Raw genomic sequence first — 126,835 nt, forward strand, 5'->3', positions numbered from 1 at the left:
CAAAAGTTTTTCATCTTTACAAGGCACTGAAAGATTAAAAATGAAGCTTAAACAGACGAGGTAAGAGCCTTAAATCTCTTTTTTAGACAAAATTAATCCTGTAAGGGAAATTTGGAGTCTCCTACTGGAGAGCTGCTAAGACAACAAACTTTAGATGTGATGAATCATTTTTCCTTCAACCCATTAGGGCCGGATGCACCTCTTGCATGAGCCTTTTAAGACCATGTGCGACGTTAATACATAATCATGGGTGAAGCACACCTCAGAGATGAAGCGCAGTTCTCCCCGAGGTTAAGGAGTGCAGAACTCCTCATACAGTAAGACAAACAAGTCCCAGGTCATGTGTGGTGGTTTACAAGTTAACCTTTCTCATGGAGCACAGGGTACTTGGTGTTCACTCCCCAGGTGTTACAGACACACAGAGGCCTTGTCTTCTACATAATAAATGCTCATTGTTCTAACACACAGATACATTTTACATCATATAGTAATTAAGTAGGTAAAATCTGTACGGCGCTCCTAGTAGGTAGTCACAGCGGTCAAATGACCGGCACTCGGCGCTTCTAGGTATAAGTAGGTCAAACCGGCGTGGCGCTTCTAGCGTTAAGCAAGTACAGGTCCGTATAATATAAATACTTCATAATGACAATAGTCATGAGGCACATTTTCCCTCTAAAAGTTGCAGTTATAACGCAAAGCGATATTTTTCCCACAATCCTTTTTCAATGAAGAGCTTACGTTACTCACTGTGATGACCGTGAACTCCACTTCATCCATAAAACCCAGCTGATCTTCAGAGAGGTTCTCACTGGCTTCAGAGGAAAGATTCCTGTACTTCCCTGATATTATGGAAATTGCTCCATTTCTGACACTTATTATCACGCCCTGTGGGTTGATAGTGGGAACAGGAACTCGGTTCTGATGTGGGTTTCATAGGTAAATCTCACTGTCCAATTTTTAGTAATTTAGATAATGGAACTCTGACTGGGAAATAGGCTCAAAATCCATTTTCCACCTTAAAAAAAAAAAAACAAAAAACACAAAAATTTCCTATTCTCTAAAATTTTGGTAGGTCACATGTCTGGGAAACATGATTATTTTGACAAATTGTCTGGTGCATACTGACAATATGATAAACATCTCAACAGGATGAGTATAAGGGCAATGTTAATTCACCTGAGTACTCTTTGACCGCCCTGACATGCAGGTATATATGGATTGCCTGGTTGCCCTTACCATTTCCCTGGTTTCTCCTGTGAATTTAAACGTCTCTGGTATCTGCGGTTTGATTTTGGTCGCTCTCTTCACTTTTGTAACTAGATCTGTAACCAGGTTAAATTGTACACGGTCACTGGACAGTAAAGTAACTGTGGAGTCATTGACCCCAAAAGGCAGTTCCATTGCTTTCTCAAACACAGTGGCTTTGATTCTTCCTGGATGCAGGTCTTTTGCAGAGGCCTGAACAAAAGTATAAAAAAAATTTTCATTGATTAGCATCTTCAATTCACAGTTGTTGGTCAAACTACACAAAAGGTTTAACATGCACATGCACACACACACACACACATAAAAAACACGGGTTTATTTTTTCGACATAGACAGTTTTGTTACCCTCGTCTTGATTTTATCAGACTGTGCTTCTGTCAGGTTTGAATACGGACATCATGATTTCAACGTTTGAAAAGACTGAGAAAGGGGAGTGGCTTATTCTTTTGAGGTACGTGCTATAACATCTCACCTGTGGATCATGTATGGCCTTGCTGACAACTCCTTCAAAAGTCATGGCATTCAACTCCTCCGTACCACCAGGAGGCACACAAATATCAGTGGCACACTCTTTTCCCTAAGATGAACAAAGAAAAAAAACCCCCAAAGTTTTGAAATACATTTCTTAATCCGCAATTTTGAAAAGCAGAACTATTTCAAAAGAATATACAGTTGACCCACCTTTTCCTTGTAAGCAGTGAAATGCACTTTAACCCCAGGTAACAGGTTGTCACGAATCCCAACAAAGGCATCAAAGCGGAAAGAGAATTTTTTCAGATCCTCACGTTCAATGAAGCCGTAATTATTCTGCATAACGGAAAAACAAATTTGGCTATCAGCGACAAGGGGAAAAAAATATCATAAAAAAGGAAAGGAACAGGGGAAAGAGTGGACAAATGGACAAAATGTGACTAGGTATTCTTAAAACACACTATATTTCTCCTTACTTATCTAAAGCAATGACAAAAACAACTTACATTCTGAACTGTTTCAAAAAGGCTCTAGGAGACAAAACAACAAGCATCATAGTCAATAAAATGACTGACAGCACTTACTCCAATGAATGTAATAACTCCCACTGAACGTCCAGGAGGTGGCCTATAACAAGAGAGAAACAATGAGATAAAAAATTGGTTACAAGCAGAATGTATCGGGTGTTTTGTCCATGGTCTAATCTTGTTCCCATGTGATAAATGATCATTCATTTGTACAGGAAATGGACACAATAATTAAAGCAGCACAGGAAATAAGGGTTTCAACCCCGAAGTCATCACAGTTACAATGGTATTATCGCCAATGACCGAATCTTAATATTGTTGAAAGATCATGGGATGTTCTGGAGAGTGGAATGTAAACACATTTCCATCTCTTACCACATTTCCATCTCTCAACATCAAGATCTAGAGGCTTTCTCTCTTGAAGAATGGCCAAAATCTAATTATACATGGGTCATAACTCGTATAACAGTGTTCCAAGAGGGACTGAAGACATGATCCAGCTCCTTATTAATTTCTAATTAAGGATTTGCAATTTCCCACTTCCTGTATCATGAATATACTATTTTGTTTGCCAGATTGCCTTTGAACCATACTCATAGCAAACTATTCACTTCCAGTGAATTTGAGAACTATGAGAATAGCTGGACACCTCAAGAATTGTAATGGTCAAAGACCACATGCTGAATACAAAGTGAACTGGATTACTGATACGGGTAAATAACAGATCTAAAGTCATCCCTGTTGTCAAACTGCTCAAAATGACATTACTTAGCAGCAAAGTTTTTCAGGGCAGCCAAAGTGTCAACTGGTGCTGAGGTTTTAGTAGGGTCACTTTTGGGCTCTAGAGGCACTTGTTTTGCTTTCTCTTTAGGAGTTGTCTGAGGTGGTCTTGGGCCTCTGGGTGGAGGCATTCCCTGAAAAAAAATAAAAGAGAAACCAAGATGAAAACAAGAAAAGGATCGAAATTAACAAGTACTGCAAAAGCAGACGTCTAAAATCATTTTTCACACTGGGTATAAATTTTGGGTGTGTGAAGCTGTTCTGAAGATGAAGACCAGCCTTCATTTGATCAACATATGTCTTACATATCCACCTCACACTTGACACTTCACTTACACCATTCACTCGAAGGCAGGGACTATTCTGAGAAGCGCACATATGCAAACAATGCAGACACGGTATTCTAAAAAGAGGAAAATACATAACGCATCAAAAAGCTAATCTAAAAAGAGGAATATCTATTAGTCGGCATAGATTCTCTCAGACACTCACCCATGCTGTGCTGGAAAAAACACACAGGAACCCACATAATTCCACAAAATCATGCAGTTCAAGCCAAATAAATAATGATGTTTCATACTGAGGTGTCATGGCAAGTTGTGCACAGCAGTGGACTTACAGATGAGCCAGCCCACTCCTGTTGAACCAGAGATGGCCTAGGTCTTAGTCCACTTAGGTCTGGTGGGTGTCCCTTGAATCCTCCTCTCCCTCTTCCAAATCCAAGACTGACCTTGGTTGTATCAGATGTGTGGGGAGTGAGACCTTTGTTTTGTTTACAATAAGTCATTCATTGCCAACATCACTAGTACGTATTACTTCATGACTGAAAGATTTATAATGCAACAAGTTAGAGGTCTATCAAATAGCTTAGATATGGATTACATACATGACTGTCCACTGGCGGGAAATAACCGCATTCTACAGGACCACGTTCATCCATAGGTCTGAAACCATGGTTCGGAATCAAAGGCAGCTCTGGACTGTGATCAAATTCTAGCACTGGAAAGCATCGCTCATTCACTGGCTGGCTGTTAATTGAGAACTCTGTAGTTTCGCGCATCATTGCTCTGTCGAGTTCTAAGTCTTCTCTAAAACGGTACTCAGCATCCATCAGCACAGGGTTGACTGGTCCTGGAGGTGGTCTCGAGTCATATGGATCATAAGGTCCGGGAGGCATAACATCATATGGTTCGTAAGGTGCAGGTGGTATCTCATCATATGGATCGTATGGTACCATCATCACGGGCGCGTCCCGAAATCCGGGACCGGGATAATCACGAAATCCCCCTCGGGGCGGGTCAGGCCAACTCCTGTCATGTGGCGGAGGAACGGCGGAGTTCATCTCGAACCCAGGTCCAGGCCAGCGGCTCGGATTCATCCCACCTCCACGTTTCCGACCTGGCGCCATTCTAACTTAACTTTCGGGGGCAGCTACAATGCCTGCTATGCTTCGCTGCAAAAACAAAGTTGTTACCCAATGTTCGCTGTGGCGGAAAAACACAGCGAACCAACGAAAGCGGGGTTCAGTGATATAATTATGTATATTACAGAGTACATCTGCGAAGTGTTGGCGGTTTTTTTCTTGCTTGCTAGTCTACTGTCCTTTTTGCTGTGAGTCAGCCTGATAGCTAACAATACAATTAGTTGACTAAAAAGGGTGCTGCACATTGGGGAACTACAGGGATGCATTCCTCTTGCAGTGTGCTCCGGATGTTGACGTTTCCCTCATAGACGTGTTTCCGGGGGTTCGGAGAGAGTTAAGTGTTTTTGCTTTTCAGGAAACAAGTACGGTCGTTTTGGAATATGGTTTCATAGTTTGTTTGAACCACAGAAAATTATTGAATGAAAGATCACTTTTTCTTTACTGGATCTGCTAAAATGAGTGAAAGAATGTAATTAGCAGTAAATAGTCCATGTTTTTACAAGTCTTTATGAGTTCCTTACTGTGGTATTCATACAGTGTAAAGTTATTCATTATGAGAGTTCACGAAGTTAAATTCACAGGTAATATTTGTCTCGTTATTGCAGTATGGACAAACAATTTGATAAAAATGTGATTTAAGTGCTCTGAGAATTCTAACGTGCAAGAGGTATTACACTTCACATCTTTGTCTGCCCACAAAATGTAATTACTGGTAATTGGTACTGGTAATTACTGTGCTATTTCATGAATATTTTAAGACCAATGCGCCTCTCAAAAGACAAATGACAAGTGAGGAAAAAACTTTGCAGAAAAGCTTTTTATTTTGTTTAAGTTGCACAACTTCATTGTGAAGTCAAAGAGAGAACATTATAGAGGATGAACAATATATGAATATATAAGTTTATCTAAACTTACAGTAAATTCAAAGTGGGACATTACAAGATATCTGATATCTCTCTATATACGTGAACATAAACATGTCCAAAAACTATTCAAAAATTCTTTCCCAGGAAAAAAAAAGAAAAGAAAAAAAAGCAAGTAGCATACGTTTTGCTTAGCAAATAATACAATGAGTTACGATACTTTCAAATTATTATTGCAGTGACACCTTGATGAAGCCAGTGATGCAATTTCTGGTTTGTCCTTTTTTTTTTTCTGGTATCTGATAACCATCAGATAATTTAACAATTTTCTCTCCCCAGGGACAGCTGTCAAACAAATTATATCCATTTTCCCTGTAGCCCTTAAACACAGATATCCATGAAATATTCACTTCTTCAAACAATAATGGAGATCCAACATTTTAGAAATACAGTATATATGAAGGCATTTCTATGTAACTGAAAAATAAATCAAGGCATTCTTTTTTTTTTTTTTGGTAATGAAAGAAATGAATACAAATGAAAGAGCCAACATATTTTAATAAAAAAAAAATTAAATTACACATAGCCTTCTGAAGCGCTTGGTTATACAATCCCTTATTTTTCAGTGGTAGCTTGTAAATAATGAAGCAGCATCTGTGAAAATAAAAGCATAGCCTGTTTGTGTGTGTGTGTGTGTGTGTATACACACACACACACACACGGAAGTGTATCCACCAAATGTTCCTTCATTGATTTTGACGCTCATGGTACCTTAACTGGTAAGGAAAACAGAGAAAACGTGAGAACAAAGAAAAGCTACCATAGCTAAAACTTACAGCATTACGTCATTAAACCTTTTGCTGCACCATGCAAAAAAACATCATAAGCGAGAATGGAAGTGCAATAACCAAAGTGTTGAGCAAGGGACTCAAAGCGATAGCTGAGTGGTTAGAGCAAAAAAAAAAAAAAGAAAGAAAAAGAAAAAAAAAAAAAAAACATTAACCAAAATTTTTGGCGCTCATCTCGTCTGTCTGGTATTCTGTGTACAAACTGAATCAACCCTCGTTCTTCCAACAAGCTCATGATTTCCTCTGATGGGTTTTTTTTCGCTGTTAGCTGCTTCTCTTGCTCTCATAAGTGAATGTGGTAGTGATGTGAATGCATCCCGTGTCTTTTGACACCGTCACTATATCATTGATTTTTTTTTTTTTCTTTTTTCTGCAAGTTGTTTAATCAAAAGGACTGAAGTCCCTCTCCAAGTTCTCGGATTCGTCGTCGTCGGAGAAGAAGTCGTCCTCGTCGATGTCCTCGTCGTAGTCTTCGTGCCACTCTGGAACGTATTCATCGTCATATTCATCGTCTTCCTCCGCCTCATCTCCTGCCTCCTCACCAGTGTAGTTGTTATTATCAGAGTCTCCGGAATCAGAGCCCCTGTCTGATTTGGACCTGAGAAGAAAGAGTAGCTTTTCAGCAAGACTGACTTGTTGAGACCTGTTGGGTAGCAACCATCACTACTGAACACATTCTGTGGGTTTTTTTTTTTTTTTTGTTTGTTTTGTTTTGTTTTCCGGTCCCGTCTATGGTGCTTCTAGGGGTAAATTCTGTCCTTTGGCAACGGGATAAAATAATGCGTCTAGTCGTGTATGGGTCTGAGGGTGGAAATTACCTTGGGAGGGACCTAACAGAGGGTAACTTACTCTTTGTTGGTGTCTGTGTGGTTAGCAAGATTTGAGGCCTGGGCACTCTCCTGCTCTGATGACGTCTTAGACTGATATCCTACACGAAAATCCTGCAAATGGAAGGGACTCTAATTACTCTCTGCGGCGTGACTTGTAATAACTTACACAGTGGAGAGAAAGCCTGCTCAAGAGGGTACCACTGAACTCAACACAGTTTAGCGCAGCACCTAAACATGCTGAAAAGATATCTACAGGATACCGATGACATTTTTAATTTGCACTCATCTACAGGGCGGGGCAGATTGCAACACAGCCAGTCTCATCAGTACGATTTGATGGCCTTGGAATGCGGGATTTGACTTCGGAATATGGAACGGTATACGGCAACGTCTCCCACTATGGATATATATGGACTGTACCTGGGTTGAGTGTTGAAGGATGGCGACCAGTCGCTCCTGGATGCGGCGGATAAGCTCCAGACCAGTGTTAATGTGCTCTGGCTTCAGCAGACGCACACAGGAGGCCAGGTCAGTACACTGCAGCAGGGTCTCCTCTACAGGGAAGCCACGAGAAGAAAAGTGTCATTTTTTTGTTGTTCTCAGTACCATACAGACATGTTACAGACATGTTACAGACATTTTTCACTCTAATGGAAAAGATATTTTCTTAGGTGACATAAGGGTGTCTTAAACTGCCATAAGTAAAATGTTGTACAGGACTAAAATGAGCAAAAAACACGGAGGCTGTCTTTGGGGCGTCTTAAAGACGCGCTGTCTGATTTTGTTGGAAATTTCTCTCTCTCACCAAGGAGGATCTGCAGAGCATTAGTATGGAGATCCAGAGCCTCTGTCTGCTGCTCCATCACATCCATTTTCTCTGTGTCCTGGTTGTAGTAACTGTACACGCAAGAATAGGCCAGCACCTACATATAAACAAGCATAACTGAGTTCAGGTCTGAGAGCAAAGCCAAGAATTTGAACGTAAGAACAACCTGACAGCACTTCCCGTTTGTAGCCATATTTTAACAATGTATGTACAGGTTTTGGTTTTAATATTTTACTTTCCCAAAACATCTAAACAATATTTTTTTTCCCCCATGAGAGTTTGATGAGTACATAAATTGAAAAATAATTTAAATACATTTTATTTTCAGTACACAACATTGAAAAAGCATCTAGACTTCCTTCTGGCAATGAACAGAGGCTAAAATTCAGAAGTTGTCATTTTTTTTTAAATGCCTAAAGCAGTTATCTGAACGAGCCTTTAGTCTTCATTTGGAATCAAATCATCAATGCATCTAAACAATAGTTTCCAAAACATCACCTTGCGAGACTGGGCAAGGATCTTGCAGGCATCGATAACAAACGTCAACGATTTCATCTGCAGGGCTTCGTTGATGGAGGAGACTTTGTTTTCCAGATTAATGGCAAAGTCCTGAGGGAGAGGGAAAAACAAAAACAAGTGAAAAGCATATCATAGCTTAAAAATCTCAGACATCCCCATAAAGTGTTCAGCTCCCACCCACCTTGGCCTGGTTGTGGAAAGTGCATCTCTCATTGTAGTCTTGGAATTTCTTTTCCTGCCTTGCTGCCTTGCTTACCTGAGGTGTTTACAAACAAACAAAAAAAAGACATATCACGTTCTGTTTTGAAGTCAAGTTTATAAACCTGGGATGAGAGTGTGAAGTTAGATAACATGAACACCGCTGATATTTTTGGTTGTCTGACAGCTATGTTCATCTCAGCTAAAGGACAAACCACTTGAAGTAGTGTGAGCAGCTATGATCAGCTATTCTGTGTGTGCAGACGATAAAAAAATAAAACAGATGGAACTTCATTCTAACAAAATATTAAACCAAATCAATCAAACTAAAAGAACAACTGGCTTCATATGAATTTCAAGGCTCTTTCGAGCACTCCTGAGGGAAATGGGACAGCTTTTCCTAATAACCCTGAACTAAATTTTCAACATTAAACATTTTAAGGACTTTGTGCAACCTCTGTTTATGACAGCAGAATTACATCCATAGCTTTAAAAGCTGCTCTTATACCAAAATAATCAAAACTCTGATGTCTCTGACAAACCAGGGCAGGGAGAGCATTGATGCTAATCTAAACCCTGGAAGTTCACTACATTGCATACTCACCATGGCAGAGCAGTTGTAGTAATCTTTATGAGTAGGTTTCCATGGCTTCAAACATCTCCAGCAGAATCCGTGATTGCATTTGGCACAAGTCATACTGCAAGGTCATATACACACACTTTAGAACTCCTTTACGTCATAAAATAAATAAATAAAACTAGCTCATGAGGCAAGAAAAAAAGAGACTGAGATTATGGTGGTCAAACAAATTTGAAAATACCACCGTTAATAAAAATGATTATTCTTGGGTCAAAGCAATGAAAATGCAGTAGTGTGCTCAAGAAAAGAAAAAGAGCGACTGATACAGTGGAAGTAGAGAACTGGAGGTGACACTTTCGGTAATACTGCACTGCACTGCACTGCTATAAATATGGACAGCTGGGCACTAGTCAAATGTCCAGACTGATGGTCAAGAGGTGCAGGGGTTTAAGTGTAAAGCAGATGTCTGCACTCATGTAAAAAATAAATGACCTGTTTCTGATAAGAAGATAACTTAATGGAGTATATGACTGAGTCTTGGGTCTTAGTGGTTCCTTCGCAACTCATCAAAGGAGTGTTTCATCAAGCTGCTTGACAGAAGTGTCTCTGCACATCAAACAAAACATATACGTCTCACTCATCAGACATCGTCACCACCGTACGCGTGTGTGTACTCACTGCAGGCAGCCCTCGTTCTTTTCGATCTGGGCCTGGCAGCTGGGACAGCGCTTGGATATCAGTTTGGCCAGATGTTTACTCTGAGCCTCCATACTCATCCCCTCATAGTAACCCCCATCATCCATCCACTGGGACATGTGACTGCAACTGGCCGGATAATGAGCCTGAAGAAAAAGAGAAGAAAAGAAAAAAAAATGAAAAAAGAAAGAAAAAAACCTTGATGGATGCTTTTGAGACTCTATGTGATAAAGAGTTTTCAGCTTCTGAAAGCCTGTTGGTTTGCATTACTGTAGGTCATAATGAATAACTGAAACGGAGGAGGGCAAAGTACACCAAAATAAAACCCACCACTGTAAAAATGCCTATTAAAAGCCCTGCATAAAAAGAACTTGAAAGGCAGTGGACGGGGGGGGGTTACCCACCTCGGGGAAGTTACAGCTGAAGCAGGAGGACCAGCAGCATTTGGAGCAGGTCCCCATGCTGCCAATGTTCTCCTTGCACAGGATCTGGTCACAGCCCTGTGGGTTTGTGCACCACGTCAGGTTGGAACAGCACTCGACGTATCCACGCAGGAGAGCATTCTCATACTGCATGAGAGAAACGGAGGAAGATTCAGCGCACTTGTGTTCATTTAAAGCGACAGATAAACGAACAGATGAAGTGTTACTAATTGAACCCTTTTCCCCTGATGCTGTGCTCTCTTGGTCCAGACCTTAGCAATAGTGTCCTTGTCGGTGAGGATGTTGTAGAAGAACTGTGAGGTGGGCTGAGCGCGACAGTCTGTAATGGGACAGTTGCAGTTCATCACCAGGTTCTGTTCTATACGAGCAGTCAGGTACTCCTGCCAGCAGGACTGAAAGGCATACAAACACTTCATTAACATACAGCCATTTACACTGTAACACAACAACCAATAGGTCAAGGTTCAGTGAATGCATTAGTGCTTAGACTACCCATGTTCATAGTTCTCAATCCTGAACTGAGAACTATACTTACAATTTAGTCTTTCTGTGGCTAGACAGCTTTTCCATGTCTCAGTCACAATAAGTTGTATGTCAACATAATATACGTCAGTATCTTTACTGGTAACTACATGAGGTGACTACACTTAAGCAGTGTTCTGTGTACACTCCATAGAAGTATATTCTGAATACTGAAAATGCCTGGTTCTGTTAAGGTTCATTCCGTTCTGACGACTCACCCTGCAGCAGTAGTGCATGCAGCAGAGGGTGGGCGCTGGGTCGCTCTCACCCGACTGGGACACGAGGCAAACGGGACACTGGGAGGTGGGGCTAGGGGGTGGCTGCGGGTTGCGAATCTTCAGACCTGCCGCCAGCACCAGCGAGTCTGGGTCATCCGTGTAACGCTGAATCAGAAGGTCTACGTTCCACCTGCAGTGCACCAAGAGGTGTTCGGCCCGGTCCAAGTCCAAGCTCAGCGTGCCCGCCACTTGCTGGACGGTCCGCTGCATCAGCTGCCGGACCTCCTCCTGGGTCATGGTCCGGCCCATGGAGAAAAGAACGGCCTCAAGCGCCCCATCCTCCGGCCTCTGAGGAGCCACAGTTAAACCTCCCAGGCTGCAAGGGGAGACATATAAACAAGTCACAATTTGCATTCTTGAGACAATGGACTTGTCTAAATTTGAATAGCTAAAGGAAGGAAGCTTTCTCTTTTTCACGTTGAAATATCGACCGTAAAGAGGCAACAGGGATTCTAGTCCAGTATCTGATTTTAGTAGCTACTTGCAATATTCAAATCTCCAATTTACTTCGAGTTAAACAGCCTGGGTATATTCCCCTGTGTAACAGGTGAGCATGTGTCCCAATCACCTTCTGGAAAAATGTCATTTTATCCCTTCTACTCTCACACTGAATTACGAAAGTCATCGGGAGGCAAAAAAACATAAAACACGACTAAGAACATGCAGAATCTGCGACCTCCTAGTTAAAACCGTGGGGATGTTTTTCTCATGAGTAAAACAGAGATTTGTTGATGTAGGCTACACATGCTAAGCAAGTTTCTACTTTATCTGAAATCTGTCCAAGCTTTTAAACAGCAGGTGGTAGAGAAGGTGCCAGTTCATATCCCGCCGCTGTAGTTAATTCATTTAATTATCATTTAGCTGATTAACAGCAATTTGCTCTGTTTCAAAACGAATCTGGTATGGTTAGCTTGTTCAACCATTTAAAACGCATCAAAGAAAACAGAATTTAAGGCCTACTTTGCACAGAGTAAGTGATGAAGTTTTTCCAGATATGTTCTGTAAGTGGCTAGCAGGGTCAGAGATAAAGTTAACTTGTTAAATAAATGACATAAGTAAATAAGATAAAATAAGTGTAACATTTTGTGTCCTAGTTAGCAAGAGAGAACAGAAAGAATGTTTTATGCTCAGCCTTAAAAAAAAAGTTCTTCACTTGTGTACCAGAGCAGAGCAGTCACAAACAATATATTGAATAAATGCAGGTAATGGAATTTAATACACAGAACTTTTTTGTTTCTTCCACTTCTGAAATTGAGACTACAACCCTAAACAATGTCACTTTTTCCTTTTTGGGTTTTTTTTTTTGGAAGTTGAGTAACATTACATCAGAAAACTTTTCAGCACGCATAAAAGAAGGAACAAACATGGTTCAAAATTTTACAAAGTTCTTTATTTCTTAAAATAGATGAAACATGTACTAGCATGTTGGCCAAATTTTAAAACACGTGGCATAACCATATATTTAAATTTTGGTGCTGCATTTACAAGTTTGGTTCAAGCATTAGAGCCACAGGTTTCTTGGAGATACAAATGGCTTTAAAGTGAACTTGTGTTTATGTCTGCTGTTTTGAGGGGCCCTTCTGATGAAACAGCATATTCTAACCTAGCAGCCACACAAGGCTTAAAAGACCAGATGAAAAGGCTCATCTCACAAGGCTAATCATTACTTTGATTAGTCAAAAGCTGAGGTGAAGTCAACCTAGTATTCAAACTGGACTGAATTTACCTACAGTAGGTCAAAGTGCACTTAAAAAAAAAAAAGGCAAAAAAAAAAAAATCCAAAAGAAGAGAAAAGAAATACTTCATTGTAATAAACTTAAGTAGCAAACTTAGAGATGTCTCTAAAATTGGAACACGAAAAATGATGCAAGGCAATTAACAATGTTTGTTGTGGATATGAAGCTCATGCTATGGATATAAAGACAGAGCAATGGATAAACTGGTTCTAAGAGACATTCTAGAACAGACATTCTAGAACAGACATTCTAGAACAGAGTGAGGCATGCCTGCTCAGGCAAACCCATTTGGCGTTGACTCTTCCCTCCTAACTGAGAGAAAAAGAAAGGAACTGGCCCTGAGAAACGACCACAGATGAAGAGGGTGTAAGTTTTAGGAGTCATCGGCACACCTGATGTCGGCCTTGCCGCTGCTGCTGGAGGCTTTCTTCAGGTCCATCTTGCTGAAAGAGAACTGCGCCTGGCCTTTCTGGGGCGTGGAGGGGTCCTCGGGTAGGAACTCCACTATATGCGGGCTGTCCTCGTTCCGCCGAATGTAACCCTTGTTGATGACGTGCATGACGCAGGACAGCACGTCGGTGGTGCTGCAGCTGAAGCGGACGGAGCCAGGGGAGCGCGTTGCCTCCTGCTTCTGACAGGTGTCCAGCACCTATGACAGAGAGAACAGGCTTCTGGAGAACCGTTTACTAAACCTAAAACCGGCAGCGTTACATACAACCACCCCCCCCCCCCCCCCCCGATACAAAACGTGCATTTACAGCTTAGTTTAATTAAATCTTATTCTGGGATGCATATTTCTATGAATCCTACACTGAACAACAGATCTAAATCAAACACAGTGTAAGGGAAAAAAAAACGCAGTGGCGTGAAGAGCCAAGCTTTACCCTGAACACCAAGTTGTCAATGTGCATCTCCTTCTCGTTCTTCATGATCTGGACGATGAGGCAGTAGATGTAGTTTCTCTTTCTCTCCAGCGTGCGCGCTGCATCCTCATCCACGTTCAGGTACGTCTGCTTGGGCAGCAGGTAGCAGTAGCTATTCTTCTCTGAGTTTTGCGTCAAAGTTCGCTTGTTCAATTTAAGAACTCCTGGAATCAGAGTTTCAGAGTCAGCGAATGATTACAAATACATTAACTGTTTGCCTTCAGTTTCGTTTCATTTTTACAAGACCACACACTTTTGTTTACTGTCAGAGACATAGCACAGTGTGTGCAACTTGGCAAAATCAGCTTGTATATACAAACATTATCAGAGCTAATTACAGCCCTGCGTACAAAAGCATAACTCCGAAAAGACAGAGAAGCTCTAACCTTTCAGTGGGTCCTTGCTGGCACCCACATGAATCAAAATGCCCTTCTCAGAGGTCAGAGGTTTGAGTGCATGGCCCAATACGGTCGAGGACAGTCCAGTAGCTTGCTGAAGAGACTCAACACTTACATCCTACAAGAGGTCAGAAAGGTCAAGAAAGACTTGTGGAAACCTGATTAAAGATAAGCTACAAGCAGCACCAAACAAGACTCTTATGCCAAGAAAATAAACGACTAGGGACTGTAAAGTTCAAAAAGAAAACATCAACAGTCATCAGATTGAAAGCGGGATGATAAATTTAGTGCGCTATCACCAGAAGTTTTTGTGGACACTGTACCTCCTGGTTGTTGAACTGCAGTAGAATGTACATCTGCAGAGTGGAAACATAGAGAGTGCAAGATCCATAGGATACTTCAGCATGCCCCAACCATGTCCACTGCAGCCTGCGTGGTTTACTGTGGTTCAGGCTATACATGCTCTGACCTGCAGAGGGAGACAGAGAGACACACACAAAGTGAGTGCTTGAATAAACACAAAAGGTTCATTTCTTGTCCGGAGCGAAAAGTGGTTCTAGGAGCTCACTGTTGGAGTAGAATTCTGTGAACTCTGCTAGGTAGTTGCTGAGATAGTGGGGGAAGTGATTGCTAGGGTCTTCCAGGTAACAGGGAGAGGAGACAGCCCAACAGCGTGGAGACAGGACCAGCACCTTCACTTCGGCTTCTTCCTCGGGCTCAGCCGTCTCCTCCACCATCATCTACAAGACAAATAATTCCATACAAGGTTGCACTAATGCTGAGCTGAGAGAAGGCTCCGCTTCTCCGACTCGAACAAACTCAAACTCAAAAACAAACCCTAGGTGGTTTAAAAAGAATTAAACGAGCTGGGACGCTGTGCAAAAGTCGGACTTACTGAACAAACGGGCGACATTCAACAGTATTCCACAGAAATACTGGCATAGTTCAATTTCATCTTAATAAATAAAAGAGCAAGTCTCACCTCCTCCTCAATGTCCTGCAGGTTCTTGTCTAGTTGCTGGAGGCGGTAAAGGTGGAATTCCTGCTGGAGCTCCTCTGACTCTTTCAGGTTCGCCAGCATCTGCAGGGGGAAGCGGTTGGGGAAGCATGTGCCGATCTGTTCGATAACAGCGCTCTCCAACCATAATTTCGCCTGGCCCAACAGACGGTCCCCCAGGTAGTACCTGTGGAAAGAGAGGAATGAACCAAAAGAAGAGGAGAGAAAGACAGACACTGAATAACGGAAAATGAACGTGTAGGAACCATTATAAGCCAAACAGACAGCAGCACTAGGAGACAGTGTTTGGGGGGGGGGGGGGTAATTTTTTCAGCAGCTGTAACCCTATTTTGTAATAGTTTCCCCCTAAACCACTATAACTGAAAGAAGCTATATGGATTTGTATACTGCTGTGTGCTGATGTGCTGAATTTTACATTAGAGAAAGAGAAGGCTCTTTCACCTGTAAAAATGCTCAAAAGTGTTGGCCAGCTCCAGTCCAGAGAGGAAGAGCATGGGCTCCAGGAACTGCTGCAGCCGGTTAAGCGTCTCCACATTCCCAGAGTCCACTCCGCTCTCCTGGATCATCATGTCTATGTACTGGGCGAACTGCTCACTCACCTGGACGAGAACAGATATCTTTATATTCATACCATATCTCTGGCCCACGTAAAGAACATTTTCCTGCAGACTGAGCATTGCGTAAAACAAAGTACAGAGGAGACGACCGTTTGCATGTCATAATGCCTGCGTGTCCGTCCTGGCCCATGCAATCTTGGGGAAATGAAGTGTGTGCAACACAGGTTTCGTCTCAACATAGTCTTACAACAACAACAACAACAACAAAGAAAAAAGCAACAAAATGTTTGGTGAAAAATCCCGGGTTTGACTGCTGATATTTGAACGTGCAGTCTACACAGAAAAACCTTGGCACGGTCTCAAGCTCTCTCTAGTTTACGGTAGTCCTTGCTTGGAAGCGTGACTCACATGCATGGCTGTGAGGATGGACAGCTGCAGCAAAGCTGCGGAAAATCCCTGGCGCAGTGCCAGAACAAATGCAGTCTGCTGGCCAAACAGCTCCTCCATAGCGTTCTTCAGACGGAGGTACATGTTCCTGTAACGCTCCACAAAGTCTGGCTGGTTGCAATTTGAATCCAGGAACTTTTTGACCTGCAGAGACATAACCAGGGAAATCTCAGAGAGATTATCAGTTAAAGAATTCCCATCATTATTCCTGGTAGCACTAAAGATAAAACTGGTGAGCTGGGAAAAAAAAAAAAAAAAAGATTTGAGGTGTAAATATTAAAAAAAAAAAAAAGATTTACTGGGTACTCAGAATCACAATTTCCATAGCAATCGAGTATTACAAGATTGTTTTTTATTTAGAATTAGGTGTTAGTCATCAGCTCCAAACAGCTCTAAATTGGTGCTGTGGACCAACCTGGCGCTGGACCACGTCCTGCCAGCACTGTGCAATTCCAGCAATGCTACTGGTGCTCTTTACTTTGGGTTTGACAGAGGAGGAGGAGGAGGGAGCGATGGCAGTCGTCTCTTTGTTCTTACCCTCCTTTCCATCTGGAACAAAAAAAAAAAAAAAAATTTGGTCAACTTCAAAAGATGATGACAAGAGCTAGCAGATTAAACAGAAACACTAATATAAGCATGTTTAAAAAGTGATTACAAGTAAAATCTGACAATTTGACAGAAACCAAACAAACAATGGATTCTGAAGTCTGGCAATTAAAACTTGAAAAGCTGCACCAATACTAGATAAATAAATAAATAAATAAATAAATAAACAAACAAAAACAAAACACAAAGAGTACAAAAAAAACAAAATTAAAAAAAAGAAAAGTAACACAAAGAGAATAGCTGTATCTGACAATGGTTAGTTTTTGAAGAAGTGATGGATGGTTTGGCATTGAGCTGAAAAATATCATAAAACAAAACAAAAAACAAAAAAAAAACCAAAAAAAAAAAAAAACAAGATGCATAACGTTAGCCTCTAAGCTCTTACTTACTCTTCATATCTTTGCTTCTGTTGATACCTTCTGAAAACAAGAAAAATATCTTCAAATACAAAAGCCTTGGACTACTTCTATCCACTGCAGTTACCATCTGGCTCAACTTCAGACAATCAGAACTGTATTTTGCTGGCTCAGGCTCATAGTGTGAGAGAAAATATTAACAAGACCGTTGCAATGTACGAGTTTTGAAATCATGTCAGCATTGTAGAGAAACCACAAACCAGAGCTTCTATCAACTTTTTAGCTCACCAGGCTAAAAAGCCATCCATCTTATTACACCAACGCAGGAAAAGGCAATGGTTGAAAAATTGAGGTAAGGTCTCTGTGAGTCTCAGTAAGGATTGCGTGTTTGGGAGGGGGGGGTGTCACTTACTTGATTTGGTGGGAGGCTTCAACTCCTCCGTGTCAACTCGGCTGGTGTCCACATGGACGAGCAGATGAGTCAGGCGGCGCACGCGGGAGTTGAAGATGGATGCCCGGCTCTTGTAACGCATGGATGACTCAGCGTTTTCCAAATACTCGTTGAGCAACCAGGAAAATGGACTCAAACCGCCCGATTCTGTTCCAAACGGAATGATTAACGAGCCAGAAATTCTTAGTCATAGATCAACCATCTAAAACAATTCATCAATAATATGTCATTTCATAAATTTAAAGCTTCGTACATAATCCCACAAACGCTTCAAAAAAAAAAAAAAAAACAGAAACTAAAAGTCAAAGAAGAAACCATCAAATAATACTACGCAAATTAATCAAGGAATTAGCATCAAACAAGTGTGTCTTTTTTTCTGTTGTATATCTCAGTTAAATCACATGCATTCCTCTGCAGTCATTACATATGCATTACTCTCTCATAACTGATGTCCTAGAGCTGGGGACATGAGCGCTTTCGCAAAGAGCTAAGCAGGACAAAAGCTTCAGTAGAAACGTTTCTCAAGCGCCAAGCTAAAGTTTGGATGTAAAGAGCTGTACGTAACCTACTCTTTGATATATTAGTGGCGGACAGAGTGAAGACAGTGGTGATGGATCGGGGTAAAGTAGCAGGATACCTGAGACAGCCACGCTCTGCACTATGGGGGTAATAAGAGCCTCCCAGCAGGTCCTGCCCAATGCCTCTGCAGCCTCAGCATCCGGCAGGAAACGGTCAGCAAACATCTGCTCGTGACGCAGGGCACTGTTCAGCCTGGGAGCAGAGAGAGAGAGAGAGAGGCAGAGAGGCAGGTTACGCAATATCAACAAACTTTAGTTGCTTCTTAGAGGAATTACCAGCTGTCCTGCTGTATTTGGACAGCAGACGAAACACAGCATAAAACAAATATAAAACTTAAAGAAAAAAAAAAATATAATTCTGTGATTTTAAAAGAAAGGAATAAAGTTGAATAAGAATAAAAATTGTGAACAATAGCAAGAGAGACATAGTGAGTGGATAGTGAAAAAGAAAAAAAGAGGAGCTTTGTTTTCAGCTGTGTTTTTTAACCTGGTAAGACATTACCAAGAATGCCAAATTACAGGAGCAAAAAAAAAAAATAAAAAAATTCTTCGTCCCAAAATAATAATAATCTATGTTGCAGGATAGAGACAAACACATGAGATTGTGAATGACTCAGTGTGAGTGACATTCAAAATGAATATCACTCTCTACGATTCATCTAGTGTGACCTGATCCGACCGTTTCGGCAGTAAAAAAACAAAAACAAAACAGAACTATGGTACATCATTGGTGCACTAAAACTTCCGGTTTCATATTTGAAGCCGTGACGTAGATTTATTAGAAATGAACAGAGTTCCTTTAAGCAGTTGGAGGCAGGACAGCATCTGAAATCTTACTTGCTGAAAAGCTGCAACAGCTGGGTCTTGTCCTCCAGGATCTCCTGACACCAGGTGTGGGCCTTAGTGATGTAGAAGAGGTAGGTGCGACAGCACAGCTGCTCCTTAAACACCGGCCAGAACGTGGGTTTGGGTCCCAGAACCTCAAAACCGTGCACTCGTGTGTCGATGCCACCCTGAGGGGATGGGACAGGGCACAACATTGAGACTGACGCGATATATGGCGAGTTTACCAGTTTGCGATATTAGGTTTTTGTGCTTGAGTAATACAGGGCAACGTTAATAAAATTTTAACTAAAGGAATAATAATCTCCAACAGAGTGTGTCATTGCAAGGTGACAGAGACAGTTTTGATGCCTGACCTGTTGACACCTCTTGATCCTTATCTGGACTATGGACCAGAACCGGGTCATGTTCTCAAGCAGAACCACACGACTGGCTGAGGGCGGTACATTCACCTGTTGAACGTACCAAATAATAATGGCACACACATTCATAATTCTCATTTAATGTTTGTCTAATTAAAAAACCAAAAAAAAACCAAAAAGAAAACAACGTCTCACTGTGTTGAGCTCTGTGTTGATGTTTGTCGGGTCATCTCCACCTAGCACTACGACGCGGGCTGGCATATAACTGGAATCTTCGCTGGCGACAAGCATTGCCAACTGCCTGCAGGGAACAAAAACAGGAAATGAAAAAGCATTTCAGAACTTCCTGGCTCACCAGCAAACATGGCACTGATCATTTTCTGCACCAGGCTTCAAGTTGTGATTGTTGATTCAAGGTTATTTTCCCGCATTATACAGATGAGTGCCCAATGACTTGTGTGACTGCATCACCTAAAATTTTTCAACAGGTCAGACAACTTAATAAACCAAAATAAAACAATGCCCATTACTGTGAAAGCAAACCAATCAAAACCCTGGATTTCACTGAGTGACGTGATAACGTACCTAATAACCACACCCTTGTGCATGTAGATGTTGATAAAGTGGGAACCTGTGCAACCATTCGATTCCCAGTAGGTTTTGGGATTCTTGTCGGTCAGTTTGTTTGCCCGATGGTGATTGGAGGAGACCTCCACCTTCTCCCAGCATTTATCCTCTTTAAGTTCCACACTGGACCCTGTAATGGACACAGCAGCATCCAAGAACAACAGCGTATCACATATGAACTCTGAGTGTGGCCAAAGTCTAATAAACGTCTGGCATAGGCACTGCTGTAAAACATAAGACAGAGTGGAAATGTCCTCTTCCACACTCATCATCAGTTTAACGTCCCACTTTTCCTTGAAATCACTTCTACTCTCTATTTCCATCCCGCGGGAATCCGTCCCTCTGTCTGATCAGTCATACGCTGTGCATTTTAATTAACACATGAATATGAAGAAGTTTTGCCAAACTTTATATAACCAACCTTGGCACAGATTGCGTAGAAACACGTCAAAGAATGGGATGTTGATGGGTTGGTGGCTGCGGCGATGCTCCTCTATTTGGCCCAGAACCATCTGACAGGGGTGGAGATGGAAAGCGTTACTTGGCAGGAAAACAAGTGATGAATGGGGTAGTTGTATGAGAAGAAAGTTGATTGGTAAAATTTTCTGAACATTCTGAGAAAAGTAATTTAATGATAAAGGGTGGTGGGTTAAATAATCAAAGAACCAAAAAAACGAAAAAAAACCATACCAATGAGTAATTCAGACTATGAAAGAATGCATTTTCTATAGCAGCATTAGTTCACTGATGGAGAATTAACGTTTAATGGACATGTGTACTAAACCTGTATGCATCCCGCTAGCACACTAGTGGTCATTTTCTTGTAGAGGCTGGCGTATTTCTCACAGTCATTGATTAGGTCTCGTAGCTCAGTAACCATTAACACGTTTGTGCTGTGCTTGTCCAAGGCCTTGACAAGAGCTTCTTTGGTGCCAAGACGGCACATCACCACTGCATAGTCTTTATTCAGAGAGGCCAGCCGATAGAGGAAACGGATGAACTGTTGAACAACCTGTATGGTTAAAAAAAAAGATATTTCACGGACACTGCACACAACTGAGAGGTCCTAAATGAAAAGAAAGTTAAGAATGAATTAGAAAGGGGGGGGGGGGGGGGGGGGGGGGCGGGACTCACATCTCTATCACTGATGAAGGCTGTCATAGACGACAAGCAAGGTTCAATGCTCTCATGCCATGGCAGAAGGTCCTCCTGATAGTTATCTAAGAATTTGTTCAAGATTCTTTTGGACACAAAGAGCAAAACCACCAGCATTTTAATCATTCCATTCAAAGCTGTTTCCAAAGAAGGCAACAACAGCTTTCGTTACCAGGCCATACACAGTGCAACAATACTGTCGCTATCTCTTCAAATATAACAAATCAAAGCTACATCAAAGACTGCAAAAATGCCTTGTGACAAGACAACTGCATGTGATCACAAAAGCTGTTATGTATCGTCATCAGCAGCACCATGTCACCATATACACGATTTGACATGCAGGCGTGTCATTTATTTACGTTTCGCTGTCATATGGCGAAACCACGCTCATGCCCTTACTTAAGGATTGAGAGCTGCACAGCCCGGTCCACGCGGTACTGGTCTATGAGGCGTACGAGGTCCTGGAAGGTGTCCCGACTACGCGTCACCTCATTCCTCTCCTCCTCCAGCTGCGGGGCGTCATCACACAACAGCTTCTCCAGAGTCAGGATCACCTCCTTAGTGGCCGTCATTTCCTTCAGGCTCACCACCAGCATCTTCAGCTCTGTATCCTTAAAATTCAGCTCTTCCGTGGACTCTGCAGAGAAAAGATCCCGGTTTCATTTTAATCTTATGAGAAAAGCGGAACTCTTTCACAGTTCACTTCAGATCCCTTCCTCATGCTAATGGATGGGATGAGAGACCAGGCTAAAATTGCCAGCTTGGTGAACACCTTCAATGACACTCTCAGGTACAAATTTCTAACTCTAGGATCATCTCTGTGCATTAACTCAATATTCTGCCTGTGTGTGATCTCACTATATACATAGAAAAAATATGGAATATTAAAAAAAAAACAAATCAGTGTATTGTTGTGAACACTAGTTCTTTCCACTAGTCTACTCAGTTTGGGACCCATTATCTAGGTTCCCCCTCTAAGATCATCATTGTTCTCCACCACTCAGTACCACTGGATAACTGCCAACATCAAGGAAACACCTGAGCAAACAAGGGCTCCACAGGTGATAAAGCCAGTGAAGATACAGTCATATGTATGAAAATGCTGGGTATACCATCTTCCCCATTATTTAAATTACCAGGGCTAGTAGAAAAGATCTCAGTGACTGAGAGAGATGACAAATAGTTGAGGCATGTTTGACAGGAACTTCAGGGACAAAGACTGACTAAGGCTTAATGAGGAACCTAAGAGGATGTTGGCTTGGAAGTCTTTGGGCAAGACATCAACTAAGATCATCATTAGTCATAAGACCTCCATCCTTAACATGAAATCCACTCATTGCAAAACACACATGAGCAAGTCAATCAACTGACTGCAAAGATCTATTTAGAGTAGAGCACGACCAGGCAGATCCGTCAAGTATAGTTTGGGAAATCCAACAAGAACTCCACAGAGAGGAACACTACTACAGTCTGGTTGCCGTCCATAAACCCTTCCTTATACTAAAAAAATGCACACACGTTTGTGAGTTAAGCGTTGCAAAGAGGAAAGGCAGTGGTCTACAGTTCAGCGGAAAAAAAATGAAACCGACCGACAGATGAGTCAGTCTATTCTCCATAAGCTGACAAATGCACGTGAGGAACATGCCAAAAAAACCCCACACTTTCCATGTTTGTTTCCCTTGGTGAAGGTTTCTGTCAGCTCTGTTATGGGGTGGGTTAAATTTTCCTGGCATGGTTTAGTTCCAGTCAACCCCTCTGAGGGCAAGGTAAATGTCAATAAATACCAAGCCACAGGCTGACTGCCTTTATGCGATGGATTTCTATCCCGATGGGACTGGTCCTTTTTTTTCTTTTCAGGTTGACATTGCCCCCGTCTCCGGGGTGCTAAGGCTTTGATGAACATGAAAACACTGTGAACCATTTGGCATGGCTGTCTAAGACCAAAAGAGGACTTCTAAGACCAACAGAAGAAATATTCCAGGGCTGTACCGGATATAGCACTGTCTAGCACAATCACAAAAATCACAATGGATTTGCACATGGAAGAACAGTGCTGCGTTCCTCAGTAAAGAAAGTTTCGTTTAAGAAATTTCATGAGGTCGTTTCCTTAATTTTGGCAGTTATGCGTGCATCAGTATAAGCAATTTTAAAGAGTGGTGTTAACAAAATTACAGTCTGTTTAATCATGTCTGGCTTTATCGTCGCGAGAAAAGAAAAACAGTTATACCTTTTTCTTCCAGCTTGTGAACCATGGAGATGTGGTTGAGGGCGATTATGGCCAGCATGGTCTCGGGACGTTGGGAGGAAAGGCACTTCTTCAGCACAGTGCTGATGTCACAGGCAACCAGCTGCTCAGCAAGGCTCTTGTGATTGGAGATCAGCATTATGACAACCAGCAGACCGTTCTGTACCGAGAGACTGCACCTGGGATGGCAGAATACCAACACAAAAACTCAGGAAATTCCAATACATGCAGTCCATACATCATCACACACACTGACAATGGGCTTCAGAGTGGCCAATGCACCAAAGCTGTCTGCATCTAATCTGCAATCAAACCATACACCCCAGTTCTCCCGCTGAGGTCTGCTACATCAAGATCCCTAGTGATACTGATTGGGTCTCAATCTGGTGATTTTTTTTATCCTTAGTTCCAGAGTGACGGAATGATTTGAATCTCCCTATAAGATGGTCGAACACACTATATACATTCAAAAAAACACCGCAAAACTCGCCCCTTTTAAATCTTTGTGACTTCTTAACCACACTTAACTTCACTTAGCTTGCCTGTATTCTTTAAAAAAAAAAATTGGACTAAACACACTACTAAAACCATACACGGGCCTTAGAGTGGTTTTTGGCACCGGCACAGATGTGCTGATTGAAGCTTATGCTACCGCTCTGCGTTGTGTTCCACACTGGACTCGAACCGGCGACTCTCGGGATGGGAGGCGGGTGTGCTAGCGAGGAGGCTAAAACCCATGGGCGCTCACATTGGGCGCTAGTGCGCTTCCTAAGGTGTCGGGGAAGTGAGGTTGCTCCCTATCTGTGAAATGACTGAACTGAAATGTATTTTTCTAATAGTGATAAATAAAAACAACATTCAGTTCTGCGTTACAATGAACCTGCTTCCATTTTTGTTTTTTCAAATGAAAGCAGGTGCAACAGCTGATACAACGAGGTGATAAAAAGAGAATTTACGTGGTGTACGTTAAGGAACAATGACCGTAAAGTCGCTGCACTGTTTTCCAATATCTGGTAAAAAGCAGTCGTCACATACCCTGGAGTGTTTCTCATCAGTTCAATGGCAGCTGGAATGGCACTTAGAAGCCCCTTAGATCCCTCTGGTGTGGCAGAGCCTATGCTTGCAAAGATCTCCAGCATCATCTGTGTGCCCGACTCTGAGAGGGGCATGCAGCTGCCCACGCTGCGGAGGTCGTGTTTACTGGCCCCCGTGATGACCTTAAGAGTCTGGGAGGTAGACAGGGAAATACATTCACTGTCACAGCAAAATGAAAACAAGGTGGAGGAAGTTTACAGTCCATTACACCAACGGCTTATCTCAGTGGCATAAAAGGCTGCACTCCACTTGTCCCCAGTAAGAGTTTGTGTTAAACGAGGGAAAAGTGGTACCTCATGGGGGAGCTATCAGTTCATGATGGACTTACCGCCAGGGCAATCTGCTGCACTTGTGTACAGGTTGGATACTCCTGCATGCAGGAAAGGATGGCCTTGACACCCCCCTCTGTGGCAAAGGAGACTCTCCACTCGTATTTCAGCATGAGGGCACGGGTCAGCAGCATCGCGGCAACGGCATTCTGCTTGGGCTGTCCACCAATCATCTCCACCAACATCTTAAGGACTTTGTCCCTGTGGTGGAAAGATGAGTTTGGATGAAAGCTTTAAACACATGGCTTCTAATATTACCATTTCCCCAGGAGTGGTATTTGGGCCGAGTTTAAAATCGATGAAAGACAAGAGGCGGTTTTAATGTACTGAACAGTTACTGCAAAAACGAATTAATCCGACAAATGAAAATCTGAAATATCAACTAATCACTGCACCCACATGACTGTAACCTGTTTATGTTAACATCTGCTCAGAAAATGTTTCAAGACAGGCTATTAATAACATCAGAAACGTTGTGTACTTTGTTCTCAGTAAAGATATTAACAACACAAGAGCACAGGCACTGTTTTTCACTGTTATATTTTCTGTATAAAACAGAGCAGAGCAAACACAGTTTCATGGCAGCTTATTGATGAACTTGACAACTAATCAATGAATGCCTCACTGGTAATCCAGCAGCCTTCATTAACAGAGTCTTTGCGTCTAATAAAAAAAAAAAAAAAGTTACATAAGACAGACGCATGTTTTGGAGACTCACCGGATGGTCTGCACTAAGTCTGCCCTCAAACTACTCCTTTCCTGAGGCGGCACCTCCTCCAGAATCTTACTGATGAACTTCATACCAGCCAGCTGATAACCAGGGTCAGAGCTGTTCTTCTTCATAATGTCCACCACCTCCCCCATCTTCTCCGCCGCAGTCTTCTTCCCTTGAACTTTCGGGTTGTTGAACACTGGGAGCGGGAAATCAGGAGGATTACAGAGACTTGTTGGAGAAGCGGACATCTAAACAGGCCAAAATGCTTTCTGTACACTAAACAAAATACAAAGATATGCAGCAATTTCATTCAATACACATATGCGCACCTATTCATGCTTCTTGAATCTTGCTTAATGGTTATGTTAGGCATCATTACCATTTCCAGGGACTATGTACAAGTTATTACTTGCCTCCATCCCACATTAACCGACTTAAACCACAAGGTACATTTTTAAAATGAAAAAAGAAAAAAGAAAAAAAAAAACCCTTCTGTGTCAACAGCTTGAGCAACTGCTGATGTCAATATCAAAAGTAAACAATGGCTGTGAAGGTACAGAACAGAAGGTCTGTAACCATGCCAAGTTATAGTTCAAATGCAAATTATCAAACATCTGATTAAAAAAACAAAAACAAAACCAAAAAAAACCCCCAAGACACAGCGTTCCAGGGCATTCTGGTTAATGGGCGAAGCTGTAAGAGAGAAGTCACTCCCTCCTCTTGACGTAAGCAATGTTTTTTTTCTAACCACTTTTGTGTTTCAGCATTACTTTTCATTGGGGTGTGACAATCGGACAGTTTTGCTTTTCTTTCTTTCCCATTTAAAACACACACAATCAGTCTGTAGTTTACACTAAAAACTGACGCCGAGACCCACTTTTAAAATTCCTTCCTTAATTTAAAAAGACATGGAATAAATTGTTCAATCAATCAATCAATCAATCAATAAGTAATACAAAAACAAAGACATACATCTGTTCAAATCCTTTCCCTTACAGGTCCCCACCAGAAACTCCAACGTTCTTGCAACAGTGCTGATTTTTCAGATATATGTAGGAGAACAAGGACAGTTCAACAACCAAAGCAAAAATGAACTTACAACTTCAAAAATCAGAAACATTAGGCTAAATCTATTCTATTCTCTACTGAACACAGGCTACAAAATGCTAGATCCAAAAAATTAGATCCATCTTGCTCACAGACTGACATATTCATATTCTTCAAACAAATCAATACTCTTTTACACTGATATAATGTCCCAGGACAAGTGTTCTGTTACATACACATAGTCTGTCTGAACAACTGGCCTGTTCCCATTCAGTACCTTCCACACCAAACCAGAATTTAACAGTATCAACCCAATTCCAGATGTCACTTATAAATGTCTGGCGTTATCTGAGCCGTCCATGGGCTCTTGTTTACAGTACAAAAATTATGCTAGAAATTTCAAACAAATAACTGCAGGACATTACAGTACCACAGCACACAAAAACTGGAATATTCCAGCGGCTGCACAATTTTTAGGGCAAAATCAACCAGCATTATCTCCTTACATACATATGTAGAATGCAAATTTTAAACAGCCGATTTCATTCAGAAGGTTCCATGGAAATGAAACTCTTTTTGGATAACTGACTTAAATACACTTATACCAGATGGCAGCAGTACATTCTCAGACTTTAAAAGGAATGAAAGCTTCACAGAGTCTGTACATAATCAAAAAATCTAGGATTTATAAATGACAGTTTGACGTGATTGTTTTTGTAATGGCAACGTAATTACTACATATTCAGGTTTTTCTTTTTATGGAAGTCAGTACATCACTGGTTGAGTCAGCTTTACACTTGGAAGCATACTCTAGAGAATTAATTAGCCGACTGCCGTAAGGTTTGGCAAATACCTCACTTAAGATACTATCTACACCTGCTGACTGATCCAGGGTTAAAAGAGGGAGCACACAAAAGAGATTGATTTTCACAACGTGATGAAGCTGTTGTTAAAAGAAAGATTTAGCTGACATAAAGTAGTATTCAACCATCTTCTTCTGTAGTGCGCATAGACTCTTTGTCTGCACCTTCCATGGACGTGCATTCTTACTTCATTGCAAGAAGGCAGTTTTGCCCAAGAAGCAGAAATTGAAATGGGAACAAAGAACGAGCAAATATGTTACCGTGTTCTAACCTTTATACTATCAGTCTCAAAGACCTCCCATTCACACAATGAAAACTCAAACACACCTTTCATCTTCTCCTCCAGGTCTTCAGGGTACTTGGTCTCATCCTCCTTGGGCAGTTCGCTCTCTGTGTCGCTGCTACAGTTGCCCGTGTCTGCAGGGATTTCTTTCTTGGGCTTCTTGGACACTGAGCACGTGGTGGAGGACGAGGCTGAGGAGGACGCTGCTGTGATGGATGATGAAGATGAAGTCCCCTGTCCTCCCAGACTGGCTGAGCTGAGCGAGCTGTCCGTCAGCATCTCCTCATCCTCCAGACTGGCTCCGCCTCGCCGCAGGTAATGCTTCACGAACGCGTACGAGCAAAGCAGGTCGCCGAGACAGGAGGCCTGCAGGTTCTGCTTCAGGTAGTGCAGAACTTTCCGCGCCACCTCACTCGACACTGACAGCTGAATCAGAGTCGTCTCATCCAGCTCTGCCACCTTCCATCCAAAATAAGAGAGCATTCAAGGTCATTCAAAGGCCAGACGTCGGCAGGCTACAGAACGAGGAGCGTTCATCTAAAGAAAGGCCGAGAGATCAAAGGAGATAGCACCTACCTGTTCATCCAGGTTCTGTCGTAAGATGTCATTGACCTCCTGCTGTTGCTTTGGTTCCAGCTTCTTAATGAAAAAGAGCACTTCCCACCATTCGGCACGGCTCAGCGTCCCGGCATCATCCTGATGCCTCTCCATCAGGTAAGGCAACGTATACAAGCCACCAGGGGGCTTCGAGAAGAATGTCTGACTCACTACAGGACACAGAGAAAACAACAAACAAATGTCCACGAAAATCAGTCCGAAAGCAGAGCCTAATCCAACTTTCAGTTTCCCTCTCTCTGTTTCTTTTAACAGACTTCTCAGAAGGCACTTGAATGTGTCTATGTAGTCTTCTAATGCCTAACAGCCACAGAAATTTACTGTAAAACTGATATTCATATAACTTAAGATTAATATTCATAAACTATTCATTCAATTATTTTACAATATCATTAACTTATTTTCTGCGCATCGAATCCACTGATAAGGTGCATCCTGACCTACTCCAACATTCTTAAAAAAAAAAGTTAAAATAGTTTTCAGCAGCTTTAAAGTGACATGACCCATGTACATAATGCATATGGGACAGGTCACTTTGTATGTGAGTGCTTTTCTTACCTGCTGTGAGTTTAAGTGTCTCAGTCAGAGAAGAGGCCTTCTCCTGTGTCTCCTTCTCTGCCTGTCCACTGCTGCCATTGCCCAGGATCTCAATCATGTGCCAGTGCACCCAGTAGGTTCTGGATAAGGAGTTCCAGTACACCTACATACACATACACACACAGACACAAGTACAGACAGACAGACAGACAGACAGACAGACAGGCACACACATACAGAGCCAGCATGAGAAACTGAACTATTCAAAGTATTTCAGAGCAACTGAATCTGAGTTTCTCATCTTCAGAAGCAAATCAAAATGCACATCAGGTTTATTTTTAAAGAAAAATCAATTCTTTGAAACAACACTGAATAAAATAGCAAATTGAGCGGACAAGAGAACCTGCCTGCACGGGTGGTGAGCCATCATTACTGTAGCGGAACTCTCCTTCGTCGCCTGCGCTGACCTCTTCGTAATCCTCCAGCATGCGGACAAGCATGCCGCTCTTCAGGTTGATCTGTACGTAATCTACGTAGGCTGAGCGTGTGGTGAAATCGGAGCGTGTCTTGAAGCCGTTGCTGGCTTTCTTTTTGGGCGGGGCGGCAGCAGCCAACGCTGTGGCCGCTACAACCGAGGGTGAAGCGGAGAACCGGGGCTGGAAGATGGAGCGAACGGTGCGTCTCTGCAGCTCGTCCTCCATCTCATCCATGCCTCCAGCCAGGCCGCTGGAGGTCAGAGGAGGTTGGCGGTTCCGGTCCCAACCCATAACCCTCACCAGCTCGGAGATGAGGTTGGCCATGGCCATGGTAAACTCAAACTCACGCTGAACACGTGACTGCTCTGATTGGTGGCCCGTCGTGGAGGAGGAGGAGGGGCCTACATCCTGTCGCTCTGAGCTGGACTCCACTCCTGCCGTGTTGAGCTTGTCCATCAGAGATGTCACACACAGGTAGCGCTTCACCAACAAAAAAAGCAGCTTCCCTGGAATCTACAACACAGAGGAGGGATCAATACACCATTCACGAGACGCGTTCATTTGGTCGTTGCGCTGTTACATGTTGTTACAGGCAAATCCAGATAGTATTTTCAATGTCATACAAATCACTAGTAATGTTATCAACCACAGAACACACCCAGTCAGTCACAGGAAGTGGGCTTAGTACCTGAGGAAGGTGGATCCCTTCAAAGGATATGCCATGCTCCTCAGAGGACGTAGTTTCTGCAAACAGCTCTAACAGGGTGTAGCGATTGTCAAAGTCCATATGCTGCTCAATGCCATCCTGTTGGCTGAGGGACAGGAGGACATAGGCACGGCTGCCTGCAGAAGCAACAAAGTGCGACTCTTGTAAATTACAAATCTTTACATACAACAACCCTGACATTTTGGGGGGGGGGGGGGGGCATATGTAACTTATTTATATGGCTCTGTAGAGGTGTGACATTTTAGCTGTGCATCTGCTTACGCAGTTTAACCTTAACCATAATATATTAAAGTGAACATGTCAATCCGGTCAGAAACAAAGAACCAGTGTGGACAAAGGGCAGTTGGTCTATCTGTGAAGTGAAACCAGCTCTCTTTGGTTTCGGGGTAAAGCGTTAAGCTGTGAAAGAGGCGATATGAAATATCACGAGACATGCAAATTATGCAAACTAACAACGGACATCGTGGAACTTTAGTCTTTGAGAGCGAAGGAGATCGAAGTATGTGGGATTGGAGGTTGTGTGTGTGGGTTCCTTAGGGTTGCACCGTGACAGATAAGACACAAACCCCTCCCACGTGGGTTTGAATTTAATCCCTCCCACACACAGAGACCATGTGACACATACAGCTACTCAGTTCAAATAATGTTCACGTTAAGTGCTTCTGAGGAAAAGCAAAAGGAGAACTGTCAGTTAGCCCGTAACACCATGTAACGGACAAAATTATCATGCTGATACAGCATTCAGGAGAAAACTGCTTTAGATTCTTGCCTTTGAAGGCCATTAAAAACAGTATCACTTTTTTCCAAAGACTTCAAACAAAGCAAACTAATGATCAGTCTGCTATCCCTACACCAGTTAATACTGTTAAAAAATACATTATTCACCCGACTTGTTTTATGGAAACAAACAAAAAAGCCAGTATGAGAAGACCAGCCAAGTTCTAAGAACAAAAAGCCAAACCAGCCCCGTGGCTATTTGAGCATATTAGCCTAATGACACGATGCATCCTCGGGTGATCACAGAGAGAGGAATGCAAGCAGGAGGTGGCAATGTTGGCACTAATACTGTTGATCCAAAGAGCCGTCAGTTAGTTCTTTGAAAGAAGGAAACATTAAGACGTAGCAAACACTTCTGTTTCCAATGTAAACAAGGGTTTTAATGCTTGAGAATCATTCCTTTCTATGATCCCGTGACGAGAGCTGAAGTATGCCATGGTGCCATCAAGACAATGAACAAACGAATGCCTTTACTGTTAAATTTCACTCTGTGCGTTGCAGCACTATGCATGGAGGATTTTACAAAGCCATTTTTTCCCTGCCCCGTCTGTTGCTTGGAGACTCTACAAGAAAACAAATACATATCTGAAGGCTCTGAGTAAGATCTCTGACTCAGTTCATTCATAAGACAAAAAAGATAAATCCATTCCTCAGAAAAACAGAATAGTGTGCTGGACAGTCCATATAAGGCCCCATGGCCTCTGGATTTTCACCCCAAGTTGAGATAGTATTTTAAAGTCTACCTTTAATCAGGAAGACAGATAAATTGATCCAATGTCAACAATGCGCAGAACTAATGAGTGGTTTAAGCCGAACAACAGATAGTATTCACTTAAGATAGCAGCCTAAGTATCTCAGTATCCTGCAAATATCGAAATGTTGCTGACATGCATTAATCTCACAGCCTTAGAATAAACATTCTAAGAGATCATTTGAATTGACGATTGGAAGAACGTGGCAATATGTACAAACTCCAAAGAGTAGTCAAATAAAGAGAGAATGTGGAAGAACTAGATAACTACACATGCTCCAGAATGTTCTGTTCTATCCATTCCATTTAACTCAAATCAAATGAGTAATAACAGGTGACTCAGCACCAGGACATGTATTCCAGAGGGACATAGATAGGAAAAAAAAAAAAAATAGGCACTACTTTCTATCTATAAAAAGAGAGATTTTCTACAGAGGCGTTCATTAAATGGTATGAAGCATTTTTTACGGACTTTGAACAAAACTAGGGAGTATGCTGATTGTGCTGGTGATGGTCGCTTGTATAAAACCTCTTGACTAGCTATGACTCATCAGTTCCAATGTCTGCAGCCAGTGGGGCTGAGCCCTGACTACGGGAGGAAAGTCTATCCATCTCCAATGATTCATACAATCAGTGCATCGAACGACCAATCACATTTCAACCTGTTGCAAAATAAGTATCCGTTTTGGAGGTTTAACAGTTGTGATGAGCGTGTCTATCAACCCAAGCAACATTTAAAAGAAATATTTCACAACAGAAAAAAAAAACAAAGTTGTTATCCCAAACTAGGCCAAGTATTCACCTCAGGACAAATAGCTACTGACAGTGTTTTCTTTCAGTCTCAATACTGACCGATCATGTCACTTCTATATGTTATTGTCCTGTCGCCGCACTGGTGGTGTATATTGGATATTTGGCCGATCTGAAAGGCCTGGGGTCACTATATTTAAAATCCTTACGAAGGACCACAAAAACATCACTGACTGTAGATGACAGAAAAGATCAACAAAACGTGTTGTTCTTCTCACGATTCCAGATGAGGCTGTTGACAACTGTCCATTCATTTATGTCTTAGGAGCTACATGAAGACAGCCACTAAAATAGAGCGACGGAGAACGAGGGGCCTACCTGCATCGTGCGAGGCCAAGGCACGCAGCATTTTGCCGGCACTGCGGCGGGTCTGCCGCTCTTTGTTACACAGCAGCTCCATGAGCAAGTCCAGGGCTCCTGTCTCCTTGAAGACTCCCACCAGTGAGCCGATGCTGGCGTAAGCGCTCAGCACGTGAATGGTGTGCGTGATGCTGATGGCGAAGTCACTGTTTTTAGCCATCTGCTTCCGGGCTCTCTGCACCAGGTTCTTCACGTCGTCCTTCATGTCAGACAGTTCCACCTCGTCGAAGGTGACGTCTGTCGGGAACTGCCCGCTGGGTCCCTGCTTCTCCTCTTCCAGCAGGGGCCTCTGAGAGTCGGCCTTGCGCTTGCCCAGCAGCGTGGGGCAGTTTGCGAAGACATCCTCGGTGGACATCCACATCAGGATGCTCTCTGTCTTATTCTCCCCTGAGCTGGAGCCACTGGAGCCGCCCACACCTGACCCGCTGCTGCTTCCGCCGCCTGCCTCATTACTACTGCTGCCTGAAGTGCTGCCATCATCCACGGTTATGAGGCTCCAGCGTATTAAGTATTCTGTCTGACCGTCATGGGTGCGTCGCTGTCGGATCAGCTCCTCTGGGTATGCCTGCTTTTTCGGGCCAAGCTGAACCAGCAGGTTCCCATTACGGCGCTCTCCCACCATGATAGCTGTAAAATCAGAAAGAACAGTAAGTTACGGTTCAAAATTTGAATCTATGAGGCATTTAAAAATTATACAGTCAACGGTGGAAAGGCCTGATGAATTTATGTTAGGATATAGGTAAAACTCATCCTTAGCACAAAAAAATATCTGAACACTCTTCCCATATCAGGTTTAGATGCATAGTGCCCATCATCATACAAGAACCAACCAGGATTCACAAAGTTTTTTACAGGACACAGCCTTTGTCATCTATTTAAATTTAAGTTTTACTTTCAGTTTGACGCAGTAAATGTCAAATAACTGAAAAATGAAAACCAAACTGTGAGCGTCACCATAGAACACTCAGATTTGGCAAAACAGTGACAAAAGGCAAAGAAAATCAACACACCAACTTAGAAACAGTCAAAGTATTCAAATGGAGTTTAAGGCATAGTAAAGAAGAGACTGTTATATTATTGGCACAATGAAATTTAACAAAAAGCTAACAAACAAAACCAATTCATTCAGATTTAGGTATCTTAAGATAGAAATATTCTACAATAATAGTCTAGCAAGATCTAGAAAACTGTAACTACACAGAGATCCTTCCTCTTTTTAAAACTAGGGACACGTGGTGTACAGCAAGATGATTCCCAACTACCGACACAAACTCATAAAGCTAACTACATCATCATTAGTAAGTAATCGGTCAGTTTCCGTTATCCGCTTCACGTTGGCCTGCGTAATGTGCCTATGTTCACAAATTATGTGAAGTGCGGTTTCTCGTGCTATGCTGCCTCAGTTCAAAGACCTAAATGAAAACAAGTATTTCACTCAAACGACTCCTACTTTGTTAAACCTCAGATAGCCAACCCAACAACTTTATCTGCAAATTCGGATACACGAGTAACGTTGATTCCCCAATCTTCCAGTATATCATTAGTCCACATTAAGTTTAAGACAGCCCACAAGATACAGAAGCAAACGTTAATTGCAAAGTATTGTTTGCTCTCTATAATTCTTGAGTAAAATATTCTAAATAGGTCATCCTGAAAGCTATTTTGCATAATTCAACCTCCATAATTTAACCTCAGAGCAAAGCGTAAAACCGAGCCAGGTGGAAGCGTGCATCTACTTTACTTAGCCAGGTGTGCAGGCCAATAGCTGTGTGGCTATCTAGTAGCACGAAGTTATCCGGATTCGCTAGACCGCTATGCTAACCTAGCTAAATTATCCTAGCTAATCTGGCTTGCTTAACAAGACAGGTTATCCACAAAAGTGACAAGTGGAAATCGCTGTCCCTCCAAATCAGTAAGTAATTAATTCCTTTCAGATATACATTCTTATACTCAGTTAGCTGAGTTACAACAGTTTGCTAACCGTCAAATGTCAACCAGGAGGACAGCTATACTAGCTTAAGTATGCTTACAAATCTTTTAACCTTCTTTAGACAATAAAACGGATTACAGGCAAAATAAAATTAACTTAGCTGGGCAGTTCAGTCGGTGACACACCAACGTAACGTTACTTACTTTCACAAAAGGCAAAGTTGTTAGCAAAGCTAGGCTACGATTTAAAACAACGTCTGATTGCATCAGATGAAAACGAGTGAGTCCTAATAACTAAAGCTTGAAGTTAGTGGTTATGTTAACTATCCTTGTACAGAACGTTTATGTTTCGTACTGAAACGCCTGTTTTGGAAGTTAGTTTGCGAACGATAACTCTGACAAAAGGCCTCGCTCTTTCTTAACGAAGCGGTATAAGACAAGCTTTGACGTCTCAAATAACGGCAACTACCTGCTAGCAACTTGAGAGGCAATAGCTTTACCAGCGCGGCACAGTCACGAATGAGACGTGATGTGAGGAAACACTGCGGCCTAGCAACACCCGCAATCAACCAAGAACAGCGTGGCTTACCCCCAGTGTAACAGGGTTTCCCCTTCTTCACTGCTTTCCCCCTCAGTCGATGGAGTTTTCTTCTCCGTGGTAAAGTATCGTTTCCCAGCCTGAAAATGTTTTCTTGCCTTGTTTCTGAATAAGCTATGTCCTCCTCCCTGTTGCAAATGTGAATCCTCCCACCTCCCTCGATGCTTGAAGGGTTTTGCCGAAGATGTTTTTACAAAGCGTACCGCCACCTACAGCTATGGAAGGTAGCTCATAATCCAGGGAGGAAACCGTTTTCGCTTTCATTTTAAATAGCCTTAACTGAACTGAAGATCATAGTGTCAGTGAGTAATGGATTAATCTGCTGCTGAACTTTTCATACTAAAAATAAAGCTAACTGACAGAAAATGACCTTCAGAGTGATGTAATTTCTTCATTTCAAAAAGCTGAAACAAGGGTAAGATTCTAGGGATCAGTAACACACACACACACACACACACACACAAACACACATTTATGAAAACAGACCACTCCTGCAGACTGGGATGTCATGTAGCCCATGACTTGCTATATAAAGCATGGGGACGATTTGAAAGATGCAGTTACCATTCGATTACAGAGGGGAAAATGAGTGACCTCAGTAACTTAAAACACAGAAGGATCATGAGGACCAGGGCGGCCCTGTTCCAGTATCTCAGAAATGGACACCTTCCTGGGATTTTTCATGCACAGCCACACCTGGGGCTTACTGAGATCTGTTCAGCTGAACTGTGAACTGTGGCCTGGTGAGCTGAATTCCTTTGGACAGAGGTCAGAGAAGAAAGAACAAGAGTGGTTGGGGACCATACTTGATTCTGAATCATGTCAGTAAAAACTAAAAAAAAAATCAGCTTGATTGGGCTCCCTCCAGACACCTGAAGAGTGGATAAGTATCGCCTGGTCCAATTAATCCTGGTTACACACACACACAAACACACACACACACACACACAATTACAGAGTTGCAGCACTGAGCACGTGGATATTACATTGGTGATGAACGGAACAGTTGGAGTCATGCACAATCACCATAAATGAGCACTGGTACGAATTGCCTTGGGCTGCAGATCTCTGATGACCTGGCTCGGTCCCACTCTTAGTTCATTTTAAAAAAGGACAACACCACCAGTTCCTCCAGATACTGAATTGCTGAAAGCTTCCTGTATAGTGGCGTGACTGTGTGGTGTGACAGCAGCACCACACAGAAAAAGAAGAGTTTATAGGGGTGGTAACTGCACAGAAAATAATGAGAATTTTTTTTTCCTTTCATTTGAAAATTGATATAAAAATCAAGTCTATTCCAACCAGTGCTGCAGAGTCCCTGCACCCTGATGCAAATAATTCTCCCCTTCACAGTTTGGCAGGTGGTCCCAGAGTACTAAAGCCGAGACCACCAACTTCAAGAGCATTTCAAATCCTAAATCATATGCCTTATTAACAGATGAATGACCGCTAACTCACAATGGATTTTTCTTACAAGCAAAGCAGTTGTACATTTATTAATTGAAGCAATTTCAGAAATCGACAGCATAAAGATATTATTCTTAAAGATATATTTCTAAGTAAATGTTAATATCTAATTTGCATTTATTTATCCAGCTAAATTAAATTTCATTCAAGTGGTACCTTAAAGTAATTTCTCCTCAGGCTCTTGTGGTTTGTTTCAATAATCTAGTCTCCTAGTGTTTTGAAATACATTATAGTACAATAAATACTGTACACTGACATTTCAAAGAACCAAGTCTTTCTAAGTTAAACTGCAGTTCCTTCAGAATCTTTTAAGAAGGATTTGCTCTGCTTTTAATTTGTACTATGAATTTGTTGATTTTACACTAGATCAAAGATATATTTACAGGAGAAATATGCTATGAATGGAAAAATCTCAGTGACAGACTATTGCTGTAATTTATTTGGTCAGATTCCCTGTTGAGCCTTGGTTCCTTCCAAAGTTTCTTCCTATCTCAGTTTAAGGGAGTTTTTCTTTGCCATTGTTGCATTGGGCTTACTCATTGGGGGTATCAGATCCTGCATCCTGTAAAGCTGCTTTGTGATAATGTCTATTGTAAAAAAATGCTATACAAATAAAATTGAATTGAATCTGCTCTGTAGCCTTTCATTGTTGTCATACAGAGTTGTACCAAGATGGAGGACCAAAGACCAATGAGAGACCAGTGCTTAGTGGGCAGTATTTGAATCTTTGACAAGTACAGATGATGTAAGGAGATTTTCCCACCTATTTAAAAGAAACCTAAGAGAATGTTTTATAACCAAACTTTGCCACGTTGAAGAATTGCAACCAGTTGAACTAGAGGCCAGACACCAAATTCCAAAACTTACCAACTATGAGCAGTTTAAGGGGTGCATACTTATGATATTAATTTGATACGTTAATTTCAGATTGTGATTTAACTTGAAACATAGTTATGTCCTCGGACGTATGTTGTTTCCTGTTAGGGAGTTTTCCTTCCTCTCTCGTTTTCTCCCCCCCTCTCACTCCCCGCCCATTTTCCTTTTTAGATTGCTGGCGGTTCGCGATTGGCTGGAAGACGGACGAGGGAGTTTTAAAAAGACGATGGCTGCGCTGGCACATCTGGACTGATCCTCCTGCGAAAAACCTGCCACCGCGATAACTCTTTTAAAGATAAATTTTTATGCAGGCGAGACGACATGGACTCGTGTGTCCACATCGAGTGCAGTTTGTAAATAGTTGTGTTGTTCTGTTGATTTCTTTTCTGTCTATTTGTTCGTCAGCACTCGTAGAGGGTGGGTGCCGTTTTAGTTTGTTGCTGTTTTCTCCTGTTTCTGTTAGTTAGGGAGGTAGGGAAGTTTCTTTTTGCATTTCTTTTTATTTTCGTTACGCTAGGTAAGGTTGTTCCCTCTTCCTTTAATTAGACATATTTTGTTTATTATTTTGGCCTTGCTAACCCCTGAAGTCTTTTGTGTTTCATTAATCATAATCATAATCATAAAAGCTGACTGGTAATACCTGGTGTTCAGTGTTGGTGTTCCGGTCACTCTAATGGCAGGGCAAGGAGGTCGTCCCAAACGTCTATGTTCACCCCACTAGACAGGGTCGTAACACATATATTACATTATCGTGACCAAAACAGTAAATGTTATTTAACGTACCAATGTATTATTATTGCATTTCTCTATAAATATTTTACACACCTTATAGTGACTGGTTAGGCTGTAGGTTTTTGCAGTGAGCTAGTACTACACAGGATGGCAGTGTTGTATTCGCGTCAGATACTGGTTGTTAACCGTCTCGAAGTTGGAATAACCTAATTACAGGGGAAGTTTTTGTATACGTGTATTTGGCTGTTTTTGTTGATTCATTCCCTTTATTAAGAAAATGCCTTTAAACGCACCATGATAAATTTTCTAACGTTGCTTTTGAAGGAGAAAATGTCCATTTAAACCACTTAATTACTGGCTATTAGCTTTGCAAAAAAGGGGGGGGAAGGATAATTTAAACAATCCAAACTGATCTGAGAGATCAGATTTACAAATGGACGTCGTCACAGACATCCCATCCCGCGTTCATCTTTAGGACCAAGGGGAGCGCGAGTTCACCCGCGTGCACAAGTATAAAGACAGTAGATACGTTCATTGCACGCACATTGTAGTGTGCTGTCTTCGATTTCTAGTGTATGGCACCACATAGGTTTGCAGTGGATATCTTCACTAGCTGTACATGCGGCAGGATAAATGAAATAATGGTTAAAATGCAGCATGCTCTTCATCGTGTGCGAATGAAAAGAATGGCACTGTCCTGATCTTTTTCGTGGACGTTAATTGAACAGGACACTCAGACTTGGGTTTTACTGTTCTCAACATTTGTTAGCGTGACGAACCTAAAACGGACAGGGCACGATTTTTCCCGTCATCAGAAACTGCTGGTGACTGATGTTTTGCTCGAGATCAGCTTGCTGCAATACGCTCTTTCACCTTGGAAGGTAAGTGGTTGTCTTACCAGTCAGATCACGAACTTGTACAGCAAATGAATGATTGCACCAAGATGACATCAGTGCATCATATTCTCCAGAAGCCTGGCAACAGCTTGGTTACATTTGTTTGCCGCAAGAGAAGAAACACTGGTTCACTTTTGTGTCTCAAAACGGACGTCCAGATGTGCATTCCATTGAAGAAAATGGTACAACACACATGATGCAGCACAGAGTGAGACGCGAGTGTTTACGATATGTTCATTCTTGGTGGGCTTCCGAGTTTGTTTATTTAATTAGCTAAAGCAAGTGTATTCTATCCGTGATTAGCGAGCTGCGTTGATTTAGTGCATTTGTAATTAATGGCATGCTAGACTGCAACGCGTAGCCTAAGTTCATTTGTAGTCTCGATCCGTGCTTTAATCAGTAGTACTCATATGTGGGTTACAACAGCAACATAAACATGTTTTATTACTCAGTATTACAAATGGACGATGGAGAGAGGTACCGTGAACAGCTCCAGTTCTAAACTATAACATTATTATTATTATTATTATTATTATTATTATTATTATTATTTGCAGTAACAGGGACAGCATTTTATTGAAACAATCTATTTCCCCTCGACTCTACAGTTGTTACCCACATCATGCATTGAAGATGGAGTGAAACGCTCACTAGGCTCTGATGTTCTGGTTAATTTACATGACACAGCTAATCAACTTTGGGTGACTTTTCCACATCTAAAAGGAAATGTAACAGTTAATGTTTAGTTTTAAAGCATGAATAGATCTGGAACCCGACTGTCGTCACAGTTATGGAAACGACATTTAGGGGATTTCACTTAAGAGATTGTGGTGACATCTTGGGCAATAAAACCCACCCAACGAAAGCACATGTTGGTGTAGAAATGAAATGTAATCACAGTTTCAGAAAAATTAATTACATTTTCTTGATATGCCACAGCATTTTACAGCTGACGCTATTTTAGGTGTCTGGAAAACAGCTTTAGTAACAGATCAGAAGTAACAGAAGTAGAGTCTGGGAGAACAGAGGAACTAATTCGTGCATAGCATTGTTCTGTATTCTGAATTCCATTTGCTCTAAGGTCATTTGAAATGACTGAGGCTTGGCTTATGTATATTTACCTTTCTGAAACTGGCAGCACAACATTAAACATAGGGGAATGAGACGATTTTAAACATTTACTTAGTCTGTGGGTTATTAATACAGACCTTACTGAAATCTGGAAAGTGTCCGAAAAGTTACCAGAATGAAATCCTATTTGTCAGTCAGATGTAATATGGACAGGTAGGTGACAAATGGAGCAATATATCTGCCATAACCTCTTGATCACTCAAAAGGCACTGCAGGTGCAAGCAACTTTTGTGCCCATACTTAAAGTCAATAATGTTCTTCATTTTTTTAATGGCACTGTTCCAAGCTGAAATCTTTGACTTATGATCAAAAACTAACGTTTCTATGACTTGGAGAGTATTTCATTTAAAAAAAAGTGTGTGTGTGTGTGTGTACACTACATTAACTATTGGAGAATGAAGAGAACGTGATCTACTAGGGAACAGCAGTAATTAAATGTCCTGACTGTCTTTGAATTGTTCATCAAACTTAATGCCAAGAAAATAGTCAAGCTTAACACTGGTTGGCAGTTTGAGATGCTAATTGCCTGATTTAAAGAATGAGATCCTTGAATCACAAGAATTAAGATGTCTTCTTTACTGGCAGAGCCAGCTCTCTCGTAACTCGTTGATGGCTTTCTCTTAGGCCTTGGAACAAAGAGTGAAAAGTCAAAGTGCTTAAAACACAATGCAGTGCATCCTTGCCACAAAGTCTTTGTTTCCTTTGCATGCACTGAAGTGTTCAATTGGTCACATGCATTAACACTCACTGGCTAAGGACTGTCTCTCATAGTGCCTGTTGCTGAACTAAGCATGAAGAAGCTTCGGCCTTGGCCAGCATTTATATGGCTGAGAGAGAAAAGTTTACAGCTTCTCGAAGAATAAAAAGAACATAATAGGGGAGGGTATTGTATGATAAGAGCCTCAGTCAAAGGCCACTGTTTGTCATGGTTAAGGCTATTTTGTCAGTCTGTTCCTTATGTTTCTAGTGTTTCCTTTTCCCTGTGCTCCCCCTGTTGGTTTGTCTTCTCTGTTGTGCGTGTGTGTTGTGGGCGTGGTCTCTCTTCACTTCCAGATTGCCTACACACCTGTGATCAGTCACCTCATCACATCATGGTATTTAAACCCTGGTGTTTCATCCACTCGTCGCCAGATCGTTGTTTCAGCCTGTGTGGTAGAACTCGCTTCTTGGTCTCTCTTTGTATTCCATTGGTTTGATAGTTTGCATATCAGTATTTATCTGCCCATTTCTCTCTCGAAAGGATCACCTCCGAGCCACTCCGCACGTCCAGTGTGCCCTTCGCCGGCCTGTCAACCTCCAGCTCCGTCTCCTTAGTCCCTCTACTCCGCCTCGCTCACTTCGCCACTCTACAACCTTGCTCATCGTCCGCATCCTTGCTAGCCACCTGCATTTCCTCTGCCTGTTTCCATTTCCATTCTACAACCTGTCAATAAACCCTCCTTCATTCCAACCAGAGTTGTGTTCTGCGTTTGGGTTTCCTTAGTTGATTGTCACAGAACGATCTGGCCACGATGAACCCAGCAGGCGCAGACTCGCTTCAACAAGCCATCGCCAGGCAAGGAGTCTTAGTTGGACAGCATGATCAAAAACTCCGTGAAGTTATAGAGACCCTCCAGAGGCTGTCGGCCCAAGTTTCACAGATCAGCCATCAGCTCGAAGTAGTTTCCTCGAGACTTCCTCCGCCTGCTCCAGAACCCCAGCCAACTCAATCCACTCCCGTGGTTGCTCCGTCTCCGCGGTCTAGAGAGCCTCATCTACCGGAGCCAGCACCTTATTCTGGAGACCTGGGTAAATGCAGAGCGTTCCTCCTACAGTGTACTTTGGTATTCGAACAGCAACCATCCACCTTCTCCTCCGATCGGTCCAGAGTCACTTATATAATGGGCTTGCTCAGGGGTAGCGCCCTAGATTGGGCTACGGCCGTTTTTGAGAACCAACCCACCATTAGTTCCTCTTATCCTAATTTCATCGCGGAAATGAAGAGGGTATTCGATCATCCAGTCCAAGGTAACGACGCTGCCAAACGCCTGCTAAATCTCCGTCAGGGTTCTCGGAGCGTCGCTGAGTACTCGGTGGAATTCCGAATCCTAGCAGCGGATTCTGGTTGGAATGACTCGTCGCTCCAGGGGGTGTTTCTGAATGGCCTCAGCGATAAAGTTAAGGATGAGTTGGCCGCCAGGGACGAGACTAACAGCCTGGACTGCTTGATCGCTCTGGCTACGCGATTGGATAATCGCCTTCGTGAACGTCGCAGAGAGAAAGCCAGTCGTCTTTCAACTTCTCCCTCTTTCGCTCTTGGATACCGCCCTGTGATTTCTTCTTCGTCCCAAGCAGCTTCTCTCCCTGATCCCCCAGCTTCCACGGATGAAGAACCCATGCAGTTAGGACGAGCTCATCTCTCCCCCGCTGAACGCCTGCGAAGAATGAAGTCTGGTGAGTGCCTTTATTGTGGTCAGACCGGTCATCTTGTTGCTGCCTGCCCAATTCGGCCAAAATAAAGGGCTCATCAGTCGCAGTGGGGGTGCTGGTGAGCCGAAAAACAACCCCTATCTCTCCTCGTTCAAGGTTGCAATTTAAAGTCAGTCTGTGTTGGAAACAACAGTCTATTTCGCTCCTCGCACTGGTGGATTCCGGGGCGGACGAGAGTTTTTTAGATGCAACTCTGGCCTTGCAAGCAGGTATTGCCATGGAACCCTTGGATCAGCCTTTAAATGCCAATGCTCTGGATGGCCGACTCCTTGCCCGCGTTACCCACCGAACCAAACCTTTGCTTCTCATTCTCTCTGGCAACCATCGCGAGCAAATTCAATTTCATCTCATCTCCTCCCCGCACGCTCCTGTGGTGCTCGGTCAGTCTTGGTTGGCTCGTCATAATCCCCATATCGACTGGTTCACAGGTAAAGTAATTAGCTGGAGCCCTTTTTGCCATTCTACATGCCTGCAGTCCGCTCACTCTCCCGTTGATGCCCCAGCTTCCTCAGTCATGATGGAACCTCCTGATTTGTCTTCAGTTCCCCCCGTTTACCACGATTTGGGTGAGGCTTTTAGTAAGGAGCGAGCCCTTTCTCTGCCTCCCCATCGACCATACGACTGTGCGATTGACCTGCTGCCTGGAGCTCCGTTACCCACCAGTCGATTATACAACCTGTCTCGTCCCGAACGTGAGGCAATGGAGAAGTATATTAATGAGTCGCTCTCTGCTGGCATTATTCGTCCATCTTCCTCCCCTGTTGGCGCTGGGTTTTTTTTCGTATCTAAGAAAGATAACTCACTTCGTCCGTGCATTGATTACCGTGGGTTAAACAGTATTACCGTAAAGAACAAGTACCCTCTACCTTTGATTAATTCGGCTTTCGAGCTGTTACATGGAGCCACGGTTTTTTCTAAATTGGATTTGAGAAATGCCTATCATCTGGTGCGGATTCGGGAGGGAGACGAATGGAAAACGGCTTTTAACACCCCTCTCGGTCACTTTGAGTATCTAGTTATGCCGTTCGGTCTAACAAACGCCCCCGCAGTTTTTCAGGCCCTTGTTAATGATGTTCTCCGTGATTTTCTCAATCGTTTTGTGTTTGTTTATCTTGATGATATTCTCATTTTTTCCCGCAGTCTCAAGGAACATACTCTGCATGTCCGTCAAGTGCTGCGAAGATTATTGGAGAATAAATTGTTTATTAAGGCAGAGAAATGTGAGTTTCACGTTGATTCTGTAAGTTTTTTAGGTTACATTGTTGCGAGTGGGCAAGTGAAGACGGATCCTGTAAAGGTTCAAGCAGTAGCAGAATGGCCGAAACCAACTTCTCTTAAGCAGCTGCAGAGATTTCTTGGGTTCGCCAATTTCTATCGTCGTTTTATTAGGGATTATAGTCGGGTTGCAGCACCACTCACCCAGCTCACCTCATCCTCTGTGCCATTTACCTGGACTCCTGAGGCAGACCAAGCTTTCTCCGAACTCAAGCAACGCTTCACCTCTGCACCTGTGTTGGTTCAACCGGATCCTTCTCGCCAATTCGTTGTTGAGGTTGATGCCTCGGACACTGGAGTGGGTGCCGTTCTTTCCCAACGTGCTGCCCCAGATCAGAAACTCCATCCTTGTGCTTTTTTCTCTCGTCGCTTGTCCCCTGCCGAACGTAATTATGATGTGGGTAATAGGGAGTTACTGGCTGTTAAACTTGCTTTGGAAGAGTGGAGACACTGGCTTGAGGGAGCAGAGCAGCCTTTTATTGTATGGACAGACCATAAGAACTTAGCTTACATTCAGACAGCCAAGCGCCTCAATTCACGTCAAGCCCGTTGGGCATTGTTTTTTGGTCGATTCAACTTCATCCTCACTTATCGCCCAGGTTCCAAGAACATCAAACCAGATGCTCTCTCACGCCAGCTCTGCCTAGAAGAGGTTCCTTCCAATCCTGACACCATCCTTCCACCTTCATGTGTTGTGGCGGCTGTTTTGTGGCAGGTTGAGTCTGTTGTAAGGGAGGCCCAACGAAATCAACCAGACCCAGGTACCGGTCCCCCTGATTGTCTCTTTGTACCTAACTCTGTTCGTTCCCAGGTGCTTCAGTGGGGGCATGCTTCCCGTTTTGCCTGCCATCCAGGGGTTGGTCGCACTCTGTCGATCCTTAAACGTAGTTTCTGGTGGCCCACCATGGAGGCAGATGTCCGCTCTTATGTTGCTGCTTGCACTGTGTGTTCTCGAGGTAAGACTTCCCACCGTCCACCGGCTGGATTGCTTCGCCCTCTGCCTGTCCCCAGTCGCCCTTGGTCCCATATTGCGTTAGATTTTGTCACGGGTCTGCCACCTTCTCAGGGTAACACGGTAATCCTTACTATAGTGGACCGGTTCTCTAAAGCTGTTCATTTCGTGGCCCTTCCTAAGCTCCCAACTGCCCGAGAGACTGCAGATCTTCTGGTTCGTAATGTTTTTCGCTTACATGGCATCCCGTCGGATATTGTGTCAGATCGAGGACCACAATTCATCTCCCAGGTTTGGAGAGCCTTCTGCAAGGCCCTTGGAGCTTCTGTGAGCTTGTCATCTGGTTTCCACCCACAAACGAACGGACAGACTGAAAGAGCCAATCAGGACCTAGAAGCGGCCCTCCGCTGCGTCTCGATCCAAAATCCATCCTCCTGGAGCTCTCACCTGGCATGGATTGAATATGCTCACAACTCGATGATCAGCTCTGCTATTGGTATGTCTCCCTTTGAATGTTCCCTAGGCTATCAACCTCCCCTGTTTCCCTCCCAGGAGGACGAGATCGCCGTTCCATCAGTCCAGGCTCATCTTCGCCGTTGCCGTAAGATCTGGAGGAATGCCCGTTCAGCTCTGTCCCGCTCTATAGAACGCAATAAGGACATCGCGGATCGCCACCGGACCCCTGCACCTGCTTATCAACCTGGTCAGCATGTTTGGCTGTCATCTAAAGATATTCCATTAAGAACAGATTCCAAGAAACTCTCACCCCGCTACATTGGTCCCTTTGAAATAGAAAGTATCATCAACCCTACCGCCGTCAGACTCAAGCTACCTCGTTCCATGAAGATTCATCCCACATTCCATGTCTCCCAATTGAAACCAGTCTCCACCAGCCCGTTGTGCCCTCCGGCCGACCCCCCCCCACCCGCCCCGCGTCATCGACGACCACCCTGCCTACACAGTCAGATGTTTATTGGATGTGCGGCGCCGTGGCCGTGGCCTACAATATCTTGTGGATTGGGAAGGGTATGGTCCTGAGGAGCGTTCATGGGTTCCGCGTCGCCTCATTTTGGACCCCTCACTCATTAGAGACTTCCATCGTAGCCATCCGCACAAACCTGGCGGTTCGCCTGGAGGCTCTCATTGAGGGGGGGGTACTGTCATGGTTAAGGCTATTTTGTCAGTCTGTTCCTTATGTTTCTAGTGTTTCCTTTTCCCTGTGCTCCCCCTGTTGGTTTGTCTTCTCTGTTGTGCGTGTGTGTTGTGGGCGTGGTCTCTCTTCACTTCCAGATTGCCTACACACCTGTGATCAGTCACCTCATCACATCATGGTATTTAAACCCTGGTGTTTCATCCACTCGTCGCCAGATCGTTGTTTCAGCCTGTGTGGTAGAACTCGCTTCTTGGTCTCTCTTTGTATTCCATTGGTTTGATAGTTTGCATATCAGTATTTATCTGCCCATTTCTCTCTCGAAAGGATCACCTCCGAGCCACTCCGCACGTCCAGTGTGCCCTTCGCCGGCCTGTCAACCTCCAGCTCCGTCTCCTTAGTCCCTCTACTCCGCCTCGCTCACTTCGCCACTCTACAACCTTGCTCATCGTCCGCATCCTTGCTAGCCACCTGCATTTCCTCTGCCTGTTTCCATTTCCATTCTACAACCTGTCAATAAACCCTCCTTCATTCCAACCAGAGTTGTGTTCTGCGTTTGGGTTTCCTTAGTTGATTGTCACACTGTTACTATCACATGGGGTTTCCAAAACCCAGAGAATATTTTAGAGTCTGGATACAGTGTCAGAGTTCTATTTCTGGTCCTCAGTGTAGGACTGTCATTTCCCCATGATTTGGGATATCAAGACAAATACACCTCTGAGGACATTTTGCAGTTCAGGATTTATGTACTTACTTATTTATTAACTAAATAAATAAATGTCGTGCTTTAAATGTTCAGACTATGAATTAAAGTCATTTAGGGTGCAAGGTGCAATTGTAATGTTCAACTGAAGGTATCCTGTTGCAGCCATTAGATTGAATGACTGAGTATTTTTATATGTATTATTTCATCCTCAAGTAAAAAGAATAGTATGATTACAGTAAAATTTTACAAGGTCTTCATGAAAATAATCATTTCAATATGACTTCTTACAGGAAAGTCTAGACTGATACCTCATGTCTCCCCGAAGCCATCTATGACGGGAGCCTGTGAAAGGAACAGGAATATCTCCAGAAAGAGTGCTGAATAGCTCAGGATGGAGGCACATGTGGGAACAGAACCAGTAACGGCAGCGGAGGAGGAAAACGACCCCCCTGCTCAGAGGAAGCCATCATCAGCTGGTGTCAGCGGAGACACGGGACCTGGATGCTGTACGCGCAATGGTCTGATCAACACCCACAGCCTGATGGTGGAGACCAAGGAAGGACTGGTGTCAGTCTACTCAGCCCCTCAGTACCAGGGCCATGTGGTGGTGAACCTTTCTCCCCAGCAGGTGTCTCAAGACAGGAATGGGACAAAGGTCAGTGGAGGACCTCCACAGCTGCTCAATCCCAGCACCCTGCCCCAGGCCATAGAGCCCTGTTTCAGGCCCAACCTCTTCCTGTATTCTGAGAACATGCTGAGAGCATGGGGTGATGGAGGAGACTGTTGTGAGACCACCTTCATTGAGGACATAACACCTGCCTCCTCCACGGCAACTGTAACCAAGGACACAATTGTATTCTCAGATGGCAAGTTCCTCGATCTCTCAATGGAGGACGCGAAGATTCAGACGCTCTCTTATGATGTGGATGATGATGACGAGTTTCAAGAACTTGAGGTAAGATCAGGGAACTGGTTTATTCTCTAAATAATTTTTTGATAAAATACAGTGTGCTGAATCAATGAGCTGAAGATTATGCATTTTTTTGATTTTGTCCATGGTATGGTGGTTTTCCAAATTCCCTTTAAACCACACAGATATTATTACTGTCGCTCATCCACACCAAGGGATCTTTGCCTGCAGGAATCCTTTAAGCTCACCCTCTACATGTCCTTCCTTTGTCTTCTTACCTATATACGTCACAAGGTACTTATGATCTCCTGAAAAGCACATCTCCGTAGCTCCTTTTCTGTGTGTTGCTGAGGGAGGGACTGTTTGTGGGAGGTGAGAGAGGAATGAGGCAAAAGGAAAGCGGCAGAGTGGACTGCCAGTTTCCTGCTGCTTCCCGGCTGTCTGAGCCACCTGTTCTAGGGCATCTGCGCAGGTCTGCAGATCCCTGCAGATCCCTGCGCAGGTGGCCATATGCCATGGAGAGGTGGCATTCACATGCAGATGTGTAAGGAGATCTGAGTTGGTTATTTCAAAGGACAATGACCTTCAAAGAACCTTTAATCAATAGAGTGGGGATGCCCATGAGGTTTATAAAATAGCAATTTGCCTTTCCTGATGATAACATGGGCTTCTCTTCTTTGAAGCCCCTTCTTTCTTCATACTGATGAAGTGTTGTATGTGAAAATATTATAATTTTTTGATAAAATATGTATATAAATATTATACACGCACGCACACACACACACATATATATATAAAAGTGTAGTAAAGAATAGAATTTCTGTATAGTATTGAATTTCTGTCATTGTTTTGGGTCAAAGGAACAATTCCTTCCTGTACCTGTCAAGTGTTATTTCCTCCAGCAGTATGTTTTTATTTTCCAAAAAAGTAATCACAGATTCTTCACTGAAGAACCAATCTTGTAGGGAGATTAAGTTCTCCTTTCATCATATCCAAGTGAAGCCTTATTGGGTTGTCAAGCTGAAACACCGCATTGTGTTTTACTCAAAACCTATTAAGTTGCCTGAATGATTTGTATGACATATTCCCTCATTATTTTCTGCTAACAAGTTTTGCCACCCTTGGTAAAAGCCAGTTTTATTGGGAGTGCTGTCCAACATTGTTAGACAGTGAAAGAGAACTATATTATCCTTTCACAATTTTGAAAGGCCACGGTGTCCCTTTAATTATCATACCATTTAGTGTGTGTTCTGACCTTTTGATAGAAAACACTCTTGAAGTTAATTTTTGAATCAAATTAATGGAACGCTTGACTTTTATATTATGCAAGCTCACATCTCTCGTCTGTTGTGGCTGGCGTGTAATCACAGTAAAGCATCATGCAAAGATCAGAGAGTGTGTGTCAGTACACAGGCTCATTCAAAGCTTAGTGACTGAACAATGTCACCTTTCTTTTTTTTTTTTTTTTTTCCCCAATAACATTTATCACCTCAGATGCATATTAATTTGACAGGTCATTTTTACAGCTCAGCTTTGAGAAAGAAAAACCTTCAATAATTCATACTGCACTGCCCTGCAGCTTTCACTGTTTGATACGTTGTCGTAAATCCGCAGCAAGCAGTCCCTCTCCAAGGTTTGAATACACAAACAGAGTTTCATCATCTTAAATTATATGCCCTTTTTGTGTTAATGTTTTGTGGTTTAAATACAACATTCACAAAGCGATCGGGACATGTGTTGTGGGAGATGAAGGAAATGGGATTGAGAAAGACAAAATACAGAGCAATAATGCAAATTTAGAACCTGGAGACTTTCTGAAACCTGCGTCCTAAACAACTGCACCAGCCATGGAAAAAAAAAACTAGACTACAGAACGAGGAAAGTTGAAAATGAGCGTTCACAAGTCAAAAGTTCTCATAATGGACTTTCAGCTCCTGGACTCCCAATGCACCCCCAACTCCAAAACCTGATGACCCCAAAAATAGGAAGGATTACTGAAAGAATAGGAGGTGAAGATGGACAGACAGCAGTGACTTGGACAGGAGAGAGGGCTGAGGTAGAGAATGGCTGTCGTGTTATCAAAAAATGCCCTTCATAGTACTGCTTGAGGAGTTGCTGATGCAATCTCAAAAAACAAAGACAACTTGACAAGGAAATGCAAGTGTGGAGAAAAAGACAGAGCAAAAAAAAAAAAAAGAAAGAAAAATCTAGAAACTTAAGGCTAAGAAACAAAAGGCAACAGAACAGCAAAGAGCCAAAGAGAAGAAAGTTCAGTCCAAATGAGGCAAAAAGAAATGAAAGATGACAGAGGTGGGAAGGAGGGAATGAGAGAATTGTTTAACGATAAAGTGAGGGAAACAGAAGAAAGGAAGGTAATATTTAGATTGATTACACCTGAAATAACATTATAATATTTGTAAGGCATAGGCCAGACAGAGACTGAAGGAAAAAAGAAAACACATCCAAACAGGGTGTGAATAGAGAAGTCAAACGACTAACAAGGAACATGGAAACTGGACATATGGGCTGAGGCAATGTAAATTAAAAACATGCTAGAAATCAAGTCATTTTGCTTCATTATGATGTGGTAATTTAGTATTTGAAAAAAATATCTTGTTTAGCTCACTTCATATTTTTGGGCCTTAAATTGGTCGATTGTTGATATCTGTGTATTTATAAAAATATGTCACTAGGAGTATACTTCAATATATTTAAATTAAGTACCTGATATTCCAATGTAATAAAGTAATAATAAACTGAATCCAAGTAAAGGAAATGGTTTAACAGCATAAGCGGTTTTCGACAAAACGTTGGGTTGAACAGAAAGTCTTTATTAAAAATCATTAATCTTTAGAGCACTTGAGAGAGTCCTTTCCCGTCCCACTCTTTGATCTATAGATATTTGCCATTCGGTGATAATTGACTATTTTTCTGTTTAACCATATGTGAGTATTGGCAGAGAGACTACCTCAAAATACCTTGTGTGTTTTTTTTTGAGCTGCTGTACAGGAAATAAAATAGTTTGGTTTCTGGTGACTTTCCAATATCTGGGATTAAAGCAGAAACAGATATAAGGATAATTTGTGTATGCATGAGACTAAAATATTTTGGGGGTTTTTTCTGCGTACCAAGAATTCAGCTCCTCTCTATAATTGTGCTGATATTATGGGATATCTTCCATTAAGTGACAATGATATTTTCCTCATATTTTCCACAACAAGAGACTGGAAGGTGTTAGCGCTCCAGGTCAGCAAAATGAGCACATTAGCATGTATTGTTCACTAAAACAAGATTTCAGTTGTATGCCAAGGTATGTCTAGACATAATGTTCTATTCTGACAGTACACATTCTTGAACCAGCTCTATATCAAATATTTCAGTGGCTAGGGCTCTCAGATCAAGATGCTCCATAATGTTTTTTATACTGTAAAAATAAATCTTATTTATATTTTAGACACATTTTTCTTTTACCCAGCAAAAAATCGATTGATTCGTTTGTAGCTACACTAAGGAGTATAAACTGAACCTGAGACTGACTGAAATAAATTGTGTTTCCTATACAATGGAGTAATATTTTGAACACAGACTAATGTTTTGAATATTTTATTTAGAAACTATGCTTTCATAGTTAGGATGGTGAAATGTCTTATAGAATATTATAAGGACTGTGATCATGACTCATCCATAACTGGAGTCAGTGTTTTGGCCTTTTCCTCTTTGGCTGTTGAGGTGCAGGTTCCCCACTGTCGTCTATCTCATAGTGAGGAGCGTGGCGTTTCGCGGCAGGCCCGGCGAATGTCTCAATGAATGAAACCCGCCCATCAGGCAAGACAGTCTCCTCCAAAGTTGGGCAGAGGAGGGCCTCAAATAACCTCTGCTTCAGGCCTCTACCCAGCCTCACATTCACATTGCCGTGTTGAGGCTGGCCAGAGGTCGTGCTGAGCAGAGGATTGGCCACAGAGTGGAAGATGCGCCTGTATTCCGTCATGCCGTGGCCATGAATAAGCACAGGCTCCTCTCTGAGCAGTGCAACCGGGACAGTGCTCAGCTCTGAGGTTAAGGCAGGAGAGGAGGGGCATGGCTGGAGGTCTGGAAGGATGGCAGCGTTCCCTCTGTACTTCTCCAGGAGGAGTCCTTCCAGCTCCTGAATTCTCCTTTCCAATGCTGCCCTCCTCTCTGCTATCTAGAGGAGAGAGATGTGCCAGAAATATACAAATGTTCCACGATAGATTTTGTTAAAAATTGAGCAACATTGTGAATTGGCATAATCCTGAATCTGTTATTTAAGACTGACTCTAAGATTATGCTACTCCCCATAATGTCCATGAAGCCAAACTTTTTTCAGGGTTTAGCCTACCTTTGTCTCATCTGACCCTGATGAGCTGGGAGTATCCCTTGCTCTTTTTGGGGAATTGAGCTGACAAAGTGGTTTGTAGCATGTTTTGCTGGCCTGAGAAACTCTGGTAAATTTAAGAACTAGGGGGTTGTCACCGGTTACCACGCGCCAAACTTGTTTTTTGGTGGCACTTTTTTTGGTACCTCTCATCAGCTTGGGAGTTGTGGTGTGCTGTGAGTGAAATCCATTGTTTTCCAGGCTATTAAAGTGGAAAGAACTTGCCCTTTCCACATAGAAATCCCTAAGCAACTTAGAAGGAACCCTGGACATTCTAAGTGCATAGCTATTATCACAGGTATCTTTTCCATTTTCCTGAAAAAGCAATTTAGTACAAAGTTTAGCACAAAAATGTGATTTTCTCCTTAAATCTTGTCATCTTTTTTTTTCTTTTAATCTTTTCAGAATCACAGATCTAATGAAATTCACTTATAAATTCCATTTGGACATTTGTAAATTTACGGCCATTGTTACCTTTTTCATCATTTTAAGAATCGCTCTGAAAATTAAATCAGGAAGAGTCCTTTGCTCGTTTCTGTTCTCTGCTTCAGGATGTAGTCTAAAGACTTACTTTCAAACTGTAATATTACAGAGTGTTGATTACCAGTTGTGGAACTGAGGTGAAAAAGATCTTCTACGATGTCACTGTTGAGATGATGTCACAGTGGCAATCATAGTGCCATCTAAATAAACTCAAATTCAGCCTGACTGGACAAAGATATGCTCTGACTGAGTAAACCATGTATTTATGTATATTTGTATGTGTGTACGTACAAGCATATGCTTGTATTTTCAAACCACCTCATTTTTTAAAAAAAATTTCTTATTACAAAACCGGACACTGAATAAGTTAATGCCAAGTCATTCAAAATTTCTGTTTACTCTCTGCAGTTTTGGACATTCTTGTGCCTTAATATGTATTTTTTTAATACTTCAAAACAACTTTTCATTAATTCATTCAGTCTCTAAGCAACTTATCCTAATTAGGGTCACAGGCACTGCTGGAGCCTATTGCAGCGCTCATTGGGGAAAAGATGGGGAAACATCCTGGACAGGTCACCAGTCCTTCGTAGGGCAGACACACACATTCACACCTAGGGGCACTTTAGTATCTCCAATTTGCCTGACTTACATGTCTTTGGAAGGAAACCCACGCAGACACAAGGACCAGAAAGGACCCTGGCTGCCCAGCCAGGAATCAAACCTGGGACCTTCTTGCTGTGAGGCAACAGCGCTACACACTGTGCTGCCATGCCACCCCTTCAAAACAATTTATTTCCACTCATTTAAAAAACTAATACACAGGCTTTTTGGACAAATGTCCTATCGTGTCATATCCTACATTGATTTCACAGGTCATACAGTTAGTTCAAGCTCAACCGCAACCATAATTGTACCAAACCCGAAACTGTTCAGTTTTCGCGACCAAATCCAACGCAAACTATTTAACTGTTTTGCTGAAGCGTTACAACGGCTATTCTACAAACGGTGCTGAAGTCATGTTTGCTGTTCAGTTCTGTCAAGAAGCACATTTTCATCCTGAAAACTCTGTCGCCTACGATGTAAAACGTTGGTGGTTTATTATTACAAACCACAGGAAAGAAATGGTGTATTCCTCTGTCCAGGGAAATTTCTTGATTCTAAATCTGAGCAGAGCTGCTCTCCAGATGCAGACAGAAGAGAATAGTTTACTCCTGGAACAGGACTGGGAAAACTATGTGAAAAGCTGTTCATAGGTTTTGGTTGGGCTTAATTGGTTACGTGTTCACATGCATACCGGTATTCCAGGTGGAATTTACGCTACACTCTTGTGCTAGACTCTTGTGCTAGACTCTCTCTTTCCACTCTCTCTTGTGGAAAGCAATCAAGTAAATAATCATATTTATTTATATTTTTATTTATATTTATGTTATGACAAAACATCAACGTCAGTTTATCACAGAAACACTGCAGGTTAACACTGGGGTACAAGACACATATCAATTTATATTAATATTATCATTCCATGAACATAATATTAATAAGTGTGTCTATGTATGCATTTGCTTCTGAGTTAATGTGTGTGTTGTTGTTGTATGCTTGTAAGTATGTGTGTATAAGTGAGTATGAGTATGCATGTGTGGCTTTCTTGCTCCTCCAAGTTCTGTGCACTAAAAAGACTTAATTGTAATTACATGTGCCCGTATTGGCAGTTATCTGTACCCTCTTAGATGGAGTGTATCTGTAACCAGGGCTGCTATGGTTGATCGTGCATGACAACAGAGAGCAGAGAGAGCTGTTGTTCATGCTCATTCTGTTTTCAGTGACAATCTTTTTCACCACGCTAAAAGTTCCCTCTCTGAGGAGGCATTGTTGTGTGGAATGCAGAACATTGCGTTCATCAGAGTTGCCAGCTGACTGAACCTCTCATCTTTCCCAAGATGACCCCAGAGTCTGTCCACTCTCTCTTCCTCTGGCATTTCCATCCTGTTTGAGACCCGGTAGTCTACCAGCTCCTCCCTCAGCCTATCTGCATCAAGCCTCAGCTGAGGAAACATGCTGCCAAGCCTTAACAAATTTCCAGCACATTTAGAGTTAGAGTAAGAGTACTTAGAAGCACTGAGTGGGTGCCCTTACAATAATATGATGATTTGATCAGTAGGTAAATCACAAAACAACAAGGTCAACCTGTTTCAGGAGAGAGATCAAGACGAGAGGCTGAATCCAACACCTTCAGGTCCTGAAGTAGTTGCAAGTCAATGGGAAAGGCCTCCAGCCTCTTCCCAGTGACTTCCTCATAGAAAGCTCTCACTGTCTCTCACTACCATTGGGTACCTCTCTGAGAGGAGTATCCACAATGGATCTGGCTGGAACAATGTAGCCCAAGTATCGCTTGACAAGTCTTGTCATCTCACTGTGGAGCTTGTGGATCATCACTCCCTCAGCCTGGAAGGCAGTGTTGAAAGGAACCAAGGGCTTAAGAGTGACACTCGGAAACATAAAGTAGAAATTCATCTCAGGATGGTTTAGGTGGCCTGTCAGGGCCCTTATTTTAGCACTCCTCTCTGTATCTTCATAGCTATCCAAGTAAGCCTGCAGAGCGGTCCACTGATTCAGCATTTTCTGAATGCATGTGTGGAGGCTGAGCCATCGTGTACTGCAGCACCTGAGTAGCTTAAGTCTGTCTGTGTCAGTGAACTCCACAAACTCCATATAGAACTCATCTCTCTTTCAAAGTGGTAATACACTCCAACCAGTAAGTCCTCTACTGGGGCCTTGATGGCTTTGATGCCACAGCCTGTGGCAAGCTGGGCAAGATGGCATATGCAACCCACATCCTGGACATGAGACTGACTAGCTGTCAGTTTGCTGATGACTGAATGGCGCTTTCCTTTCATCACACTACAGTTGTCAGAGTTGAAGTCCATCAAGTTGTCCCATGGGATTCCTGTTTTTCCTGTTTTAAGATGTTGCCAGCTTCTCATAAAGATTTTCTGTGGTGCCCACATTGCAGACTGGCATGTCAATGAGCTTCGTGACAACCTCAAGACTGTTATCATCATACACTCTTGCCAGTATTACAAGTTCTTTGTCTTTGTGGATGTTGTTTGACTCATCACACAGTAATCCAAATGGATTGGTCTGGCAGATGTTTTTGTCCTCGTCATCAAGCTCCAGGGCAATGGTATCTTTGAGAAGCTGAGTTGTTTTTGTCCTTCCCAAAGCATATTCTCTGGCTGTCGTGGAATCAGGGAGCATGACTGCTACACTTGCACTGAAGCCGTCGCAAAATGAAAACAGAATGTTCTCCTTTGCGATCAGCATAGCCATCTTGAGTTCTGCCTTTAAGACGTTTTCTGCCTTTGTCTGTCCCTTGGTGATGAAGGTCAAGATCCCCGACGTACCCTTCTGTGCCTCATCGGCACGCTTGTGCCATTGGGACCTGATTTGCTGGCTCACATTGTTTTTCCCGCCATGCCCTATATTAAAATAAACCCTACAGGCTTTGCATGGCCACTATCCTGGTGACTAGTAGATATAAATGGAAACTGTTCAGTCCAATGTGCAGGTGAATTTGGATTTTTTAGGGTGGAATGCCACCCTGCCCTGACATTTTGACGACGGCTAAGTTAGCTAGCTAATTCTTTCCGCATTCAACTGGCCCGCCCGCCTGCACAGAGCAGCTGCACACATGCCTTTTGGATCAGGTTGCCAGGTTGCCAGGTTGTTGTGACAGATAGGTTGAAGTCATATGTTCATACCAAATCTTTAAGACACATTCAAAAGTCTGTGTTTATTTCTTTTTTTAACTATTGTCAGAGTCACTGTCTTCGTTTACTCTTTTTCGCCTGCTTTGATGCGGGAATTCTTACGTTGTCCAGCTCATAGCGAGGAGCATGGTGTTTCAGGTTGGGTCCAGCAAAGGTCTCAGTGAAGCAAACCCATCCATCAATAGTGCCTGAAACAGTCTCTGTTTTTTTTCTACCATTGCTACCAGGCAGGCCAAAGGACATGAATGTAGCGGTAGATCCCTTGCGACTGTGCTTTGCTCCAAAGCTGATGTAGGAGTCTGGGGGGGACAGCTAGAGGTTTGAGAGGCTTGCAGTGTTCCTTATTTAATGCTCCATGAGAAGTTTGTCCAGCTCCTGCATTCTCCTTTATGGTTCTGCCTTGTTCTCTGCTATCTAGAGAAAGAACATGGGCAAACATTAGATCACACCCAGTGCTGGCCAGGATCTACAGATATCTGTCAGATACCTTTCTCCCATCTTTATCTGGGGAAATGCGTGTATCTCCTCCTCTTTGTACATAATCGAGCTTGCTCAGTAGGAAGGAGCATAGTTTGTTAGCCTGAGAAGTTCAGAACCAGTGAGCTCTCACCAGGCTACACAGGCTAAACCCTGGCTTGTTTTTCTTGTGGTACCTTTTTTTGACACTTTTCCTCAGCTTTCCTCATCTTTCCACATAAAAATCTCTCAGCAACGTGGACAGAACTTTGGATGTGACCCTACCTGGACCCAAACATTTCAATTATTTAGCTGAGGAGCTACAAGATATCTCCTACTAATGGCTCTGAAGCTATTTTTGCTGTCAAATTTGATCATAAAGTACATTTTTGCTAATGGCACATCAAGCTGGTGACGAACATCTGTCCTACACAATGACTGTAAAAAGCAAGGACAGCGTGGCTTCAGTTCTATAGAACTGAAGACAAAATTCCTCTGCCATGTTGTCAAATTTAGAGGCAGAGTTTGAGCAGTGAGGACTTTCTGCTGCTATCTGGAGGCAGAGTCTGCACAAGTCGAAGAGACGAAAGTCGGACTGTGTGTAAGTCAGGTACACCTACACATTTGGTTGCCCGCCCCCTTCTCTTCATGACTGTCAAAACGTTTGGTACTTGCTATTTGGTTTCAGTATTCATGTGCACATTCATTTGTTTCTGTGGGCACCGAGCATGCACCATGTGATGACTTGTTTGCTAGCTCAATGTCTCTCAGTTAGCTTACAGCCCCTTATACACTGTCACATGCATACAACGTCATGGACAACACTTTCAGTATTAAACAAATATGTTTGTATGAACACGTGTATTACTATTTTGCAGAGACATTTTAATCACTGTTTTTTTTTTTTTTCATGGAAATAACAGGGAAGTTAACAAGTAGTCAGCTATCACCTGTTGGTCTTTGAAGTCCTTGGAAAGGTCAGGATGTTTATCTGTCAGATGCACGGCTAGGTTGACATGTTGCCTCCCTTTGTGAGACACACTTGAAAACAGGGCTTGTACAGTGCCACTGTTATGCTTAGGGGCTTGCTGGTTTTTGTCAACTTAAAAGCTGAAATATGTCCACGAAATCTGTCAACAAGTTTAGGCGCTGCTGGTGCTGCTGTCATCTCTTAAGGCTAGTCTCTGGACAAAACGAGAAAGTTGTCCACTCTTTCTACCAATGCTCTCAACTCACTTCATGTTTGCAGCAACTTGTATTACAAACTCAGTCAGGGTTTTTTCCTATAATTTCACACATACCACTATCACACTGTCACACCACTGTTAGCATTGTGCTTGAGGAGGTAGATATCTATTAAGGCAGATTAAATTGTCATACACACAGTAAAAAGGAATCAATTTTTTCCAAATGATTCTATCATACTGATTACAGTGCAGCACTAGCATAGCAAAGTGTAAACCTACAGCAGACATCTGTTACCAAGGATTCTCTGCAGAAGACAAATTTAATTGGCTAAATCATCCTTTTTGCAAGCATGGTTAGACGAGTTCATTAAACACTGTTATATCAACAGTAAACATAAGAGATCACTGTCTGTATTTATTCCATTTGAGTTCTATGTGTGCACATATATGTATGTGCAGTCTAGCCTACTCAGTCTTGCGTCATTCCCAGCCCCACAACAAAATTTCTGGGTGATGTCTCTGCCTGGTGGAAGGGCCTTGTTACTTTTGGAGGGGGGGGGTATTAACATATCCATTTAATATGTTTTCCACAGACTGTGACTTAAATGAAACTGAGTAGGGTTGCAAGTACATTTCACATGCTGCTGGTAAACACTGATGAACACTGGTGAAAAACTCTGATCGGACAGCCTTCACAATGACCAAAATGTGTAACTTGGCCCGAAGAAAGTTACAGGATCGGATGAAATATTCTCACTGCAATTTTGTCAAAATGCACAGTTCCCAAAAATAAGATTCATGAATCCAAATCCAAGACTATTACAAAATGTCACCTGTTTGTAGTCTATGGTCTATTCAGCAGTTCATTGCTTTGAAGAGTGAATATCGGTATGGTACATTTTCAGTTATAACCATTTTTGAGCCTGATCAACATAAAGAAGAATATTACAGTTGCCCAGGCTTACAGATCACTATACTCCCATCTTGTTTCTGGTGTACAAAATAACCTTCTTAAATCAATGAACGTCTCTTGATGGTGTCAGACGGATTTTATGCATTATTGCATCTAAAATCTGGACCTCATAGGTGCTAAACTGTTGGCAACTCATCGTTTACTCTGGCGCTTGTTACCCTCTGTTATCCAACTCATAGTGAGGAGCATGGCATTTCAGGGTGTAACCAGCAAACGTCTCCATAAATCGAACCCACCTCTCAGGCAAGACAGTCTCCTCCAGAGTGGGACACTGGAATGGTTCAGATTAGCTCTATTTCGGGCTTTGCCCCAGCCCCACACTGCGAAGGCCCAGGGTGGCCAGAGGTCATACGGAGCATGGGATTGACCACAGTGCGACAGATGTGTTGGTAAGCCATCACGCTGTAGCTATGGATAAGCAGGGCCTCCTCTCGGAGGCCGAGACAGGAGTCTGAGGAGGCAGAGTTTTTACTGCTTGCCTCATCAGACAGATATTTCACCATGAATTATCAGAAAAATGTAATAAAAAAAAAACCATTTTCAAGCCTCTTGGTATTATTTGATACACTGGTGTTGAACTGTATGTTGAGAAAAGGTGTGTGTGTGTGTGTGTGTGTGTGTGTGTGTGTGTGTTTGCGACAGCACAATCATTAATTGCTAGCTCTATGAATTCCAGTAGTTTCGATGAGATGTTGATAGGCCTATAACCAGTTTTAAGCATGAACTAAGCCAAGTTCAGAGGAAAAAAAAAAACGGAACCGTTCAAATTCCAAATTGCAGGGTTTTTTTTTTCAAATTTACAATTTTTACGAACATTATCTGACACTGATAACAACTGGAACAAGTGACCTGTTTCCCCTAGTTCAAGTTAGCTACCTTTTTAGATTTATGGGCTAGCTTTGCTTCGCTGGACTTCATTGTGCGCTGAGGGTCAGCAAAGGCTGTCGAGAGGCAGTCAAGAACTCTGCACGGCTTCAGATAAATCCAATGGCGTAAGTGAAGGTGTTTCGTTAGATCACTAGTGTTAGCTCCCATGCAAAAGCACAATCTTTTCGACACTTTTTCTCATAGCTGATTCTACAGAAGTGTGCCCACATTTCGGAGTGTTTGACTCTAACAGCTATTCCAGCGATTGATTCCAGGATGTGTGTATAATAAACAGATAACATGAATGTAATCGCTGCTCTAGGGAATGGCAAACAGTATTGACGGAACGTTGTTATTACGCAGTCAAATACCAGTAGTGCTACCGCTTCCTCAGGAGTTTACCAGTGTACTGGTTTTGGCCAATCAAAGACCCAGTACTAAATTGTACTGGTTCTCGGGTACCCAACCTTACATCCTACTCATTAAAAATGAGTAATAATTAAAGCAATAATATACTATACTGCTATTAAATGTCAAAGACAAGCTCACTGTCCTGACTTATTTTTCTCGGGCCTTTCAAGTGCTGGGTTTTCCTTTAACTGAGAGGAACTTTGAAATTCGACCTGAGATAAATATATATTTGAACATGCTTTTTGGAGAGCAACTAACATTTTTTTTGGGGGGGGGGGGGGGGGGGGGGGGGGTTAGCGTTTTGAAAGAAAATGTTGTGTACACATCTTAAGATGTGACTTATTTGTGGAGCTATCTAAATGCAATGCTTCACAGATTATGTTAGGGTTATATTACAATATCAGGATTACTACAGTGACTGATGATTTTGGTAAAATGGCCTGATCTTCTAATAATCTCATTTTAACTAGTTGAATTGTTTCCACTGTGCAAACCCAGACATGTCGTATAGATTTGCATAGTGTGGGGCAACAAAACAGACTTTTAATGTTTTGTGAGATCTGGTCCTTTTTCTTTTAATGTAATGTGTGAACTGGTGAAAAGCATTATATAATTCATTAAATTCTAACTGTAGTATGAAATTACCACTAACTGACTTGTAAGCGTATAATAATGGCTTTTTAATCCAAAGTAAACTTCTCTCATAGCAAAACTGGGGGTGTTATTGCTGTAATCACAGATGATGATAACCGTTTTTTGGAAAATAATGACCGGAGCCCCACCATCTTCTCAAAACCAGGAAATTACATTATGTCTTCAAATTCATTGCTTCTGCACTGTGGGGCTCTACAAATGAAAGGTCATTAAAACTCAATCTTGCTTTTAGGCCAGTTTACATATCAGTTCAAGACTTTGTTTTAACATCCAAGTGAATAACAGTCTCAGGGAATCTTTAGATGTAAAATCTCCCCTGCTGTTCTCCAGTCTCTGTTTCTCCTCAACACCTACGCTGTTGCAGCTCCCTGTTTTGATAATATTTCATTTCAGTAGTCTATAAAAAAAACAAGATTTATGCTGTCATGATACATGAAACTCAAACGAGTCTGTCTGCACAGAGTTCTTTAGAGTATACATTTGGTACGGAGAAAGAGAAAGAGAGAGAGAGAGAATAAATGAATTATGCTTTACAGTTCCATTGTCCAGTTAGAATGCCTGACTGTCTGGATGACATATACACAGAACCATCTTTTCATCTGTTATTCATAAAGATATGCAGAAGACAAAATCATGTGGTATTCATAGAGATATTCAGAGACACATCCACAAATTTAGTCAAAGGCACAGTGCATGTGTACATGACACAACCTTCTAAAATGCCACGGACATATTGTTTACCGTAGTTGTGAGTCTAAGAGGCAAGAAAAAGACAGAGTCAGATAGAATGGGAATATATTTGGCCCCTGACTGGGCCTTTAAATAACTCAGATGAGTTAAGCATGAGATATTCTGACAGGACTAATCTGCTCCCGTCTGAAAATGGGCATCATCAATATCAAGAATGCCTTGAAAGACATATTAACAGTCATTTTCAAAACTAGATTACAGAAATTCTCATATTCCAAAACAAATTACCCGCCTGTTATCCATAATCCCACTCTTCAATTGTCTTCCCACTTAACGTCATTTAAATGGCTAGTTACGTCTTATCATCATAGTGGAAATATTGAAAAGCTGAATTTGATTCACTGCTGGCAATAACACAGTGTGATTACTGCATATTCAATTGTTGTATAACACAATATAATTATTGATATGCGTTAAAAACACATGAAATATTTGAGAATACATCTTAGTCTTTTGTTTTGTTTTTCCAATTTTATTTTTCATCTAAAATGTCAATACCAAAATGTGTATGCCACAGACAGATCAAAATCACTCTAATGGGAAGCCAGACACTGTAATAATGCATCTCATTTCTCTCAGACATTCAGATATCTGTGCTCATATTCCGACATGGACTGTCACTGGTTGCACATTATTTTCATTTATTTGTATTAGGCAGAGGGTTGCGATCATTCAAAACAAAGGACAGTGGGACTGGATACTTCTCATGTTTTGTCATCGTAAACCGTAAGAGCTCTTTCCTCTGTGTGTACGTGTGTTTGTGTAGAGTGAATACTCCAGTGACTCAGAGAGCGAGGACAACTTCCTGATGATGCCTCCACGGGACCACTTGGGCCTCAGCGTCTTCTCCATGCTCTGCTGTTTCTGGCCCCTTGGCATAGCCGCCTTCTATCTGTCCCATGAGGTAAACACCCTTTAACCCATTCAATCGCATCTTTTAGCCGCAGCATGCTAAACGCTCAGGCTCATATGCTACTGTTTCCATAATTGGAACAGGGCCAGGGAGATGTAGGACCTCACAAACAAGTTGTCCAGTACAGGGAAGTGACAACATATGTTTATAGTAGTCAAGGCAAAGAAAATACAAAATAAACCCTGTAGTTGGTGGGAAAGATCTTTTGTCTCATTTAATAATAATAAGAAGAAGAAGAAGAAGAAATTCAGTATTGTTTCCAATTCTAAACTGTTCATTTTTTTAAAAAAAAATTGTATTTAATTTGCACGAATTCACTTTGCATTTTGTATTGGAGTAGAGGTGGAAAGCGCTGTCTTAAACATCATAAAAAATGAAGACAGTCAAAATTAGACGATGAAGAAAGAATAAAATTAAAGATAAAAAGGAAATAATTAAAAAAAGAAATGATCAGAAATGGCAGTTTAAGAATGCTGAGGAAAACGTAAATTGATAACCTACCATGTATAGTCTTAACTAGTTTTTAAACCTGTTCACAGATTCTGCCTGGTTTATTGATGATGATGATGATGATGATGATGATGAAGACTGTGTTTGTTCCCAAGCTTTTCTCTTTGTTTGTTTGGGCCAGTAAGCAGAGCCTCAATTCTGTTATTGTTCAGTTTTAGGAGGTATGTAGCAAAAATAACAAGAAACGTTAAATATTTTTGCTAAGTCATTCCATTAGCCATGATTCGATTTGTCCTCAATACTGTTTTCAGTTAAGAAATCAATTAAATTAACATTTTTAAATTTACTTTAGAGAGGTGATTTAACCTGGGTCCATATTTGTCAAGAATGGCAAAGAGTTATTGAGTTATTCAGTTATTATTGAGTTATTTTCCCCTAGTAGATGTTTCCAAGCTCCTTTAAGTGTGTGTTAGAATATATGTAATCTAGAATCTATGTAGAATCTCTGTAAAACAGTTGATGAAGTGTTATCACGCACACTGTCAAAAACACAAATAGGAGCATGCTCAATGGATGACACTGACAGTTTCATCAGCTGGTGGACCATGCAGCAGGTGGACCATCTTACCAATGAGATGGTTTTGTTCCAGTTCATTCAGGATAAGAACAGGGACAGTAGATGGAGCATCTGACCCTGTCCCTGTATACAATGCTTTACCTTGGATTGTGTGTGAACTTTTCACCCACCCCAAAAGATGCAAATTCATGAAAGTTTGATGAAGCAGCAGAGCCTTTGTTAAACAGGAATTCAGGGATTGCTTCCCTATTGTACCGTTGGACAATTTAAATTCTGTTATGTGTGCTGTCTTATTACAGAATGGTTTCCTTCAGAATATAAAATTTGTTCCCGGATTTGTTCATAGATTTTTGTTGAATAGTTGACAACAAAGAAATGAAAAGGCTGATAGCATCTTATCAGTATTCTGAAATCATGATTTTATACTCGTGATTACATCTGTAAATGTAATTACATTTGTAAATGTAAAATGATCAGTTGATTGGTTACTATCTCAAGTGCTTCTCTCTCTCTCTCCCTCTCTCTCTCTCTCTGTCTCTGTGTGTGTGTGTGTGTGTATGTGTGTGTGTGCTTGGTGATATCAGCCCACTCTCAGTGGCTGCTCTTGCTCTGCACATCACGACTCAACACCTACCGTTCTCTTATTCTCCATTAAAAAAAAAAAAGTCTCCTAGTTTGGCACTAGCAACTCAGCCCACGCCAAAATCAATCCCTGACTACAAAGCTCCACTGCTACAGAAAAACAACAACAACAATGGTGTCACCAGCTAGAATTTAGACGAATTAAGAAACAACACCAACTCCAGTGTAACTTTTTTTTTTTTGGTTTGTTTGGGTTTTTTTTTTTTTTTTTTTTTCAAAAATAAAGTCCTCAAGGGCTTAAACCTTTAGACAATGTTAAAGTGAAGTTAAAAATGTATTTTGTTTATATAGCCACAATATTCAAGTGCAGTCTTAGACTTCTTGTGAGTAAACAGAAGTCCTCTTTTTCAATAATGGATTAAAATTACTGAGTAATAGCAGCAGTCTGAAAAATGAAATCACTGTTTGCATACTGAACACGGCAAAAGCCAAAAGCTTGAAATTTACATCAAATCTATTGTTACATTGAAGAAAAAGTGAGGAAAAAAAGAACGCTCCTAAACTATGGGTATGTTCTGAGATCCCCATTGGTAATCTATGGAAAAAAGATCAATAGTAAAACCTACGGGATGGATGGCACTCATAGGCAGGAATGCGTGAAGAGAGGATATGGTGCGGCATATGCAAGCCATTGATAAGGATTACTCAAGACCATGAGACGAAGGTTTAGACTGATAAGCGATCATCACGCGAAAAGCCTGACTAAACCTGGCTTCCATTTTGTACAGTTCATGCACTCCACACGTGAATCACAAAGCCATATCCCGATCATTATTAGTTGATTGCCGTAGCGTTTCGTTCTGGATATGCAGAGACTTCGTTGAGCTATTTGCTGTTTGCTAACCAACTTCAGTGTCAGAGGTTGGACCTCAAACAGACTTCAAAATGAGAGACATTTTATATGCTTTCCGCTTCATTTGTGCATATCAGGAGACACTTAAAAGGTCACTGAGCTTTTAATTAGTTTCTTTTTACCTTTTTTTTTTTGTCTAGCTCGGGATTCCAATTAATTCCTTCCTTTGAGGGATCACAAAGCAATCGATGAACTGCAAATTGTGGTGTCTGAGAGTGAAAACCTCTTTAACGTCATTAAGTCTGGATTTCATTGGCTGGACTGCTCATGGTTTAGAAAAAAAATAATATAGAAAACGCCTTGTCAAGCTGGCACTATCAAAATGTATTGTAACAGCAACAATCCAGTTTCAAAGGACACTCGCCTAATCACAGGACATGTCTGTCAAGCAGATTAAATACCCAGGGATGTAGACAAAAAAAAAAAAAACCTCCATGTGACTCGTCTTAATAATACATGGGTAATGATCAGAACTGTCCGGACTGATTCGTTCATCTCCAGTAAACAATATAATCTACCTCAGCACACCCAAACAAATCCCTCTAGAATCATTTTAATGATATCAAGACTACATCCGCCTATTGATGGAAGCCTTTTTAACTTGCTTGGTCTTTGTTTGTCATACATCACATTGTTTTGTTTTGGGGTTTTTTTTGTTATTGTTGCTGTTGTTGTTGTTGTTGTTTTTTTTAAAAAAGATCTCTCTTGATGCCGTTTGTCCTGAGACCCCATCACCTGCATCTGTTTTAATGCATAGCAAACCTGCAGGCACATTTATACCTGATAATCTGAAGTTAGTCATGACCAAGTTCATAGTGTATGTGTGTGTGTGTGTGTGTGTGTGTGTGTGTGCGTTGGCTGTGAGTGGAAAAGTTTGATTGGTCATGCATTATGCATCCAGTCCTTTCCATAGCACATTTCATCTGTTTGGCGGGTCTATGGGAAAGCTAATGGACGGATGGGCAGATCTGTGAAACCCCCATATACTACTGGGGCTTGGGACTCACTCTATGAATGAACTATATGACTGATGTGCCTTCAAGGAGGCCCGAGGGAATCAGCTTTGAACAAAACCTCTCATCATTTGCCAGGTTCAGAAGGGTGTTATTTCTGTTTATGTCATTTGGGATAACCTCATTTTTCAGATTGGTATATAAGCAGAGCAGAAACCAGGACTTTCTACTTTCAGGCAGTTTTTTTTTTAATGTAACTCTTAGTTATTACTTAGGAAAACTTTATATTATGTTTATTATCAAGTGTCTGTATTGGTCAGGAAATATGTGCATTCCCACATACAAGTTGTCGTTTTGCTAATGCAAACTGTGGTTGTATGCACATCTCCAATTTTTCCAGGCAGACGTGAGCTACAAAACAAATGTTGATGCAGCTTGATTCATCACCCATTTTTCCAATATTCAAGTGTTCCAATATTTACTGCAAATATTTGCTAGAAACCGGCATGATATTTGAGCCAGGGAGTCTGTGCTCATACATTAGAGATACTCAGAATAATGTAGTTTTTAATGTGAAAAGGTGTTTTATCTGAAATTCGTAGATGAGTAAATCTTCGACACTACACGTTTTCACAGTTGTTTCGCAAATATTTTTGTCAGATGTCACGATCAGGTAGGAGTCTGTAATTCTCTAAAAATTGTCAGTGGCCATCTTATTAAAATGGTCAACCCGTCACATGACGACGTCATTTAATAAACACGTAGCATGTTCTTCACTTTGAAGGGAGAAGTTATGAGCAAATGTGACTTAAACTTGGTAAAGCTTGTAATTCAAGGTAAAGTCGGCAGATGAAAGAGGGAGACGCTGAAGATGTTGAAAACCTTGTTTCTCCCATGGCCCTACACTGAACTGCCACAGTCTGTTTTTGCTAAGCCTGTGTGCATAATCTGATTCTGTGCTTTTGGAGCATGCTCCGACACAAACGACTTCTCTAAGCTCTTTATGTAATGTTTTGGCTCGAGAATGTGTGAGCGTATGCCTTAGGGACTGTAGCTCTGAATAGATGCCTTCCCGGGACAATGTATAGAAATATCCCACAAAGTGTTGGTTTCCCCACTGCGTTCTTTCCCCGTCGTTTTGCTCTTGTTTTCTCTGTAATTCGCCGAGCCTCTACATTTTATCTTTGCGCGCATTTAAGTTTTGGTCAGGACGTGGTTGAAATGACATGTTTGGAAAACTCTCAAATGGTAACTCAGACTAAGAAAGAAAAAAAAAACCCATTTATGGTTTAGAATCTAAAATGTGAGTTGTTCCATTTTTACGGAATCTAGAATATTCAAGGTGCAAATGAGAAGACTTTGTAGAGAATTGAATATCTTGAGAACGCGCTGAATTTTTACTCCCAAACACTTGCGTTACCAGACGCAAAAGTGTAATCAAGCAACAGATGTTTAAATATCACAAGCACAATAGGAAAAATTGTCTGAGGAAGATGTAAAACAAGCCTCACCTTTTGCAGCCCAGATTCATGAAGCATCTTCCCCTTTCATCTGAGGAGCTCCTGCACCATTGTTAATTTGTTTTTATTTTGTTTTTGATGGTAATTAATTATGCTTGCCTAAATTGAAACAGTAATTACTAAGTACAGTTCCTCATCTGTGCCAAACAATAGGATTGTTAATCATGTTTGCATACTAAGTGTGCTCATTAACAGTGGGCTTGAGAAACTCTCCCTCTCTCTCAACTCCCAATTCAAATGCTGGGATTGAATTATCGTTGGGAGGTTAAGCAAGAGAAAGCAGAGACTCTGTCTTCCCAAAAACCCATTTTGCAACAATTATTAGGCAGCAATGACACGCGTTCAAATAATGAGAGACTTAATCTGGCCCCTGTTCTAACTGCAAAAAATAACCATATGGGGCGGTATGACTCATTATGTATCATTGTGTCCTGTTTACAAACAGTTTATCCTTGACATGGCTTTAACACATTTCATCATTAGTTCCCATTGCTCTGCTGTTTGTCATAGAGAAACAAGCCATGATGGATGAGCCACACACTTCTGTGGGGAAAAATGATTCAGTTACGAGCATAATATATGATCACTTGCACAATTACTCGCTGTTTACGTAGATGCATAATAGTTCCCCATTTCTCAGAATAATTATCAGTTACAAAAGACTGCACAGGTAGCATGTAAAAGCTTAATATTCATACTGATAGCATCGTCTCTGCAAACGATTTAGGACCAAGTCCTATCAGATAGTTAAATCAGACATTACCTGTATATTGGCTGGTCTTGTCGTGTCATACTGTAATGAGGTATTCAGTTTGACCAACCATTGACCTGCATCTTCTCAGAGGAGGACGTGATTTGCCTGTGTGTTTGTGTGTGTTTTTGTGTGTGTGTGTGTGTGTGTGTGCGTGCGTCTCCGCGCGCCCACGTACGTGCATGTGCGTGTGTGTGTGAGAAGGAGTAAGAGAGACAGTCAGGCAGACAGACAGACAGAACAAAATGGAGAGCAAGACTATCTTTTTTTAAGATAATAACATTAAGCTCAGACAAATGTTTCACTGGATGGCTTTCATACGTCTTCGTACTGTCTGTGGTTATTATCTCTGTTTCCAGTGGTACTTTAACTGGAGCTGAAAAGAGAATATATTAAAACACGGCACATCCTCTGGGGAAAGACTGTGTTACGCTTGTGTCAAAAGCGTACGCCTGGACTTATTGAAGCACAGTAGTTGGGTGGTGGGGCATAGTGCCAGCTATACGTAATTCAGTACTAAAACAGAGACCAGTGGTCAGTAGAGTCCCTCCCCCTTTCTTAAGCCCCATAAATCCCATTCATGGTGAACCCCATTCACTGTAACATGTTCCTATTGACGTTCAATAATTGTTTTTTTCCTTTCATAAAGAATAGGCTATCTGCAATCCACTCACAATGTATTCTGATTTTTGAATGGCTGTATGTATGTGTTACTTCTCTGCAGAACATCTTGAATGGTCACTTCCATAGTACAAATTAACATAGTCTTTGATGACCATTTAATTCAGGTATAGTATTTGTATTCCAGCAGTCACTTTAACACGCTATATTTTTAGCTTGGATTAAATGAAATGTGCAAAGCCTGATGACTGGATTTCTTTAAAGCCTCACTTAACCCACGTGCATAAGATTTAGAAGATCCTTTTCATATGTTTGGTTCATTGAAAACACGGACAAAAGATTTTTTTTTTTTTTTTTTTTAACGTGTCAGTTTCAGCCAGTGCTTAAGATGTGCTGTTAGATGCTATGGAATGGTACTGAGTATGGCTTTGAGTCCAGCAAAGAGACATCATTTAACAGCACGCTGTATGGTGTTTCCAAAGGGCTAGAAATATTTGAGGGATATGCCAGCAAAATAAATGGATCACAGGAGTGGAGATAACAACTTACTGCCTCTCCGCTTACGTTCAAGGGCTGAAATTCATGCTCCTGACAGAAAGCATTAAACAAACCTCGTTGACTGGGTTTGTATTGCAAAGCCACAGGCAAAGGTCTCTGTGTGGAGCTTCTGTGTACTGACGGGGCTTTGGTGCTTGACATTGGATCGTCTGCTTTGCAAACAATACATCATAATCATGTCACTGAAAGCTTTTATTAGATGAACTGCATTATAATGGATTTTTGTGTGTGTGTGTGTGTGTGTGTGTGTGTGTGTGTGTGTGTGTTGGGGGGGAGGGGGGGGGTGTTCTCCTGTCTGAACACCACATGAATTCGACCAAAAAAAGGAAACAAACCACGGAACCTAACCACATATGTCTGTGTATCAGTAAGCCCTTCGCTCAGCGTTGTGTGCATGTCAGTAAACGGTGTGGTCGCCGTGATATTGATCGCCATGATGAACAACATACATCTCCTTGACAGCTTGCCTTGTTTGGACGATTACGTATGTAATAGCTGTCAAGAGGGGAAGATGCGGACTTGTGTCTCTTTTCCCGAAGGAACAGTTATCACTCTGCCAAAGCTAAGCGAACAAAGGACATGCTCACCAACGTGAAAATGATAAGACATCCAAACCTTATTTCACGGAGCAGGAATTACTGCCTTGCTGAGCCTAGCCCCATGAATTAAATGATCCCCCGTAGAACAGGATTCATAACGTGCGTCTCCGAATTGTAAGGTGAAAATAGAGAGAGGCGGTTAACTGGACATTCTGACTCACTCTCATGCCTGTCTACCTCACAGTTCGGACGAGGAAACTTCCAGATCAAACAAGGACCTCTGACATCAGATCACAGACTCTCTGTAGGAGCTGTGTGAAGTAATTAACTGAAGTTCTGTGACCTCGTTCTGCTCACGTGTTTATCTAAATTACCACAGTCTTGAGTCTAAGTGTGTTTGATTGGATTGTGTTTATCAATGAATTAATTTCACACATTTAGGAAGTTACTTTACAAATCAACTTGATGGCTTCACATGATTACTTCTGCTCAACGATTTAAAAAAACAACAACAACAAAAAAAAACAGTTATACCTGATTAGGTCCTACGGCTCTGTGAAAGAAAAACTAGATTTTATGTGTATATTCAAAAGGATAGCATTACCCATGTATAATGCATGTTTGTTTGGGGTTTTTTTCACCTAAGATTGACTGACTGTTTGGTTTCTTTGATTGTGTTGGTGTCTCTCCTGTTTCGTGGATGTTGGTGCAATGCTGCCGGGAAAGCTCACGTCTCAGCAGTTACCTCTTGGGACCCTGGCTTTTGGCAGCATGTATGAATATTTCAGCTGCCCCCGTCAACGGTCACGTTAACACTTCACCGTCATGCTCAAATGGCTCGAGGAGGAGGGGGTGGGGGATTGGGGGGAGGGCGGGGTGATTGCATCATAGGTTCTGGGCCAGATATCTTTCGCATGTGAACTAAATGATCATCTCTCGGCCCCTTTCGGCTTTCTTAGGCTCTTCTCTCGGTTTAGCCCTCATTCTGCCTCTGGTGCATTTACTATAGCCAACTATTCATCTGCGCAGGACTCTGCAATGTTCTCCCTGTTGCTATGTAGGGGATGTGGCTCCTTTAAAACAAAGAGAATGAGAGAGAGAGGGGGGCTGTAAAGCTTTAATCGCTGTGACACCTTTATGTCAGGGTCTGAAATGACTTCCTCTGCCATTTCGCTTTGTTCATCTCAGTTACCACGAGGTGAACTTTGAAGCAGTAACCAGAAGAGGCAATATAGACACAGTCCTCATAAACTTCAGAACGTTCAGAAAGCGTATAACAGAGGGCCTGAGGGGGGGGGCAGGGGACTTTGTGATCGACTTTGTGATCTGAGATGATGTTGGTAGGAAAACAGGAAAGGAAAAAAAAAAAAAAAAAACATACAAACCTTCTGAAAGACCATTTAAGACAACAAAAGACCATAATTCCCTTATATTGACTTTTTTTTTTTTTCACCTCAGTCGTAAGCTCTAGTGAAAGATCTGGAACTGGCCCGACTCAGAAGTAATCAGATTTTGACATCAGCCTCGTGATAGTCATGCTCTGGACAATCTGAATTATGAATGTCAGATAAATAAAAGAACAGGCTCAAAGTGCAATGATTAACTTCATCAGGAGACGCCGAGCGCGGCTCGGCTTTGATGGGTAGCAGCGTGGCCGGAGATAAAAGGCGAAGACCTGCTGACGAACGGCCCTGAGCTCCTTTCACCGTTACATAATAAATCAGGGCAGGAGAGATGGGAGAAATATCCAGTAGAGGTCAGGGAGAGACAGAGAGACGCTTGAGCTGAATAGGCGGCGAAGGGGGGAAAAAAAAAATAAAAAAAAACAGCGGACAGTGTGGGATATTAAGACGTGGCTTCTAAACGAATTTATCAAAACACATCTGTTCTTAATCTCAGCAACATTTCCTGGGCTTCAAAAGGCTGCCGTTTTCGAGCCCCTGGAGGAGAGAAAGTGAGTCATAGTGCCCTCGTTATTTATGCACACGCTCTCTCCACCAGTTCTCGCCGTCACTCAGCTGCCGAAAAAGGGGCCAATTAATAATTTCTCTGCTGTTTTTTCTTTTTCTTTTCCTTTCTCAAATCCGCCATCTCTCTCTCTCTCTCTCTCTCTCTCTCTCTCTCTCGCTCTCTCTCTCTCTCTCTCTCTCTCCTTTTCTCGGACACAGACAAACAAAGCGGTGACAAAAGGAGACTTCCACCTGGCCAGCTCCAGCTCCAGACGGGCTCTCTTCCTGGCCGTGCTGTCAATCACCATCGGGACGGGCATTTACGTGGGCGTGGCCGTCGCCCTCATAGCGTACCTCTCCAAGAACAACCACTTGTAGCCTTGTAAAGCTGAGAGACTGTCCGTACGACAAGAACTTGGCCCCCCGCCCAGGTCCCAAGGCGGTATTTTCAAGTGCTGGACTTACAGATCGCTCTCAGTTATACAGGACAGAGCTTTAGCGTATGTGTTTTCATGAGAGCGAATTGAAAGCGTTACCATACGTTTTGACATATTTTGTCCGCCACAAACGGAGAGGCTCCACAGAGAGACTGACAGTGATGAGAGGTTACGTATATTAATTAACTTGGCTGTTTATTCCATTAGCCTCAGTGAGCCACATTTAGTCGCATCCGTTAAGTAGGAAGTCTTAAAAGTAGACACTCCCCATTTGATATTGATTAACACTGTGGCTGGGTCCTGTAAGATCACACCAGTCTTTCTGAAGTGCCACACTATTTTCAAGCCTTTCTTGTGAGATTTGTCTGGGTGTATCGGTGACTCCGGATCATGGATGTGACGACACAGGATAAGGGTATATTTTCAAGGTTCCTGTTTCAGAGACAAAATTGACGGTATTACGTAAATTCAGTGTACGACTACGAAATACAACACCCTGCTTCGTGGGATTTTATCAATCTGTGACCTTTTGATCACAGAGGAATTCATTCTTACAGGATGTGAGGTAATCATTCACAGGAGACTTCACACTGAAACATTGAAGTGAGATGGTTAAAAATGTGACAAGAACCCAATGTTTTCTGTTTTCGCAACAATCAGAAAGGTAAATGCCAGAACCTCAGTGCTGTATATAAAAGATTCACTGTAAATGTTAAAAAAAAAAAAAAAAAGTCTGTGTTTGGGAGATTTCACCATTGGACATCACGTTCATGCAAAATAAATGTAATCTTTCCATTCACGTATGTTCAATATGTGCAATATGTATGTGTAATGATCATTTATGTTGTTGTCTTATTTCAGTATGATGACGTCAGCACAATGCGGTCTCTGTGAAATTGTGTCGCCATTATAATACATAACAAACATCTGCAGAGTAGCACTTGACCTATGCTAATTCACTGTTGGATAAACAAGCTCTCTAAGTGAATATGGAGGAAGCAAAATGAATTGGGATATGAATTCTATTTGTGGAGTCTAAGGAGGGGAAAAAAAAAAATCTCCAGATTCATTAAAACCAAATGAAGGCAATCACAGAACCAAAAGGGGACGGGGAAGGGGGGGGGGGGGGGGCGTAGTAGTTCATGAGAATTCATAAAAGCAACACTTGAACACAACTGAAGCATTGGAGCATTGGACTTTTAGCTTGAGCGTGGGCCAGTGATACTGTGATTCCCTTTCCCTCCCCTTAGCGTTCGCTCGGCTCACTGGAGTTCTCACCCTGAATGACTAATCACCTACACACACTCTATGTACTTCACAGCGGCAGAGGCATCTCGCTTGGCTGTTTGAATTATTAGCTGGTTCTGCAGGGAGATGATTCATATATTTTGCATGATGCTGTGATGGTTGAGAAAGGGACTGTGATAGCTCTTACCAGCCGCGCTCCTGAGATGAACACCCCGTTGACAAAAGATCAGTGGAAGATGGGCTTTCTCTCTAATTAGGGAGGCTGTCATTCTGCCCAAGCAGGATGCTCATAGAGAGGTAATTAGAGAAGGAGGAGAGAGGAGGAGGGGAAAGAGAGAGATAGAGAGAGATGAGGTTGATGATGATGAAAACCAGAATCACTCAGGGAAAGAACATAAAATTTAAGTTCTCCAAAGAGCATTCTGACCTGTTTGTTTAAAAAAAAAAAAATTATGTGACAGGGAATTTTTCTATTAGTTATTATTCACTTACATTCTGACGTTACAAATACACCTTTCAGTCAGAAGAGAATTTACTTTCTTGGTTCGTTGCATAATTTAGTTTCTATGGCTGACATTAACAACTGCAACAGTTAAAAGGAGAAGGGTTATTTTGTACCAAGTTTTCATAGAGACATCTCAGAGACATCAAAAATGCTGCTGTCACTTCGTTGACGTCGATTTTGAAGAGATAGGAAAGAGCAGCTATTTCTTATGTAAGAGGTAATTCAAATGACAAGTGACTGCTCCACGGGGCTGCTTGGCAGATGGCTCCCTTAGGTACCTTCAAACCCTGAGTGAGCATACATAGTCTTCACTAGAACCACATAACAAATCACAAAGTCCACTTTTTCATCCACCGAGGGAAAAAAAAAATATGGAATCACTAGAGGTAAAGAGCGAAGACCCCGAGTTGAATGCAAATAGATCAGACAATGCCATGCCTACCTTGTGCGTTTGGTCTATTATAGTCGTAAGCTGAAGCAGTGATACTTCAGAAGATGTCAGCCAGCTATTTGATGCTCGTATAAAAATAGCGTAGAGCGGCATTCTTCTTTGCTTTGCGTCCTGTATCTGGAGCAGCTTATAAGTTTTTATCAGAGATTTCATCTCTTCGCAGCAATGGAAATACACATAGGGCTGGAGAATAATTCTTGTGCTTGGCATTAACAAATTCTACCATCTGCTTCTATGGCCAAGCCATCACTAAACGCAGTGCAGCTACAGTTAAACTGAGGGACGTGTCCCGGACCGTGCACTGTTCTAGCGGCCCAGCTTACTCTGTGGGCATTTTCTGGGCTGGTTGGTTTTTGAGCAGAGGTAGAGCGGTCAAACGAATGCTTTGTCTGAACATTTGGATAAGAGTCGTTCATTGTCGAAGACATCAGAGGCATTAAAATCCTAACCCCAGAGAGCAAGAGGAGCCATTATGCCTCACACAAACAGCCGCATCTGCATCTCATGAGTGCCTCTCATCTCTCTCTCTCATCTCTCTCTCTCTCTCTCTCGCTCTCTCTCTCTCACTCTCTCTCTCTCTGCTAAAAGGGTTAAATGGTAACAGGGCAGTGATGTAATTAGCTTAGTGCACTATTGTTCCATGTTTATGATCGCCGGACATGATACAGCGGAGTGCTGGGATAATGACAGGCGGCTTTATTATTGTGCATCGCATCCATGGGATTTTGGTAATGCCCCCATCAACGAATGCATTTGATTGGTCAGAAAGCAAAGATTACAGCTCTTTGACACCTTTTGGGGACTCTGTTTGGAGGACTACTTAGACAATTTGAGCATTGTCTGCTGTTTGTTGGTACCATAATCACACATATTTTTATTTCAGTCTGGAACAGAAGAGAGTCTATGTCTACAAAGAAATCACTTCCCAAATCAGGGAACGAGAGGTACAAATTCCATGGTTAAGACCATCTCGGTACAGTTATTCTTTCAGATGAACAACTGAAGCAGATAACTGACTTAACCATCAAAGACTTAATTTGCGTAAATGAGTGACGTTCTTTTTCTCAGCGCAGTTCAAAATCACCATGCCTTTTGTGGAACTTCAAACCCACTGCATGACAAAATACTCTCACATATCACATAACATCTGTTGAAAGTCTTGACAGGTTTCCAGTAATGTATGAACACTCACTGCAGATCTAACACTTCAACCGCATAAAAAACAAAAAGATGAAAAAAAGGAAAAAAAAAAAAAGAAAGAAAGAAAAAGAGTTGGCACCATTCATCAGAGAGGCCAGGCCCTGTGCCGAACAGTCTGGCCAATGAATCAATGCGGCAGCCTTTCCTCCAGGACCATTAATTAGAAATGAACAATGATTGAGTTTCCCCCGCACACAAACACTGAGCTGTGCACTGCTGAGGGAAAAAGAGAGAGAGAGAGAAAGAGCGAGAGAGAGAGAAGAAGAAGAAGAAGAAGAAGAAGAAGAAGCCCTGCCTTGCTCAGCAGCTTATAACTCTGCGCCCGTCTCTCTAACATATGAGCACAGATGATGATGAATGCCCCGATCATTGTTGTGATATCTCACAAACCATCATCTGCACGGTGATGGGACTCTGCATGCAGCCAGTGTAGGATTGTGTGGTGTTACACAAGAGATTGTTGATGTCAATACACAGCTTGGTCCTTTCACTCATGTGATGTTGATCTCTCGTAATGGATTCCCCTAATCCTATATCCTCTGACACAAAGGAGCTTGATAATGTCTAGATTGAACCAAAATAATGGGTTAAGGCACAGACCAACGCACACACAATCAGACATGTTAACACAAAACATGTCCCTCTTTGTAAACAGGGATATACCCATACCAGTTCGTGGTAATATGATTATGGTGTTTTGATGCTATATATGCTTTCCGACAAAAACACACAATCTCATTTGTCATCTCAATAACATGGGCATTAGTCATAGTACTGCCCTCAACTGATGTAGTATTCTCTAAATAAAAGTGTCCATTACCATGAAAAACTGGTGGGTTTTTTTTTTTCAAATTTCCTCTCTACCATATTCTCCTTTCAACAGCAGTTCTGTCAGTTCCCTTTCAATGTGTTCACATCTTCCCCTCCAACAGAAAGTAAAGAGAATTTCGGATTTATTCTTGCTGAAAAATCACATCAGGAGACCCAAATGCTCTTGACTGACTGTCTCGTCTGCCGAGAAGCAGCACCTATCAGCGGTTGTCCTGGAACGAGGGAGCTCGGTTGTGCCCCCGGGTTCTTTTTGAGCGGAATGGCGCGTGCCTGCTGTAATCACGCTCCGGCTAATCAAAAGAGCTCCGTCCGCTATCACAGACTACACACGGCTCTCATGCCACACAAAGTGAGTGTGCCGAATCGATCCGCAGAGGTACCTGGGCTCATCCCCCCGGGGCAGGACACCACCGTAAACAATTTATAGAGCTTTTCGCACGGGCTTATACGAGTGGGTACGAGCAGTGCGATGCAGCCAAAAGATGAGCGTGCTTCCTAAACAGGTGATTTGATCTGTACGCGCGGGTTTAATAGAGAGCAGATGACACTGCTGCGCACAGGGATTCCGATAAAAAATGATAAGCTTGCCTAATGACTGAGGTAACAGTGCTTATACAGTAATTAAAGCCTGTCACAGAGATAAAGAGATACCGCTTTCAAAAGACACTGGAGGTCAAAGGACAAAGTCAGTGCGTTTTGTCTAGTGTACATTGCTAATGTGAACACCCAGGAGGAAACTGCGTTGCGCTGGGGAGGAAGAGAGAAAAGATTTGAAAGTGGAATGAGTTTTTAGTAGAGGCAGCTAAAAACAAAAACAGAGCACAGCTACAAAGGGAAGAATGTCGAGGGAGGGGTGGGGGGGGGGGGGGGGGGGTTAGTGGAGGGGATGATTGGAGAGGATGTCAAAAAAAAAAAAAACAGGACAGAATATTAAGTCAACCTTTAAAGGGACAATTTAAGGCAGTCAAATGGAAATCACTCTTACCCAGCAATGGGCTTTTAATTACCATGCAAATGTTGGGCACATGAGGATGCTTCACCCTCTAGGGCATGACACACAGGCTGAGACCCTCACAGCGACACCCAGTAAAACCGGGCCCTCCACTCTGGACGAATTAAAGCCCTTCCCTTCCCTTTTTTTTTTTTTTTTTTTAGCAAGCTCTTAGGTGGCCTAGTTCACGCTTTGCCCTTGTATGGTCAAAACCCAAAGCTTTCCAATCTCTTTTGAGCTCCCATTCAAGGTGAGCCATTTTCTAAACACTTCTACAGGGGAGATGATGCATTGAGGTACAAGTAGAGTAAAAGAACAGGATTTTTCAGCCAGAATTTCAGTGTGGCCATGTTCCATGTTTCAAAATAAAGATAATCAAATCCTTATTGTGTTACATTTAATTTCTATGTTTGCTAAAAAGCGTTCTCTTGTTCTATAAAAACAATACAAAAAATAGGATTACTGTTACACTCTTAGATAAATCTGGGTGACAGATCATTGTGATACAGATCCTCACAACATCAGTATGAAGCATTGGAGCGCCTGTGTGCTAAAGTCTATCATTTCATATCCAGCTCCAGTTTTAATTTCATATCCAAATTCACTGAGGTGTTTTCTTTATCATCACTCAAATGAGATAACATCTACTCAGCTCAGCTAGAAACTCTTTTTTTTTCTATGAGGTTTGTGCAAGATGATAAGAGATCATACATGGGTATTTTATACACAGGCAGAGAAGAGAGTGGATTCATTAAGTCAAGTGAATTTGCTTGTATGCCAAAGGCAATGCGGTATGAGTGCCAAGGACAGTTTAAGGTTTAAAACCTACCCACACGCAAGCTTATGCAATTGAGTGTATGAGGGCATACATGAATAATTTATGTTTAATTTTTGAAGAAGAAGAAGAAAAAAAAACTGATATAGTTATTACATTCGCTCTCAGTGGTAACTATTATGCTTCTATACAGTTTACATTCAAAATTTCTGCGAGTCAAGGCAGCAGTATATCATATCAATATTTACTTTAGCAATACAATTTCTTCATAAGCTTGCTCACAACTGATGTTGCCAGATCTTAAATGCTGTAGTAATAATAGTAGCAAAAGGGCTCAAGTACTAGTATTTTGATATAGATACAAATACAGTGAAGATGTGTTGCCAGATCTCCTTACTGTGCCTTTACTCTCCTTCACTGTATGTTTTATGCATTTGTCTAGACTGGCTATGACAAGTCTCCACATACAAGCTGTGGACGACATAGGAGGGGATGAATTTCCTCACTTCCTCTCTCCCGCTTGTACATATGTACACTCACTGCCACAAGCACTCACATTTAGGCACTTCCGCATATACACGGTCCTTCAAACAAAAAGGACAAAATGACCTTCAGGCTGCAGACTGACACTGAAAGTGGGTGTGTTAGGACAGGCGAGATTGAGGAGTTACAGAGTGAAAAAGAAAATTCAGAGAATAGCGAAGGGGAGGGGATGAAGGATTAAGGGAGAGAGAGACAGCAAGCAAAAAGAAGAGAAAGAGTAAGAGGAGGAGGTGGAGGAGGAGGAGGAGGAGGAGGAGGAGGAGGAGGAGGAGGAGGAGGCCTCAATGCTCTCTGGTGTTCCTTTGGTCTTGAGCCTACACCATAATTCCTCAAAGCCTCAAAGAGAATGGGAGCAAAAGCATTCCTCTGTGACCCACATTCTTACATAAAATAATTGCATCTTCATGCCATGTAAGCCTGTATTGCAGAGAAGCGGAGGGTGCTTTGAGTGCCCTGAGAAAATGGATATAAAGATCAGTAAAGCATAGCTACTATTTTTTACCTGATTAAAACACCCTCTACCATCACCATCCTCTCTGAAGTGGTAGACACTCACTGTATAGTACATTTTCTTCAGACGCAATGTACAATATTGTTCTTATGGAAGCAGCATCCTGTCTGAATGGATACAATAAACTCAATCTTCCGGACGATACAGAGGAAGCAGAATTCGTTATATAGAGGGGAACATTCTGTGCCAGAACTCTGGGTCTTGGCTCTGAAGAGTATCTGATTCTGAAGCACACCCTGTTCAAATGTTAAAGCTGCTTAGCTGATGGATGTTGCATCGCATCTGATCAGAGAAAGACAGTGAGTAGCTAAGGGCAAAGTGTTATATTATGACTATCTGCAGTGGCATAAAACTGTAACATTGTATTATGCTGTCACAATGGCAAACTGTCATAATAAAAAAAGTTCACTAGGGGGCTGTAGACTTTCTGCATTGACTCAGCAGGAACTCAGCTCTGGCTGCCATCTTCGATGATGTTCCGTGGATCACACGACAGACTTGTTCCTACCTGTATTCCCACAGATATCACTCAAACCCATCTGTGCTGACCAAAATCAAATTAGTGTGAAGTGCGCTCACTAGACTCACATGTGGTCAGGGGGTTAACCCTAAATACTCCACTGGGCATGGATGAGACATCCTGTGATGGCCAAGAAGTTTTGATCACCAGATGGCTTAGTCGTCCCAGAGTTACTTTTTTTTTTTTTTAACAACTTACTGTGTATTTGGATGAAGTGTGCTATGCAGTTCACTGGCACTATATAGCTCAAGTTTGTACTGCTATACTGCGTCCCTATTGACTACAATGTCACTTAAATGCTTAGGAGTTATTAACAGAATAACAGAATAACACAGAGCATTGTTTCATCACACGTTTTTTTCTTTTCTTTTCTTTTCTTTTTTCTTTTATTCCTGAGCATTCAATCAGGAGAGGCAGGTCCTATCTAGAGGTCCTATCTAGAAGACTTCAGTGGCTTGTAAAGCATTTGAATTGCTGTGCACTGAATTTAATTCACTCCACACACATCTTCACACACAACAAAGCAAATGGTTAAAGACCATTTAGAAGGGCAGAGTAGTCTATGCTGGGTACTTAAAGGCGTAGCAAAATGCAATGCAATTCAGTGTCTGGTCAAGCAAGGCTTTATGGCAGGTTTTAGCTCGGGATTCTTGGGATTCAATATATTGTGCCTGGTACATGTATTACTGAGGCGTTTTTGGAGATGTTATGAAGAGAACCTCATCTATGGATGAAGCATCATCTAATATCGTCTTAAAAAAATGTTACTGTTCCCAAAATCATTCCTGTTAGCTCAGTTCATCACAAGTGTACGCCAAAAGACAGCATCTGATAGGCAGTCAATACAAAAAAAAAACAAAAAAAAAACTGAAGGAAAAATTTCGTGATTGCCAGTGTAAGTGACTCAATTGCCTCTTATAATGAAAAACAAGAGCATACACTGACAGCATGTCTCTAAACACGTCTAAGCAACCTTCCTTCCAAGGATGGCCTTCGCAATACTCAGCAACAGCACTCAGAAATGATCTCTGCTAAATGTGTATTGGTTTGAGTTGAGAATGAACAGAACACCCCCCCATAAATGCTACACCCCGGATCTGCTTATTTGCACTGCTTAATGGCCGAGTATGTCATTATTCACCTCCAACCAGCTGGATAAACGAGACCGGGCTCCCTTCCCTCACCTGGGCTGATTTCACTTGATCTATGGCCCTGTCCGTGAATCAACTGACTTGTGTACTCTCCCTCTCTCTCTAACTCTCTCTCTCTCTCTCTCTCCCTCTCCTGCCCCCCCTTCTCTCTCTCTCTCTCTCTCTCTCTCTCCCTCTCTCTCTCTCTGTCTCATTTTCACTCTCTAACTCTCTCTCTCTCTCTCTCTCCCTCTCCTGCCCCCCCCCCTCTCTCTCTCTCACTCTCTAACTCTCTCTCCCTCTCCTGCTCACTCTCTAACTCTCTCTCTCCCTCTCTTTCTCCCTCTCTCTCTCTCTCTCTCTCACTCTCACTCTCTAACGCTCTCTCTCACTCTCTTACTCGACCGTAGAAGTAGAGATCTTAGTCAAAGAAGAGTATAATCAAAGTTCAGCTCAGTTTAAGACTGATTTTGCTCGTTTAATAGGTAGAGGTTTGCGGAGGTGGAGGTGGGAACATGTCATCTTCGTTGTTGAAAGAACGTAATTAACTCACTACAGAGCAATGCATAATTTCTGCAAAATGACAGCAGCTGTGCCTTCCCATCTTCAACCCCCCCATCCCCCCCACCCCCCCACCACACGTCCAAGACAAACCTGCATCACCGGTTCAATTTGCATAATAACACTGTGCCTAAAAATATTCTATAATATTGCAGTCACCTGTGGACAACGTGAGTTAAGACTAAACCTAATATATTCAAATCACGCTGTAAAATGCTATTAGTTAAACTGAATTAGATGAAAGAATGGGCAGTATATTTTTAGATGATGCAAAACGTGTTGCGCCAGGTAAAGGATTATTAAACCTGGCTCTGTAAAACATTAATATGCAAGACTTTTCTTTTTCCTTGTTTTCTAGTCTTTCTTTTTTTTTTTTCTTTTTTAAAAGCTAAGCTTTAGGAGTCTAGTTTAATGGAAGTCAAGGTCTGAGTTCAGGCTGCTCAGAATCCAACGCAGTGAATTTGTGTTAAAACATTCATCCAGTATTACTACCCTGCAAACTGTTGCTAGGTTACCCACAGAGCAGAACAGAGGTCCATCCCTGTTTAAACTGATGAGACATATGGATCTGTATCTTCTTTTTTTTTTTTTAAAGGATTTAGGTTCATTGCATAGATGTAGCTGCATTTTGTACAGCAACGAATGGATATAATGCTTGAGACTGAAAGATATAATTTTATTTCCTTGGGCAGATATACAGCGAAAACCAAAGAGAAATGGAACATGGAGAAATGCTCCTGCTATTCAAAAAAATATATATCATGTTGTTCAGCATTTTTCCAAATTTTAAGGCAACCCTCTATGTCATCTTGAAAATGGTTGGTCTTATGAGGTCAAACTACAGTTCAAACATCTCTTTTGGATCAATTGTATCTCTACACGGAACGATATGAATAATAAGGAGCATTAAGGAAGGAAGTGCAGAGTGAAATTTCATAGAGGGATGTGCGTCATCACTCCCGTGCTGGGTAAGCAGATAGCTGCTTAAAGTCTTCGTATTAAAGACAGACATAGCAAACGTCAATTGAAGTGCTCCGAAACCTTCTCTAAAGTAAACAGGTGAATTAATTATGCAGAGAATTGAATAGGTTTTACATGCGGAGAAGGAGTCATTAAAAGAATTCCTCACCGGTTAATGTGCTTCTAAACTCCATATTACTCTTATGACACTCGATTCTTTTTATTTGTCCATATGAAGATGAATGTAAGCATTCTTTGAGAGTGTTGTTATTCATCTTTGATAATTCTTGAGAGCCCACAAGACGCATTTGCAGTTGTGTCATACAAATTGTCTGTAACCATACCGAAAGACTGAAGGCGTACTTAGCCATAACACTCAAGTCATAGCTCAGAACAGTGGAAAAAAAAAACAGAAAGAAAGAAAGAAAAAAAAAAAAGGAGTTGGCTTGCTGATGTTTGTATCGTGTTTTTTTTTTTTAATTTATTTGTGTGTTGTTATCTAAGACACAGAAATATCAACAGCTGTGAGTCAGATGTATAATCCCATTCTCCCCTGTTATAGTCAGTGAGTTGGCAAAGCTATTATTTCTATTGCATAAGCATCTAACCCCCATATTATGCTTTCATCTCTGAAACCAGTCAGTCTGTTTGTTGGCAAGCAAAGCCATTTGTGTCTTATACCTCAATAACAACAACAACAACAACAAAAACACAACAGTCTCTTTATATGTTCTGGCAGTGAAAGGGGAAGGACTGACCATCAGAGAGGTGTTTGGGTGCATGGCGTGGTGGGTGGAAGTGGTTAAGGTGGGGGGGGGGTTATATTATTGAAAACAGGAAATAGCACTGTGGGAGACAGGAGAGCATATTGGACAGAGGCAACAATTTTCATGGTCAAATATACCCCCACACCCCCACCCCCACCCACCCATTCTCCTCTCGCCTGAGTGTTAAGCCCAGAGAGTCATCAGATTGGGTCTGCCTTTACCATGACATGCCCACGCTTTCTTTCCTCTTTTTTTTTTTAACGGGTAAAAGAGCAGGTGAAGACTGCAGTGCTGTCTTTAGCTCCTATTTGCATAATCTTGACTGGAGCAGCATTTGGCATAACCTGGCAATGCATTTGATCTATTTAATATGGTGATGAGGATTATTGGGTATATTGGATATGTTCAAAGATTGCTGATCAGAATACGTCCCTTTAAGAGTGTACTGTCTCGTCAATTTTCCAGGTATAGGGGTCACTTTTGAAACCTCATGTATATATAAGCTCTCCCGTGTTCCTGTATGGAAAGGTTACCTCTGTCAAATAAGATTTGATTTTAGTTTAAGTAAGTCTGCCAAGGTAATGGCATAGTGGATGTGGACATGAAAATCAAAGGGTGGGTGATGAAATTTTTCTTTTTTTCCCTTTTTTTTTTTTTTTAGGTGGATTTGCAAAACTGTAAAATGTGCAACAAAGAATAAAAGTTGATCTGTCCCCTGATTCAAGATAAACAATCATCTTATGTTATGCATCTTAGTAATGTTGTGTTGGTGGATACATCTTCCTTTTACATAAGGTTGATCTAAATCCATTTATGCAAGACATATTGCATTTTAGATGTGAAGAAAATGATTTCCCGACAGAGATAAAATCATCTAATCCATAAGAGTGAAATAGATATAGTATTACGTAAGTTGCATGCACGCGGCTTAGCTTGCTGGTTCAGCCCCAGAAGGAACCCTGTTACGTTGTTCTGTGAATGTTAACATTCGTCGACTGAACCTGCAAACAAAACTTCTTAAAGTGAGATGTTCCCACACAAGAGATTACTATCAGAGGAAGAATACACGTCTGATGCTAACCTGGAGTTTCTCTAAAAATGAGAAAATCAATACCTTTCCTCCATCACATTCAAGGTGAGGAGTAATTATACACACACACACAATATATATATATATATATATATATATATATATATATATATATATATATATATATATATAAATAAAATGAACTTTAGCTGGTGTGCAAAAGCAGTGAATATGGTTTTGACAGACCATTACACAGCTGTGCTTGCTCTCCTGAAGACAGTCAGGTTGGCAGTAACTGATGGTACATTTAAAACATGGGATTTTAACTTAACACTGGTCAGTTGGTTAAGATACAAAGTACATGCAGTCACTGAACAAACTGATACAAGCAGACAACGTGACTATGACAAGAGAGATTCAGTTTGAATGATGCTCAGAATAATGGCAGCAGTTTCTACAGCTCTGTAGAAGACGGTTGACTCAAAGCAATAAAATTTGCTTGCTAAATAAGACACATTGGACCATAGGTTTGTTTTTGATATTAAGGGCTGAGCAGAAAGGGGGGGGGGGGTCATTATAGTGGAGATGGGTATCGTGAAAACTGATCAACTCAGAGCACGATGACAGCTAAGAGGCTGATAACTGTCAGGCTCTTGTGAAATGTTAAAAGAATAAAGTTGTGTAATTTTGAAAGTAATACCAGAACATTATTGATAGGATGTGCTTAGGAGTGTCAAGAGAGAGAGAAAGACATTTACAAGATTGTGGAAGCTGCTCAGTTTGTAAGTCCCCCTGAGTTTCAACACAATGGACCTCCGGGGGAGCAAAGCCGAAACCCAGCAGCAGGTCAGCACGCTCTTCTCTCATGCTACCTGTTTAGCACCAGCTGTTCCCGGTCTTTAATCAGCCCACCTGAGCTGCATTGCCTTGCCAGGTGGAAAGAACCAGCCTGTGGGTCTCATTCATCTGGAAAAGACTGATAACCATGTCATATTCTCTCTTTTTTTTTTAATCAGTTTATTTTGTTTTTAGACATGACTGTTTAAGAGGAACAAAAAGGAACTTAACTGTATGGACCTCTTTATTTGAAATCTTGCCCCGTTTGGAATTCTTACTTGGAATTCACAGTAAAATTGTGATGTATCTGCACAGAGGCATTTTTCTTACACATAGAAGTGAATATGTTTAAAAATGATCTTTTGGGTTCATTCCTAAAGTTTTTTTTTTATTTTGGCATGTGAATTTCTAGCATGGAGTCAAGTGACTACCTTTATTTTTTCTTACTATAAGATGTTAAGAGGCCATCTCGGGAAGACGTCCTCTGCTTAGTCAAAATTTGTTATGCTGCTTGAGGACAAATGGATTCCTGTCCCGGAAAAAGCTGACAAAGTCAACGCTTCCACTTTTATTATTTCCATCTCACTGAACAACAGGAAAATAAATAAATCTCTCTTTGAGCATGTACATCTTCTGTACATTAAGATCAGTTTGCCCTGTGGTTTTAAAGATCTCGCAGTCACGCCTGAGGTAATACCAAGCCCCCTATTTCAAGGTAATTTGATTCAGTACGTGAACGTTGCGTAAAATTTGTGCAAACAGTTGTTCTCCCAGAGGTCTTTGAGTCTATTAATTGTTGATCTGGGACCTGAGCCTATGGGCAGTAATACCTTGGGCTAATTAAAAAGGCTACTTATGAGGAATTTGAAATGCCAGATGGCCCGAAGGGACGGACAGTATATTCCAAACAAAAAAAAAAACCACAAGTGAATTCATATTCATGTGGGATTCTCTAAGAATATGATATTAATACTGTCTCTTGGTTACTAATGGACTTTACCAACTCAGAAGATGATTCTAATTAAATACTGACCAGAGGCATCAATGCAGCAGAGTAGAAAATTACATCTACATAGGACAATGGTACAATATCATATATGTATATTTATATGTATATTTTTGAAGGCTGTGTAGCTGTTCCTTATGTTGCACTAACTATTACAGAATATATGTATTCATGCACAGAAGCATCTGAAAAGGGACAATTGTTTCTGTTCCATCTTTTAGGTGGATCATGTTTGTTAGGGCTCAGTTTTGAAATGTCCCTTATGCTGGAGGACTTTTGCCCTCTGTTGTAGGCACTGGCCGGCCGATTTTTCCGGGGGAGTTTTTGTTTCCCGTGCCCAGGTCTCCATCCCTGTATGACCTTGGGACAGGTAACACATTCCTGTTGCTTATCGGTCCATTACTTCACTCTCTCTCTCTCTCTCTCCTCGCCTGTCGCATGCCTGCGTTCACTGCTTCTATTTACTGCTGATAAGTGCTCAGCAAGACCACATCATGCAACTCCTGCTCTTGACAGGCCAAACTTCAGAACCCTGTCATAATGCTACCGCCCTATCTGACTTCCCATCAGTGGCTCTAAACTCATACGCGCTCACAACACGGTCACAGTCACCGTATCCACCGCGGACCGGCCTTAACCATGCCGAGTATCAGACAGCAGCGAGCGACTCAGGAATCAAGACACAAATAGCCATGTTCATATCTCCCACCCACACGAACCGTGTTGCTCAACATGTTTAAGCTTGTTTACCCAGTGACATTTAAAAATATGAAACTATTAAACAATTCAAATCTGATAAACAATGATGTGTGACTTGTTTACATAAATGAAATAGTTCTAAAGGCACTGATTCACTGTGTAGATAATGACACAGGCCATTTATTGTCTGAGATTGGGTTGTGTAGTGTAGAAAAATACAAATAAATACAAATTTAATTTTGTATCTAAGCAATGTAGATACAAAATAATCCATAAATGCAGTGGTGTGTTAGCTTGAGAGAAAGGCAAAATGCATGTGTACAGTTTGGGATGGGGTGTGTTGACATAAACAAGCAAATGTTATAAACTGCAAAGCCTTTCGTTTGTTTGTTTGTTTATTTATTGACTTAGAAATGAAGCCAAACTCAAACCTTGTTAAAGTATCTGATATCTCCGTAAATAAAAATTTGTCCCACCATAAAGGAAACAGAGAATTTGCTATGAGGGGATAAAACGGAAAAAAGGAGACAAGGCCTTCAGAGAAACCCTGTCAGCGTATGTGCATTGCAACGACAGATGGAGAGGGATTTTCATGGCAAAGGTTCGCTGTGAGTGTCTCAACAAGACCCAACCACACTGATCTACAAAGCCAGACAGATATCAGTGCACGATTTCAGCACTCAGCATGGGGAAAAAATAAGTCATCCAATTCGTGCTGAAGTGTAGACGCCGAGGAATAATTATCGAAGCAGACGTGATCTGAGGGGAATGTGCTTGTCCAAAAACATTAAGCAGACCAGCACCAGCTAACTCTGTAGACTAGTGAATACCCTTGACGGGAGCCAGCTGAACAGGTGTACAACCCAAATGCATACAGCAGTCCTGTGATTGAAAAACAGATGAAATTCCGCCTCGCTCAATCTTCCATTTAGTTCCTTCTTTGGCTGGTTTCGTATTAATCACCAAGCTTCGAATTGGGTCCATCTTTCAAAAATATATATTGAAAATGAGATTCCAAAATATATATATTTCTCATCTGGAACTGGGGATCAAAAAGCACTTCTGACTGAAACCTCCGACTCAACGCAGGTGTAACCAATCCTGCTAATGGAATGGGGGCCGCAGCCTTTTGATCGAGCAAAACAAACACTTCAGTATTTATCTTATAGAGATCTCAAGGGGTCTTTTAAACGTATAGCTTTCTTCAAGTCGAGAAAAGATGTGTAAGGAACAAAATCGTACAAGGAGACAGAGCTTTGCGATATCCAGTCATAACAATGCGACCAGTCTTTCATGTGTCAAATGTGTAACGGCTCTGGAGAATACGGTTTAATGGTTTTAAATATTTGCAGCCCAGTTGTAGAGTCGATAGGGCCTACATGTTTTTGGTTAATGCGGCACTATCAAAATCAAAAACTCTTTTGTTTGATGAGTGCTAAAGGCAACAGAGGCTTTTCTTATATTTCAATTGATCAAAAAAAAAAGCCTTGAATACCATATATCACCGTAAAAAACGAGCATGAGAATTCCGATGTTTCCGTTAGCTCGGTTTGTCCAGCAAGTTTTTCTGCTATTTCTCCCCGTGTCCCCGAACTGATTAATTATGAATATCCTCTGAATTCTAGATCTGACACCACCGATTACCTCTGGGAAAGGGGAGAGCGAAAATGAAAAGAGAAGTTTCTCAAGCGGCCAAATGCTGTGGTAATTCAACGACGACACAATGCCCCCTGCTGGTACTAAGTGCAGTAACAACACGAGGGTTACAAAGCCAAAGAGAGGATATTTCGGTGCAGTACAAATGTTTAATTTTAGGAAACACCTGCATTTATTTTAAAACATCTAGAGAATAAATGGTCTGTAACAGCAAAATGGTAGGGTGCCAACTCGTATTGCTTTATATGCTGTAGTCTGGCAGCTCAGTTTTCCATTCTGAAAACCTGGCAAAGAGTCATAATCAATGAACGCTGAATGAATGTGCTCCCTTTCAACGGGTTTTCAACAATGAGTTTGCATATCCTTGTAAGGGTACATCCACGCTTAAATCCCATTTTAGTATAGTTACTAGTATAGTTTAGTATAGTTATACTCTCTTTGGTCACTTGGAAACTTGGCTATTGCTGTGCATAATGCTTTCACAGCTGATGTGTCAGAGTTACTATACTCACATGAAAATGTTCTGTGGGTGGCCCTGCAGTTTGATGACACAGGATGTGAGAAGAAACCACTAGGGTCTAACAGCTCCCTTCAAAATGACATTTACATGAGAGAAAGAAGCTCTTTGCCTGTGATTATTAGCACAAGCTGAAGAATGACGGTAATCCATCGATACAGCATACTATCAAACTAACCATGCTGATTTTTACATGGAGCTGATGTATTGTGAGGGAATGGAAAAGCCTTACTGCGAGTCATGGATTATTAACTGAGTTGATCCAATTCACCTGTTCCCTCTGAACAGAGTTAATTGGCTGAATATGACCCTAAACAAATGGTAGACTTTCTTTTCATTTTATTCATTTCATTTCTTTATTTACTTTTTTTTTTAAGTTTGCAAAGCTGCACCAGGGCAAGAGGGTGGTGAAAGTGTGAGAGCGCTGCTGAACAGGAAATAACTGAACAAAGCTGTGTGAGCTTCTACAGACATGACAGTCCATGGCTATCTGCTGCTTCTCTTCTTGCTAATCGGGTTTTGTTCGCTTGGTAAGGTGTTCCTTTTTTTTTTGTCATAAATTTACATTGTCACTGAGACTGTGTCAAATTTTAACTAATTGCTGTCAAAGAAAGTATGCTAACTTTACCCTTAGCAGATGTCTGTGTGTCTGTGAAGCTGTCTTTACCCTGTGATCAGCACTACAACTAAGAAGAGCGCTTACTAGTTCGACGTATTTGTATGCATTGTTCATAACCTTACCATTTAATCATGGATTAACACAATCTTTTCTGAACTTATCTCAGAAAAGGTTCCGGTTCACACCTTTGTGAAAAGACCACATCCTGGGACTGTAAACAACATCAGTAAGAATGACACTGGAGTCCAGAAGGCTGTGCTGACTGGCACCTACTCATTCAACAACAAATCCAATGATATCTTTCTGTTCAAGGCATCAGCAATTGACTCTGCAAAGAGACAGGTTCAGTAGAATAATGAAGGGTTTTTCGGGGGGGGGGTGGGGGGGGGTTAAATTTACAACCAAAAAGAGCAAATCTTTCTGAGGATGTTGAATATAAACAACAGGGTTTTATCCTGTTGCAGGTAGTGAAAGGGATCCGATACATTCTTGACGTGGAAATCACTCGGACGGTGTGCAGGAAGATGGAGAAGGACGTTGACCTTGCGAACTGTCGTTTCCAGTCTGACAGATTATTGCGTCAGGTATGGTGTGCGCACGAGGTTTCCACACTTGAGCAAGATGTCAGTCAGAGGAAATGAGACAGATAAACTATCTCTGAGAGGATGACAAAAACATACTGCTCAGAACTGACAAGACGGTTGGCATGTTACTGGAATAATTCAAGTAATAAAATAAACACTATTTCATTTAATAATGATCAATCTCAGAAGATTTGGTCATGATCACACTATATTTATTTAATATATCAAGGACAGGGTGGTATTTGAAGCATATGATGAAAACGCATTATAAATGACTGTGAGGTTCCATGAGTAATTGTGAAACAGGCCAATCGAATCTTATCCAGTCGATGCATAGCTTTGTTTGGATGGATTTCTTAAATGCATGAGTCATGTTTGTCTTTCAGACGTTCCTCTGCCACTTTGAAGTTTGGTCCATTCCCTGGCTTCGACAAATGAAGACCACATATTTTATCTGCCATCCTTCAGACCAATTCAAATCTCGTCTTCTGTATGACTCCTCCTATTACTCTAAAATCTAAACAACTTTTTTTTTTCTATTCTTTTCTTTTTTACAGCTCAATACTTCTCACTAAATATGCCACAACATTATCATTTTACTCCGGTGTGTATCAGTTCTCTAAATAAAAGGATCAGTCAAGAAAAATAACATCCACCATCATTCCTTTATTCTCATTTAATGGTAGTTCACAAAACCTTTTCATTGCTGGTTCTCAGTCCTCCTCAGGTTTGCATAACCTGAGCTTTTGAGAATCCTTCTCTTGCGTCTAATCGTCTGTGATATGGGTGTTTTAATAATTCAGGGGTTGTGGTGTGAGCGGTGTGTCTGATGTGCTTTAGAGTTCCCTGTGCGATGTAGTGCTGGATAAGGAGAGGTTTTTCCTGCAGGTCAAGGAGAACACTTAAGCAAAATCTCTCCCTTTGAAACTTAGGCTACACCCCCCCCCCCCCCCCTTTTATGCTGAACTCAGATGTAATCAACTCCGATATGCTATCAATACAACACAGGTGATTGGTGGAATCCACTATGTTTCTGATGACAAGTACATCAATGACACCCCCCCCCCCCAAAAAAAAACAAACCTCTATTCACGAGAGGTTCTTTATAAATGTCCATGGCAAGCATGTACTCTCTGGTCCTAGTAAATGTACATTTGTGAAAGTTACATATGTGTAAGCTCAGTCAGCACTGCACCAAAAAAAAAAAAAAAAAAAAAAAAAAAGGCAAGATAAATGTGCATTGCAGTCAGGTTCACATGACAAAGTGCTGACTCATATAGTATGTGGTAGACCAAGGGGGAAGAGCCACTCATTCTACCTGATCGAGTCATTGAGTCACGTCAGGAAGCACAAGAGGGGGGGTGTTTATCCACATTTAGGTTATGTTTTAGTTCATTACATTTGCTGCGTGTCAGGCTGCAGCCAATCTGGGCCATTTTCATTTCTGGTCAGTTAAGACGCGCGTCCGAGAATTAAAGACTTATGGCGGCTTACCCCACGCTACTGATGTGGCTTAAAGTCTTCTTGCCTGAACTGTGAAACCGGTCGCGCCCAGTTGCAGTGACAATGCATTAAGTACTTTATCAGCTGTATAGAACATGCAGATGTGGTTAGACTTATTCATTAATGTATTTCTTGTACTGCTGATTCAAAAGAGTATGTCCAGTATTTTAAACAAAATTAATTTATTCAGGGAAGGGTAGTTCTGGTTCTTGTTAAAACTGGAATCAGTAGCACCTATCGACAAACAGTGATTGAGAAAATTCCTGTAGCTTTTCAGCTTAAAATAAAAAGAGCCAAGCAAACAGGATGGATGAAATGCATTAAAAATCATTATTCATTAACTGCATCTTTGTACTGCAACTAAAAGTCAGTCACACACTCCACAAGTTTGCTCTATTTAGATGTGTCTGACAGTAACATGTACCATTTTGGCAGCTCTATTTTAAGGAGAAGTGCAGTGCAAATCAAACAGCTCAAAGTACAGACACCGGGAAAAAGTGTCTCACACAGGAAGTACGTTAAAAAAAAAAAAAAAAAATGGCACCTCATATTTTAACACGACAGCATTGGACCTCAAACACGGTTTTGATGCACTCTGCAAATTCCTAAAACAAAGTTCCTCAACTCAAGTACCGGGGAGCCACTAAACTCAGCAAAACTCAGCTAGGTTAACGTCTAGCATCAGCACAACTTGCTGTAGAGGCCATGGGCTAAGTAATCAGTTGAATGTAGTGGGGTAATGCTGGGTTAGATAAAAGAAAATGTGCTGTTTTGTGGGTAGGGACTGGAGTTGAGAACCATTGCACTGGAAAAAAAAAAAAAAAAAAAATTTACAATGTTGTGATCATTAAAAGGAGAGTACTGAGCAAATTCTCAAGCACCCACTCCAAATTCAAAATGACATCATCAAAACTAGGTAGGGAAGATCAGGAGCAAGGGTTGTTAATTTTTACGGGTGAAAGTAAGGTCAAGGCTGATATGCGCTCGGGTCATACATGCCTTTTTTTTTTTTTTTGAAGCTTTAATTGCATCGAGACCTCGTTTTCTGGAGATGGGGGTTTTGGATGAAACGGAATACGAGATGTTTCAGTCAGACCGACGGAAGGCTGCGATGGATATGAGCGCTATTCCACCGGTCAGTAAAATCGCGTCTCAGACTTTACTCAGGTCCAGCTTGCACAGGTAAGGTGAACGGAAGGAGCCCAGGTACAGGTGTCCGTCATACTCGTGCGCCTCGCTCACGTAGGCCGCCACGGTGCCGTGCGGGTCGTGAAAGCTTCGCACACAAGCACCGGTTTCCTGGAGTTCTACCACCAGACTGTAACGCGGCACGAATTTCATCAGCACGTCCTGACTGAAGAGCTGAAAAAAAAAAAAAAAAAAAAACGTCACAAAGCACTGAGACAAAGCTCCAGATAAATTAAGAATCTTTAAACAGATTCCTCAAAAAACACTAGCGTCGTACGATTAACAGAATGCTCAGTACCACGAACCACCAGTGAACTTACATAAGGCGGCATTTAACAAAGATGTACTACCCATGAGTTCTAATTTCTTCTGATATTAGTAAATGAAATTATTTTAAACTCATACTGACTCGTGAGGCTAGTTAGTGACGATGTGAGACCCATCCAGTGCTGTTCCTACAAGCTCTCATGACAGCTAAACATACAGGCCTGGAGACAATGGTGTTATTGACGTGACTGCTGATACACGCTACCTTAAAGATGAGCTTCTTGAGCCAAGGTCTCTGAGAAAGGAAGTCCAGCATGGAGAACCCAGGGTTGGGCCGCACTGCAGACATGGCTACCCAGTAACCCCCGGAGGAGCTGCGTCGGATGTTGTCAGGAAAACCTGGCAGGTTGTCCACGAATGTATCCATACCTCCCTTATTAAGGCCAGACACATGGACCCTGGAGGAAAACAGATTCAGTCAGGTGTCAGAGAGCCCTCGACATAGTGAAAGGAGAAAAAACACCTCCCCGCATTTGAGAAACCGCATACTCTCTACAGAGTGATGCAAAAGCTGGAAGGAACAGTAATCTAAATGCCCTGCCAACCTGGCTGTAAAGTTCAGTTGTGTAAAACACTCCACGCACAAAACTTGAAATTAAACTCTAATTCCCTGAAGAGTTTAAAAAACGAAGACGTGTCCCATTGCATTTCAATTCTTTTAAGGTCAAGAATTCATCTAAAACACTGTAATATGAACAGCTAGAAGAAAATGCTAATTGTGAACGAGTTATCAGAGGGAATCAAGCCATAGGATGGATTACTATACAGTCTAGTAATGACTGCTAATATACCACTCCAGTAGGGTTTTCATTGGTCAGTTTTACTATCTTCAGTTCTACACGTCGCTGATTAAAGTTGCACCAGTTCTCCTGACGACGGGCCTGACGACACCCCATTAAAAATGGAAAGCCCCCAATAAAACCGACAAGATTTTGAGTCATTTCCTAGATCATCCTCCATTTTGCTGCGACCATGCTGCCTCCACTGATAGAGGGGACATGTCATTTGTCTCTCGACATGAGTAACTTAATGAAAGATTCCGTTACCTAGGCAACAGCACACTCAAATCATTTACCCAGGTGAGGTTTAGGAGAACTGGCTGTGACTGAGGCAGATGCAAGGAGCCTGACAGCGGAGATCGGAGAGGGGAATTTTATATTTATAGAATTTGTTCTATGAGGAGACATGAAGAGGACATCTCTCGGGAACACTTCAAGTGCAATGGGATACGTGACAATGAATGTAGTCATGATAACCGTAGGATATTCAGAGGGAGAAAGAGTGAGAGAAAAGATGTGATGTGTGCACTGTGTTGATTTTTAAAATGTCAGTGACAAGTCCGAGCTGAAAAGAAGCGTTGCATTTGGTCGCAAGCCATTGAAAGCATCTTTTAGGAAGATCATCAACCAGCGCAATGAATAAAAGTGCAGTAAATTAGCCTTGAAATGAATGGGACATATAATTCAGTGTTCAAAGAACAACAGCTATCATTAGATAAATTTATTTTCATTTGTAGTCAAGGAGAGGCTGAGTGTTTTCACAGAGTGAGTGGGGAAGGGACTTTACCTTCTTATTCTGGCCAATGTTGTTTCGGTAACCAACACGGATTCTTCATCAGGGAAGAGCTGGATCCCGTTAGGGAACCGAAGGTTCTCCATCATGACAGACACTTGCTTGGTTTCCATGTCATACTCCAGCACACTGCAAGAACAAACATCAGCGTGACTGAAAGGTTCAAACAGATTTGTTGTGCTAATCCAAATTTACTGTGATTGTGACAATGACATAAATAGTGAAGTAAGTAATAACTAACATAAAGCGTGTCCCCACATGCTGCTATGCGAAAAGCATATGGGCCGATTAAAACAATAGCTTTGTTTCAACCCCACTGCTTAATGAAACTAAAAAAGAAAAAAAAAATGCGCTACAGAATCAGCTGTGCCCTGGTGTGATGTTTGATGCCCCATTTACCGTCCATCTGCTGTAGCCTCCATGATGAGGTTCAAGTAATCCCTGCGCTGCCACCTGCTGCTGGAGTCAGTGAAGTACACCTTTTTGCCATCTTGAGTGACGTCCAAGTCGTTCACGAAGGACAGACGTCGACCGCCGACTTTCGTCCCAGTACTCACCAGCGATGTCACCTCACCTGTTAGTGAATGGGAGAACGAATCCGGAATCAGCAGGAACGTTTCCCACAAGACAAACAGTTGTTTTAGACGGAAACGATTTCAACAAAGACCTGTTTAAGAGCCAAGAGTCACAACAGTGTTAGACGTGTCTGCATTCACATTTAAACGAACCAAAACAACACACAAATACGATCACCTACCCTAAAAGAAATCCCATATTTAGCTTTATTAAGCAACACAACACGTTGTTTACGTTGCGCACCGTGTGAGCGGAACATCGTGTAAATATTTCCATAGTTGTTTAATGATGCATAAAATTACTGGAGGATGGTGAGGAGTCATTAAGATCTTATATCCGTTTTTTTTTTTTCTAACCTGTGACGGGGTTGACCTCAAACAGTCCCAGATATGCATCTGCCACAAACAGGGTCCCGTTGGGGCCCACCCGGATTCCAAGGGGGCGTCCGCAGATATGTTCGTGTTCACGCGATCCTTAAAACGGAAGAGGAAAAAAAAAAAAAAAAAGATGAAGAAGAAAAAGTAGTAAAGCCCTGAGGGAATTTATTTTATCCCTCTGTGTTTGGTCATTGACTAAGAACAGCAGGAAAATATGATTCAGTGAAAAGAATGAAAAACACGTTGGGCAACACACAAAAGAAATGGGGACGGATCACTGTGACTCATTGACACTTTATGACTGAGACGTTAGTGGTTTTGCAAGATGTGTTCAGAAAACGAGAAACCAGTTAGGTACGTTTCTTTCAAAACTCACCACATGGAGGCCTGCCCAGTGTTGCCAAAATGTGCATGTTCCTGCCCTCGATTTTCATTATCTTCCCATCTGCCGTCCCGGTGTATATGACATCTGCAGTCAGAGAGAGGGACATCTGGGGGTCATTTACCAACAAGGCAGAGCAAATTTATCACCTATTTGGTCTGAGACCTACTCAAGCTATTTTATTTATTCAACCCAGACGTGAACAGTACTTAAATTAAATGTGGGTTTGCTTCTGCTGACAGTAAAAGAAGACAATATTTTCAAGTTCAGTGATGTTCCATAAATAGTCTTCAACACACTAAAAGCTACTTAAACTCTCTTGGTAATTTGACCCAAGCACAAACGCATACAGGTCTCACGTGCTGATAAATACAAAGGAATATTTAAAGTTGCACTGTTCTTCTATAAATAAACCTCTATGTGCCAGTGCACTTTTACTGCACAGCAAATCATATAACAGCAATTTACAGCTTAAGAGGAAGGTACCAGGGACATTTACAGTATAATAAATGACTTCTAAGGTTTAAAACACGTAATGGCTAAATAACGCTGAATCTACTTTTTTTTTTAAACAGTCACTGGATATTCGTTACACAAGTGCAAACACGATGTTGTAATTTGTCAGAGGACATGACCCATCATTTTTAAAAGGGCTGCTTTTTTGCACAATCCGACCTCCGATGTTGGCAATGGACTCTGGGCCAACGAGCTGGTCTTCAAATAGCCTCTGTGCCTGTCTCAACTTCAGGTTTGGCTCATAGCAGTCGGTCATGAGGGGCGGCTCGTTGAGGCTGAGAGGAGATGAAAAAACAAACAGAAGTAAAAAAGGAATATTAGGCAAGCCAGTTTCTAATACACAGACTAATAAAAAGACTAGTCTGTACGCAACATCCTGACAAGTTGGGAAATCGTAAGGGACCTGCTGATGTGCCACGTCAGGTTTCGACAAAGAAAATCAATGATTAACCGTTGCCGAGGAAATGAGCGATGAATTTAAATGAGGAGGAAATGCAGTTCATTTAGACTTGAGAACCAAAGTAACTGTAATACTCAGAGACGTCTCCGGCCTCAATTCAAAAAAAGAGAGCAGCCAATCAGACTGCATTATTGCAACTGCAATGCAAAGCCATCCTGAATCCACACATGAAAACTGAGAAACAGAACTGGGCCAGGACGTTTTTTGTTTTTAATTTACCCAAAGAAACTTATTTCTAAGAATAAAAAAAAAAAGAGGAAAACTTTTAAAGATTTAAAGTTTCAGCAAACACATGGTGTTTCTTATGTGCTGTTCAACATTTTGCTGCAGGATGAATGTAAACAACAGTGCTGTCATTTGTCTCTGGACACACCATCAGTGAGAAAGGAATGCAGACACATGATCTCATCATTCTGAGGATGCCTGTATATTGAGGACAGAGCAAGCACTATTGCAACACTTTTTTAGACAACAACAACAACAACAACAACCACTGTTCCTGTCGCCTAGGACAGAAAGTGTTCTCCCTCACTCAAGGTCTTACTGCTTCCAGCAGAGAAAGCTTTTTATAAATGGTGCATAGGATGAATTGCCCACCAAGGTCTGGTATGTTTTATGTGTCTTTGAACAAATCAGTCTCATCTGGTCATAATTAAACACAAATGAATTAACAACGCATACTGCGCCCCAGACGTACTCGGTTAAATGGAAATTACACAGAAGTAGGACAAAGCAAACCCATCGTGTGCAGCTACATTGGTAAACCACGACACGATTACCTGCTCGCTTACCTGAAAGCCTCCGGCTGAATTGGACATTCCAACACAAACACCACGACAAGGAGAGGCAATATCAGAGCACCGCCAACGGTCAGCAACGTAAAACGAAATATCTTCCCACTGTAAGTGCTGAAATGGAAACGTTTAAAAGAAAAAGTAGTATCAGATATCTAAACTGAGGATTCTATGATACGCTTCACAGGAAATTAAAAGAAAAAAACCCAGTATGGGAACAGCTAGCTTGTAGCAATGTTGTGTCACTGCACTTGCTCGGATAGAGGCAATGACAACAGCTCTGTTAAGACGCTAAGACATTTCAACGTTTTAATGTACGTAACAGCGTATCATTAATAGTTGCATATGAAATCTGAAACGTTACCTTGTGCTTTTGTATTGTGGTTCTTGGGATTCGTCTGTTATGATCTGAGGTTTGTTCAGCCTCCTAAAACGCAGTCCCTCTGGCTCATTCATGTTTAAGCAGTCAAAGTCCTTCTCTTATCGGTTATTCTGAGCACGTTATCGATATCATGAGAATCATCTACATACTGCTACATTGCAGTATGGATTATGTGCATGTTATGCAGACCACTTCTTTCCACCACAGAAAGAGAGACACAATCAATATGACTACCTGTCACTACCACGACTGTTCAAATGCAGTTACTGCTCCGTGTATTTGCTCTAACGGCCAACACATGGGCACCGTACCGCCACCTAGCGTTGTGGTGTCCGAGGGTTAAGTCGTGTGTCTCATGAACGAACTGGCAGGCACTTGCCTGTCTACACATCTAAAACGAACATCTTAACCTCTTCGTACTAATCAAATTGAAAAATAAAGTTATGCTTCTCATTACTGTGGGAAATCAGATCCTACATATACCATGTATATGCAAAAATATTCCTCACAAAACAAGCTGACATGGTAATATGAGCCTCAGCTCTCTAAAAGATTCATAAGCAAACTCAGGCGGCGTACACTCTTCTGCAGTAACCGACATGGAGCTTTCAGAAGAGAAGTTAAAATGTCCTATTTGTGTGGACCTTTTTACGGAGCCTGTGCTTCTGCCATGTGGGCACAATTTCTGTCGCACTTGTATCCGGGTGGTTTGGAACATGGATGAGTCAAAAGAAAGCCCTGCTGGTCCTCTTTTCTGCCCAGAATGCCAGATTTTTCTACCCTCAGACCTGAAGCTTGAGATCAACGTTGACCTCCAGAGACACGCGCAGGACTTTGCTGCCCGAGAACCTATCACGGAGCAAACGCAGATGTCGGATGAATCTTCAAAAGTCATGTGTGATCACTGTCTGGAGAGAGCGGCGGTAGCTGTGAAAAGCTGCCTGAACTGCGATGCCTCCCTATGCCTGGCGCACACCCTCGTGCATCAGCAGAAAGAGGCTTTGCGGGGACACACTCTAATCGAAGTGACAGAGGACTTGGTGTCCTTTAAATGCAGGGAGCACAGTGAGGAGCTGAAGCTGTTCTGTCAGGAGGATCAAGCTGCTGTATGCTCTCTCTGTGTGGTTGTTGGTACACACAAGAACCATCAGGTTATCCAGCTACCGGAGGCCTGCTCTGACTTCAAGGTAAAAAAAAAAAAAAAGAGGGGAAAAAAAAGGAGAACGTGTTATACCATTGCACGTAGTTGAACACTTTCCTTTTTTTCTCAGATTGCTAAGACAAGTTCAAACACACTATGCAATGATCAAAAATGATAAAAGATGAAAAAAAAGGAATTAGTTATGGCTGAATTAAATTATTCAGCTGTGTTATGATTATATAGTAATTTGGTTTACTCTCGGTTTTTGTAGTGCGTCTCTCTGAAGAGGTAAGGCCATGCATAATTTATAACCCTCTATTCATTACAGAAAGTGCTGGAGGCAAATGAAGCAGTGCTATTGGAGAGGAGATGCACGGTTGAATGTGCTATGAAGGATTTGGAGCCCCTGTTTTCAGGGGTTATGGTGGGTTTTCTGTGACAGATTGGGGAGTCATTCTGCATGTAAATGCCCTCGTGTGTAGAAGACAGGCATACTTCAATATGACACGGTTGCCACACAAAGCATATTCCCTTCGCTTGAGAGAAATAATAAGGAAAAAAAAGCATGCAACTGTTTATATGAAAAATAATAATAATTTCTCTAAAACGTGCTCATAAATCATTCTCAATTCTCCTATCTGTTGTTAGAGTTCTGCTCAGGCGTGCAGAGCGAAGATAGCAGAGAAATACCAACAAATAAAGGCCCAGATTGAGGATGATGAGAAACTCATGATGAGTGTGTTGGAAGCGGAGGAGTTATACACTAAGAAGTGGTTGAAGACAAAGAGAGAGTGTTTGGAGTACCACATTAGAGATACCAATGCTCTAATGAGTACCAATCAGACTCTCATTCAAGAAACAAATAACCTCAAACTCTTGCAGGTACGGGTTCTGTTTGGTTGTACGAAATGTTCCAATTATGTCATTAACATTTGATACGAAATGGCAATTTTGCCGAATCTACCAACAACTCATTCTTCTGTTACAGTATCTGAAAACATACAGACTTGGGTAAGTTCATTTTATGTAGTTCAAATTCGTTTAAACATACCTGGGGCCAAAGTGATATTTTTGACAGAGTAGTCAAAGCTAATTAGTGATTGTTAATTTTTTTTACTATATCTATATTTACTGATCTTAAATAAAATGTGAGCAGTGAATTTGTCCTGTGCATTTAACCCATCCAACACACCAGTAGTGAACACACACCAGACGCAGGAGCAGTGGGCAGCCTCCTTGGTGAGCGCCCGGGGAGCACTGGGGTTAAGTGCCTTGCTCTAGGGCACACAGCCGTGGATGCTGGGTCTGGGAATCAAACTGGCAACCCTCCAGTCACAAGCCCGGTTCTCTACCCTTTAGAGTGTGTGTGTGTGTGTGTGTGTGTGTGTGTGTGTGTGTGTGTGTGTGTGTGTGTGTGTGTGTGGGGCTAGATAGATATAGCACATGAAATATATGTCAGTCACTCCCCGATGAAGCGTAAGAGGTCTCCACTTGTAGAAAAGCTAAAAAGTATAAATATCTGTTATACATGAAAGGCTTCATCTTCTCTAGAGAATTTCAAAATCTTACTTCCAACTGCTATGACAAGTGCACAGTTCATTAAGTTATTATGGGTGGAAAAATAAGCACTGGAGTTTGAATGATCATATGTACAATATTATCTGGTTAAAGCCACTCTCTCAGAATGAGTTTAAAATGAGTATACATGAGGAAAACAGTCTTTATTGTCTAAGAACTGATTTCCCCACAGTTGTCATCAAAATCACTATGTCTGCTTTCAATTCAACATCACAGGAAGTCAGTAGATTTGCCGTCTTTGCCAAAGGTGGACAGAGAATGCTGTGCTTCAGAGAGAATGAGGACTGTGGAGCACTTGGTTGATCAGTTGCATGAAGCTGTCTTTCAAAGCTCTCATCGAGTTTGGTCATGTAAGTGAAACTATTCCACATAAATACAAATTCAGGTTTGTACCTGTCCTCGTATAAGGTGGTATCTGAAATGGAATGAGGTAATTTGTTTCCCTTGTTCTTTCAGTTTATCTAAATTGATCTAAAGCATGCGGTCTATCCTGTTTTCAACGACAATGACAAATTTCTACGATCCCATTTTAATGTAAGACAACTTTAAAGCAATTTCATAAGTGAAGGGTTATGCATGCAGTCGGTAGATTAATTTCAAATACTTAAGTGTCTTTAACAGTGCAGACTTGGTGTTCACTAGTTATTCATGACCCAGTGAATCCTTAGATATTAGCGATGGAAGCATGCAGCAATATGTAAAAAAAAAAAAGATGTGTAAAACGAACATTAAACATCACTGCCACTAAATTTCGCTTTCCAGATCTCCGAGCAATAACTTTAAACCCAGAGTCAGCGCATCCCAAGCTTGAGGTGTTGGCAGACGGGTTGGAAGTGCGCTGGGGCAAGCAGACGACTCAGGAGAAGAGAGATAGCGAGCAGTTGAACTCCCAGTACAGTGTGCTGGCCAGCCAGTCCTTCTCCAGTGATTCACACTACTGGGAAGTGGCTGTTTGGGAGAAACCTTACTGGCTCATTGGTGTGGCATATGGACCACAATACAGAACAGGGGAACAGGATCTCTGTTTGTCCAACGAGACTAATGAGGTGTTTTGTTACATCTACCACGGCAATGGCAAATATCTTGCCTGTCATGATTCAGTAGAGACCGTGTTGAAGGTGAGAAAGAGAGTTCAAAAAGTTGGCATATGGGTGAATCTCCAGAAGGGGGAGCTGTTGTTCTACGATGCAGACACTCTGACGGTGCTACACTCTTTTTCAGTCAAGTTCCTGGACGCCATCTATCCTACGTTCAATCCATGCCTTGATTTGAATGACCAGAACAGACAACCCCTCATCTTAGTCCACCTAAGAGGCAAATCTGATGCAAATTGCAATTCAGCAGATGTTCTTTCACCACTAGAATAAATATAATACTGCTTCTTCACATTTGATTTGAAATATAATGTATTAGCTATACATGTAATTATTTATTCGCTTTATAACCATTTATTTATTAGCTTTACACCTATTGTCAAAGTTTGTATAGAATGAACAATACTGTGATATACTGAATGGATGTTTGTGCTCTCTGAGTGTAAGAGCTGTTATCCATGTAAAGATGGCTCCCCAACATGACCAGTTAAGCCCAGTGTTAGCTCCATAGGGGAGACACTAGACAGAGACAAACTAATACAGGGACAGAGAGAACAAACGAACAAAGAAAAAAGTGTGCTGAAAATGTGTGTGTGTGTGTGTGTGTGTGTGTGTGTGTGTGTGTGTGTGAAAATGCTGAAAATGTGTGTGTGTGTGTGTGTGTGTGAAAATGCTGAAAATGTGTGTGTGTGTGTGTGTGTGTGTGTGTGTGTGTGTGTGCGTGTGTGTGAGAATTCTGGAGTTGATGTTAAGAGCAAAACAGATACAGACTATATGGATTCAGGTATACTTATGGGAAATTAAACAATGGTGGAGGTGGTGGCGTAGGATCCCATATCAGACAGACCATGATGAGGACCGACCTAAAAACGAAAGATCCGAAAGAACAGCTTAACAAAAAATGCAAACCAGAACACACACACACACACACACACACAACAAACAAACAAAAAGTGTGTAGAAAAATGGGAGTGAAAGGTTGTGTGTCTGTGAATGTATGTGTAGGAAGGTGTCTGTTTAGGAGTAGAGTTGAAGGGTACATGGACATGTGGAAATAACCGTGCTGTACTTTCATACAGTGGACCACACATGTCTCTCCATAACTACAATCTCACTAATGGGAAGAAGAGAGCAAACAAAAGAAACAAACAAAAACAACAACAACAAAACAGCAACAATGGCACGTGGTTGTCACTACTTAGAAAACAATATTATCGTTCAGTGCGTGAAAACAATAGAAAACAATATTATGTCAGTGCGTGAATTAGACTGGGCCTTACATTCTTCGCCTTGCCCGTAAACGGCGGTATATCTAAGGGTCTTCGGCAACCGAATTAACATACATTAAAGAAATACAAGGGATTAGAGCACAGAATTATGAGAGAGGAGAACTAGAGAATAGTTGATACAAATCGACCTGGCCTTGTAAGAGAACACAGAGCTTCTATGATGCCATCTAGTCAATGGTAGCAAATAAACCAGCTTGCGTTGCTGTTACCATGGTGAGTTGCACGCAGTTAGCAACTGCCACAAAGCATCTCTGTTCATGGTCCTTAAAACTAGTTTTTGTAATCTTGGGTCACAACCAACTTTGCTACAAGCTTTTATGCGGCCGTAATAGTCCTCAGAATGCGAGGACTTAATAACGTTTCCGTGCATACTCGGCTCGCTTTGATTTTTTCCCTCCTATGTCTCGTTCACAGTCATCTGAGTTCAGACTTTGAGAACAGTTGGTCAGCAATCAACGAACAACGTCAACTCAATCTGTCCGATATTAGAAAATTTACTGAAATCATTGACTTGATAGAACAATACCAAGCATTGGCTATGAAAGGTGAGTTTGTCAATGAGTACTTGAACAAATAGATACAGTCGCTGGTTGTTTTGTAAACTGGCGGTGTCCGAGTAGTTATAGGGAAAAAGCTTGAGCTTTTCTACTGCCCTGAATTTCATACAGTTTCACTAACTTGTTCAGTTAGAAGCATATGTGTTAGGTTAGATTTTGCTTGTCATACAGATAACACAGTTTCAAAAAGAAGTTTGGTAGGACAAAGACTACCAACAGCTCGGAGGAACTTCACTATCCAGCGAAAAGTGAACATCATGACCCACCCATCCTACACACAGTCCGTAGCGACTGTAAACCTCGGCGTGGGGCTTCCTTTCCTCGCCTTTATTGTTTTGGGTAAGCAGCTTGCCTCTTCCAGTTCCAATTTGTCCTTTAAAACGAGCAAACACAAAAGCTTGAAATGTTCAGTTTTATGTGTTTCTTTTGTCTCTGCCATCTCCTTTAAATAAATCAGTATATAGGCAAGTGTGCTTTTGAGCTAGTCGGCCAGTTCTTCACACAGTTGCTCTGCTTGTGTTTGTTGCTGTTCTGCGTCTTCTGCAGCGTTTATCCATGATGCTGCGAGAATCTCCAAAGAAGCACGGAGAAGATCTGCTGCCATTGCTTCTGCTAGGACGAGGAAACGAAACCCGGTGAAAAAAACATCGCCATCATCCAGATGTATGCTGTCGATGTGATTTAGTCTATGCGTTTTTTCATTGCAGTAACGATCTCTATTTTTCACAACACTTTCTTAAGTCCCATTACTTCTTAGTGCCCATGCTCTTTACCTGACATGCATCTCCTTGTTATTATTTTGTAATTAAGTATTTTGGTGATGGGTACACTCTTCATGAAATGTTGCGTGGGTAGCACAGTGGTGCATTCAAATCTGTCAGCAATCTTTTCCTCTAACTAAATTTCCTCTCTGGGATTTAACATCTTAGATAAGGAGAGTATCGCCCAGTTATTTTTGTCATCCTCCATGCCAGAATGCTCCGTTAATTCAGAAACCATCAAGTCACCTGGCACTGTCAAGGTTTGTTTTCAGTTATTTTCAGTTATTTTAAATTACAAGCTATGTTTAATCTCTCTCTCTCTCTCTATATATATATATATATGTGTGTGTGTGTGTGTGTGTGTGTGTATGTGTGGACTGATGTGCATTTTTTGACATTAGTATTTGTCAAATGTTGTTATCACAACATATTGGGGAAGATAATCCTTAAATATATTTAAAAAAAAAATCAATTATGCTGTTTGTTTGTTTCCATTCAATTTGTTTGCTGATGTAGGCAAAGTCAGAGTCCACACTGCATACCATAGATTGTACAAGAGGCCAGTGGAATGAGGTTAATGGAAGGAATATGGGCAGTGCAAGATCCTGGGAGCCTTTGCCAAGTGAGTGGAAAAATAAGGGAAAAATAAGGGGAAAGCACTGTATAGGTCAATATGTGGTTGGCTATTTCAGTTTTCTGCATAACTCCTCTGTTTCACAGTTAAATTAGAAATGTACAAAAGCTGCACAAAACCAGATAACATTTTACTTGTAAGAGTATATTCTTGCAGATTTCTGGTATATTCTCTTGTTACTGTTAATTGCCAAAGTGGAGAAATACTTCAGCAAAGGGGATACAAGTATATGCAATCAGATGCTTTCAGACATGGATGTTTATGGAGTTAATTAAACAGACAATGCCTTCATGTAATAAAAATTGTGGGCAGGGCCAGTGACCCATTATGTTGGCTGCCATGGCCAGAGATGTTTGAAGTGAAAGTCTGAGGAAAAGACACCAACCCCCAAACAAGCCCAAATCAGGTTGCAAAACAATTAAATATGAGTCAAACTCTGCAGTGTATAAACCCTTTATTATGCCTAAGAAATCTCATTTTGGACTATTTTTGTGCAAAGCACACAGGCAGTGTTCTACGCAGCACTGGAAATGTCATGGTCAGATGAAATAATCCTCCACCATTTTACCAACAAGCTCTGATGGGTGCATGTGTGGTTCATATCTAAAGAAATCTACAGTCCCAAACGCTTGTTTCTAATCTTGACAACGACAATGTAAACCATAAAATCGTGGGCCATGGCCATTTCTGTCAACGAATATCAATCTGCCTGAGCATGTATGGTAGATTCTATACTGTTAAGTGAGACAGCTTTCTCATCATTGACACCAAATGATCAGTAACACCAAATGATGGAATTTCCTGGGCAAGTATGACATTTAGTTCCTCCAAAGGAGTTCCTGACACTTGAAGAAGCTGTCCCAAGCCACACTAAAGCTGTTATTGCAGCTGCTTGCATCCTGGTGCTGTATAAGACACTTCATGTAGGTGTTTCCTTTATTTTGACAGTTGCCTACAAAACTTAAGAACTAACTGATCCAAGATGCATTTCACCATGTTCATTTTCAAAGCAGCTTTTTAAAGAGTGCCTCTTGGGGTTTTAGCATGTAAGCAGTGCTGAGTAAGCAGTAAATTACAACAAAAGGTGATCATTGGTTCAGCATGAGTAGTTATGAATTTTAAAAAGATGGTAACAAAAGATGACAAAATTATTTTTATGGCAAGTCTCAATATGCCATAATATGCAGTATATTGGACATATCAACCGGATACTCAGCTGCGTGGCCTTAAAAGGTCATATATATCTAATACTGAATGTCTTCTGATTTATGTTATGTATTGTGCTATGATTTTGTATGCAGGTATTCCTGAGGCTCCTGCTTCAGTAGAGATCACTTTTCAGGTGAGCAAACGCATTCTTTGACAAATACCTTTTGAAATCCCAGAAATGACGTCAGTATTCACTTGAGGGATCAATTCAGTTGTTTAAATGATTGTGAATTAACTAGTTGCACAAACACATTAAAACATACGTATGTATTAATACCTATCCCTTTGACTCAAACATTGAAGAGGTTTGCTGGCCCAGTAAACCGAAAACAGATCCAGTATGTTTGTACTGACCCATCATTACCCACTCCCAGCCCTTTGAATTAGTACTGTTATACTGTTATTCTCAAAGTTGTCCCTAACAAAAAAGGTAAATAATGTTTAGACAAGTACAAGTGTTTTGATTCAAATAGCAAACTTGCAAAACATTTGATTGCATGAAGTGAAGGTATGTTTTTAGATTAGATTAGATTAGATTCAACTTTATTGTCATTGTGCAGAGTACAGGTACAAAGCCAATGAAATGCAGTATGAAATGAAATATGCCATTTGTCTCTTTTTTATGGTCTTTGATAGGAATTCACTCATGTTGAATTACAGAAGTGAACTCGAGTTTCAAGGAGGTCACCAGTCCAGAAGTCAGCACTGGCATCCAGAGAGATTACAGCCTGCATGTCCTCACCATGATTAAACTGACTGTCAATGCAAAAAATAAAACAATATAAAACGTGAAATTCTGTCACTGTATACTAAGAGAAGAGGCATACAAACCCCAGTTTCACCCTTTAAGTCTGTCAGATTTGCCCACATCATATGTTGGAAGATAATTCCATATGTTTAATACCTGATGTATTTGTCTTTTCCTCAAAGCTAGAAGGGATACTGTGTCCTTTTAAATATCTCATGATATATGATATTCTATATCATTCAGTCAAATGTGTCCTGAAAATGTTTTCAAAACAGTTAGTCCTTTTTACTTTGCCAGCTAGTGATGAAAATTGCCTTGAAATGCCTGTTGTACAACTCAGCCTTTCTAAAGGAGAGCTCAAACACAGTGTGTTTCTGTTTGTGCAAGTACGTAAGTATATCAGTGGTGCTCTCAGTACAGAAGTTGAAAGAGTAGTGCATACAGGTCTGTAAAACCACTGCACACCCATCAGCCTGTTTATCATTAAATAACACCTCTGCAGGGAAACTACCGAGTGGTCTTCCCAGTGGAGTGGGGGTTTTTTTTGTGCTTAAATCCGGGATTCAGAGCTTAAATCAGGCCGGATGAGACTCATTACCTTGATGGCTGGGATTATTGTCGGATAGTGCATTTGTAAGCTGTAATGAGAAAGTGGATGGAGGACTTCTGGTTACAGACTCTGGTGTGTTTTCTCACGTTGCATTATGACATGTGCAGCTGGAGCTGCCTGTGTGTTTGTGTGCTGCAGTGCAGTCCAGAAAGTCCTGTCGGTGCAATTTCAGTAATAGGGACCTTTAAATCAGGGCAGTCAGATGGTTAAGTTAACCCTGTTTTCCCCTTATGCAACAATAAGATATTTAATATGGCCACGTGTTCGGATGTAAATGGCTTGTAAGAAGGTTCAGATGGACATTGAGTACTGTCCATCTCTCTGGATTACCGTATGATTATCGTACATTATCCTGAACCTAAAAAGTTATCCTAAAAGCAATGACTTTATAAAATCTGTTTAAAGTGTTTTTCAATGTTTCACAATGACTGAAATAATTTTATTTTATTAAATTATTTATTTTTGACACATTGATAGTGAACTTTAACTAATATATATATATATATATATATATATATATATATATATATATATGATAACTGTGGGTCAATTCACCAAACTTACATTATTAGAATATCTTCTCTTTGTATTTGTATATGCCTGTATATGATTTTCACCAGAATTTAAGGATCTATGTTACTTGTTTTTTAGGGTAACAAAGGTTCAAATTCAGTCTAATGGAGTCTGGAATAATGCCAACAACCCCATGACCCATCTTAGTCCCATGAGACGTTAGCTGATGTTTTATAATTTGTCCCTTCTCCGCAAAACACAACGGATTTCTGAAATATGACTGAATCTATTAGCACATCAGGCTAGCTAAAAGGAAGGACATTAGGTTTAACCGGCGAAGCTCAGTTGGAGTTCATCTCGTTTTCTAAAACAATTTCATTTCGTTTAATCTCTTGAGGTTTCTGTTCTTCATAATACCTAAAAACCTATTTTTACTCCATATTTGAAACCATACCCCGTATAGTCTGCTGTATTTATCGTGAGAAATTGTTTATTTACTGCATGATGTCTGATTATGCTTGCTCAAAAAGGGTGCATAAGGGCGAGTGCGTTCACATTGCCAGCCGCTGTAAAGTTGCAGTTTTCGGTGACTTAGCACAGTACGGCAAGAAAAGGAGCTGTCCATTTGAATCAGCGCGAGACACAGAGGAGCTGTCCGCTCGAGGACCACCCACATTTACCACATTTCAGGATATGAATATCAAACGTCAGGCGTCTTCAGTACATGTGGTTAACCTAAGGGGTGTTCGAGAAACTTTGCATACCGCAGAGTTCTTTGGGACGATATTGTTTCTTATGAAATGGATATGACAACAATTAGCTTCCTATTTCCAGTGAAACTTTTCTCACGCTCGCAGAGGTAAGTTACTGTTAACACGTGTAATTAGTGGAATGAGTGTTCTGCAGATGAATTCTGCTGGTGGTCACCAAGAAATGAGGCTTTACAAAGATCACCTTGAGGTGAGATTTGAGGTGTAAGTGTGGCATAATTTAACTCTGTAGCGTCGAACGCGTTCCAAGCATTAGTTGACCGATCTGCCATAGAAACATTTTTAAAAACAAGCTTTCAGTCCAAACACGCGTTCTTACACCATAATCCCCCATCAAAATGCTCAGTATTTCTCTTTTTTTATAAGTCCTCTAACAAGATCATTCTGACTGAAAATTTGCTGGCAACTGAGTGAGAATATTTAATTTCCAATAGGCTACGTAGAATATCCCGCCTCTCGAATCATATGTTGAATGCTTACATTCATGATATTACTACATAGTGTTTGGAATATATACTTTCCCCAGTCGTATCCAAATCTAGTCTGGTGGAAATAAATCTTTTATTGTCAGCTGAGATGTGCTAACAAAAAAAGGGAAAAAAAGAGTACAATGGCTGACGACAAACGCTGTTTAGCATTCTGATTACAGTATGTTTAGGGATCTTAATCCCAGTCTGTTTGTTAATGAGTCAGCAGAAAGTGATGGCACCTCCACATTTTCAGTTCATGTTTATCCTTCATGCACCCTTTGGTCTCCACCTCTCACTCCAGTGTAGTTTGTTCCACGTTTACTTTCTCACTCCTCACGTCTCTTTAGCGCTACAAATGATTTATTTAGACATTGCGTGGCTGTGAAAAGTGACATAGGAATACTTAGTGAAGCAACAGGCATGGTAACAGGCTCAAATAACACACGTTTAGTGCTGACTGTATGAAGTAGCAAAGTGTTGCGTTGAAGTCTGTAAAGTATATCATATTTCTTATGCTTACGCCGCCAAATTCTTTTTAGGGCATACCGCGTTATCTAAAACGCTGTCAACAATTATCTGGTTGAATGTAACACTATACAAACCACTTGGATTCATCTGCTATATATTACAACACAGCAATACTGCTCCATCAACTCTTGGCTCCAGAGAAAAAAGCAGTTTTACGCTTCTTTCTCAATCCTACTGCAGCTCTGCTTGGCATGGCATTTGCTCTGAGAATAAATAGTTCCAACAGCGGTTTGTATGCAGTGCACCATTCTCCTGCCTGAATTGATTGAATTGTGTTAGGCCACTAGGTAAGACTGTGAGCATTCTATCGATGTGTGTGAAACATATAAGTATTCAGTCTCAGATGTGTCTCACCAATATCAGTTTAAATGTAGGACGAGGCTTTCTTTGAGCTTTTCCTTTGTCATCTCTGGACACCCAGAGTTTAATGCTTTATTGAAAAAGCATACAGATTTAAGGCAGAAGTTGATTTATACAGAGCAGCTGACTCAGCAGAACTGGGAAATTGTGACTGAGAATGGGATAGGTGGCATGTCACTGCAGCCTGTGCAGGAAATGACCTGCTGTTTTGTTTTCTTACAGATCCAAATCTGGATTTACTCTCAGTCAAACTATAATCCTCAAAGATAATGCTGACACTTTCAGAAATACTCACGTTTTCAAAAAAAAAAAAATGATGTAAGTTTCTTCTTAGAAAATCTCATTTTGTGTTGATGCACTGTTCAGATGCCGTTTGGATGCAGTGTTTTTTCTCACATATACTCTCTTAGCTCCGCTTTCTTGTCTTTCTAGATAAGACTGATGCTGAAATTGGGCGATAAAAATGAACCTGATTAAGTTGAGAGAAGATGGTGGTAATGAAAGTGGATGAGGGCATGTGTTTGGAGAAGTGTTGGGCTGATGTCTGTGGGTGATGATTGAAGTTGCTGTGGGATAACTGATTGTTGATTGTTTTTGTCCTTAACTTGGAACAGTTGAAACCATGGAATTTGAAATCAGTCATCTCTAAAAGAACTATTCAGCATGGAAAAGTCGTTGTTCAGCTTTCAAAAAGAGAACGGCCAAGAACTTTTCAGGGTGATATTCCTATTCCTGTCCTACTTTTGTTCATCCCCTCATTACTGAAACTTGCTGCAATTGTAATTTTTTTTTTTTTAAATTAACTATCAATATCAATTATCAAAATGTTATTTTATCACCTTTGTTGTGCCTTTCTCAAATACCAAAACCAAGGTCACTTGTAGAGAAGGGGTTCATGGTAGCATTGCATATAGATAATAATTTTTAAAAAAACCAGTTCCCTCCTGTAGAGCATATTCATAAGAATCTTTTGTCAGGTTAAATATTATGAAGTTTCGATTCCATCTATTCTGAGTATCAGTGATCTGGTTCTCAACTCACTCACTGCTCATACAGATGGTATGAGAGTCAGTAGAGGGCCTAATGCAGACTTTCTTATATGTGCTCCATTTGTTATGTAGGATAATACTATCCCAGGGGTCACACATGGTCACATGATCAGTAGGATTAGCTGTTGTACTGATGTGGGTGGGCTTTTCTATGCTACAGAGATGGCCTTGTCAGCCCTGAGGTGAGAGTTTAAGTTGGCTGCTATTTAGGGTTTGCCTTACGTTTGTGTTTTGGTTGATCACTACTGTATCCCCCCCCCCCCTCCCCATTTAATCTGTCTAGTTAAAGGATGTGTTCTCATGGACCTCTGCCCTGAACCTTCATTAGCCATCTGCCACTGCTTAATGTACTACTTTGCACCACTTACAGATAGGACATGCGAAGATGCTGAAAATCCTGCTCCGATTGGTCTGGATTTCAGATCGGGGGAGGGCCTTAAGGGTTTGAATGACAGATTGGAAAGGAGGTCTCTCAGACTAAGACAGGTCTTCTGGGTGGGGGGGGGGGGGGGGGGAGGGAAGAGAAGACACGCTAAGTCGTGTGGGAGGCGTAAATCCACTATGGATGAACCTACAAAGCAGGAAGGAGCTGTAAGTCAGAGAGGTAGAGAAAGAAGAAGAGAAAGAACAGAGACTCTGAGTGAGAGAGTGCGTGACGGAGGGAAGTGTTTCAATGCTCCGCTGCTGCCACTGTCCTTAAGATACTGTTAAGACGATGAGGACGTCAGGAGAGCTCTGTAAGGTAAGACAGAGTGAGGTTTGGATGTGCATTGTGTCTGTGTGCCTGTTGATGGAAAGAGGAGATGGGGGTGGGGGAATCCTATTAGCCTGAGTACAGAAAAAGTAGGCCTAAATGCCCTGCTTAAGGACTGTATGTGAGCGTGTGTGAGTGTGTGTGTGTGTGTGTGTGTGTGTGCGTGTTTGTGTGTGTGTGTGGGTGTGTATGTGTGTGTGCCTGGGTGAAAGAGTGCAGCTTTTAATGTTTATTCCTCTAAGTGAATGGAGTTAGCTGTGTCATTTGTTCAAAATGTCGACTGCAAACAATCAGAGCCAATAAACAAGACATTTATGAAACTAGAACCAAGACCTGAGTGTTGAGTGGTTGGACTCTAGGAATATTATGATAAATAATTTTGACACAGCATCTGAGAGTTTGAAAACATCATGTCTTGGGTGTTTGAAAACATCATGTCTTATTGTAAAAGATGTGTAATTAGTACATATTATGATATACATGTTACGCTCTTCCACTGTCTGTTTATCTAAATCAGATAATCCCAGTATTCTAGTATGCTCTGTTAATACAATTCTCCTTTCATGATGTTAGACGTCAGATATATTTCTGAAACGTGAAGAATTCCAACTGAAGTAGACAGGACACCCAAGTAAAGCATTAAATTATTTTGTGCAATTATTTTACCTTATCATCATGGAGAACTGGCCGGAAGCCCCGTTAGACTACAGGATGGCTGTTAATTGTATTCACCTCAGGTCTTTATGGGTTTCAACAGGCAACCTACTGTTTTGATTTGTTGAAAATCCCAAAAGAAGTTACCATTCTTAACACATATTTGATGACAGGGGGCAGATAGAATGCAGCCAACGTCTGAACTGTAACATGCTGTCACGTGGGAAACATGACCCAGAGACTTAATTAAGTGGGTATCCATTTCAGACTGTTATCGGTTACCTCGATGGGCGCTGTGCAGATACTGTTACATTTTATGCTTGTTAGTCCATCACCCATGCTCTAGGCAACATGGAGAAGTAATTGTGACTTACAGTGCTGCCGTGCTGCATTACTAAAAGGAGAGCAGATGAGACAATGAAGTTTGATTAGCTTCCCATTCACAGAAACCACCAAACTGATTGCTTATTCCACAGTCTTGGAATAAAGTTATATCTCAATAGTCTTTATACATGCTATCTGGCATTTTAAACAGACTGATGCGACCTTGGATAATCAACTGTAGAGACAGCACAGCATATCTAAGTGTACTGAATTGACATTTGAGGGAGGTGGCACATTATCTGTCCGAAATGTTGTTTGAGAGAAGATGAGTTGGCTGTGAATAGGAAAGAGGACGCAGTTTCCATGCTTGTCCTTGCGTCTGTGACTGCGGTGGTTACTGTGCAGGCGGCACCATGTGTGACTCAAATGGTACTGTGTGAAGTCTGGCACATTCCCAAACCTGGGCCAGACACAAGCTTCTTCTATTCTCTATGTCACAGACCACAGTCTCCTCTTGCAAACTGTTTTGTGTAACATGCATGACTGATCTTCAGTAAATGAATCTGCGAATAGTAATTCCATAACCACTATTGCATTTTTTTCTTCTTTTCACATGCTGTTTCAATCTAATTTAAAGAGAGAGAGAAAGAGAGGGAAAAAAAGAGAGAGAGAAAGAGGGAGAGAGAGATAAATAAAACTTAAACCACTGGATAACGTTTTTAATCACACTTATAAACCTGTTGTTTTCAGATCGGGTTTGCTTACAGCGTTGCAGTACCTCAGGTGTCCGTGCCAAATTTCTAAGCTATGGCTCTAATATTAGAGCGCAGAGTTGGCTGAGGTCCTTTTCGCTCTAGGAGCCTTGTTATGAAATAGGTAAACAGGCATTTTAAATGACCCCACTTTCATCGATGAAGGCATGTCCTCTTTCATTTTCTTTTAGAGGAACTGTGGCTAATAAACATTTATGGAGATGTACTTCAAGTTCTGGTTTGTGATGCTGTACATTCACTATGTCCACTACTTTAGCTCTGCTTACTCATTAATTTGCAGAACCATAGTTGTTCTACCTCAAGCATATGAATGTTTTATTCGAAGAACTAATTGTTCCGTTGACTCTAAAATTAATCCATATGTGAATCTGCAGACACTTCTTTCGCTTGAAATTTTCACACCATTGAGAGCTAGGTCACTTATGTAACAGCCTGTGTTTTATCTGCCAGTGGAAAGGTAACAGTAGAATTTTTGATCATTAATACTACCCCGAAATGAACACTCATACATGCTACCGAAAGATGTTCATATTAAAAGAATTACGGTGATAGTAAGACTTGGACTCAGTACCTGTGAGGCAGTATTTCCTAGTAAGGCCAGACAGGGCCTTGTTGCCATAGCAATACAAAAGCAGGCTGCTCTTGGTTGTGATCCAAATTCATTCTCTCTTTTGGGAATCACCCACAAATGGTTTTTATCTGGGTAAGATCACAGAAATGAAAAAAAAACAAAAAAAAAACGTAGAGTGAAAAATCGAGTGGCAGTTCAGCACGCAGACTAGTTTATCCATCTGTTATGTGTCTCGCTTCTCTTTAATACGCTCTTAACATAAATTTTCACATGTTTGAGCTTATTATCTCTAATAAGTTAGTGACTGATATCTCAAGTTAGTTAGTGACTGATATCTCAAGTTCAGAGGTTACCAGCACCCTCTTTGAATCTTAGACTTCATTAGTCTTCCCTCTTGCTGTGTCACATAAGTCACAAATGGAATCTTGATCAGGATCTTTATCACTTGCAACATGTCACCTTGGTTATTGTTATGTATATGAAGAGATAGATTTTATTCTAGGTCTGTGATTAGTGTGGTAGACATTTAGTCCTTCCTGAGAGAATCGGTCAACAGATACTCATTAATAAGGTGAATTGGAGAGAACAGGGGACTTACACTCTGCTTACCATTTCCTCAACCATACTATTTCTAAGACCTAAGATAATTCATTTGATTGCCTGTTATAGACATATGGAGCAAGGAAGCCCAAACTTGTAAATATGGCTCTGACATGGCTCTAAATAAACTTTTCTTCCCTCTTTTTCCCCCTTGATAAATGTTGTTAGCGATGAACAGAAGACCACTCTGTTCCTTCAACATCTTCTTGAGGGAAATCAGCAGCACCATTTTGGACCAAGGAAGATGTCTGAAACAACAACTTTAACAGCAAAACCAGATGTAATGGAATTGCTAAATCTATAAAAGACACAGAAGTTGGAGGCTGGAAATTCCCTCTTAGGTTTTCCAAGGGATCATGTCTCAGTCAGGAAAGATCCTTCACTTGTATGTTGAAGTGAGATCTGTTGCAGATGAGGATGGAAAAGAACTTGGAAGAGATTTGGACGGGACAGATGCCTTAATGTTGCATGGCCCGGACATCCTTCCACAAACTCAGCACGGTACCGGTCTCTCCTCGCGTGGATCTACGCCTGTCTCAGGTACCCTGCATAAAGGCAGCACTCAGAGCCTGTCCTCGAACAAGTCTCCGTCCAGACATTCTGTCAGCTTCCAGCTTAATCGGGGAGACGATGCAAGACAGCCGCCAGCCCGGCACAGACAGAGTTTGCCTTACGATGAGATCGGCCAGTTGCTCTCCATCCTTCAGTCAGGTTCCCAGGGGAGCAATCTGGTACGTGCCCGATCCTCAGAGAGTGAGACTTTGTACGGGAGGGATCCTCATTTGTATGGAAATCTCACTGCACCGCCTACACCCAGTGGAGGCCGTAGGACTTGCGACGTCTCAGGGGAAGAGGAGGAGGGAAAGCGTTCAGTAGTCACGTTCAGCTACATTGAAAAAGCTCGCATCAAATCGGTGGAGCGTTCTCGCAGCTTGATGTGCCAAAGAGAGCCTGAGAATCCCTTCAACAGAGCTGTAGAGGAGCGATACATGCCATCCCACCTGAGGAAAAGACTGAGTGATCCAATGTGGTTCAACAGTTGTGAATCTCCTGGCAACTCCAGCTCAAAGCTAACTTGTCCAGCTGGGGCCTCACAGGCAACTACGCAGAGGGGTTTTCCAAACCTCCGAAGGGCTACACTTGACTCCATCGCTAGAGAGGCCACCCACCGTGCATTGGAGGAGTTTGGCTCCCCTCAGCTGAGACGCCGTGTGGCAGCAAACAGCCCTGACAGAGGACAAAGTGACCAGTACTGTGAGCAACGTCGTTGCCGGTCCTGGGGCGGGTCTCCAGTGGTACCTCGCTGTGCCAGGACTTTGCCCAACAACACACACCTTCTGGATCCTGAGTATAGTCAGGCTTCATATGGTCTTCCCAGGAGCCCAGCCACTGACCAACTGTCCACTCATGCCAGGCAAGCGTACTATACCACGTCTCCTGCTCGTGCCCAGGGGATTTCAAACCAGCGAATGTGGCAGGGGGATAATAGCCCAAGGCTACCATATAAACATGGCCCAGCTTTGCCTTCCTGTAAGCCCACAGACATTCAGCATGACATACCAACCATAATTCAACCTTCAACTTCCCAAAGACTTTGCCACGGCCCAAGTGAAAGCCCACGTCCACCCCACAAAGTCAATTTCAGTCTGGCCAGCTCTCCAAATAAGCTTGAAGAGGGAGCAAATCAGTCAAGTGGTAGAAATAGTATCTCACCAGCCAATATCTCACCAGCCAACAGTCCCGAGATGGCTCGTAAACTAGCGGAAGAAGCCTCTATGCTCTCCAGTGTATTTATGGAGGCAAGGAGGTCTCCATCTCCAACCCCCTCATCCACAGATACTGTCAGATCTGACAGTCCCAGGTTAGGATACCACACAAGAGAATCACAATTCTATGCTGTCTCCCAAAGCCAGAGCTGTGCAGCACAAACATGCCCTGAAAGTAGTGCTTCAGACCAAGAGCACCACTGGACAAAACAAGAGCATAGTCGGCTGTCCTCTTCTTCTTTACCCCAAAGGGGGAGCACATGCTCTGCTATCTTAGCCAGACTACATAGTGCGGAAAAGATGTCCTCCTCCTCCTCCTCCTCCTCCATCCGAGATCCACAGTTGGAGAGATCTGATGAGCCAAGGAAGGATAGTCCAATCTTGCACCGTCACCAACCTCCACAGTACACGGGAGACGACCGTTCCCCAGGCCTTGAGCGCCGACAGTATGACACACGCTATGACAGAGGCCTTAAGGACAGTCCAGATAGCCACAAGAGATTTAATGTGGGATTTAACACAGACACACCTGTGAGTTGGACCTTCCAACAACAGCAGTGGAGAAAAACACAGTCATCCCGAGACAAGGAAAATTCAAACAAGGAGATCAGCGTTGGCAGAGGAGCATCTTCTGTCGCGTCATCAAAGGAAATGAAACATGCAGAGGGTGGTCCAGCTGGGATTCGTGAGAGCAAGCGCAGAACGAACAAGGAACTTAGAGCTGAAAATATACTAGAAGCAGAGCAAAACAGTGCTGTGGGGTTGTCCCCCAGTTCCAGTGGTGTCACAGGCAGCTTAGGCGAGAGTACCCAACATGACAGGGACTGCCTCTCTCCAGAGACATCCAGTCAGTCCAGCCAGAAAAGCGGTGACACAGGGAATGATACCTCACACATACAGGTAGCTGTCTGTCAGTATGATTCATACCTCCATCCTACCTCCTAGACATCCTTCCCATTCATTCACTCAGTCACTTCTTTTGCTACCTGTTTGCTTCTTGATCTAATTCATCTGTGTGTTGTAGACTGATAGTGGGTTGTCCTTGCCTGGCCCTTCCTTGCATTCTCAGAAGATTGCTCGTGCCAAATGGGAGTTCCTTTTTGGTACCCCTTCTGAAAGCCACCATGGAGCAAAAGGTAGTCCATTATAACCTCTTGTTCAGTACCATGTTTAATTCCGCTGTCCATAGAGATACTCTCACGTTCAATTAAGATTATCTCTGTTTTTGTTCTGGTCCTCCTTCAAAAACAAATGGTTCACTTCACACTGGACATGTAATCCAGTTAACTGTGGGAACTGAGCCACCAATACTTGACTTAAGGATTTGGTGTCACTGTTAAACCCTGTTAAACACAGCTAACTGTGGCTGTTTGTTCCATATATAATGATTATGTAATTAAAATGATTTTAGGTAAAACAGATTTAAATAGTCACCCATCATTGTATAACTTTTGTCTGTGGGGTTTTTTTTAAGTTTAATTTTTCTGTAAGTCAATTGTTTACATGTTTATTTGTCCACATTTCGAAAAGTGTTGTCATAGTCTAAAATATTACACTGAATATGATAAAGTGAGCTATCTGAATGTGAATCAGTCACGCCCAGTGTATTTTCATCGTCCTCTTTTAATTTTTTATGAGAACATTTTAAGTTTAAATATCCCTCAAATTAAAGCACTCTTTCTGAAATTCTCATTACTTTAAATAAAATCATTGCCTGAATCTGCATATTTTAAATTCAGGAATGTCTAATACTCTATTATGTAACCTATAGGATACATGAGGTGAGACTCCAGTTTATACAAGGATTGTATGAGAGTTGGTTACAAGATCAAAACAAATGTATTCATAGCATACTTTGTTTTCCAAATGTTCTCAAGACACTCTGGAAGCGTCCACATCGCCCTCTAGTGGTTCATCTGGCAAATCTCCTACACCTACTCCTCCTTCCTCTCTACCTCTGAGGCCCATGGTTCAGAGAAGACAACGATCAAAGGAACGATTAAAAGAGGAACCTCAGAGGCCAGCTAGTCATAATATTCAGCACATTGAGGTAGAGGTGGTGACCTCCTCTCCTTCCACCACAATCGGGGCGTCTCCCAAGAGTGGCATCATCAGACGCACCATCAAATATTCCGAAACTGATCTGGATGCTGTGCCCATGCGCTGCTACAGAGAGACGGACATCGACGAGGTAATGCTTGCAGAGCAGGAGGAAGTAGACTCCGCCTTTGGTAGTAACCGTAGCGTGATGGGCACCTTTGGAAACAGCAGCAGTAGCCCACTGGAGGGGTCAGTGTGTCCACACACAGAGGGCGAGGAAGATGAGGACCTACAGGACGAAGAGGTTGTGAGCTGGGCCAGTGTAAGAATGCAAGGAGACAAGAAAAGGCAACATGCCACGCAGGAGGAAGATGAAGTGTTCAGCCGTATACTGCGTGGGTAAGATGGGCTTTACACACTTTACACGCTCACCTGTGCATGTATAAGCAAAAAAGCACAGGTGTACATACGCTGTCATACATAGAGACAAATGTCTCACTCTTACTTAAAGTACTTTAAAAGCTACTAGATATATGCAGGAACATTGTACAAATGTGGAAACTATGCATAACAATGCAATAACTGCAGTAACTTATAGGAAGAGTAAAATGTTATTAAAAGAAATGTGGTTATAACATCAAATAAAAATAGTATGAACTCATGTAGATATAATTATGTTCAGATGTGACTTAAGATTTTTTTCTGTTTGGTTTTCAACTTTCAAGTTTATTTTTGAGCCCAATATCACTGTTTACTGTCACAAATGGCTTAACATGCCACAACAAACAAAACAGGACGGCACCCCCTGACTTAATCCTCATGACGGGCAAGAAAAAACTCCCCAAAAACCCAGGTGTAACAGGAATAACAGGGAAAAAATGGGAGAAAGTTTTGACGAGTTTCCTCTCAATGTTACAGTATTGAGGCATCGATGACTTTATTATTCCAATTGGTCTGATTATAATGATGTCACTAATGACATGTGGGTTGAATTTTCTGTATTTTTTAATCTGAATTTTAATATGAATTTTTCAGTCCTCCAGAGAGACAGTCAGACAGTCATGGGGCCCTGAAGTCGCCCATCACCGTGGAAAGCCCTCGCAGGACCTCTGCAGACGGCCTCGATTCTTTCAGCCGGCACTTTGAGAGCATCATGGAGTCGCACCGCGCCAAAGGGACGTCCTACACCAGCTTAGACAGCGTTGACCTGACGTCTAACACTCCCCCCGTCTTTACTTTTGACCTTCCAACACTCACCCCGGAGATCCAGACCCAGATACGTGAGAGTGCCAGGCAGATTATTGAGCTCAGCTTTGCCCCCCTTGCCCAGTCTGAACCCCCCAGCGTATCTGACTCCAACATTTCGGAAGCAACGCAGGTGCCGCCTGGGGAGAGTCTAAGCAGCGTGTCTGGGGACGATGGCATCTTTACTGACAACAGGGACTCAGAGATACTCGACAGAACTGGCTCCGGAACAAAGGCGTCTCAGAGGTAAGCAACATACAAAAAAAAAAAAAAAGTTTGTATGTTTTAAATGAGATACTCTCTGAACATGGAACAAACATGCGAAAGTAATAATAGACTAATAGCGCACAATGTACAAATCCAATATAATTAAAAAAGATGTGACTGTAAAGATGACTGTATAGATGTCTGAAAAGTGGAAAGTTTGGCCAAAAGTGGATTTCTCATGAAAACCTAATATAAATGTCCGTCTGAGTCATGAACCATTGAGGTTCAAGAAAAATGTTAAAAAAAAAAAAGTACTGTTAACTGAAAACGGGCTGTACATTTTAAGAGCAATGGATATTCATAGGTTGGATCTGAGTCTTGCGCATTTTTGTGAAAGCATTATCAGTGCTCGATAATGACTTCCTAGTATGAATATCCTTGGAAATGTTTGTGAAGGGTCTTCGAGAGGATGTGCGGTTTGATTCTCTTGGCTGTTTGTGGGAACGTTCCATAGGGATTTTTGCTTGTTGGAATTACTCTTAAAACTTATAAATAAGGTCACTGAATAACTGCTCGTCAAAAGTTCTTAAAAACATAAACGCATAAATTTGTGCGTGCCTGGGAATGTTAATCACAGAATTACAACTTGGATTATGTCGTTCGTTTGATAATATTAAAGACATACTAAAAACAACATGAGCAGTTTTGCGTTTTAAATGGCATGGTGCTGGTTTGAGCTCTTTATTGAGTATGAACAAAAGCTAGCACAGTGGATGAGTTTCAGTGCTGTGAAAACTGAGTTAAATTTACTGAGACTTACAAATTGCTTTTATGTGAGAGGTTCATGTCTGTCAAATATTTTTGAGGGCGTATTTGTTTTCTCTATTCTTCAGATTTGGTCTAGTTCAAACTATGTATTCATAGAGCAGCTGAAGGCTCACTCTCTCTATTTTGACATCTGGCTTCTCCATAGCATTCCTTTTCCTGTCAGGCAGCCAATCAGATCAGGGAGCTTAGCCAGACACACTTGGTTCCCATGGTGATGGAAGATTAACTTCCTGGGCTTTGTATTTTCAGGATTTTAAACTGAAGGAAGTGAGCTGGAAACAACTAATTGGGTGTAAACATAAGTTATGTTTCTTTGTGTGCAATTTGTTTTGATCTTAAATGGACAAGAGAGACAAAAGGGGCAAAATAATTGCAATAATTGCTGAACTTTTAAGTTTGATTACACAATAATAGCAATAATTGCTGAAGTTGCAGGATTTATTAAAAGATAATTGCAATAATTGCTGAACTTTTGGGTTTTATTTTGTGTGGAGCTCCGTGATGGGTGTGACAACAACGCCCTTGTTTATGCTTATAATGGGTTTACAATGCCTTACATATAGAGGTAAAAACTAAGACAAAGCCTCAGAAAAAAAAAAAAGATTGAATGGGTAAGACAAAGAGAGGAAAGGAAGCATGAGAGAGAGAGAGAGAGGGAGAGGGAGAGAGAGAGCAGGCAGCTAGGAGGTGGTGTTTAGGGTTGGAAGGAGGTTTGTGGGGAGGGGGGGGGGAGTAGTGTTGCATAGAGAAAGGAAATACATACCGTATCCAGCAGCAGAAAATAGCCCAGCTGACAAGGATTATTCACTGGGAGGCACTTACGCAGGCAGGCAGAAGGAAAGCAGCCGGTAGAGAAGGAGAGAGAGAGAGAGAGAGAGAGAGAGAGAAGAAAAGGGAGAAAGACAGACTGGCAGAGTGAACAGAGAGCGAGAACAGATGAAGAGCGATTGTGCCAAACCAGCGACACATGCTTTGAGAGGAGAATGTAGTGGAGGAGCGGTAAAAGTTTCCAGCTACATTTAGAGGACAGGGAGGGGCACAGGAACCACCAAGCCGAAGGAGGACCGTGTCTGCAGATTAGGGAGGCCCGCAAACTGGGACGCCGAAACTCAAAGCTTATTCCGTGAAGTTTTTCAAATGGACGAATATCAAATGATGCTTTGAAATGCGCGATGATATCCGTAGACTCAGACATACTCCTCGAGACTCCTGGCACAGAGGGACAGGCCTGATGTGGGCCGTGGAACGCTGCTTTGATTGGCAGGGGTACCTCACCTTGCCTCATCGAGGTTGGCTGTGAAGGAGGCAGGGTTTTGGTGGTTATGGCTCGTTACCTGCTCTGTTGGGGGGGCGTGGCCTTAGAGGATCATTACTTGTATGCTCCTCATGAAGCTATATACCGGTGAGTATAGCAGCTTTGACTCTGACTGTGATCTGGTCTGGCTCTGATTTGTCTCAAGTCTTGGTGAAGGGAGAGTCTTTCAAGTACCATGTTTGAAATATGTTTTTACGTGTTTCGACAACTGTTTTGTCACAACCTGTCATGTGCGGTTTTCTTAGCTCTTCTATATTTTAGAGGTGGCACTTTGATTACGTTTCAGTGAAATCTAGAATGAATGAGAAAGCTGTTAGGGATGATCGATATTACGAGAACACACTATCTGTACAAGGCATTTCACATGCACTGCCCAATGTTCTGTTAGACTTCAGAGTCTTATCAGATCAGCACTCATGCTTAGTCAGGGGGCTGGGAATTAGCCTTGTGGTGCTCGCCTCTGTGGAAACAGAAGTGTAAATAATATGATCCAAATTGTTAATGAAACATATTGAACGAGTATTTTGCAAGCTGCCCATAGATGTAGGCCAGAGATAATCAAACACTTTGAATTTTAATGCAATGTCCCGTGGTACATTTAAGGACAATAACATAGCTTAGTAATGTATGTTAACTTAGCTAACTTATATTGCTAATACTTTCCAAATGTAGACTCCTCTGCAATTCGAATTGGAAATTTAATCATCGACATCACACATGCGGTCCTTTTTTCGTCCGATGTTACTTATTTGCCGAGTCACTAACGATACCTTTCATTACCTAATATACTAGGAAAACAGATTGCAGGAAGTCAGAGCTGGTTTCAGGGCCGGATAAAGCAGAACTAGAGAACGCACCAGCGCAGGCACAGAGCTAACACTGTCCAGGTGTCCACTGCCACCTTTGTGTCTTTTGTTTGCTCTCTGTGAGATATCAGTCCTGCAATCTCTCCAGGTTTTTTTTTTTTTTTACCTGTCGCCGTGGCAACGGTTTTAGGTTACTCTGGAATGTGTCCCATGGAAAAGGTTTAGTTACAAAGAAGGAATTTATTTGTCCACCCAACACAATCAAGTATGTCATCACCTGTTTTGACGTCACTCTTGTGGCATGCAAATGAATTACGTTTATTATAAACTTACAGGGTTGCAAATGCATCTCAGTGTCTGCTTGTGACAGATAAAACACATTATGTATTGTATTATATATATATATATATAGTGTATACTGCATTATATAGAGTTGGGTCGTCAGTCTACAAAAGCACACAAAGCCACTGTTAAGAGGTTAAACTCACGATGGTGAACCTTCAAATGACCGACGGTGTCCGACAGTGCCTTCGCTTAAAGACAGTCGCCTACGCCCTAGCAGGATACGTTCTCTGTTTTTCTTCCTTCTTTTACTTCTATGGAAAGAAGATCACACGCCCATTGTTTCAAGAACAAACAAACTGCTCTCCCTCCTTCTTCTCCCAGTCTCCACCCCTCTTTTGTGGTGGACTATCCGGTTGGGAAGAGATGATGGCAAGGGCCTGTGGGAACAAACAGTCAGTGCTGAAGGGTAGTCTCTCTGCAGACAGGGTCTTTTTGGATTTTAGGATGGAGGGGTGTTGATAGGAACCTTTGGGCGAGATAGCTTTTGACCTGATTTTCGGAGAGCATGGTGTTTCGAAGGTAGGAACATTGATTTTTGGTGCTGTGCTTATCTGATATCATGGTGTCAGAATTAGCATAATAAAATGACACCTCCACAACTTCATGTATGTGTACACATTCTCTCTGACTCAGAGAGAAACATTTCACTTTCTAAAGAAACTTTCAGTTTCTAAAGACATTAAAAAAATCTTTTTTTTTTTTCAACCCAATGGTCAATATGTATTTCTTACAAAAACAAAGTAAGGAGCTTTGTGCTAAGTTCATATAACTGTTAAACTCATGAAACTTCCTTGTCGGTAGGTTTGCGATTTGTGGACTGCCTGTGGTTTTATCATCAAAAGTTGTTAGATATGGTTTATTACAGCTTTTATCCATAATGAGAGGAGTTGATATTGCCTGAATGTTTGCACAGAATACTGCTTGGCTAATGATTAAGTGAGGGTCACTCATGGGAGACTTACTTTGATATATTTGACAGTAGCTAGGAATAGAAAGGGAAAGTGCCCAGGTGGCGGTGAGTTTATGTCGGTCAAAAATAGAGTATTGTTACAGTATACAGCCATAAATAACTCCTCAAAGGTTCAAGGAGGAAAGATAGAAATGGATAAACAAATTCAGTCACTCATTTCTGCCAAATTTACATTAAACATGTATGTGTGTGTGTGTGTGTGTGTATACCTGTGTGTGTGTGTGTGTGTGTGTGTGTGTGTGTGTGTGTGTGTGTGTGTGTGTGTGTGATTATGCATATCCCCTTACCTGATAAGTGCAACATTGAGGAATGACTATTTTGGGATCAGTGGCAGTGAGGTGGTCCACCATCATATTTAATAAGGGTTCCAGGAGCTTTACAGATGGGACAGAATTGTACCATTAGATGCTATAAAATAGATTTAATATCAAAATCAAATTATTACTGCATTAAGATTCAGGAAAAGATCACATTAAGATTGGATCAAATACTGCCTGTAGGTGCATAAGATATTTGCTTATTGGCACCTATTAGATTCCAGTTCTTTAAGCATATCGTGTGTGTCAGTCATGCAGATATCATATTATAATTAGCCACAATTCTTTGCTTTCAGGGAGAGGCCGTCTCGGCAGGTTTCCGAGTCAGACCCTGAAGTTGCCGAGCGATTGGCTCTTGGCAACGCTGATGTCATCTCCAATGGCAACAAGGCCGACCTGCAGGCAGCCAAACGCCTCGCCAAGCGCCTCTACAAACTGGACGGTTTCAGGAAATCGGACGTGGCCCGCCACCTTAGCAAGAAGTGCGTCTGCGTTCACTTCCTTCTGGTTCACCTCTGTTCAGACTGGTCCCAGTTGATTAACGTGCTAAGTCTGCCGATCAAAGTTCTAACTAATAAGTCATAACTGGTTCTACCTGGGTTTGTTGATAGAGAAATATTGTCACGAAAAGGTTGCACGAGAAGCTGAGTATCGTAACGCCTCCAGTTTTGCTGTGTCACTCTCCATAAATGGATAATCGTGTTTGAGAAACACTGTAACAGGAAAAATGATTACTAATCATCTGCCTCTGTTTCTTTTGCACTTTTTCCTTCTCTTCAAACCTCCCCTCGTACGTCTACAGTAATGAATTCAGCCGAATGGTGGCAGAGGAGTATCTGACTTTTTTTAACTTCTCAGGGATGACTTTGGATCAGGCGCTTCGGTAAGACTCTCAGACCCACTGCGGCTTTGAACGACCATATGTTTCTGACAGCCAAGTACTCAATTCACAACTCCTCACCAACAAGTCCTGTTTAAACTAATGTGTCTCTTTTCCTATTTAGAGTTTTCCTGAAAGAGTTTGCTCTGATGGGAGAGACGCAGGAGAGGGAACGTGTGCTATCCCATTTCTCTAAACGATACCTACAGTGCAATCCTAACGCTATACCAAGTGAAGGTAAATAGACGCTCGCTATGTGTAGCTGTAGGCCTGTGAATGGAATAGTATCAAAATTATAGCAAGCACAGTTGCAATACCTCTTTGTACCACAGGGTGTCACTCTTCTCCTGATCCTGGAAACCAACTCATATTTGCATGTGTGTTTCAGATAGTGTACACACATTGACCTGCGCTGTGATGCTGCTCAACACAGATCTGCATGGCCATGTAAGTATAATGGAAGTGTGAAGCTTGCTGAACGACACTATGACACAGTGTGACTTTCGCTATTAGACTTTCATTATTAGTAAGGACATAGTTAGTTGACAGGATAGAG

At 41.7% G+C, this 126,835-nt stretch overlaps 5 protein-coding genes and 1 long non-coding RNA gene across 7 annotated transcripts; 3 read left to right on the forward strand and 3 right to left on the reverse strand.

The window, feature by feature from the left end:
• Nucleotides 1-1,334: 1,334 nt before the first annotated feature.
• LOC115808948 (uncharacterized) lies at nt 1,335-2,053 on the reverse strand. Its single transcript, XR_004025233.1, has 3 exons — nt 1,948-2,053; nt 1,739-1,843; nt 1,335-1,458 (listed from the first exon to the last, which is right to left on the reverse strand). It is a non-coding gene; the product is annotated as an uncharacterized LOC115808948 (long non-coding RNA).
• Nucleotides 2,054-5,903: 3,850 nt separating this feature from the next.
• cul9 (cullin 9) lies at nt 5,904-35,434 on the reverse strand. Of its 2 annotated transcripts, XM_030770431.1 has the most exons (42): nt 35,279-35,434; nt 32,719-33,387; nt 30,024-30,178; nt 29,267-29,848; nt 28,881-29,022; nt 28,284-28,474; nt 27,752-28,166; nt 25,518-25,710; nt 24,799-25,000; nt 24,411-24,601; nt 23,358-23,554; nt 21,530-21,767; nt 21,107-21,212; nt 20,757-20,984; nt 20,394-20,484; nt 19,931-20,102; nt 19,541-19,646; nt 19,340-19,435; nt 18,978-19,153; nt 18,200-18,333; nt 17,524-17,709; nt 17,145-17,174; nt 16,565-16,698; nt 16,111-16,293; nt 15,587-15,744; nt 15,110-15,311; nt 14,696-14,867; nt 14,451-14,596; nt 14,116-14,245; nt 13,691-13,893; nt 13,199-13,455; nt 11,011-11,386; nt 10,522-10,662; nt 10,232-10,396; nt 9,810-9,973; nt 9,156-9,249; nt 8,535-8,609; nt 8,333-8,443; nt 7,814-7,931; nt 7,429-7,562; nt 7,028-7,119; nt 5,904-6,776 (listed from the first exon to the last, which is right to left on the reverse strand). In XM_030770431.1, the coding sequence occupies exons 2-42, from the start codon at nt 33,380-33,382 to the stop codon at nt 6,560-6,562; spliced, it is 7,767 nt and encodes a 2,588-aa protein (XP_030626291.1). In that variant the 5' UTR covers nt 33,383-33,387; nt 35,279-35,434; the 3' UTR covers nt 5,904-6,559. The 2 variants fall into 2 exon arrangements, with proteins under 2 accessions (XP_030626291.1, XP_030626290.1); XM_030770430.1 differs by lacking the exon at nt 17,145-17,174 and having other exon boundaries at nt 35,279-35,355.
• An 11,898-nt stretch (nt 35,435-47,332) lies between these two features.
• On the forward strand, nt 47,333-72,496 carry syndig1 (synapse differentiation inducing 1). Its single transcript, XM_030772986.1, has 3 exons — nt 47,333-47,896; nt 62,559-62,696; nt 72,338-72,496. Exons 1-3 carry the CDS (start codon nt 47,333-47,335, stop codon nt 72,494-72,496), a joined length of 861 nt encoding a protein of 286 aa, XP_030628846.1.
• Nucleotides 72,497-89,765: 17,269 nt separating this feature from the next.
• On the forward strand, nt 89,766-91,402 carry cst7 (cystatin f). The gene is made up of 5 exons (XM_030772390.1): nt 89,766-89,823; nt 90,079-90,254; nt 90,377-90,496; nt 90,883-90,986; nt 91,339-91,402. The coding sequence occupies exons 1-5, from the start codon at nt 89,766-89,768 to the stop codon at nt 91,400-91,402; spliced, it is 522 nt and encodes a 173-aa protein (XP_030628250.1).
• Nucleotides 91,143-98,822, reverse strand: apmap (adipocyte plasma membrane associated protein). The gene is made up of 9 exons (XM_030770497.1): nt 98,556-98,822; nt 98,189-98,305; nt 97,097-97,212; nt 96,416-96,508; nt 96,019-96,135; nt 95,486-95,660; nt 95,081-95,215; nt 93,720-93,912; nt 91,143-93,361 (listed from the first exon to the last, which is right to left on the reverse strand). The coding sequence occupies exons 1-9, from the start codon at nt 98,645-98,647 to the stop codon at nt 93,152-93,154; spliced, it is 1,248 nt and encodes a 415-aa protein (XP_030626357.1). The 5' UTR covers nt 98,648-98,822; the 3' UTR covers nt 91,143-93,151.
• Nucleotides 98,823-99,172: 350 nt separating this feature from the next.
• Nucleotides 99,173-106,990, forward strand: LOC115810459 (nuclear factor 7, ovary). The gene is made up of 6 exons (XM_030772391.1): nt 99,173-99,760; nt 100,043-100,138; nt 100,363-100,596; nt 101,540-101,642; nt 102,055-102,606; nt 106,929-106,990. Exons 1-6 carry the CDS (start codon nt 99,173-99,175, stop codon nt 106,988-106,990), a joined length of 1,635 nt encoding a protein of 544 aa, XP_030628251.1.
• Nucleotides 106,991-126,835: the final 19,845 nt, after the last annotated feature.

Source organism: Chanos chanos, chromosome 4, assembly GCF_902362185.1.
Source record: "Chanos chanos chromosome 4, fChaCha1.1, whole genome shotgun sequence".
NCBI lineage: Eukaryota > Metazoa > Chordata > Actinopteri > Gonorynchiformes > Chanidae > Chanos > Chanos chanos.

Bases quoted from the DNA above. Each gene is read 5' to 3' on its own strand.
- cul9 (XM_030770431.1), bottom strand. From the start codon at position 33,382: ATGGTGGGAGAGCGCCGTAATGGGAACCTGCTGGTTCAGCTTGGCCCG. The intron at 25,001-25,517 runs GTGAGTCTCCAA...TTTCCACCACAG, and splicing joins GACTTAGTGCAGACCATCCG to GGACAAAGTCCTTAAGATGT. The intron at 23,555-24,410 runs GTATGTGACGAC...CTGCCATCCCAG, and splicing joins CTGATGAGAAACACTCCAGG to GTGCAGTCTCTCGGTACAGA.
- syndig1 (XM_030772986.1), top strand. From the start codon at position 47,333: ATGGAGGCACATGTGGGAACAGAACCAGTAACGGCAGCGGAGGAGGAA. The intron at 47,897-62,558 runs GTAAGATCAGGG...GTGTTTGTGTAG, and splicing joins ACGAGTTTCAAGAACTTGAG to AGTGAATACTCCAGTGACTC. The intron at 62,697-72,337 runs GTAAACACCCTT...TCTCGGACACAG, and splicing joins CCTTCTATCTGTCCCATGAG to ACAAACAAAGCGGTGACAAA.
- cst7 (XM_030772390.1), top strand. From the start codon at position 89,766: ATGACAGTCCATGGCTATCTGCTGCTTCTCTTCTTGCTAATCGGGTTT. The intron at 89,824-90,078 runs GTAAGGTGTTCC...AACTTATCTCAG, and splicing joins AATCGGGTTTTGTTCGCTTG to AAAAGGTTCCGGTTCACACC. The intron at 90,987-91,338 runs GTATGACTCCTC...TGTGCTTTAGAG, and splicing joins CAATTCAAATCTCGTCTTCT to TTCCCTGTGCGATGTAGTGC.
- apmap (XM_030770497.1), bottom strand. From the start codon at position 98,647: ATGAATGAGCCAGAGGGACTGCGTTTTAGGAGGCTGAACAAACCTCAG. The intron at 96,136-96,415 runs GTGAGTTTTGAA...TTCCGTTTTAAG, and splicing joins ACTGGGCAGGCCTCCATGTG to GATCGCGTGAACACGAACAT. The intron at 95,216-95,485 runs GTAAATGGGGCA...TTGTTCTTGCAG, and splicing joins GAGGCTACAGCAGATGGACG to TGTGCTGGAGTATGACATGG.
- LOC115810459 (XM_030772391.1), top strand. From the start codon at position 99,173: ATGGAGCTTTCAGAAGAGAAGTTAAAATGTCCTATTTGTGTGGACCTT. The intron at 99,761-100,042 runs GTAAAAAAAAAA...TATTCATTACAG, and splicing joins AGGCCTGCTCTGACTTCAAG to AAAGTGCTGGAGGCAAATGA. The intron at 100,597-101,539 runs GTACGGGTTCTG...TCTTTGCCAAAG, and splicing joins ATAACCTCAAACTCTTGCAG to GTGGACAGAGAATGCTGTGC.